Source organism: Kogia breviceps, chromosome 5 (assembly GCF_026419965.1).
Source record: "Kogia breviceps isolate mKogBre1 chromosome 5, mKogBre1 haplotype 1, whole genome shotgun sequence".
In the NCBI taxonomy this organism is placed as follows: Eukaryota; Metazoa; Chordata; class Mammalia; order Artiodactyla; family Physeteridae; genus Kogia; species Kogia breviceps.
The window spans coordinates 76,306,550-76,450,101 of NC_081314.1; the positions used below are offsets into that span (position 1 = coordinate 76,306,550).

The 143,552-nt window shown below is 45.6% G+C and overlaps 3 protein-coding genes and 1 long non-coding RNA gene across 8 annotated transcripts; 1 reads left to right on the forward strand and 3 right to left on the reverse strand.

Moving 5' to 3' along the window:
• Positions 1-6,105: 6,105 nt before the first annotated feature.
• On the reverse strand, positions 6,106-42,465 carry TMEM44 (transmembrane protein 44). Of its 5 annotated transcripts, none has more exons than XM_067034253.1 (11): positions 41,893-42,462; positions 38,955-39,081; positions 37,147-37,240; positions 35,879-36,045; positions 35,592-35,678; positions 30,783-30,953; positions 27,997-28,125; positions 26,060-26,164; positions 21,002-21,160; positions 11,523-11,555; positions 6,106-8,572 (listed from the first exon to the last, which is right to left on the reverse strand). In XM_067034253.1, the coding sequence occupies exons 1-11, from the start codon at positions 42,030-42,032 to the stop codon at positions 8,462-8,464; spliced, it is 1,323 nt and encodes a 440-aa protein (XP_066890354.1). In that variant the 5' UTR covers positions 42,033-42,462; the 3' UTR covers positions 6,106-8,461. The 5 variants fall into 5 exon arrangements, with proteins under 5 accessions (XP_066890354.1, XP_058919836.1, XP_066890355.1 ...); XM_059063853.2 differs by having other exon boundaries at positions 27,985-28,125; positions 41,893-42,460; XM_067034254.1 differs by lacking the exon at positions 11,523-11,555 and having other exon boundaries at positions 27,985-28,125; positions 41,893-42,458.
• Positions 42,466-54,088: 11,623 nt separating this feature from the next.
• Positions 54,089-82,239, reverse strand: LSG1 (large 60S subunit nuclear export GTPase 1). Its single transcript, XM_067034257.1, has 14 exons — positions 82,059-82,239; positions 80,280-80,406; positions 72,945-73,065; positions 72,679-72,765; positions 72,069-72,155; positions 66,854-66,914; positions 65,299-65,475; positions 61,392-61,790; positions 60,862-60,963; positions 60,572-60,715; positions 60,006-60,129; positions 57,589-57,668; positions 56,073-56,246; positions 54,089-54,574 (listed from the first exon to the last, which is right to left on the reverse strand). Exons 1-14 carry the CDS (start codon positions 82,155-82,157, stop codon positions 54,395-54,397), a joined length of 1,962 nt encoding a protein of 653 aa, XP_066890358.1. The 5' UTR covers positions 82,158-82,239; the 3' UTR covers positions 54,089-54,394.
• A 14,184-nt stretch (positions 82,240-96,423) lies between these two features.
• FAM43A (family with sequence similarity 43 member A) lies at positions 96,424-101,204 on the forward strand. Its single transcript, XM_059064316.2, has one exon. The coding sequence runs from the start codon at positions 97,430-97,432 to the stop codon at positions 98,717-98,719; it is 1,290 nt and encodes a 429-aa protein (XP_058920299.1). The 5' UTR covers positions 96,424-97,429; the 3' UTR covers positions 98,720-101,204.
• A 32,371-nt stretch (positions 101,205-133,575) lies between these two features.
• Positions 133,576-141,462, reverse strand: LOC136794325 (uncharacterized). Its single transcript, XR_010840932.1, has 3 exons — positions 141,113-141,462; positions 140,945-141,013; positions 133,576-134,232 (listed from the first exon to the last, which is right to left on the reverse strand). It is a non-coding gene; the product is annotated as an uncharacterized lncRNA (long non-coding RNA).
• Between the last annotated feature and the right edge of the window lie 2,090 nt (positions 141,463-143,552).

Consider the following 143,552-nt stretch of genomic DNA (forward strand, 5'->3'; position numbering starts at 1 on the left):
AAGGGGAAATCCACAGTAAAACAATCATAGTAGGGGACTTTAACACCCCACTTGCACCAATGGACAGATCATCCAAACAAAATAAACAAGGAAACACAAGCTTTACATGACACAATAGACCAGATAGATTTAATTGGTATTTATAGAACATTCAACCCCAAAGTGACAGAATACACTTTTTCTCAAGCACACACACAACATTCTCCAGGATAGGTAACATCATGGATCACACATCCAGCCTCAGAAAATTTAATAAAATTGAGATCGTATCAAGTATCTTTTCCAACCACAAAGCTATGAGACTAGGTATGAATTACAGGAAAAAAATCTGTAAAAAATACAAACACATGGAGGCTAAACAATACACTACTAAATAACCAAAAGGTCACTGAAGAAATCAAAGAGGAAATCAAAAACTACCTAGAAACAAATGACAATGAAAACACGGCAATCCAAAACCTATGGGATGCAGCAAAAGCAGTTCTAAGAGGGAAGTTTATAGCAATACTATCCTACCTCACGAAACAAGAAAAATCTCAAATAAACAACCTAACCTTACACCTAAAGCAATTAGAGAAAGAAGAACCAAAAACCCCAAGGTTAGCAGAAGGAAAAAAATCAGAAAGATCAGGTCAGAAATAAATGAAAAAGAAATGAAGGTAACAATAGCAAAGATCAATAAAACTAAAAGGTGGTTCTTTGGGAAGATTAAAAAAATGGATAAACCATTAGCCAGACTCATCAAGAAAAAAAGGAGAAGACTCAAACCAATAGAATTAGAAATGAAAAAGGAGAAGTAACAACTGACACTGTAGAAATACAAAGGATCATGAGAGATTACTACATGCAACTATATGCCAATAAAATGGACAACATGGAAGAAATGGACAAATTCTTAGAAAAGCACAACCTTCCGATACTGAATCAGGAAGAAATAGAAAATATAAACAGACCAATCACAGGCACTGAAATTGAAACTGTGATTAAAAATCTTCCAACAAACAAAAGTCCAGGACCAGATGGCTTCACAGGCAAATTCTATCAAACATTTAGAGAAGAACTAACATCTATCCTTCTCAAACTCTTCCAAAATATAGCAGAGGGAGGAACACTCCCAAACTCATTCTATGAGGCCACCATCACTCTGATACCAAAACCAGACAAAAGATATCACAAAGAAAGAAAACTGCAGGCCAATAACACTGATGAACATAGATGCAAAAATCCTCAACAAAATACCAGCAAACAGAATCCAACAGCACACTAAAAGGATCATACACCATGATCAAGTGGGGTTTATCCCAGGAATGCAAGGATTCTTCAATATATGCAAATCAATAAATGTGATAAACCATAATAACAAACTGAAGGATAAAAAATGTATGATCATCTCAATAGATGCACAAAAAGCTTTTGACAAAATTCAGCACCCATTTATGATAAAAACCCTCCAGAAAGTAGGCATAGAGGGAACTTACCTCAACACAATAAAGGCCATATATGACAAACCCACAGCCAACATCACTCTCAATGGTGAAAAACTGAAACCATTTCCTCTAAGATCAGGAACAAGACAAGGTTTTCCACTCTCACCACTATTATTCAACATAGTTTTGGAAGTTTTAGCCACAGCAATCAGAGAAGAAAAAGAAATAAAAGGAATCCAAATCAGAAAAGAAGTAAAACTGTTACTGTTTGCAAATGACATGATACTATACATAGAGAATCCTAAAGATGCTACCACAAAATTACCAGAGCTAATCAATGAATTTGGTAAAGTAGCAGGATATAAAATTAATGCACAGAAATCTCTTGTACTCCTATACACTAATGATGAAAAATCTGAAAGAGAAATTAAGGAAACACTCTCATTTACCATTGCAACAAAAAGAATAAAATACCTAGGAATAAACCTACCTAAGGAGACAAAAGACCTGTATGCAGAAAACGATAAGACACTGATGAAAGAAATTAAAGATGATACAAACAGATGGAGAGATATATCATGTTCTTGGATTGAAAGAATCAACATTGTGAAAATGACTATACTACCCAAAGCAATCTACAGATTCAATACAATCCCTACCAAACTACCAATGGCATTTTTCACAGAACTAGAACAAAAAATTTCACAATTTGTATGGAAACACAAAAGACCCTGAATAGCCAAATCAATCTTTTTGTGTGTGTGTGGTACGTGGGCCTCTCACTGTCGTGGCCTCTCCCATTGTGGAGCACAGGCTCCGACGGGCAGGCTCAGCAGCCGTGGCTTACAGGCCCAGCCGCTCCGCGGCATGTGGGATCTTCCTGGACCAGGGCACAAATCCGTGTCCCCTGCATCGGCAGGCGGGCTCTCAACCACTGTGCCACCAGGGAAGCCCCCAAAGCAATCTTGAGAAAGAAAAACCGAGCTGGGGGAATCAGGCTCCCTGACTTCAGACTATACTACAAAGCTACAGTAATCAAGACAGTATGGTACTGGCACAAAAACAGAAATATAGATCAATGGAACAGGATAGAGAGCCCAGAGATAAGCCCACGCACATATGGTCAACTTATCTGTGATAAAGGAGGCAAGAATACACCATGGAGAAAAGACAGCCTCTTCAATAAGTGGTGCTCGGAAAACTAGACAGCTACGTGTAGAAGAATGAAATTAAAACACTCCCTAACACCACACACAAAAATAAACTCAGAATGGATTAAAGACCTAAATATAAGGCCAGACACTATCAAACTGTTAGAGGAAAACATAGGCAGAACACTCTATGACATAAATCACAGCAAGATCCTTTTTGACCCACCTCCTAGAGAAATGGAAATAAAAACAAAAATAAACAAATGAGACCTAATGAAACTTAAAAGCTTTTGCACAGCAAAGGAAACCATAAAGAAGACGAAAAGACAACCCTCAGAATGGGAGAAAATATTTGCCAATAAGGCAACTGACAAAGGATTAATCTCTCAAATTTACAAGCAGCTCATGCAGGTCAATACCGGAAAAACAAATAACCCAATCCAAAAGTGGGCAGAAGACACAGACATTTCTCCACAGAAGATATACAGATTGCCAACAAACATATGAAAGGATGCTCAAAATCACTAATCATTAGAGAATTGCAAATCAAAACTACAGTGAGGTATCACCTCACACTGGTCAGAATGTCCATCCTCAAAAAATCTACAAACAATAAATGCTGAAGACGGTGTGGAGAAAAGGGAACCCTCTTGCCTGTTGGTGGGAATGTAAATTGATACAGCCACTATGGAGAACAGTATGGAGGTTCCTTAAAAAACTAAAAATAGAACTACCATACCACCCAGCAATCCCACTACAGGGCATATACACTGAGAAAACCATAATTCAAAAAAAGTCATGTACCACAATGTCCATTGCAGCCCTATTTACAATACCCAGGACATGGAAGCAACCTAAGTGTCCATCGACAGACGAATGGATAAAGAAGATGTGGCACATATATACAATGGAATATTACTCAGCCATAAAAAGAAACGAAATTGAGCTATTTGTAGTGAGGTGGGTGGACCTAGAGACTGTCACACAGAGTGTAGTAAGTCAGAAAGAGAAAAACAAATACCGTATGCTAACACATATATATGGAATCTAAAAAAAAAAAAAGGTTCTGATGAACTTAGGGGCAGGACAGGAATAAAATTTCAGACGTAGAGAATGGACTTGAGGACATGGGGATGCGGAAGGGTAAGCTAGGACGAAGTGAGAGAGTGGTATGGACATATATACACTATCAAATGTAAAATGTAGCTAGTGGGAAGCAGCCGCATAGCATAGGGAGATCAGCTTGGTGCTTTGTGACCACCTAGAGGGGTGGGAGGGAGACGCAAGAATGAGGAGATATGGGGATATAAGTATACGTATAGCTGCTTCATTTTGTTATACAGCAGAGAGTAACACACCACTGTAAAACAATTATATTCCAATAAAAATGTTTTTAAAAAAAGGTGGACGCGCGAGAAGCAGGACCTTTGGGGTTGGAGGAGCAGGGCACTGCTGTTTTCCTTCATAAGCCTTTTGTTACAATCTGGTTCTCCTTCTAAAAACTGTGTACCTGCACTATATTTCAAAAATCATTTTAAATGTATTTAAAAACAAATAGGATGTTTTCCAGTACACCATAAAGGATGCTGAATGCTGTCAATAATTTGGAAACCGTAATCTTGTTATCATCCCCTTACAAAACCAGCGGTGTGAAATGCATCCCAGGAGCCGCCCTCAGCAGCTCCCCGGAGGCGGAGGCGGAGAAACAGGACCCCGCGCAGGTCTGGGGCCCCGGAGGCGAGGAGGCGTGGGATGCACCCGACTCGGGTGAGGCGGCGGCTGCTTAGTGGGCACTCACTCGCGGGGCCGGGCATTTTTTCTCTTCACGGAAGTCCCAAGGCAGTGGTTTAAATGGGAAGCAGGCTGCCGGGGTTAGGCCGCTTCTCTGAGGGAGAAGTAGCCAGCAGGAGGTCGGGATTCACTTCTGACGGTGCCAACAGTGGCCTCCTTCGCTGTCTCAGCTCCACCCGCGCCAGGACGGTCGTGGAGGAGCCCAGTGGAGGGTGAAGAGGGGGTGAGCGCCCCTGACCTACGACAGGGACTAAGCCCTCTTGCAATCACAGCTGCAGGACCCCGAGGACCAGGAAGAGAAGAGCCTGGCCCTCTGCCGCCAATATCGACTGCCCGTGGAAATTTTCCAGTGGAATTGGGAGGGTATGCTGAGTTCTCTAGGCGACAGATTAACTGAGACACTGGAAGTTAACGCTGTGTTCAATGAAGTGTCCAGTCCAGAAGCAGCGGTACTGGATGCCTGGTACCTTGCTTGGCTTTCAGAGTCGGGTAAGGAAACAGCAAATCATATGTGCTCTAAGTCACTTGATTTAGCACTGTTCTCTGAACTCTAAGACTGTCTCTCTCATGTGATGATGACCTTTAGAATAATGTAAACTTCTTGAAGAGATGTTAGTCACCATTACACCAAATCTTGGGTGCATTCAAGATAGAGCCTCCTCTGTCAAAACATCGACTTGAATGTCAGGAAAAAAACAACGAAAAGTGGAAGAGAGTAGAGCAATGCCCTCATAGTTGGAAGCTGTGGAGGGGGATGATCAAGAAGGGATGGCAAAAGAAGTGGAGAGAATCTTGGAAATGTTGCAAAATTAGTCTTGAAACACTAAGACATTGCTCTTCTTTTTCTTAATGATTGATACAGAATTCTTTTTCTGTCACTGGAAAATATTCATATATCATATTTAAACATTTTCAGTACTGGAAGGAAACTGCAAAAATTTTAAACGTTAAATGCTGTGATCTCTTCTTGTTACAGCAAAGACTGGGTTCTTCATAAAAGGGGAATTTTACCTTAAATGGATAGTAAAATCCAAACAGAGAGAAGTGTATATTATATAATGAAACATATTTTTTAAATATATCTGAAATTTCTCTTGATATTGTCTTTTTGAGAGTTTATGAAGATGTCAGTCTTCTGTAGGAAAAAAATTCACTGGCATATTCATAAAAGATTTTTTTAAAAAAAGAAATCTGTCCTTTCATTTTACAGATGAGGAAACTGTGATCAGAAAGGGAAATGACTTAACAAGGATCACGTTGAATCAGACATAGGAACTGGAGCCCAGCCATGCTCCTTGGCCCAGTGCCTCTCCTTACTCTGGAGGAGCTCATACCCAATTGTAACAGATGTGAGTGTGGCATCAGATGATGGCTCATAAATCTCTTCATCATACTGAAGTACTGGGGGAGATAAGGGGATTGGTTCTTCACGATCTAAACAGGGTTTTAAGAAAATCTTAGGGATAGAGCTCTCCCTAAATCACACAGACTTCTTTCCTTGGGAGATTAAAATGGGTGAAATCCTTTTTTTTTTTTTGAGTAGCTTATGAAGGGGGTGGGTAATCACTTTAATCACTTATTGGAGTGTTGTCAAGGCAATTCAATCCTCTGAAGTCCCTTCCATCTGTGGGTCTGATTCTTTGGTAACCAACTGGCTTGCAGGTCATATGTGGCCAGGAATTATAGGGAGGAAGGAAACGAATCCCTCTTCAATGTGTACTTTGAGTCACGTAGTGTTATGCATTTCATATACGTTATTTAATCTTCACAACAAGCTTTCCAGATAGGTATTATTCTCAGTCTACCCCAGGAGTTCACAAAGGTTAGGTAACAAGCTCCAAGCCATGCAGGTAATAGGCAGCACGATTACAACTATTATACCATCTCTCATCTCCAGGTGAGTGGGCAGGAGAGGATGATTACACAGTTGGTTCCCCAGCTTCTCCCTAATGTAGGTAACCCCCTTGCACTGCTCAGTGGGTCTTCAGGGCAAGTAACTCCCGTTATTCTCCTGGTCTGACTAACAGCTAGAGATGAAGCTGCAGTGGAGGCCCAGGGTGGGAACACTCCTGCTAGGAGGAAGGCATTTGGGTTGGCATCTCTTCTCAAAGGCTCCAGAGTTCCAGAGCTTTGCATAACAGGCAGATTCTCATTGAACAATGAGGCCAAACTTTGCTGCCAAAATTGTCAGTTCAAAGGTTCACTCTGGAATTCCATTTTGAGACCAGCTTGGCCAACGATAACAACTGGTTTGTGAAGGAAGAGGCAGGGACGATGGGATCTAGAGAGATGGTTAACATCTGGAGTTCAAGTAGTTTGTGCTGCTCAAAGTCAGCCGGATCATTTGATATTCTTGAGTAAATGGCCATTTGCATTAGGATCCAACCAATTTCTGGTGCCCCAGGGACATAAGCCAACCTCCCGTTGGGCGCGGTGATGAGCTAAAGACAAACTCCAGGGATGTCATCCTATCCCCAGGCCTTCTGCCTTTCCAAAGATGAGCCCTCCTCCTGCCCTGCTGTTACTAATCAAATTAAACATGTTCCCCAAGTTGGTCCTGTATCCATGACTGTACATTTCTGCTTCTTGAAAAGTTGTGGCTGCAGGGCTGTAAAACTCACCAATCAGCTGTGGCCCACCCAAGGCATGTCAGTCAGCTTCCTACTCTGTATCTTGCAATAGCTACCAGTCAGCCACAGAATTAAGCACCAACTCCCAGGTTCCTTTCCAGCCTCTTCACCCACCCCCTATACCCATTCTGGCCACATCAGAGTCCTCTTTCCTTAGCTAGATTCCCCCCTTCCCTGCTTTCAATCCTCTGTGTGGTTTCATCTGTTGGAATGTTCTCCCAACCTCCCCTCTGTCCCCAGTTAAAAGTTTCATCTTCCCTCAAAGTACAGCTTCAGTGATTAAGATCACAAAGCAAAAGTGACTTTAGCAAACTCCATTAAAAGACATCCAGGGTCCAAAGCAGTTGGATAAATAGGGTGGCTTTAGGTTCACTTCTAGTTCAGATATCATGCAGGGGATTGGAATCTGTGCGGAGACCTGTGGAACAATCTGCTTCCCTGAGGCACCCCCTCTTTCAAGTGCTGGGACTTGCACTACCCCTCAGGAGCAACTGGGCAGCTGCAGCTGAGTCACACAGGCTGCCAGGGGCCAGCCAGGAGCAGAGCTGTGTTTCTTGGCATTTCTCCCAGGTCCCCTGGTGGCCAACTTCTGTGGCTGAGCTGGGATTCAGACGTAGCTCTGTGCTCCATGGTGAGATACTTCAGTTCATTCAATCAGGTTTTATTCATTGCAGCGTTCCTCCCACCTTAGCTCCAAAATAATCCTGAGAGGGGATTTTGGTGCCTGAATCGAGCCCCTCCCACCATACCTCTTACCCTTTGCATGCTTTCAGTTACCTTCTGAAGCAGACAGTTCCCTTCATCTGCAGATCCTAGCCCAGCACACACTGGGCCAGTCTGGAGCAAGTCCTGGTACCTAGAGTACTTTGCTTTGCTACCCTTGCAATACCAGTGACCTTGCAAACACTTGGTTGATCAAACAGTCCTCTCTCAACTTCCAGCAGAAAACTCAAGTGGGTGACTGGAGGGCAGGAGCCAGGTCCCATCAGAACCTGTGGTTGTGTCCGAAAGCCCCCAAACGCGGGCCCACCTCTCTCTAGGCTTAGACAGGTCTTACACAGTGGGGCTTTACTAAGATCCAAACATATTAGCTTTTTGTTAGATGAACTCGTTTGTAGCAGATATTCAGAGTAGGGTTGAATCCAAAGGGAAAGGGGAAAGAGAGGCCAAACTATTTTAGACTATATTTCAAAGCAAGATTGGTTTGTGAACTTTGAATTTTCAGAACAAACTCTGGGTGTGTCCAGGTCTGTCCACAGGGCCCAAGGTCTTAGCTCCATTCTGAGCCACGGTGCAGATCAGCCAAGCTCTGTGACAGCTCCTGGTTCCTCACTTTCACAGGCGGCCTTGCCAGAAGCTTAAATTCCTGCCATGGCTGTCTCTGCAGGTTGATCCCTGCTCAGTTCCTGACAAAACCTTGACCTTGGGCTATGAGCTACTACTGAGTTGGCTCCAGAAAGTGTTACTTATCAGAGGTCAAGTCCACTGGCTTCATAGACCACCTGTGCACCCGGGGTCTGAATATCTCCATGTTGTCTTTGTTCCCTCCAAGGTTTACGTCTTCAGGATCCCACTGTGGAGAAAAGACACAAGAGGTACCTTGGTGGAATAGGCCCTTCCCATCTCTTACAATTTCCCCAACAACAGCTCCAATCCTGGTTCTCATGGCCCAGGCACAGACAAGAACACACAGGTAAGGACAAGTTAACCAGGCCTGTGTTTCTAGAACCTAACAGGGCAAGTATAACTTTAAATCAAGGAATTAATGGACAGCCACCCTGAACAGACCAGCCCTACTTCCCCTCCTACTCTCTGTTCCCCCCTCTTCACCAAGTCCTTCTCTAGTAAGACTCAGTCATGTTCCCTTTATCCTGAGAATTCCCACCTCCCTGCCTAACTCATTCCTGGAAAAGACCAGGCAAACTCAACCCATTCTATATGGCCCAGGTAAGTTCCTCCTCTTCCAGGAAGCCTATCCTGACACCCATTGAGCCCTCCCCAGCTTCTCTATAATGCTTGTACCACTGGTTTGCAGCTGAGCATGGGCAGCCCTGCCCTGGGTGTCCACCTTGTCCTCTCAGGTAGATGACAGAGCTTCATAGGAGCAGGGCACTGGTCTGCCCTTGCCCCCCACGTGGTGTTTCCTCTAAACTTGAGGTCAGCAGATTTGTCAAAAACAAACATTTAAAACCTAATCCAGAGTGGTGGTCGCTGACAGTGAATATTTCATCACTCTGACTCAGACAAGTATGGGAAATTGACATGCACAGGGGTTAAAAAAAAAAAGGTTAAAAGAAAAAGAAAATAGGTGAGCACACAAGCACTGATGAAGGTGTTTGCAAAATCCTCCTATTGTTCTAAAACGACAGATAAAAGAGAGAGCTTGGGGCTTCCCTGGTGGCGCAGTGGTTGAGAATCCGCCTGCCGATGCAGGGGACACGGGTTCGTGCCCCGGTCTGGGAAGATCCCACATGCCGCGGAGCGGCTGGGCCCGTGAGCCATGGCCGCTGAGCCTGCGCGTCCGGAGCCTGTGCTTCGCAACGGGAGAGGCCACAACAGTGAGAGGCCCGCGTACCACAAAAAAAAAAAAAAAAAAAAAAAAAAAAAGAGAGAGAGCTTGCTTTCTCTTCTCTGGCTCTTGATTTCTCCATGTGTAAATTGGGAAGCTGAATCAGCAACTAGATAATACCATCTCTCATTTCTGAGTTTCTGTGACTGGTGATTCTGAGTCATAAGGTTGCATTTGACAGCAGCAAAAGACCCAGGAAACAACAAACAAAGGCCACATAGGATGTGTCAGCCCGGGCCAGACAATATTTGGGCAAGAAAATAGAGCCAGGCATGGACATGCACTCCAAGAAAAGTGTTCCACCAGCTACTCAAACCTGAGCAGAATCAAACAGTCCAGTCCTTAGAGGGTCAGGACAAGGTCCTCAAGTCTCACTGAGGCACTGAAAGATAATGCCCACACCCCACTAGTTATGAAACACAAATTATAGCTTTGCTTCCAACAGAAAGAGAGTCCTGTTCAATTACTGATTTACTGCTCATAACTGAACTGAGTTCTACTACTTGGTCATGAAAAACAGCATCATGTTAAAAAGACCACCTCATCCCCAGTAACCCTGCAGGCCAGGGACTGAGCTGATTTCGTTGGTGCAGCTCAGCCCCTTGTACGTGTCTGGGGCTGTGTCAGGCACATGTGTGCTAATTTCTCATCCACCTGTGGCTGTGGACTTGGGGGGACACCTGTAAGCAAATTCCTTCCAGACGTTATCAGAGATCCCAAGTAAAAGAGCTCCCCGGCCCCTCAGCCTCCGAGACCCAGCTGCCTAGTAGTGGAAGTGGGGGCCTGTTCCATTCTCTGAGAGTGGACAGTGTGCTTTTGGATGAATTCTGTTTTCAAGTGGAGACCCACATTCTAGGTCTCAGTTCTGGACCAGTCTCACCAGGAGGGCCCAGGTTGCTCATAAAAAGACAGAGGCTGGGGACCCACCCTAGACCCTATCTGTGGGCTGGGACCTAAGGCTTGGCATTTGAACAAGCTCCTAGGGTGGTTCTTAGCCACCCTGATGTGTCAGAACCACTGCTCCAGCTCCTAAAATGTCTTCTTAAGAGTTATCCTTGCTACTCCTGACCAGTTCCGCTACTGGCAAACAGCCCACCACTCTGGTCAGGTGCACTCTTTAAAGTGGGTTAAGCCTTCGAAAACAATTTAAGTCTCTTCCTTCTGAATTCCCAGAATAATCTGTTTTAAAATGTCATTTTAAGTAATAAAAACATCACTGGAATCCAGGCATTCAGAGAATTTGAGCAAAAGATAATCTCTTATCTGAAAAAAAAACCGTGGGAGGTGACAGGCACAGGTGGCTGTCATGAATCATGTGCTTTTTTTTTTTTTTTTGCGGTACGCGGGCCTCTCACTGTTGTGGCCTCTCCCGCTGCGGAGCACAGGCTCCGGACGCGCGGGCTCAGCGGCCATAGCTCACGGGCCTAGACGCTCCGCGGCATGTGGGATCTTCGCGGACCGGGGCACGAACCTGTGTCCCCTGCATCGTAAGGCGGACTCTCAACCACTGCGCCACCAGGGAAGCCCTCATGTGCTTATTTGTCATTTGGAGGCGAGGAGGGCATAGAGACAGCAGCCAGCTGCCCAAGTTCTCACAAAGACAACATAGGGGAATGTTGATCTCAACTCCTGCAGCCACTCCCGGCACCACTACCATTAGTGACCTGCTGGGCTTCCTCTTGTTCAAAAACTCTTGTCCCAAGCACGTTTCTTCTTTGGGTTATGTAACTTCTCTGAGCCCCTACTAGAAGGTTTGGACAAAGCAGAAAGAACTCTGAAATGAAGAGCCTGGAAAACACCCTCGACTTTCAGACTCTCCTCTCATTTTCAAACTCTTTTTTTTCCTAGAGGAATTTGGCACGGGCCCAGCCATCCAAGGGGGGCTCACAAAAACAGGAACTGAAATCAAGCCACAGGAAGTCCCTTGTGGAATAGAGAGCACGATTGTCCATACCTGCTCCGAGTTTAGGGCTTCCCAATACTTCTGCTGCAGAATAAAAAGAGAGATTTAAAAAAAGTGTTGACTAGATTTTGCCACCATCACAGAACAGAGATCAGCGCCAGCCCCTGTCTGCTCAGTGAGCCAGGAGGCAGGCCCTCCACTGGTCTGGAGGCAAGGGAACAACTGACTTCAGCAAGCAAAAAGGCAGCAGCTGCTAGTGGCTACAACTTAATTAAATGGTCAGTAGGATAATTGTGATAATTATGAAGGGCTACAGGTCCTTGAAAAAATTATCATCTATGCAGTTTTAAAAATTACTATTATTAGAAATTATTATTAGGCATAATCATAATAATAAAGATTCCATTTATTAACCACACGGCTGAGATGAGTCAACTCAAACCCATAAAACTAAGAAAGAGAGATGCAAATAAAATTCTCATCTTGAAACTATGGGGTATTTGCTACCAGCCAAGATTCATATTTAATCAGCCTTTACTGCACGGCTGGTTCCACCCCAAGCCTCAAGTATGTCTGGCTCAGGTCCTTGAAGGGTAGTGTCGCCGTCTGCTCTCATTCGTCCAGCACCTCCTGTAGTGCCCAGGACACGTGTGTGTGTGTGTGTGTGTGTGTGTGTGTGTATATGTGTATTCATAAGCTATAAATCTGCAAATATCTGTTATACTGATCTGTATATGTCTGTTACACTGAACTGCTGCCAATCTGCACAGTACACAGGATTTGGCTTTATTGTCACATTGAAACAAAGCCCCTACTGTTCAATTCTATTAAAATTTCCATTTTGAACAACTTCTGTTTGTTTGCTTTTGTTTGGTTTTTCTGAGCTCCTTGAGGGCTGCAGTTTGACTCAACTTTGAGTCTTCAGGACTGGCAGGGCTGGCGGAATGCACTCAGCAAGTCTGTTACGTGAATCTGTATGTGCGTGCGTGTGTGCAGCTGTGTACCTGTTAAGATTATAAAAACTTTATTGAACACCTCTATTTGTCTGCTGATAACTGTTCTAGCCCAGAGATGGGGCTCTGCTCTGGGGCCTGCACAAGTCCCATTCTGGGTCAGAGCTGGAGGTAGGGGTGGAGTCAGGCAGAGAGGTCTGACCCAGGCTGTGCTGACAGACAGAGCTGTGCCCCAAGCTCAGTGGAAGGGCAGCAGACTGGAGGTGGAGGGCAGAGGTCCCACCTTGAAACTGAGGAGGGCAGGGAAGGGGCACCAAAGCTGGGTCCTTGGTCGGTGCCCCCCACAAGAGTTCCCTGCCCCCTGCTGGGTAGGATGGGGTGGCTGCTGCAGGAGGGAGGGCAGGATATGGGGATGTGAGTGGCAGAAATGAAGCTTGACAGTTGTCTCCCCAGTTTCTTCCTCTTCCCTCCCTCTCCCACCCACCCCTTCCAGGTCACGTGCTACCATCCGGGTACCTATGAACTCCTTCCCCCGTTCCACAGGAGGACAGAATGCACCTAGAAAACCGGAGTCACCACTGACTTCAGCTGTACGATGCCTTTTTCTTTTGAACAACTTTTTAATTATAAGATTTTCAGTCATACACAAAAGCAAAAGAATAGTCTAATGAACACCCGTGGACATATCCTCTTTCATTTGCTCTAGCTCCCCCAATTTTTTATTTGCTGAAGTATTTTAAAGTAAATAATTTCATCTGTAAACACTTCAGTATGTATCTCATAGATAAGGACTTAAAAAATCCTAAGCACAATGCCATTAATACCTAACAAAACTGTGATAATTCCATAGCATTCATCTTTTAATGACATCCTGCTGGGGAGAACATAAACTAAAAAAAAGATTAAATGGAGAACACACAAAATTACTAAAAATGATGTTTCCACACACATTGCAAAAGATGGAAATGTTGATGACAACACCGGTGGAAAAATTTACATAACTTCTGCAAATGTAATAGAAATAAAAAAAGAGATGAAAGAAAATATGCTAAGAATAAGAACATTAATGGAAAAACTGGTGAAATCCAAATAAAGTCTGTACTTTAGTTAATAGTAATGTACTAATGTTAATTTCTCTGTGTTGAGAAATGCAGCATGGTGGTGCAAGATGTTAACGTTAGAGGGAATTGGGTGAAGGTATACAGGAACTCTCTGTCCTACCTTTGCAACTTTTCTGTAAATCTAAAATTATTCCAAAAGAAAAAGTGTATTTAAAGACAAGCAAACAAATAAAGCCGTTTAAGAGTCCTCCAACTGAATTTGCAAAGAAACCTTGAAACCTCCTTTCCAAAATCTTCAGCATCACAAGCAAAATCTAAAATTGCAGAAGAGTACCCTCTAGTGGAAGTAGTAGCCAGGATTTCTTTTTTAAGTTACTTTCTAAACCAAAGATAACGTGCCTAAGGAATACAATTAACCCAAATCTTTGTAACTGAGGTCTCTCTCCACCCCCGACAAAGAAGTAAAAATAAAGAAACATTTTTGTAGTCTTTTCCCTGTTTCAAGAGAAAAATTTGTTCATTTTTGCATAGAAATTTTTTCAAAACCCAAACTAAAGATTGCCCAGAATTCTATCCCTAAAAGAGGGCCTCTATGAACAGTTATTGAATAGCCCTCTGAAATACACACACACACACACACACACACACACACACACACACACACACCAAATTATGCAAATGGCTTTTCTCTCTTAAAATATAGTGAGCATTTCCACATATCCTTGAATTGTCTTTAGGACCACAATTCCATCATCTCCGTGAACCACAGCATGTAGGGTTTCAATTCACCTCATTTCTAAAAGCACACTTTTTCGTGCTTCTGAAACCAAGAAGCAACCTATAGGCCCTGTCCACAGGGCATGTGGTAAGTTCTCCTTTGTTCCTGAAGACTCTGAGGTGTGTCTCAGCCACTGAGGAAACAGGGTCACTTTCTAAGACTGGGAGTTGGATGGGCCCTCAGAGACCATTTGTTCAACTCCCTCCTCTTACATCTGGGGAGAAGTGACTTCCCTAAGATGGGCGAGGTGAAATGGTGTTGGACTCAGGACCCATTATAAAGGTTTTTTGTTTTTTCTGATCATAAAGTTTGAGATTGGCCAGATACACGCCAGCTACAGTTCCATGTTAGATTTCATCAAGTAGATTTCCTTTTTGATTTTCCTAGTACCTTACAGGCTTTTAAACCTTAACACAGTCCGCTTCAAAAATCTCATCCTTTCAATTTCTTTAGTAGTTAATAATTAAGCAGTTCTATAGCACTTACTCTGGGTCAAGCACGGTTTCACCTCCCATACTTTCTTTCCTCCTCTCTACCAGCCCAAACTCCCCACTCAGCTTTTCCTTCCTGGGCTGTCGTGAGGAAAATGGGATATGAGGAAAAATGGATCACAGGCCATGGAGTGCTGTATGCAAGGCCCATGGTGAACTGGATCAGTGAGAGAGAAGTTCTGACCCACACTGAGCTGGTTTCCCTTATAAAGATGACAGTTTCACTGCAGGGACATCCCAAGGTTGGGATGAAGGTGAAGCCGAGATGAAGCCCTATGTATTACAACAGTGGGCAGCAAGGGTTGGGAGTGAGCACCTCTGAGCTCCACTCACAAGGAGATGCAAATACTGTATTTAGGCCAAACTCCAAGACCACCAGTGGGAAAGGCCTTGGCAACCTTGGCTCCTGTTCCTGATTTTTTAAAAATGATTTTTTCCCATTAAAACAGGAGATATGATTGACATAGAACATTGTATGTTCCCGATTTTTTTGGAAGAAATTTTGCTATTCATATGCTGCTCAGAACTGAAGAAGTGGCCCAGGGAAGGGTGGGAAATGGCCATGATCAAGTTGGATTCAGGAGCAGGGCTGCTGCAGATAACACAGGATACGCCGTGAAATATGAATTTCAGATAACAAATAATGTTTTAGTATAGGTGTGTTTATCTGAAATTCAAATTCACTGGCCTCTTGTATTTTTTGCCTGTTAAATCTAGCAACCCTATTCAAGAACACAGGGAAGGCTTCCCAGAGGAAGCAGGATTTAGTCAGGGCCTTGAAGGGCAGGAGAAGACAGATGAGCAAAGGAACCCAGAGAAGGGAAAGCTGGCTGGATGTGCAGAGGAAAACCTTGAGAGTTAGCCCAGAACCAGACAATGAACTGTCCTAGAGATCGGGCTAAGGGGTCTGGACATAAACTGTAAGCAGTAAGGAGCCACAGAGGGCCTTAGAGCAGGAAGGCCATGGGACTGATTGAGTGTTGAGAAGATCTTGGGTAGGACAGCACTGAAAGGAGGAGGGATGGAGGCAGGAGCTCAGTTAGGAGCTCTTCCCTGGATTTCAGGCAGCGTGATGGGAAATCTTCCAGAGACTGCGGAGGCCAGAAGAGGTTTTATGAGTGGCACCCAGGCAGACACAGCGGCCCATTTTGCTGGTGGTTGACCCTGCTGTTTTCCTGATGGAAGCCTTTCCACTTCTAAGAATTGACTCAGGGTAATTAACCTCCACCTAACTCCCCCAGTACATTTTCTCACTTAAGGTCTCTTGCTAAATGGGACCTGAAAGATGGCCCAGTTCAAAGCTCAGCATCTGCGGGAACAGTGCTCTGTCAGAGCCTCGCCAGCTCCTTGAGCTCATTATCTCCACTTACCGAGCAAGTCCAGAGAAATGAACGGCATCGCCTGGTTCAAAGGCTCTCAGGGCCAGAGTAGGTGTCCGAGCCCACTTGCAGCCCATTGTCCACTGCACTGCATCTAGCACCATCGGCAGGCTTGCAGGGCCCCTGCAGCATTTGGTCCTCAGAATCACTCCGTAATGTAAGTAGGGCAGGTCTCCTGATTCCCATTTACAGAGGGAGAAACTAAAACCCAAGAAGTCCAGGGCAGAACCAAGGCCGCCTGGCAGGTCAGCAAGAGCCTGGACAAGCCAGTGTCCACCCGACCCCTAGTCAGTCCTCTCTCTCGGGCTCAGCCCCATTGCCCTGGGGGGCCCAGTACAGTCTTTCCTTACCCCTAGGGGAACTAGCTGACTGTCCACACATTTCCAGATGCACCATCTCTCACTGCTGCAGAGCACATAGGGGCACACAGATCTGTGCAGGGCAGATACCATGCCCTGAACTTAATTTCTGGTTTTGTGGACCTATTAGAAATTTCTGGCCTCTTTCTTCATACTTATATGTATTTACTTCTAAAATTTGCACATTTAGAGTCAGTGTGTGTGTGTGTGTGTGTGTGTGTGTGTGTGTGTGTGTGTGTATTCTTTTTACTAACTAATTAATTGTTATTTCCTTGAAGGAACGATTTGGCTTTAAGAATGACAAACATCCAAGGGACTCTGTCCTGGTCTGCTGGTGCTGGAAGCAGGGTCTGGAGAGGGAACAAGCAGTCCTGGTTGTCAAGAGCCTTAGGCACAGAATTAGCAGGACACAGGGGCCTGGGACGAGAGCCTCTTCAGACAGCAATCCGGTGTCTGGTGTTTGGCTCTGTACACACACACACACACACACACACACACACACACACACACACACACACACACACACACACACTGAGCCAGCTCCAGGTACAGTCATTCTCAATATGCAGACTTTCTTCTGTTGACAGAAACAGCCTCCTTGCAGAATTCCTACAAAGCTTCAATGGCATTGCTAGGAAGCACAGAAGGAAAAAAATGACTAAACACAAAGCTGGACTCAATCTTTTCTTGCATCCCAGAGGCTAGGAGGGAAAAAAAAAAACCTTTAAAAGGCACAGGAGCAGTCTCAACACTGAGGAAATGTCAACCCTGTGCTCATAAAACAAGTGCTGGCTGCCCGGGCAAGTGAGCAGGCCGCTCCGGAAAGCCCTGCTCCCGCTGGGCGCTGGGCCCTGGGCCCTCACCCACAGACCATGAGCCAGTGACCCTTCCTCCACACGTGTTCAGAACGCCCCCTGACGGCTATGCCAGGAGCCAGGCTGCCTGGTGTCGAGTGGCTGAGTGAGTGCGTGCACAATCTCCGTGGAGCGTGCCCTGTCTTGTGGAGACGTCCAGAAATCCGCACAGCCCACGCAAGTGGCCTGTCTACAGAGTCATGGGTCACATTCAGGCTCCATTGCCATTTGTCTGGTGCCCTGAGCAGCCCATCCGGTGGACTCTTGAGAAAAGGTGAAAATGACCCAGTTCTCCCTCCACGCAAGCTCCCATGCCTTATCTGTCTCTGCTTCACCTCTTTTCAGGGGTGCTCTGCATCACTGGAATTCCTTGTAAATCCCAATGTTTTATCCTGTCTATTAGACAGGACCCTGCCTGAGAACACAGGTAGCGCATAGGTGAGTGGAAAGAGTCCTGTGGAGAGAGTTTTCTCATCTGTAAAATGGGAATGATAGATAAGAAACTCGGCCCTGGGTAGTTCCTGCCGAGGCGGTGGGGTGTGGTGGGTAACAACAGGGTTTCAGAGCCAGACAGAGCTGGGTTCAAATCCCCAGATCTGCCGATTATAACGATGACAGTGATGATTGGTGATAATGTTTTCTTGGGCAGGTTACTTAAACTCACTGAATCCCAGGCTCCTCTTCTGGGAAACAAGAACATTTAAAGGTACTTGCCTCAGGGCTGTTAGGAGGACTATACCAAACAGTGCTTGTAAAGTACAGAACACACCACGCCTGCCTCATGACACACACGCAGTCACTGTGAGCAATGAATTTAAAAACGCGTAGTGAGCTCCGTGCTGTGGATACAGTGTATGTCGTGTTGAGGGACCTCTCTTCTCTCCACCTCCCCCAGCACAGCAGGAAGTAGGTCTTCAAACCTGTGGGTATGTGCCCCAAGGACATGGACACAAAAGCTCCCTCTGAGAGTTAAGTCACAAAGTCGTAAAGGACCACAGAGGTGACAAACACAACACCTTAGCGACAAAGAGTGCCTCCCAGGCCTCCAGAGTGGGAGCGCACAAGCGTTCACTTACGGACCCCGTGGGTCAAGCAGAAGCCCAGCTGGCTGGCAAAAGACACAGACGACTGTAGCCAGAGAGTACAGACAGATGCCCTGGGTGTCTCAGCCCAGTGTTAGGAAATATCTGAATTGTGCAATCCATCTTGGGAGTAAGAGGAGTCACAAACCAGAAGAGGTGATGACCTGGGGCCTGGCTTCAGTCCCTTGGGGGTGTGGTCTGGAGGAACAAGGTCATGATCAGACTGTGACCAATCTACCAAGTACCTCCCACCGCGTGTGGTGGGGCAGGCCAGCCCCCCTGCCCTCATGCATTTTTCTTTCAAATCCCTCCCCCCCCCAAGAACATGTTTGCTGAATTAGTGACCCAAACAGGTGGGTGAAATGCAGTGTCACACTCGTCGGCTAAAAGACACTCTCTTGCTCCCCTTCAGCCATCAAGGAGCCAGAACTTTTAAGGAATATTGCTCTGAAAAACTGGGGAGCCCACCCAATCCCACCACCCTCAGGCAGCTGATGGTTGACAGGCTTGTGGCTTAACTTTACTTTTCTCCTTTACATCTTCCAGAATTTCTACAATAAACATGTATTACTTTTAAGCAGAGAATATATAGATTACCAGAAGGCCGGGTGGGCCACAAGCCTGACAAGCTACACTGTCCCCTGCTCACATTTCCTCAGTGTCTGTTTTTAGTGAGATTCTAAGTAACTTCTGATAGGGACTCAGCGCTTTGTCACGTGTAGCGTATGGGCGTTTTGGGGAATGAAGTAGGAGGCTGTGCTGGGGGTTCTGGAGGGGGTGGGTGGGGTAGACGGGGGCACCTGGGCTTCTAAAAATATACCCTTTGTTTAACAAGGGCAAAAGCATTCATCTCCATTTGCCTCATGTATGAGCGCGACCCTGTGCCCTTGGAATTTAAAAGGAAAGAGCGAATAGAGGAGAGGGAGAAAAAGGACTGCAAAACACAGAAACGGCCCCAAACAGCCACAGAGACAAGTTTCTGAATTTTTCAAGGTCACTGTCCAATCCTTAGCTCAGTTGAGGGTTCCCACAGAGCGAGCTTGCTTCCCGCCCTCCCCAAGCCCCCTCCCCGCATCTCACCAACTCAACTGTCCCTTCCCCTCACTGAACACACTCTCCCTCTCTCCCCTTAGCCTTAGACTCTGCCCGGACTGCTGGCTCCGGGCTGCCAAGCCACGGTCCTTGCGTTGTCCAACACATTCTGAGACCAGATCCAAGAAATAAACAGCACCAAATGAAGGACTCGGGGATACACGGACCCCAAATGGTCCTTGGTCTGGAGCAGAATTTCTCCCTCAAAACCCACCTCTCAATGACCAGCTGTGTGTGTTCCAGGATCAAGAGATAAAGATGAGGGCAGTCCAGGCCCCTAGACCTAAAAGCCTGTGCACAGCCTGGCCAGGGAGACAGTTCCCTGCAGCCATCAGGCTACACGGCAAACAACAGCAGGGGTGGAAGAGAGGTGTATGCTCTGGACACCCAAGGGAAGGAGGCTTTAATCTCTGGTGTGTACGTGGAGGGGAGGGGAGTTCACACAGCAGGTGGCATCTGGGTAGCATTCTGACACACGGCAGTTGGGCCAGAGGAAATCCCAGGAAGGCCCAGAGCCCTGGGGATGAGGGAAGAGTCCACGGCCAAGGAGGACATGTAGGTGAGGGCAGGGGAGGGGCACGAGGCTGGGGCAGGTGTGCAAGGCCTGAACCCCACACTAAGGGATCTGGACTCTACCCCGCAGATCAGGGGCTCTAAGGCTTTCGGATTTCAGGGTCCACTACGAGTTGAACGAATCTGGGGGACTGACTCAGGACAGATGATTGATTACTTTGCCAAATAAGGCCATTAAGACCAACACCAAACCCTCAACACCAACTTAGCATTTCCTGTTATCGTCAATTCATAAAAGGGGCATTTAAATATCAAAAGAGTGGGAGACCCCAACAAACCCAGAATGAAGGGTGGCCCCTCCCCCTGCTGGTACCACCTGTCCACTCTGCTGTCCTTGTTCTCACTTGCCACAGACAAAGGGAAACTTCCTCCTGACCAGGGCTGGGAGCCACAGCTGTGGGGCTGAGAGTGACCGTAGACCTGAGAGATAGACCCATTTCCGGTACCCAAAATGTGATGTGTTTTGTTCAAAGATCCAAAACTTCAAAATGAGGCAAAGCTTATGAAAGTGCCAGGCACGATGCCCACTGAGAGCCCCTGTGTATGACCCTGACAGCACCACAGGGAGCAGCCTGGTGCTCCTTGGCGGGGAAGAAAGCCTTCCATGGTCAAATGGGTTTGGGAAACACAAAGACTCTTTAAAAAGTTTGTTAGTCAGCATTTATTTCTGTAAGACTTGAATGTGCCCTGTGATTCAGCGTGCAGTGTTTCCGTGACTCATTTGACTGTGGAAAGTCCTCCTCAGCGCGGACGGCGCGGGAAAGTTCTCGGGCAGATGCTTATTCACTAGTGAGCGGGCATGAGGCTGGCATGGGCTGAGGAGAACAGAGCAGTGCAGGCACCACAGAGGCACCGGCAAGCACGGGTGAAGGAGGACCCGTGCACCTGCCGGCGGACACAGCACCTACCTCGAGGTCAGAGTTGATGGAGGAGACCTGGGAGGAGCTACTGGAGGACACGCGTGCCCGGATGACCTGAACCGGAGGGTAGGAGGGGGGGTCCTGCAGGGACGTGGCTCCCGTGCTTGTCTGTCCATCTCCAGGCAGCCTGGTGGTACTGCAGCTCGCCTGCAAGGTGTGCGGGGAAGGGCAGGCAGGAGACTTGGTTGGCATCTTTGTTTTTTGCACTGTCAGAGCATCCACGTGCTTCAGCATTCAAAAGGCACGAAAGGACGCAGCCGCCTCCACCCTCCTCCTGCGGCCACCCAGCTCCTCCTCAGAGGGAGCCGGCCCTCCTTTGTGTGTCCTTCCCAATAGTCTGTGCACACACGAGCAAATGCATGTACATATTTCCCCCATTTCCACTAACGGTAGTACACTCTATACTCTCTTATGCATCTTGCTTTATTTCACTTAATAACATGCCTTAGAAATAGTTTTATAGCAGATTTTTTTTTTGGTAGCATTGTACAGATGTTCACAATCTATTTAAACCAACCCCCTGCTGATGGACGTTTAGGATATTCCCAGTCTCTTGCTTTTACAATCAATCCTGGCTGCAGTAAGTTATATTGTACATTAAAAATTTCAGGATATAAAGGATAAATTCTTAGAAGTGGAATTGCTGGATCAAAGGGTATGAGCACTTGTAATTTGGATAGCTCTGGCCAAAAGTGTGCTCCATAGAGGTTTAACCAACGCACCCGCCGGCAGCCTATGAGAGTTGGGAAGGGTTAAGGGAGGAAGAAACTTGTGAGATTACCTGTCTATCTGTCTGTCTGTCCATCTATCTCAGAAGAGAGCTTCCTCCCACAGGCCTCACAGGGGTTCCCCCAGAGATCCTCAAGGCTCTGGGCTGGGCTCTCAGAGCCGGGCAGCCATCCCACTGACACAGCACAGGGGGAATAACCTACCTTCTGGACCGTGTCTTCCACCAACTAACCATATGACCTCGGCAAGAAACTTATCCTGCTGAGTCTCAGTTTCCTAATCTATAGAAGGGGCTGGTAACCCCTGCCTTGCTTCCTTTGAACTGGTGTCACAGGCCTCAAGTTTACTAAACGTCCTGGACACATGAGAAGAACAGCTGCTTGTACTGGTCCCCAAATCATGCAGGGATCCAGCCCTGGATGGGTCAAGGGCACAGTTCCCTGTGAGAGTCGGCTGGAAGGGAGGAAAGTCCACAAAGGAGACAAAGACAGCTTTCTGGGTGGGAGAGGGGGGAGGCGGGGCAGCAGAGGCCTCCCAGGCCACAACAAAGGAAAGAATCTATAAATTCCTCAGGTCTGACCACACCTGAGTCAACAGATAAAATGGAGTTTTCAAATGCTGCAAGCTGTTGACTCCTAGGACCCCACGCCCTCGGCCTCCTAGGCTCAGCCTGACCCCAGCTGCATCTCCTGGAAAATCTCTCCTTGACCAGTGCTCAGGAGGGGACGTTGGCAAGAATGAGCGCCACTCTGGTTCTTTTGCCCACTTCCTGATGGTAGTTCAAACAGGACGTGTATCAAGGCACACGGCAACCGGGTACCAATATCACAACATGCCCATCGGGACATTCTCATGAAAAAAAGAAAATAATTTGCTAATGCAGCAGGCATGAAATGGTGGCATGAAATGGCAGCATAAAAAGCATGTCCTCTCTATAAAAGCTCAGGTGCCAGAGTCAGACAGGATTAGTCTGAAACCTATTTCTGTGATTTTCTAACTATGGTATCTTGGGCAAGTGAGTTAACCCTCCCTGTGCCTCATTTTAAAAGAATAATAAAATGATTAACTGTTAATAAATGACAATAGAAACAATAATAGTATCTACCTCAGGTTGTTATAAGAATCTGCGTTGCTAATAATTGTAAAAAGCATTTATTAAGCGCTTACTTGGTATCAGCCATCATGCCAAGTAAGAAGCAGCATAGCATTTTGGTCAAAGGCACAGACTTGGCAGAGACAGGTCTGAATCCTGGTTCTACCACCAACAAACCGTGTGACCTTGAGCAAGCTGCTTAACCTCTCTGGGCCCCATTTTCCTTCTCTGGAAAATGAGCATAATACCTCAAGGGTTGGCTGTTGGATTAAATGAGTTATTTATGTAAAGCTCTTAGACCAGTACTCCAAGCACCGTGACCAGTACGTACAATAAGCATCATGGAAGTGTTGGCTGTTATTATTTACTCAGAGCCTGGCAAGTAGTTAGCCCTCAGTAAACAGACCACCAGGCCAATGATGACCCTAGAGCCCAGTGAGGCGGCTTCTGCCCAGGCTAGAGGGCGGGGCTCCTGGCTCCCTGCTGGGAGCTGTTTTGGAGGCAACTCTCGCCCTCTGGTGGACACAGAAGGAAGAGGCCGAGTGGAAGTACTCGCTCAAAAATGTGCTGGCCGGCCTCAGTGGAGGAGAACGGAAGAGGAGCACAGTCTTCTCTCAAGGAGTCTGCTCTCCAGCGGGCATCCACTCAAGATTCAGGTACTGGAAGGGTTCAAGTGAGTGCAACTTCTTCTGCACTTATTTTTCACAAGTTCCACGATTTAAAAATTTCTAGTGCAAAGCTCTGGCCAGATGCTTCCAGGGCCAGGGCTCCCTGTGCTTTCCCCAGGGTTTCCCATCACCCACCCTCTGGACAGAAGAAGAGCTTAATGGCCGAAGTGGGCTCTTAATCATGAAAAAGTGCTCCAAACCTCCCAGAACTTCACTTATGTCACATATAGGTTATTTACACCCACTTTCCAACGAACAAAGAGTAAAACCTCTCTCTCAGGCCCAAAGTCTGAGCATCAGCACGTCCCAGGGGCAGCTCAGCGGGGCGGCTATCACTGCACTCTGCGTTCCAAACACACCTGTACGGAGAGCCTGTGACCTGACGCACCAGGGTTTTGGCAAACAAGACAAGGAGACAAAGTTTATATCCCAGCAGGAAACAGAGAACAAACAAAAGTAAAAGATCGCGATAAGCGCTTTGCAGAGCATTTCAAAGGGTAATAAAATAAACGGCAGAGGGGTGGAAGCAACTTTTGAATGAGTGGTGGGGGAAGGAGAAGGTGACATTTTTACTGAAATCGGAAAGACAAGAAAGAAGCATCCATGCAAAAAATCAGGAGGAAGAGCATGTAGGCAGAGGAACGGAGAGAAATTCTGTGCAGCCAGAGAGAAGTGAAGAGGGGAGAATAGGAGGCAGTGAGGGAGGGGGAAAGTGTGGGGCTGTGTCAGGAGATTAGATTTTATTCTGTGTGAAATGGGAAGCCAGAGGAGTGTTTTAAACCAAAGAGGAAGATGTCATTTACATTTGTAAGAGACCCTTCTGGTTACCGGTTGTAAATGGAGGGGGTGGGATAGCAGTGAGAGGAATAGCAAGTGACAAGAATAGCAGTGAGAGGAAAACCATTTAGGAGGCTCCTGGATCTACTTGTTTTTTTCTTTCTTTATTGAAGTATAGTTGATTTACAATATTGTGTTAGTTTCAGGTGTACAGCAAAGTGATTCATTTCTACATATTTATATGAATATACCTATATTCTTTTTTTCCAATTCTTTTCTATTACAGCTTATTACAAGATATTGAATATAGTTCCCTGTGCTATACAGTAAAACCCTGTCATTTACCTATTTTATATATGGTTGTGTGCATCTGTTAATCTCATACTTCCGATTTATCCCTCCCCCTACCCTTCCACTTTGGTAACCATAAGTTTGTCTTCTACGTCTGTGAGTCTGTTTCTGTTTTGTAAATAAGTTCATTTGTAATTTTGGGGGGCAATATTTTTTAGATTCCACATATAAGTGATATCATATGATATTTGTCTTTCTCTGTCTCACTCACTTCCCTCAGTATGATAATCTCTGGGTTGGACCTACTTTAAAAGAAGTATTTGCAAGACTCACAAATGGGTGACTCACAAATGGGTGACTCACAAATGGGCATGGGCGTATAGTGAGGGAAAGAGAGGAATCTGAGTTTGACCCACTGCACGGACAGTGATGTCGCTTACTGGCATGAGGAAGATGGGGAGAGGAGCCGGTCTGGACATGGAAATCCAGAATTCTGTGTTGGACACGGCACGTGTGAGATGCTACATGGTGACGATGAAGAGGGAGGATGAAGAGGTAGTGGGGCAGCCAAGACTGGAACTGAAAGAGAGGAAAAGAATGGAGACACAGGCCAGGGAAATCAGCCAGAGCTGGCAGGTAGGGCTATGGGACTGGAAGAGTGTACCCAGAGAAGGGAGCCCTCCTGAGGCGGAGCTGGGGTACTGCAACCTTGAAGTCTGCTCACCAGGAGGAGCCCGCAGAGGTGAGGGTGACGGAAAAACCAGGACAGGGAGGGGCCCAGAAATCAGAAGCAGCAGGCGGCCAAATGAGTTGAACCTCAAATGGACAGAAATGACTCCGGGATTTAGCAACTGGGAGGTCGCTGTAGCCTCGACAGGAACGACTTAGTGGGGTGTGGGACATGCAGTGGGCTTCTTGTCGCCTATTTCCCTCCAACCCGCTTCCTCCTGGAGCCCCGCCCACCCCGTGCAGAACCCTGGGAGTCATCTGGAGCACACGGTCCTCCTCACCACCACGTCCTCACTGCCACCACTGCTCTACCTGCTGACTCCGCTGCAGCTCTGCTTCTCCATCGGCTGCAGCCTTGGTTCAGGCCACACCATGTCTTTCCTGGACTTACACTGACCCCTTTGCTTCTAGTCTCCACTCCCTAGTCTGCCCCCCAACACTGCCTGAGTGACGGCTCTAAAATGAACGTCTGACCCTGAGTCTCTAGTCCTGAAGCCTCCTGGACTCCGATGATAGTCAGCTTCCGCAGTGTGAAGATCTCACCCTTACCTCGCCTCCACCCTTTCATCTCCGAGCTAGCTTCATCTGACTGCCACCGCTCGCCCCCCACCAAGGCCTCTGAGAGTTCCTTCCCTCTTTTTACAGGCTTTCCTACCTCATTCTGCCCCTCCTGCAGCTAAAGTGTCACTTCCTCCAGGAAGCCTTCCAGGACTACCTCCCACCCTTCTGGACACCCGGCTGTGGCCCACAGCCACTTACCTGCTGCACAGGCTCAATGGTCAGCTCCAGGTAGCGGCTGATGGCTGCCATCCTCTTGAGGGGCTTGCAGTACGGTAGCGTGGTGAGAGGCACCCAGTCCAAATTCTTTCAAGAGGGGATGAGGAGACAGAAAGGGGGATTCTTAAAGTCAGGAGACCTTTTCTAAAAACAGGATCTCAGTTTCTTCAAAAGAACCCCTACAGTATTTTTTTTCTGTTCTTTTATGGCACATCTCACTTTCTACTTCCTATAAGATGTATCTTATCTGTCTCTTTGAGGTCACAGTAGGTGGGTGGGTCCCAAACTTTGCTGCACTGTGGAATCACCTGGGCTTCTTAAAAAAACAAACAACTGAAGTTTAGCTCTCATCCCCCACCCCACCCCACACCAGACATTCTGATTTAATTGATATGGATGTGACTTGCAGAGTTTAAAAGCCCCCCAGATAATTCTAAAGTATGGCAAAGTTTGGGAATCACTGGAGTAGGTGCTAAATAAATGCTTTTGTAAAGCAGTGGTTCTTGAACTTTACTGTGTACCAGAAGCACCCAGAGGACTTACAAAAACACCCCTGAGTTTTGGATTTGGTAGAGGTGGGTGGAGCCCTAGAATTTGCATTTCTAACAAGCTTCCAGGCAGTGCTGGTCTAGGGACCACACTTTGAGAACCACTGATGGAAAGACTGCTGAAGAGATTACAAAGGCTCCACTTCCTCTCTTCAAAATACTAAACACACGGGGCTCTCTTTAAATACCTTAGCTCCCCATTGGGATATAATTTTGTAACAGTTTCTAGAATGGAATGAAAATAACTTCCCACTAGAGCCTTCTTGGGAACTTGGATCTTTGGTCTAAGCATCTGTATCTCCCCTTTTACCTTGGTCATACCCACACTATCTTCTACTTCATTAACTCAGTCAGATTACACTGTTAAACCTAGAAAATTCGGAGAAGGGGACCCGGTTCACTCACATGGAGCTTCATTTCTACTCTGAAAGAAATGAAGGTAGTGAGGAGCCCAGGTAGTAGGCGAGATTTTTTTTCCTCAAAAAATGATCTTAGGGCTTCCCTGGTGGCACAGTGGTTGAGAGTCCGCCTGCCGATGCAGGGGACGCGGGTTCGTGCTCCGGTCCGCGAGGATCCCACATGCCGCGGAGCGGCTGGGCCCATGAGCCATGGCCGCTGAGCCTGCGCGTCCGGAGCCTGTGCTCCGCAACGGGAGAGGCCACAACAGTGAGAGGCCCGCACCGCAAAAAAAAAAAAAAAAAAAAAGATCTTAGAAAAGGGGGAGCTGCTTTAAGTTCAACTCTTTACAAGCTCTCTTATTATGAGGCACTTTCTCAATTATTTGCAACCAAGGACTTTTGACAAAGAAAAATTGCCTCAGCATCGTTCTGCTTACTTAGAGGGGTCACCTGATTAAATCAGCAAAAGACAGAGACAGACACATTTACTGGTATGACATAATTGTAAAGGGTGGATGTTATTTGTAAACAGCACTTTTAAAAATCAGCTTTTTAGTAATACCAACTTAAAAAAAAAGCTGTGTTAGTGGTGGCGATGCTGTGGATGTCAGATGCATGCAAAAGTGGGAACTTAAGTTTTTATGAAATGAAGTCAAAAAGCACATTACTTCTAAACTAACGTATTAATTTATATAGTATGTGAACTTAAATATATATATGTAAATTACCAAATAGCATAATAGCAAACTTTAAAATATATATATTTTGTACTTGGGAAAACAGAGGATCCTATTTATTCAGGGCACTCAGCATTGCATGTAACAGTCGTTTTTTAAAGTGACCAACTGGCCAAGCTCATGGGGACCCCCAGGATTCCCATTCCCGGCCCTGGTGAGGCTCGCTGCCTCTGCTCATGCTGTGCACAAACACCGGGGGGCCCCGTCCAGCTGTGAGACCTTGCCTCGGTCCTTGCCTCCTGGTTTTCTTCCTCCTTCTCTGCACAGGTCAAAAGGGCTTGGGTGTCGGCATTCTCTCTGGCTTCAGAGGCAAACCCCAAGGCGTGCCTCATCTTGCTCTTCATCACCCAGGAAAGGAAAATGATCTGAGAAGTGAAGTTAAGGTCCACGGAGGCGGAGGACTTCAGCCACTGGTGATGCCTTCACCTCTGCACCCCGAGGGCTCCACCCTGGGCTGGTTCCTTACCTCCCGGGGATCATCCTGACGGGTCGGCCCCAGAATAGACACAGCTCATCTGAGGACAGAGCCAGGTCCGACACTCCCTAGTTCCTGTTCCCCTGAGGGCCCAGTACCCAGCCAGAAGCTGCCTCTAACAAGCACTTAGTAGATACTTGTTACACAAAAGGATTTTGAAAACCATTTTCCCTGGCTTACAGGGACAGTACACATAGTGGGTTGAATAGTGTCCTCCCAAAATTCATATCCACTTGGAACCTCAGAATGTGATCTTATTTGGAAACAGGGTCTTTGCTGATATAATTAGTTAAGATGAGGTGGTAGTGGATTAGAGTGGATAAGGTAAGTCCTGTGGCAGGAACCTCACAGGAAAAAGAGAAGTAATGCAGAGATACACAAAGGGAAAAAGGCCAGGTGAAGATGGAGGCAGCAATTAAAATTATGCTGCCAGCTCAATATCACAAAACAAACTACCCAATCCCGAAATGGACAGAAGCCCTAAATAGACATTTGTCCAAAGAAGATATACAGATGGACAACAAACACATGAAAGGATGCTCAACATCACCAATCATTAGAGAAATGCAAATCAAAACCACAGTGAGGTATCACCTTGCACCAGTCAGAATGGCCATCATCAAAAAATCTACAAACAATAAATGCTGAAGAGGGTGTGGAGAAAAGGGAACCTTCTTGCACTGTTGGTGGGAATGTAAATTGATACAGATACTATGGAGAACAGCATGGAGGGTCCTTAAAAAACTAAAACTAGAACTACCACACCATCCAGCAATCCCACTACTGGGCAAATACCCTGAGAAAATCATAATTCAAAAAGAGTCATGTACCACAATGTTCACTGCAGCTCTATTTACAATAGCCAGGACATGGAAGCAACCTAAATGTCTATCGACAGACGAATGGATAAAGAAGATGTGGCACATATATACAATGCAATATTACTCAGCCATAAAAAGAAACAAAATTGAGTTATTTTGTTGAGATGGATGGACCTAGAGACTGTCATACAGAGTGAAGTAAGTCAGAAACAGAAAAACAAATACCGTATGCTAACACATACATATGGAATCTAAAAAAAAAAAATTGTTCTGACGAACCTAGGGGCAGGATAGGAATAAAGATGCAGACGTAGAGAATGGACTTGAGGACACGGGGAGGGGGAAGGGTAAGCTGGGACGAAGTGAGAGAGTGGCATGGACATATATACACTACCAAATGTAAAACAGACAGCTAGTGGGAAGCAGCCACATAGCACAGGGAGATCAGCTCGGTGCTTTGTGACCACCTAGAGGGGTGGGATAGGGAGGGTGGGAGGGAGACCCAAGAGGGAGGGGATATAGGGATATATGTATATGTATAGCTGATTCACTTTGTTATAAGGCAGAAACTAACACACCATTTTAAAGCAATTATACTCTAATAAAGATGTTAAAAAATAAAAACCAAAATTATGCTGCCAGAAGCCAAGGAACCCCAGGAGCCACCAGAAGTTGTAAGAGTCAGGGAAAGATTCTCCCCTAGAACCTCTGGAGAGAGTATGGCTCCACCTGGATTTCGGACTTCTGGCTTCCAAAGCTGAGAGAATAAATTCCTGTGGTTTAAGCCATCACGTTTGTGGTTATGTGTTGCGGCAGCCCTCGCAGACTCAAATAGTATGTGAGAAAATCCATTTCTAAACTATTTATGCTAAATCCACAGGTTTTCCACCCCTCCCCCAACCCCACCCAGTATCTCCACTCACCACTGTCTGAGCTTAGTTTGCCCCTGAGGCCCTCACACCAAGGTCACTGGGGTGTCAGCACATCAGGCAACACCCCTTGAGGATCAGAAGGGGGCTCAGCGATCACTGACAGCTTTTCTCTCTGCTTCCTCACCCCAGGCTCCAGCACGAAGAGGACAGAAAGCAGATATCACCCGTGTAGGGCAGGTCAGCTAGCAAAGCCCTTCCCAGCCTGTGAGAAGATAAGGCAAAGGTGAGGAAAACAGGTTCCCAGAGGGCGGGGACCAATCCAGGTGGAGAGCAGCACCAAGACAGGAGCCTGGCTCTTCTGTAATCCCAAGGCCAGGAAGCTTCATACTCCCCTCTGCTGTTTCACAAAGCTCCAGTCAAGAGATATTTCTTCTTATTAAAAAAAAAAAAAAAAAAAAAAAAAAAAAAAAAAGGAGAAGGGACTTCCCTGGTGGCACAGTGGGTAAGACTCTGCACTCCCAATGCAGGGCGCCCACAGGTAAGACTCTGCACTCCCAATGCAGGGCGCCCAGGTTCGATCCCTTGTCAGGGAACTAGATCCCACACGCATGCTGCAACTAAGAAGCCAGCGAGCTGCAACTAAGGAGCCAGACTGCCGCAACTAAGACCCGGTACAACCAAATAAATGAATAAATAAATAAAATAAAGGACACAAAGCACAAAACTGCACATTGCAATTGTGTCTGCCTCCCCCAGAATTCAAACCACCACCCTGTACTGGGAATTCTTTCTAGCAAGAGGGTAGGAGGGCAGATGAGACACAGCAGCCAAGCCGCCAGGCCTGGGGTGGATACGGCGAGGTCCAGCGCTGCACGGCCGAGGGAGGTCAGGAACCAGGGTGTGGCCCGTAGCAGGTATTCAGGCCGCCGGTCATGGGCCACGATGGCTGAGGCGTAGAGGAGGCCAGCCAGGGCCGACAGGAGCCGGGTCCACAGGTAGATGGAGGGAAATGTCCTACCCCAGCACTGGGCAGAGAGAGAAGGGGGCTGGGCTGGGAGGAACACTGCCACCTCCCTCAGCTCCCTTAAATCTGATTCTAAGACCCAGGCCCCTGGTGATGGAAGAGGTTGGAGGGCAAGCCCTCTGCCCATGGCCAGTCCCCAGAGGTGCCACTTCTGTTGGGCTTCAAGCTGGTTCCAGGAATTCCCTGGCAGTCCAGTGGTTAGGGATCCTCGCTTCCACTGCAGAGGGCACGGGTTCGATCCTTGGTTAGCGAACTAAGATCCTGCAAGCTGCGCGGCGTGGCCAAAAAAAAGAAAGCTGTTTCCTTTGTCTGGTGAACTTCTATTCATCCCTCAGAACCTGGCTTAAACCCAACTCTGGGAAACCATCCCTTAACACCTCCACCCTAAGGGGAGCAAGTTATTCCCTCTTCAGGGTCACTCACACCTCTGATATATCCCTCTATTGGAGTGCCTTTCACCCTGATCATGACTTAGCTCCTTACACATCTGTCTGTCCAACAGACAGAGGGCTCCTGAGAGCAGGGCTGAGGTCCTCACCATCTCAGTGCTCTGGAACCCAGCAATGGGTAGGGGCTCGTGAATGTCAGTGGGGATAGCAGGATGGAGACTGAATTATGGAGAGCCAAGGGCCCACCCTTCTCATCTCAGGGCCACCAACTCTGAACCAGGCGGGACGGGAAAGTCAGGAAAATTAGAGATAACATTCTGGAAATTTTGAAGCCAAGGGAATACTTCTGGAGAATGAGCAAGGGAAATATTGTTTTTTGTTTAAAAAGGAAACATGCAATATTTATATGTAAGTATCCTTTACAGGTATAAAGTCACTTTATATACACAGTAAGTATATATACAAATATTATGTATTTCCAATTACATATAATTACATAGGTATTTGAACTAATACATAAATATAAATTATATTATATACATATATAACTTAGTTTGCTCATTAGATGACTGTACTTAGAGACATACAAGCCTTGGTTAAGGAACGGAAAAAATTCAAGAGAAAAAGCATGTTTTAGCCGATTTTCTCCATTTTAATTTTAACCCTCAAAAAGATTCCTGGGACTTCCCTGGTGGCGCAGTGGATAAGAATCTGCCTGCCAATGCAGGGGACACGGGTTTGAGCCCTAGTCTGGGAAGATCCCACATGCCACGGAGCAACTAAGCCTGTGCACCACAGCTACTGAGCCTGCACTCTAGAACCCACGAGCCACAACTACTGAAGCCCACACGCCTAGAGCCCGTGTTCTGCCACCACAATGAGAAGCCCGCGCACTGCAACGAAGAGTAGCCCCCGCTCACCGCAACTAGAGAAAGTCCGCACGCAGCAACGAAGACCCAACACAGCCAAAAATAAATAAATAAAATTAAATTTAAAAAAAAAAAAAAAGATTCCTGGGAATTCCCCGGCGGTCCAGTGGTTGGGTCTCCATGCTTTCACTGCCAAGGCCCTGGGTTCAATCCCTGGTTGGGGAACTAGGATCCCACAAACCGCACAGCACGGCCAAGGAAAGGGGAAGAAAAAAAAAAGATTCCTCAGGAGTGTTACATCTCCCTCTGCATCTCTTCCAGTTTTGTTCCCGGGCCTCCCTGTTTCTGGCCTGCCACCCTCTGAGCAGACGGCAGGCAGCTGGGCACGGTGGCCCCTGGCCCACTGGCCCCAGAAGCTGCGGGTGGACTGTCACCCATTCCCATCAGCCTGTCCCACCTCACACGACCCAGAAGCACGGCTTTGGGCTCCTCCAGCCCACCCAGCCCCATTTTACAGAGGACACTGATGGCCAGAGGGGCAGGTGACTTGCAGAGCCGGGCTAGGCCCTGAGCTGGATGGGGCCAAGCTGGGGGAGCTCTCTGCTCTCACTCCCGTGCCAACCCATGCCCAGCGCCCTCTGACTCAGAACTCAAGCTCTTCTCAGGGTCGGTACTGGGGTCTAGAGGGCTCCGCCTGTGGCGTTGAGCACACAGCTGTGCTTCAAGCATCACTGCTTGAAGCCTGGGACTGACTTGGTGACTCGAGATGTAGTATGAATTTCTCCAGCACACACAGGCCAGTCTAGCAGGTCAGGACAGATGGCTGGGAGGATGACCTGCCTGGTGGCTTCCAGGCAAATCCACGCTGGGGACTGGAAGCGGGCTGTGCCTCAGACACTCCTACAGCAGCAATGATTCCCGGTGTTGTCAGCACAGTGCTTTACTGATCAGTGCGTGTTTCACACCCTTTGTCCTGTTCAAGGACTTGCTCCTGGAAAAATGGGAACTTTTCCCACCAAAGTCACCCAGCCAGGCTGCTCCTCAGCACCCCCTCCAGGGGTAAATTAGAAGCAGCTTCTGGGCGATCCAGGGTCCAAGTCCAGGCTGGCTTGGCTTCCCATAGCACTGCAACCCTGCTGGATTTCTCCCTAATGAGGGAACCCTAGCTCTGGGTTATTCATGGGACCAGAGACACTCAGGGCTGGCAGCCCCTCCGAGATTGCCCAGCTCAGTCCCCTTGCAATCTCCCTCTATCTCCTTGCCAAGGGGCCATCAGGCTTGAATGCCTCTAGTGATGAGGAGCCCACCACCTCCTAAAGCAGGAATAACAATACCAATTGTTCTCAACATGCCAGGCACTGGGCAAAGTGTCTAACCCATGGAATTCTTCCTTTCACCGAATGGGAAGTGGCCCTCCCAGTAACCTCTTGGTTATTGATTCTGGTCTTGGTCCTGTTCTCCGAGACTGCAAAGAACAAGGCTGCTGTTTCTGCCCCAAGACAGCCCTCTGTTTCCTGTATCCATGAGCTTCCTTTTTTCTCGGCCAAATGCAGTGACTCATTAAGAAGTGTCTGCTGGAACCTACCCTGGGCAGACCCCAAGCACCTGGAACACAGTGAGAAATAAAACAGACAAGGGCACTGCTCTCACAGTGCTGATGCTCTGCTAGGGGACCGGGCAGCAACCTGGTAAATAACTAAAGGAGCTGATTCAGGCTGTGATAAATGCAATGAAGAAAATGAAGCAGAGGGAGGGACACAGAGGTGGGGCTGGCCTGGGGCTATTTTAGGTGGGATGGTGTTATGGGTTGAATTGTGTCCGCCCAAAAAGATGTTGGAGTCCCAACCACCAGAGGTAGTGAATGTGGCTTTATCTGGAAATAGGGTTTTTGCAGATGATCAAGGTAAGCTGAGGTTATTATGGTGGGCTGTAATCCAAGACTGTGTCCTTGTGAAAAGGGGAAAGTGAGACACAGAAATGTACGGAGGGAAGCCATGTGACCACACACACACACACACACACACACACACACACACACACAGGGAGAACTCCACACAAATCCTGGGGTTGTGCTGCCACCAGCCAAGGAACTACCAGAAGCTTAGAGAAAGGCCTGGAACGGATCTCTCTCTAAGGCCTTCAGAAAGAGCGTGGTCCTGCTAACACTTTGGTATCGGACCTCTGGCCTCCAGGACTTAAAGACAGTATGTTTCTGTTGTTCAGAGTCTGGGATACTTTGTTATGGCAGCAGCAGGAAACTAATACAGGTGGTCAGGGCACTGCAGCTGTTCCTTCAAAGGTCCGCATGTGACATGGCTTCCTAGCCCCGACCACACCCTGTGGCCCATCCCAGCGGTGGCTGAACTGAACACAGTGTTCTCCATGCTCCCCTCCCTTGCCCTGGAGACAGCATCTTTGCTGATGAGGCCCTGTGCCCCAGGAGGTTTCAGGCTGCAGCTCCCACGAGTGGTCAACTCAGCACCCGCCTCCTCAAATCCTGTTCTCCTGGGATTGCTATTAAACCACAGTGCTCTTGGGCAAGACTAAATGATGGGCCGTCACATTTCTGGTGTCAGGCCCCCGCCATTTTCACGCGTCCATAATATGTGGCTCTCCGGCAGGCGCTCTCCCGCCTCGGTGGCCTTTCCCGCACACTCTCCTCTGCCCTGAGGGCCTTCCCTTCACCCCTGCCTCTTCAGACCCCACCTGGCCTTCGCTGCCAACCTGGGGCTGTGCCAGCACCCAGTGCCTGGCAGTGTGAACAGTTTTCACCCTTGCTCATTTGAATAATGTAGGAGGAGTCTCTCTTTCTTCCAAAACCCCAAACATTTGATTCTTTCTTAGAGCATTCAAACATCCTGCTTTCCATTTCTGTGTCTTCCTTGGGGAGACTGTGAGCTCCCCAAGGGCAAGCAGGGCATCTCAAGGCACGTCTGTTCCCCCAAAGGACTGGCCATCACATGACTTCTCTCACCCCAGATGCCTGGAAAATATCTGCCAACAAGACACTCTCGAATACACAGACCCCAGGAGCTGCATGATCCTGTTCTCTAAAACCTCAGATCTTCTCATTCCTTAATGGGGTGCTTGTCCATCCAAACTCAGGGGCTCCTTCTGGAGAGCCTGATTTTCCTTTGCTACGAGAAATGGAGAGAACACAGTGCCCTCTCCCTGTGAGCCTCAGGACCCTCCGAGGCCTGGGGGCGGCTGTTCGTTGCCCACACACACGTGTATACATGCACACACACCCACGTACACACCCACAGGTGCACACGTGAACGGAGACACCACCTCTCCACCCCGGTGACCTGGAGCTGGGAGGATGCTCCCAGATGCCCTAAGACCTTCCAGGGTGACCCACAGTCCCAGCCCCAGACTCACGATTCTGGAGAGTGGGGGGATCCGGGAAGCCCAGGAGCCCAAGGCTGCGATGCCGCCCAGCAGGTAGCCAAGGATTTCAGTATTGTCCTGCGGGAACAGTGATACACTCAGCACCCTGAGGAGATGCCCATCCACCCCAAGCCCATCCTTTTCTGCTCTTAGGAGGTTCTTCCCAACAAGGCCTAACCCTGACGCCCACCCCCAGGGCATTTGTTGGAACTAGGAGGAGGGGAGGGGCCCGCATTCCCCCCACCCCGTCAGGTCCCCCTGAGCAGGCTCGGCCTCACCTGTACCAGGCTTCCCAGCAGCCTCCGCTGTGGCCCTAGGATGGGGCCTGAAGCCTTCGGGACAACGGCCCACAGAGCCCAGCCTGGGCCCAGGCTCAGCGGCAGGACCAGGGCAAATATGCTGGCCCTGAGCTGCCGCCTCCTCTTTCTCTCCCGGGAGCCCTGACCTGTAACAGACACCAAGATCCCACAGGGTTCCCGGGATCTGGAACTCGACAGACAGCTGCGTGGGAAGAACTGGTGTCGACCCCAGACCCGAGGCCAGGATGGGCTCCCCCACTGTTCCCCAGGCCAGCCCCTCACCCCCCTTCAAGGGCCTGTGGTTGGGTTTTCCCCCCTTCCCCTTATCCCCCTACACTCCCATGACTGGCATTCTTCCCCTTCCTCAGCCTCTCATAGTGTTTTATGTTTCAAGGCAGGGCAACGTGATCCTTTATCATATGCATCTGCGTGCACACAGAGTCGCCCGTCCTAGACTGGAGACCACTGAAGGCAGGCACCGTGCCGGACCAGTTCCATAATCTGCACGGAGCCCGGCACAGGGCGGAACCGGCACAAGCTTGGTGAATGTATTATAAGTGGGCACACTGGTGCCAAGGCACCAAAGCTGTGAGAAGGATCAGCATCGTCTTTGAAAGTCTCCTTGAAATAGAAGACAGATCCGCCTCTGAACAATTCCAAAAAGAACATTCCTCCTCTGGGCAGCCTCGAGCAGCCTCGAGCAGCTTCCATTACCCCTGATGCAAGCATTTCCTTTTGGGACAAGGGTGCGAGCACACTGCAGCCCGTTCTCAGGAACGTCCCAGTCCCACATACTTAAGGCTACTCATCCCATGTCAGTCACTTCCAGCCCCCGCTTGGCCTGAGGCAGCCCAGGTGCTTCACTTGGAGCCCCTGGACTTGCATACTGAGTATCACTGTCCATCCCCAAAGCCCTGCCCCCTCCCCTTCCTGACCTCTGCCCGTGCTGCTCTTTCACCTGGAATGCCCTTCCTTGCGGTCCCAGTTCTGACGTCACATCCTTCTCTGACACCTGCAGCCCCTCCCCTCCTCTGGTTGCCCATTGTGTGCCCACACCCCCTTAGCAGCAGCGCTAACTACCTTTTAGGCCCCTGACTCCCCCCGCCTCTGGGTGAAGCCAGGGAGCTCGCCGATTCGTCTGTGCCTGGCAGGGTCCAGGCTCGGGCGTGACAGGGAGAGGCACTCAGCACACTGATGGATGAAATGAGTGGATGGATGAAGACAGGAACAGATGGCAGCACACTTACCTGAATTGGACTTGACTTTGGAGCTGCAGACTGGGAAGAGAATGGACACAAAGTTCACCAGGTCAACAGCTGCTAGGTAGGCACCAGTGAAGACCTGGGAATAAAGGAAAGAGGGTCTTGGTGTTCAAACACCTTTCAGCAACTGTAGCACCTCTCATTCTGGCTCTCCTTTACCACGTGTGTTCCGCAGATGTAGGGCTTCCAGGGACACCTCCAACCCCAGGAAAGGTTGATTATCACCTCCATTTGACTAACGAGGAGATGGGGTGCTTAAGTAACCAATCCCATTATGCAGACACCCATCAGAGAGATGGGACAAGAACTCAGCCCACCCCACTTTCCACTGGACAGCATAGTCTCTGCTGTGCAACTTTGGCCCAGCCACTGAACTTCCCTAGGCCTCGGTTTCCTCATCTATAAAGCAGGGATAATAACAGTGCCTCCCTCATTGTTAAGTAGATTGTATGGGCCGATACATGGGAAGGTGCTTAGGCCAGCGACTGGAGGAAAGTAAAATGCACCCACCTGTACATGCACTAGCCACTGACAGTATAGTTGACACTTGAACAACTCAGGGGTTGGGGCACCGACTCCTCTGCAGTGGAAATTCCAAGTATAACTTTACAGTCAGCCCTCTGTATCTGAGGTTCTGCATCCATGGATTCAACCAACTATGGATCCTGTAGTGCCATAGTGTGTATGTATTGAAAAACATCCACATATAAGTGGACACACATAGTTCAAACCCATGTTGTTCAAGGGTCCACTGTACTTAGTGCTTAAGAGCATGCATTCTGAGGTTTGAATCCTGACTCTGTACTTACTAGAGGGTGACTTTAGCAAGGTTATTTAACCTCTCTATGCCTCAGTTTCCACATGTATAAAACAGGGACAATGAGAGCACCCACATCATAGGTTGATTTGAGGATTAAATGAGTTAATACATGAAAAGCCCTTAATGTCAAGTACATAGTTAAGTATTTAATAAATGTCAGCTATTATTATTGGACTTGAGCTAGACCTCATTATAGTCTATCAGCTAATGAGAATGGGCTCCCAGAATGAAAGGTGATTTGTTTCTGATAGAATGCTGCTCACAGCAGGGTCTAGAACTCTCCAAATCTGTGCCCAACTACTAGGCTCCCTTCCTTCACATCTACCTGAATGGCAAAAGGCCAGGACTAGCCCCCTGAAGTGGGACCCATAGGTCCTCCTTGGGATATGTGTTTTGGGATAAGTCCCTTCTACACAGATTTGTTTGAGGGTCTAGACTTTGGAAAAACTTGAAACTGCTTCTCACTTGCTCCAAAGCCCACATCACCACCTGGGAAAGGATTCAGACACCCCTGCCTGAGCTGCAGCTGGGCCCTGGGCTCTAAAAACAGTAACAGCAACAATCCCTTTTTATTGGATATCTACTATGCGTCAGCTGGTGTTTTAAGTGATGGGGATATGGTAGCGAATAAAAATTTTTGCCCTTATGGAGATGACATTCTAGTAGGGGTTAACATACAGTAAGCCATAAACATAATGAATAAGTAAAGTCGATGGTATATTAGGGAAAAATAGAGCAAGATGAGGCTGTCTGGAGCGCCTGTGGTAGAGGCAGGGCACACTTTTAAACAGGTGATCAGGGAGGCCTTATTGAGAAGGAGATATTTGAGCAAAGACTTAAAGGAGGTGAGCAGTGAGCCACGTGGGTATTGGAGGAGCAGGAAGACCAGCAGGGGCACAAGCCCTGAGATGAAACTGCCTCGCATGGGGAAGGAACAAGACAGAAACCACTGTCACCTGTGGGCCCAACACACCTGGATGGTGAGCTGTTTGGCCAGAATCGCCCCGATGGTGTCACACAGGCTGGTCAGGAGGCAGCAGGCAGCAAACAGTGCCGACTGGTCCCGTCTGGATTTCTTCCCACATCTCAGATACAGAAGCCTGCGGGGACAGACAAGCGTGTGGGCAGAACACAGAGATGTGAGTTTGGGTTCCCAAAGCAGGTGTCTGAAAAGGGCAATTGTGACTTTATGTCCTTCAGAATCACTTTCTTCCCGATATTCAGCAGGTGGTTTTGACCTTAGTTTACAGATGGGAAAAGAAAGGATGGAAAGCCTCTGAGCCTCTGACCAACAAGCCCATGGCAGGAGGCAGACCTCGTGAAAGGAGGAAAGAAATTCCTCCTACAAATCTGGCTGCCTCAAGTTCATGACCCACCACTAAGTGCTGACAAATGAGCTGTCAGCTTTTGCGTTTTTAAAGGAAACAGGAGGGTTATAAAAGTAACCCAATCATTGCAATTTAACTGCGAGCCGAGTTAATTGCCTGGATTAAAAAGGCAACTTGCTTCTTTGAAATTAAAATGAAATCCTTCTAATCCATCTGTGCAGTGAAATGGCCTGGCTCTGCCAGCTGCATCCAAATTGATTTCATTTTGGGTGCACGTTCTACACAGGGGAGACTCCTCTAAGTTGCGATGGCACTTTGGGCTGACCTCCCCCTAGGGGCCCCACTGCTGGCTTCTCTCCCTTACTGCCCGCTTTTCACCCCCAGGAACAAGCGCAGGAAGGCAGGACAGACTGGAAGGGGCCAGATGTCTCTCTGTCAGCATCACTGATCGGATCTTGAACATACTTTGTTCTAGATGTTTCCCTGCTCCATTTCTATGGAGAAACTGAGGCATGATTGCAGCTCTGGTTTCATTTCCTTTAACCACAGGGTGGTACTCACTCTATATCATTGGGACCATTTGGCTGGTTCTGAGCGTCAGCCCTTGGGACTAATGAATGAGGACAGAAGGCCACTGGGCTCCCAAACATTCCCTGACTGGCCAGCGGAAGCCCAAAGCTCACAGTGGGAACACCAGCTGTTAATTTGGGTCCTGAAACTGTTTCAAGGCCCAGGAGTGAAGACTCCTACATTAGAGACTCTCTGAGTTGGACCCAAATTAGAAATAATTCATTTAGGGCTTCCCTGGTGGCGCAGTGGTTAAGAATCCGCCTGCCAATGCAGGGGACATGGGTTCGAGCCCTGGTCTGGGAAGATCCCACATGCCGTGGAGCAACTAAGCCCATGCACCACAACTACTGAGCCAGCGCTCTAGAACCCATGAGCCACAACTACTGAGGCCTATGCGCCTGGAGCCTGTGGTCCACAACAAGAGAAGCCATCGCCATGAGAAGCCCGCGCACCACAATGAAGAGTAGCCCCGGCTCACCGCAACCAGAGAAAGCCCGCGCACAGCAACCAAGACCCAACACAGCCAAAAAAATAAAATAAATAAATAAATTTATTTTTAAAAAATAAATAATTCATTTCAACCCTCCCATTTGAGAAAAGAGAAAACTGAGGCCTATGGTGAAAGATGAGTTAATGGCAGGCCTTCTGCTTCACGTGTGGCGGCTCTGCGTGTGCCCTGCGGCTCTTCGGCCACTTCCCCAGCTCTCAGGAGTCAGGGATCCCGGTCCCCACACAGCTGAGGCAAGGCAAAAAGGCAGAGGCTGTGCTCTCAGCCTGGCCACTGGGCATTCTCGAGGGAGCTCCTTAACCTCTCCAAGCCTTAGTTCCTGGAGGGTAAGACGTCTAATAATACTGGCTTTAGAGGGTGGCGGTGAGGGACAAGTGAGATAATGCACATAAAGTGCCTTGTTAGTTCCCATCCTCTGATCTGGGTAGTTTACCTCACAAGCCTGCCCCTTTCTAGGAGGTTCTGGGATTTCGGTTCTCCCCATTTACTCAGGCAAGTTAGTTAACCTCTCAGCAGCTCAGGCTTCTCATCTAAGCAGGGTCAATGATAGTCCCTACCCCATGGCGCTGTGGCAGGGGTCAGTGAGTTAACGCAGCACTAGGCCCTCAGTAACTGTTCTAAGTGTCTTCTTATTCATATTCCAGGGACTGGGCAGTGGGGCTGCAGAATCTCTCCACCAGAGTCAAATGCCTGAGGGGAACGTGATTGCCTGTTGAAGGTGAGCCGGTGTCAGCCTCCCTCAGGGGTGGTCCTTCTCCCCTGCCAGGGAATACGTGGGTGGCACCATCCTCCAGAGCTTGGGACAGGGTGGCAGAAGATCTGGAGACCATCTTTAGCCAGACTTCACCCTTAGAACCCAGGTTATGGGGACCACTTGGCCAAAACACTCCAGGTGTCCAACAGACCAGGGCAAAGTCTGTGGCCAGAGTCGGATACTAGCCTCCCCTCTTCTCAGCTAAGCAGGCCAGTAAATTGAGGCCAGAAACATTGAGAGACTTGTCCAAGGCCCTTGGCCTCGCCAAGGGTTGGTGGCAGTGTTGGAGCAATAACAATGCTGTTTAATGAGCACTTAGTAAGAGCTTTACCAGCACTATTTGATCCTCCCAGCCGTCCTATGTGCTATCATCCCCATTTACGTGAGTAAAACGAGCCCCAGGGATCTTATAGCTCGCCCAGCTCACACGGCCAGTAAACAGGGAAAGGCTGACACTAGAACCCAGGACTGGTTGCTTCCAGTCCACGGCCCCGTCCACTGCACCACCCAGCCTCCTCCTGCTGGCTCCCAGCCCAGCCTCCTTGTGCGTGGAATCCGGAAAGAAGTATCTGATTTCAATCTACAGCAAAATGTTCCTCTCGATCCTGCAATTGTGCTGCCTCCTGCATCCTCCCTTTGTGCCCCCTTCCCTTAGGTTTCCAAGCGCGAGTTAGCAGGGGGCAGCGCCCCATTTCCCTCCGCGGCCGCCCCGGTCCCCGCCCCGGCGCCGCCCGGCCCCAGTCCCCATTACAGCGCGTGGACGGCGATCCAGCAGGAAAAGGCGCAGATCCACAGGCCGAAGGAGATGCAGACACGGTGGCGGGCGAAGCAGTGGTCCAGGTAGTCCCAGTCCCAGAGCGCGGGCGCGGGGCTGGGAGCCTCCTCCCCCATGGCTGTCTCGGCTCCGCCTGGCCCGGTGCCCGCGCCTCCGCCTGGCCGGGGACCCGCGCGCAGCCTCCCCGCGTTGCCCGCCGCCCCGGGCTCTGCCTCCCCGCGCGTCCCCTTCTCCGATTCTGTTCCTTCGCGGCGGCCCCAGGCGACGGCGCCGACCGCCGGCCGGAGATCGGCGCGCCCAGCTCCGCGATGCCGGGGGCGGGCGGCGGCGGTCAAGACTCGAGGGAAAAGTTTCCGGGAACGCGCGGCTCCCCACCCCTAGCGCTATTGTCGGGGGTCGGCGGGCGGGAGGCCGCCCCCCAGTGGCGGAAGCCGGGAGCAGCCTCTGCACAAAGGCTGCGCCCCCCGCCCCCCAGACAGCGGCAGCACGGCTCCCGCGGACCCCTTCGCTATCACGCACCCCCAAACCCGGCGGCCAGAGCGGAATACAGTGACCTGCCGGCGCACTGTGAGGCACCACGTCCGTTCATTAACCCACCATATTTCCTGAGTCAAACAATACATATTTGGCGCCTGGGGACCTTGCTTGGGCGCTGGGGATCCCGCGATGAGTGGGGCTTGGTCCAGATCGTTAAAATGGCACTATACAAAGGGTGCTGTGGGAGGCCAAGAAGGAGGAATCAAACGCGCCCCTCTGCATCCTCCCTCACTCTTTTCTGAGGCTGGAGCTGCACCCTGTGTCCCTGCTCCGTTGCCCAAGCGGGGCTCTGGAGGCGAAGTCCTCTTACCCCGCGACCCCCGCAGCCAGGGAGCCCCGTGATTTTTGCAATCTGTCCCCTCCCATCCAGCCACACTGCCATCAGTTCAAGTACACAGGGCTATTGCTCTTGAAAACAAACTATTATTATGATTTAAAATTTTCCTTGTTGATTTTAATAACTTTTCTTAAAGGACATGACTATATCATTTCTTTTTTTATTTTTTAAAATAGCTTTACTGAGATCCCATTCATATATCATAAAATTCACCCATTTAAAGTATACAATTCAGTGGTTTTTAATATATCCACAGAGTTGTGCAACCACCACCATTATCTAATTTTAGAACATTTTCATTACCTGCCAATAAACCTAGTACCTACGAGCAGTTACTCTCCACCCCTCTCAAGCAGTCCCAGCCCTAGGCAACCACACATCTACCTCTGTCTCTATGGAGCTGCCTATGCTGGACATTCCTTATAAATGGAATCATCCAATAGTGACCTTTTTGTGACTGACTTCTTTCACTTAGCATAATGTTTTTAAGTGTCATCATGTTGTAGCATGTATCTGTATGTTAGTTCTTTTTATGGCTGAAAAATAATCCATTGTATGGTTGTACCACATTTATTTATCTTTTCATCAGTTGATGGACATTTGGGTTGTTTCCACTTTTTGGCTGTTATGAATAATGCTGCTGTGAACGTTTGTCTACAAGCTTTTGTGTGGACATAGGTTTTCAGTCCTCTTGGTTACATACCTAGGAGTGGAATTGCTGGGTCCCATGGTAACTCTGTGTTTCAAGTTTCGAGGAACTATTGGACTGTCTTCCAAAGTGGCTACACTATTTTATTGGTTCATTCATTTTTAAAAGTTGATACCACACATGGGAGAAATAAAACACTATCTGTCAGGCATTGTGCTAGGAGCAGGGGACACATTGCTGAGAAAAACAGATGCTTTTCTACCTCAGGGGAATTTACAGTCCAGTAGAAAAGAGAGATATTAAACAGGCAATCGAGCAAATAAAGATAAAATTAAAATATGTTATTAAACAAAAGGGGCCAAAATTCAAATAGTAAAATGATTAAGATGAATTGATATAAAATTCATGCCAACTAAGACAAGATTAAAAGGTTAAATTAAAAGGAAAAATATATGTAACCCAAGTTTCTCATAGTGTATAAACAATAAATGCTCCTAGTCTGAAACCTCTGCCTTCTTCATCTTTTTTTTTTCTTCTTCATCTTTTTTTTTTCTTCTTTGTTTTTGCCTTCTGGTTCTTTTCGGGCTCTTCCGGTGTTTGTCCTCTATGCTTACAAATGGTCATCTCTGCCTTGCTCTCCTGTGGGTGCTGACTGGTGACTGCCTAGATCCTGGGTTCCTCTAGTGATGCTATCTACCTACTGCTCCCAAAGGCAGATCTATCCAAAGATAATCTATTCCACTAATTATCTCACTGAAGTGAGGACACAGCCCACAGTCTTGTGTCACTCTCTCACCAGGCCCTAAGGTTGCCTTATGCTCTCAGTTTTGTTTTGACTTGAAGATACCACTATTTAATTGATTCAATCTTTGTTACGGTTTCCTTCTCTCTCAGGCTCAGCATAGACCCTGGGGAGGTGGGTCTAATTTAAAAGTTGCAGGGACTTCCCTGGCTGTCCAGTGGTTAAGGCCCCGTGCTTCCAATGCTGGGGGCACGGGTTCGATCCCTGGTCGGGGAACTGAGATCCCACAAGCTGCATGGTGCGGCCAAAAAAATTAATAAAAAATAAAAGTTGCTTCAGGGAATTCCCTGGTGGTCCAGTGGTTAGAACTCAGTGTTTTCACTGCCATAACCCCGGTTAATCCCTGGTCGGGGAACTAAGGACTCTGCTTGGCCAATCCTCCTCACCCACCTTGGACCAGGTTTACACACTTTAACGTCTTCTTCTTAAATTAGTACTTAATTCTCCACCTTTTCTGAGACTCCTCTGCGAATCTGAAGAAAACCTCATCCCTGGAAAATATGAACTTGTGTGCACACCCACACACAGTTTCTCGTATAATCTTAAGGAATTTATGGAGTTCCTGAAATTCAACTATGGATTCCATAGCAGAATAGACCCAGACTAAAAACCCCTAGTTTAAGGGGTTTAAGTCCTACAGGTCCCCTGCCTGAGCAGTTGAAGTGGTGTGGCCCACAGATTGTCAGTATCAGAATCACTCAGGCTGCCTGTCAAAAAGCAGACCTACTAAATCCAACTCCCTGGGCAAGTGTCCTTGGAATCTACATGGATTAGTTTCCTGGAGTTGCTGAAACAAATCACCACAAATGCAGTGGTTTAAAGAAACAAAAATGTATTCCCTCAGTTCTGGAAGCCAAAAGTCTGAAATCAGTTTTCACCGGACCAAAATCAAGGTGTTGGCTGGGCTGCCTCTCCATGGCAGCTCTGGGGGAGAAGCTGTTTCTTGCGCTGCCTCTTCCAGCTTCTGGTGGCTGCCAGCGTTCCTTGCCTTATGGCTGCATCCCTCTCATCAGTCCCTGCCTCCTGCCTCCGTGGCTACATTGCCTTCTCCTCCTCTGTGTGTTAAATCTCCCTCGCCTTTCTCTTATAAAGACACTGTGATTGCATTTGTGGCCTACTTAGATAATCCACGATAATCTTCTCGTCTCAAGTTCTTTAACTTAATCACATCTGCAAAGATCCTTTTTCTACATGAGGTAACATTTACAGGTTCCAAGGATTAGGACTTGAAATCTTTGGGGCCATTATTTAGTCAGCTACACTGCTTTGCACAAGCTTCTTAGGAGATTCTTTTTTTTTTTTTTGTAATTTATTTTATTTATTTATTTACTTTTGGCTGCGTTGGGTCTTCATTGCTTCACGCGGGCTTTCTCTAGTTGTGCAAGTGGGGGCTAGTCTTCGTTGCAGAGTGCAGGCTTCTTATTGCGGTGGCTTCTCTTGTTGCGGAGCACAGGCTCTAGACACACAGGCTTCAGTAGTTGTGGCATGCGGGCTCAGGAGCTGTGGCTCGCAGGCTCTAGGGCACAGGTTCAGTAGATGTGGCGCGTGGGCTTAGTTGCTCCACGGCATGTGGGATCTTCCAGGACCAGGGGTCAAACCCATGTCCCCTGAATTGGTAGATGGATTCTTAACCACTGTGCCACCAGGGAAGTCCCTTCTTAGGAGATTCTTATGAGGCACACTGGGTTATGAGATGGCCCTCAGTGGGGCTGGAGAAGCTGTGGGGAGCTGTTCCCAGTCTCTGGATATCTTGGCTATCTCTGGATGCAGTGGGAAGATGTGGGCTTTGGAGAATCTTGACTGGAATTCTCACTCTGCGTCCTTGCAGGTGTGATTGGGGCGAAGCACTGATTCTTTTTGCACGGGAGTATTTTTACCTGTAAACTGAGAATAGGAGTACCTACCATAGAGTTACTGTGATTATTAGACATCCTGCAGATAAAGCATCTGGCACGTGTCAACAGTGGCGATTATTATTGTTATTGTCCTTCCTAGGAAGAACCTCAGATCCACTAAAAAAAAGAGGTATAAAGAAAATGTGGAAAGGAAGATCAACAATGGAGGGAGACACAGAGCTCAGCTCTTAGCTCTCTTCCCTTCCCCACCACGTGCCAGGAGCATCTGTCTTCTGTGCTTGTACCTCCCGAGTGAGTTACCTGCAGCTCAGAGCTCCCAAACTTTAGACTCACATATGCAACTGCCTATGCATGACATGTCTTGCATGTCTTAATTGAGCACGTCTAAAACCAAACTGGGTGATTTTCTTTCCCAAAGCTGCTCCACCGGTGGTCTTCCCTACAAAGGTGATTGGGCGTCCTAGTCCTGAGGGGGTAGGTGCCTGCTCTCCTCCTCTGTTAGGGTGCCTCTCAAGTGCGATGAGTGTTGTCTTTCTACCAAGCTGTGAGCACCTTGCAGCCGGGGTTGGTTAATTCCTACCTGTCTCCCCAGCTCAGTGCCTGGCACATAGTTAGAAAAATATTTACGGAATGAAAATATTGATTTTTAAACAGGCCAAAGAAATGTGAATATGTACTTAAAAATATATTGAAAATGCTTTGGGTAGTATAGTCATTTTCACAATGTTGATTTTTCCAATCCAAAATGGTTCTGAAGAACCTAGGGACAGGACAGGAATAAAGACTCAGATGTAGAGAATGGACTTGAGGACACGGGGAGAGGGAAGGGTAAGCTGGGATGAAGTAAGAGAGTGGCATGGACATATATACACTACCAAATGTAAACTGGATAGCTAGTGGGAAGCAGCCGCATAGCACGGGGAGATCAGCTCGGTGCTCTGTGACCACTTGGTGGGGGGATAGGGAGGATGGGAGGGAGACTCAAGAAGGAGGGGATATGGGGATGTAAGTATACGTATAGTGGATTCACTGTTATACAGCAGAAACTAACACACCATTGTAAAACAATTATACTCCAATAAAGATGTTAAAAAAAAAAAAAAAAGAAAGAAAATGCTTAGGTGATACCTAACACTGCATGTGTGGGTACATTGGGGAAGGCTTTCAAGAAACGCATGAGCTGGGCTTTGGAGAATGTTTGCTTTTGGTGGCAAGGCCATGGCACCAGTCATGCAAAGGTGCTCCTGGAGGTGGGAAGAGCTGGCCTCTGGGAACAAGAAACCGCAGAGGTTCTGCAGCTAGGGGAGAGATGGGTGAGAGGGGTAGATGGTCCGGTCCTGAAGGAGCCAGGACTTCATCTTGTAGGGAACACTTAGGATGATATATTCTAACCAACTCCCTCCCTGCCATTAGGACCCCTCCCAAATTCTTCCAGTAGGCTCTCCACCTGATCCGCCCTCAGGAAGTGTCTCAGTTCCTTTACTAGGCTCCTCCAAGGCCCAGAAGCGAATGTTGTTTTGGCCATGGTCCAGAGTGTGCCGGAAAGAAAAACTAACAAGAGGACCATAACACACGTCCTTCCTCACAGCTCGTAAACTTATCCTGTTGGTAGAGGCACTGCACCCATCGGCATTATACTGACAAAGGAAAGGGTGCAGTGGGCTGGGCATTTCTGAGGAATGGGCGGCCAATCAGGACGTAAATCCCAGCTGCTTGTGGTGGTGGGTGGGACAGGCTAGCAGCTCAAGTTTTTCTCTTCTGAGGACACATTTCCTCCTGCCAGTGTTCTTTAAAATGCATTATTGAGAGGAAGGGCTTGGGGCTACTCCTCAAACAACATTTTAAAAAAAGTTCTGCATCAGTTTGTTTTACCTGCTATAAATACAGAGAAGTTAATTCTAAGAGAATGCAATACTGACTCTTCCAAATCTTTTAAAAAAATTTTATTGAAATAGAGTTGATTTACAACATTGTGTTAATTTCTGCTATACAGCAAAGTGATTCAGTTATACATATATATTCTTTTTCATATTCTTTTCCATTGTGGTTTATCACAGGATATTGAATGTAGTTCCCTGTGCTAGACAGTAGGACCTTGTTGTTTATCCTGGCCTTTCCAAATCTTAATCAGTCCCGTTGTGGACAAGTTGGAGTGCTGTGATTGAAGCAGGTGGTAGGACTTTTGGGGTCCTGGGTTCTAATTAAAACACTGTCATCAACACACTGTAGGATCTTGTGAGGGTTTCTTTACCTTTTTCCCCTCAAGTTCCTCGTAACATCTGATTGCTGAAAGTCACTTCCTGCATGTCACTCAGAAGCTAGGCAAGGGCTAATGGAACGGACAGATGTTGAGATGTTACATCAAGGAAAGTCCTTTTTTAAAGGGGCTTTAAAGCAAGGCAACTCACCTTTTTAAAAAAAATTAATTAATTAATGTATTTATTTTTGGCTGCATTGGCTCTTCGTTGCTGCGAGGGCTTTCTCTAGTTGCAGCGAGCAGGGCCTACACTTTGTTGCGGTGCGCTGGCTTCTCACTGCAGTGGCTTCTCTTTTTGCGGAACATGGGCTCTAGGAGTGCGGGCTCAGTAGTTGTGGCGCACGGGCTTAGCTGCTCATCGGCATGTGGGATCTTCCTGGGCCAGGGCTCAAACCCGTGTCTCCTGCATTGGCAGGTGGCTTCTTAACCACTGTGCCACGAGGGAAGTCTGGCAACTCACCTCTTAAAGTGAATTCAGTACTTGAATATTTGCACTGAGATAATTATTTAAAAGAAATGTAAGTTCTCACTGCCGTTTGCAATTCAGAAAGCAACCAGCATCCTGCTAAGTTCCTACATGCCAGTATGGGAGCTGGATAACACCCCTGCCTAAAAGCCAGCAAAGGCAGAGTAAAGACAGAAGCTCTGCATGTTTCTGTTAATCGTGGTAACTGTTTGATTCTGTAGTTTTCTGGTACAATTTTTTCTGTGCTTCCGAATGGCTCCTGAGCCCTATGGTATTTAACTGTCAACTCTTACAACCTCTCACTCCCCGATTTTTTATTTTGAAAAATTTCAAAACTACAGAAAGGTGAAAGAATACCTACCTAGATTCACCAACTGTTAACATTTTGCCATGTTTGTTTTGTCTCTCTGTCTCCACTCGGAACCATTTGAAATTGCAGGTATCATGACATTTTACCCTTAATATGCCTCAGCATGTTTCTCCAAGGATAGTCTCCTCAGAACCACACTTCTATTGCACTGATACAATAATCTTATCTAATATGTAATCCGGGGATGGGGTGGGGGAGGGGAAGTGGATGAAGATGGTCGAAAAGTACCAACTTCCTGTTATAAGATACATAAGTACTAGGGGTGTGATGTACAACATGATGAATATAATGAACACTGCTGTATGTTATATATGAAAATTGTTAAGAGAGTAAATCATAAGAATTCTCATCACCAAGAAAACAATTTTTTCTATTTCTTAATTTTACACCTATATGAGGTGATGGATGTTCACTAAACTTACTGTGAGAACCACTTCATGATGCATGTAAATCAAATCATTATGCTGTACACCTTAAACTTATAGTGCTGTATGTCAATTATATCTCAATAAAACTAGAAGAAAAAAATGTAATCCGTATTAAAATTTGCTCAGTTGTTCCAGTAATGTCCAGTAATGTAGTTGATTTTTTTTTTTTTCAGTTTAGGATTCACTCATTTAGCTGTGTGTCTCTTTAGCCCAGGTCCCTTGTTTTATAGATTGTCCCAAATGTGGAATTCATCTAGTTGTTTCCTCGTGATTATATTGAGGTTAATGGCTTCTGCAAAAGCAGTACAAGGTGATGTCTTCTACTCCCTGATACACCGCATCGGGGGTGCAGAATGCCAGGCTGGCGCTCCACGGGTGATGCTGAGTTTGATCACTTGTTTAACGTAGTGGCTGCCAGGTTGCTCCATTGTAGAAAGCACTTTCCCTTTGAATTTAATAAGTAAGGGTGGGTGATACTTAGAGGGGTGTGACTATCCAGTTCCACAATGACCTTTCACTCAGTGCTTTCAGCATCTGTTGGTGATCTTGCCTGAATCCTTAATTTCGTTGATGGTTACAAAATGATGATCCTATCATTCCTTCTACATTTTCTCCCTGGGGTTCTTTTGTAAAAAAGTTTCCCTTCCTCTCCTTTTTTTGAATATTACTATAGATTCAAAAATCCTTTTTAAAAAAACTCAATGGTTTATAATCCAAAAGATTATAAGTGTTTTAATACTGTGTGTTGCCTACTTTAGAAGTAGACAAGATGTATAAATTATAAATGTGAAATTTACCCCTATTCTCCCCCAACTCTGCAAAAAATCTCATCATACTGACCTTTGATTGTTGGGTCAGGCAGGAGTTAACAGTCATTACCTTTAGCAGTTAACTTCTGAAGATCACTAGCCACATTTTAAGTGCTTAATAGTCACATATGGCTGTAGTTACGTACTGGACAGCACTGATCATAGAACATTTCCATAATAGCAGAAAGTTCTGTTGAACAGCACTGTATTACAACATCCATGGCAGCACTATTTTAAAAAACCAAAACCCATTGGATGATAAGGATGTGTTACTGTAGGTTCATCCATTGTAACAAACAAGCCACTGTGGTATGGGATGTTGACAGTAGGGGAGGCTCTGTGTGTGTGGGGACTGGGATAAATGGGAACTCTGTACTTTCTGCATAATTTTGCTGTGAGCCTAAAACTGGTCTAAATAATAAAATTTATTAATTGAAAAATTTTAAAAAACCCAAATCTGAGAAACCTCTACAAGTCCACCAATAATAAAAACAGATAAATTGTGATATATTCACACCATAGAATGCTATTTGGCAATGAGAATGAATGATTTATGATTACACATGAGAATATGGATGAATCTCACAAACTCTGATTAAAAAAGTGAGATACGTTAAGGGTACATACCGTTGATTGTTTCTGTATGATATAAAGCGAGGCGAAAAGGTTAGAATAGTGGTTAGGTGGGTACTGGTCATGCTCTGTGCCTGCATCAGGGTGCTGGCTGCATCAGTGTTGCTTGTGAAAATTCAGCTATCTGTACATTTATGATTGTGCACTTTCTGTATACATATTGCACTTCAATAAAACATTTAAAAATTTTATTGAGGGTCTACATTTCGCTAACATAATGCCTTTTGTTTTAAAATTGCTCAAAATGGTTGTTGTTTCCTCTTTATACTGGAGACTTTAGAAAAAAAAATTTATTTATTTGGCCGCATCGTTGCGGCGCATGGGCTCTAGAGCACGCAAGCTTAGCTGCGGCAGGCATGAGGGATCTTCGTTCCCCGAACAGGGATCGAATCTGCGTCCCCTGCATTGGAAGGTGGATTCTTAACCACTGGACTACCAGGGAAGTCCCTATACTGGCACCATTTTTCCTTTCTGTAGGGCCTCTCACCCTCACCTGGTATACAGTACATTGAACACAACAGACAACAAATGGTTGTTAAGGGTGGAAATTTAAAACGATTTTCCTCACTTCTCCACAAAGACCGAAGATGGGAAAAGGCTGGTAAAACAAGATGGCAGTAAGTAGATTTCTGGCTTGCTGCCAAATTTTTCCTGGTTCCCCACCAAGAAGACATACGCTGCTATTGGTTTCTTGAGAGAAACCACACTTCCTTCTTATTTCCTGAAAAGTAAACAGATGACAGATGTATAGAAGGTTCTACTTGAAAAGGGTGGCATAGTCCTTGTAATTAAATATTGGAAAAAAAATTTCGAAACAAAAAATTTGATAATGTGATAATGACAATGACTGCACTTCATAAATTTAAGTACTAACCTGTAAAACAAGGGTGAGAATACTTAAAAATAAAAATTGCGAGGATGTTTAATGAGACATATTCTGGGCAGAAGCAAAGGTGAAAATATAAATTCCCTTTTCGTGGTGTCCTAGTTTGGGTTCCTCAGACTGTAAACAAAGACTGAGGTTCAGTTAGTTTATTCGGGTGGCACTTCCATGAAGCAGAAATGAGGAAGAGGAGAAAGTGAGACCGGGAAGGGAGAAAAGGAAAGGTGAGTTAATGAGATAGTTTTAGCTGTGGGCAAGTGGGGATCAGTTCCACCGAAGAACATGTAGAATGTACACACTGGGTGAAAGGGAAGCTGGGGTGCTTACCAACTGGCCCCCACTCCTTACTGGTTGGGGGTTACCCCAGGGAGTGTTAAGCCCCCAGCCCTTCTAGACTGCCCTGTGTACAGGCTGAGCAAGCTCCTGGGGTGCAGGAAAAGTCCTCAGGTGGGGAAGCAGAAAACACAGGGCTTGTGGAAAGCTGTGAGGCTACACAGGAACCGTGTATTGGGATGCAGGCGAACCCCAATTAGGCTAAGGGATGTGGAGTGGGTGGGGCATCTGCACAGACATCATCTCTAACCAGCAGTACATGCTAGGAAATTGAGTCAGATACTCTTCACAATTGTTACACACCCATGAATGTTAAATATCAAAGGCAAACATCAAAAAATAAGCCCTCACATTTACGTTCGACTTTTGACAGGGGTATCAAAATAATTCAATGGGGAAAGGCTAGTCTTTTCAACAAATGGTGTTGGGACTACTGGATATCCACACGCAAAAGAATGAAGTTGGTTTGTCCCCTAACTCACACCATATACAAAAAATCAACTCTGGCCCAAAGACCTAAATTTAAGAGCTAAAACCCTAAAACTCTTGGGAAAAAACACAGGAGTAAATCTTAGTAAACTTTTATTTGCCAATACTTTCTTAATACCCAAAGCATAAGCAACCAAAGCAAAAAAAGATAAATTTGGACTTCATCAAAATTAAAATGTGGTCAATGAATACTTATTAATGAACAAAAATTTTTAATTTTCCACATATAACAATTTTCAAATATACCAAATACATTATGGTCAGTTAGAGGCAAGGCTTTTTAAAAAATTTTTTTAAATAAAAAAAAATTTTTTTACCACTTTGGTTTTTGGCCACACCTCATGGCTTGCGGGGTCTTAGTTCCCCCACCAGGGATAGAACCCAGGCCCTTGGCAGTGAAAGCAGAGTCCTAACCACTGGACTGCCAGGGAATTCCTAAGGCAAGTCTTCTTAACCGTGAATTCATGAACTTTGGGGACCTGTGAATGTTCTGATACATTTTGCAAAATTGTGTAGGTGGGAATGTGCATTTCTCTGGAGAAAGCATTTATAACTTCCATTAGATTTCCAAAAATATCTATGACACAGAATAAGATAAGGATCTGAATTAAGGGAATAATGATGCTCAGAGAAAAAGAGAGACAAAAGTAAAGAAGTGAGAGGCTGAAGTACCCATGGTGTATTATAAGGGTGATTGTAAAAGGTCAACTGCCCTTGTTGGTCAGCTACTCTTTTTTTTTTGCGGTATGCGGGCCTCTCACTGCTGTGGCCTCTCCTGTTGCGCAGCACAGGCTCCGGACGCGCAGGCCTAGCGGCCATGGCTCACGGGCTTGGTTGCTCCGCGGCATGTGGGATCTTCCCGGACCAGGGCACGAACCCGTGTCTCCTGCATCGGCAGGCGGATTCTCAACCACTGCGCCACCAGGGAAGCCCGTGGTCAGCTACTCTTGATGGTCCTAAGTAAGGACATCAAGGATCGCTACACCTAAAACAAGAACCAGCTACTTAGTTGCCACTTTCCTCACTTGCTGTGGGTTTGGCTATAGAAAAATCCACGCTCCCCTCTGGGGAAGAGACTCACGGTGACTTTCAACAGAGGACTATGCTCTTCAAGGGCTTTTAAAAATCACCTGTGCTACCCCTATTCCAAGATCTGATATGCCTTCTGCCATATTAGGGGTGTGTGTTGGGGTATGTATGTGAGATGGAGAATCACAAATCTCATAATGTACTCAAAAATCCATCTAAAATCCCAGCATGTTTTAGCAGATTAAAATTGTTTAAATAATGTGAAATGTCCAAATTGCAGTGTAGCTACATGAATAAGAAATCCATAAGTGGCAATTTAATTTTAATATCACTTCAAAAAATTCCCAGTTTACAAATTACTATGCATTTGTATATATGTTTACACAAATAAACATACATCATTCATTTCCTCATCTCAGATTCAGCCTCCTACAGGAACAGGTTTCTGGGGCTCCAAGACAACCCTGTTAACTGGAGTTGGTGCTCTGAGGAGCCCCTCGGTCTTGATATCAGCTGCTGGTCTTGATATCACAAGGGCAGGGTCCACCCTATAGCACCACAGATGCACAGTGCAGATGCTACTTCTGTTGCAGCCCAAGCTCACGTATCCAGGTGCTTATAGAGTCTACGACTTTTCTCTTTTTTATTTCTGTTGCCATGTTTTTTCCAGGGCTTCCCAGCCCCAGTCTCAGAGCTCACAGTAGCTGCCGTCACCAGGCCACTCCCAGGCTTGTAGCCCATCACAGCCTGGACTCCTTTGGTCAAAGCTCTCACATTTTCCTCGGAAATAAGAGAAAATATTACTGGCTATGTCAGCAGTCTTCTTTACAGGATATGCACAGGATTGCTCATGGAGAACTCCAAGAGAGTGGACTTCCATCTCTCACTGGTCCTCTTTCTCTCCCCACTCCTTAAATAAGTTTCTCAGTGTTTTGTCTTCACTTCATTCTCTTTGTCCTCAACTTTGTTTAGTCCATGGCTTCAAACAACATCTATAACTAGGCTCAATACCAGCTATTTTCTGGAAATCTCTATCTTGATATCAAACTTCAACCGGCCGCAACCCAAAGTTAGTTAGAAGCTGACTCTCCATTCTTTATTTTGGCGAGTGGTATAAGAAATATGCCCAGCCCTGAAGATGGCACACACTCTGTCTTCCTTATCTATTACATACAGCCAGGCATTAAGTTCTGTGGATTCCACTCTCAAGAACTTTGTACATCTTTCCCCCTCTTCTCCAACCCCACTGCTCTAAACCAGGTGTTCATCAGCTTTCACTTTCACTGCAAGACTCCTCAAATCCAGTGTGCACATTTCTATCAGAGTTCTCGATTCTGCATCTCTCTAGTCCTGTCCTCACAGATCTCTGATGGCCGCCTGTGGCCTGGGGAATCAAGTTCATATTCCCTCACATGGCACACAAGGCCACCTACAACATGGGCTCTTTACTGAAAAAATCCACACTCTCACATCTTTTTGCCTTTGTTCATGCTACTCCTTCTGCCTGGAAATCTGGCCCTCACCACTTCTTCCAACTGACACATTTTTATTTGTTCCTCAAAATCCAGCTTAAATATCACTTCCTTTCTGTACTTTAGCAAGGATGTGGAGAAATTAGAACCCTCATACATTGCTGATGGGGATGTGAAATGGTGCAGCCACTTTTGGAGAGTTTGGCAGTACCTCAGCTGTTAAACTTAAGAGTTCCCACATGACCCAGCAATCCCACTCCTAATGTATATACCCAAGAGAAATGAAATATATGTCCACACAAACACTTGCACATGAATGTTCATAGCAGCATTATTCATAATAGACAAAAAGTGGAAACAACCCAAATGTCCAACAACTGATAAATGGATAAACAAAATGTGGTCTATCCATTCAATGGAATATTATTTGGCAATAAACAGGAATATAGTACTGATATATGGGTGAACCTTGAAGCCATTAGGATAAAGAAGCCAGTCACAAAGGACCACAGAGCATATGATTCCATTTACATGAAACATCCAGAATAGACAAATCTTTATATACAGAAAGTAGATTAGTGGTTGGCAGGGGCTGGGGGCAGAGGGGAGTGGAGACTGAATGCTAATGGGTACAGGGTTTCTTTTTGGAGTGAGTGGTGATGGTTACATAACTCTGCAAATATCCTATAACCTACTGAACCGTACATTTTAAAAGCGTGAATTTTATGGTATGCGAATGTTATTTCAATAAAGCTGTTATACAAAATGTACTGGATCAGATGTTAAAGAAAAACTTTAAAACTTACCTGATGGAAAAAAATTTTGTCCACTACATTTTCAATCTGATTTGCTTTTTTATTTCTGCGCAGCTGCATTTTTATTTCCCCACCATTCTCTTTTTTCTCTAGGAATCGCTGGTGTTGATACTGAAAGGTCAGAGGATCTCTTCCAGGAGGAGGATGGCAGTACAGGAGTTTACCCTGTAAAGACAACATGCATGGTAACAGCACATCCTCAGGGCCATCTGTTTGAGAGTCCACAGAGGAGGCCTCTCCATGGTGCACACTCTGATGGAACTTTCAGCCTTTTGACAGCTGAGCTGAGTTTTGCTCACTGCAACTAGAGTCCCAAATTACACCCTGATGATGATCGTTAGTGTTCTAGAGGCCTACCTCTTCCCACAGCTCCCACACAAGAACAAAATCTTCCCTGTGCCCCCCTTTACCTTGTTTACCATACTCTTCAGTACATGTATATGATTATACTTAAGAGAATATTTTCCAAAACAAAAGCCAGGACGTAGTTGGACAGTGTGGCTGTACTAATGGGGACACTGGGCCTGTTGCTGTTGTCCACTGGGTGCCAAGTTTCCTCTTTCCACCATAAACACTCTAAAAACTGTGGTTGTTTTTAACTCATCTCCCCTACCCTCCATAGTTTCACAAATGGTAAATGAATAAATTCATCTATACAAATATTCTATTAACTGTTTTCCTCCTGAATTAAAAAAAAAAAGAGAATATGGCTGCCCTCTTCCACTTCTATGCTCCAAGCTCCGCTGATGGTGTACTGAGAAAAGGAGGGAATAAAGTGAAATCCTCACAACCAATTAAGCCCCTGGAATGCTTTTTTGTGGAAAGAAGGAGCTTAATAAATAAAAACTACTGGGGCTAATTAAGTGCCAGGCACTGAGCTTAGTGATGCGTGTGTGTGTGTGTGTGTGTGTGTGTGTGTGTGTACGTCTCCACACACATAGACTGTTCTCATTTATTTCCCATAATAATCTCATGAGATAGGTACTATTAATTCCTATTTTACTGAGGAAGAAAACCCAAAATTTAGCATGTCCTCACTTGTAACAGGAGAATAATACCTCACAGACTTACATATTTTTAATGAGATGACAAATGTAAAACATTTAGAACTATTCTTAGCAGGGCTAGCTTTGAATAAATGTTAGCTATGATTATTATTGTTACTGGACAAGTGTTGGAAGACAGGTATATGAACAGCTACACTACAAGGAATACTGTGATATAGCTGCGGTAGAAACACCCAAGGGCTAGAGGAGATGGAAAAACTGGAGACATAAATTTATCACCTTCACTGCAAATAGGTATTTAGAGACCTTCATCTCTTTCATATTATGTCAGTCACTTCTATGATTTATATGATGGATCAAGAATATAATTCCAGTTATGGCACAATATCAATGAGAAGATATCTCCTTTATAACCCAGCTGGTTGCCATTACCCTAAACATACGCTGTGGAGAAAGAAGACCTACTTATTCCAGAGGAATGAGAAGCAGGGTTCACTTACATTGACATAATCCTTCAGGATGTAGCGTGCAGATCGAGGTTGGTCTGGCTGTCCATGTGCTGTCATGAATCCTCGCATACCTGTGAGGAGAAATGAATTTTGCAAAACCTAAGTTAGAAAACATCACAACAAAGACAACTGAGGTGATGGAAATCTAGCCTTTCTGTTATTACACTGTGCATTCTCACTTAACCTTAAAAAAAAAACAAATCAATTAATAATGTAGAAAACATTTTGGTTAGCATTACAAAAACATCTGATAATCCAGGAGAACAGACTATATTGTTACATCTGATCTTCTGACAACCACCTAGCAACATGCTGTAACACATTCAATCTCTCTCTACTCTAGTCATTTCTTCTATCTCTCTGATTTTAATTATTGATTCAAGGAGGCTACTTGTACAATGCTATGTTGTCAATATTATTAGCAAAACTCAAAGCAACAGAGCAAGTTTTCTTATTTAATGATACGTCTACACCTTTTTCAGTTTCCCAAACATACAACGAAGATCCCTTTAATACTAACACAATTAGAAGGGAGTAGCAGAGCACAGCGGGTAAGAACACAAGCTTTGGCTGACAGATTCAAAACTCAGTTCCCTCCCATACTAGCTGTTATGTTGGCTCCTTCAGTTTAGAAGAAAGTATCAATAGTTAGAACCGTACACAAAAATACATTTAGGAAAAGGAAAAAAAAAATCTAAAGATTAAAAAAAAAAAAGGATTACAGTAGAATAGTTTTTCCCAAGTAAAACACCAAACCCAACAAAACTAAGAAGGAAAAACATTGTTGGCCTTCTCTGGTGGCGCAGTGGTTAAGAATCTGCTTGCCAATGCAGGGTACATGGGTTTGAGCCCTGGTCCCAGAAGATCCCACATGCCGTGGAGCAACTAAGCCCATGTGCCACAACTACTGAGCCTGCACTCTAGAGCCCACGAGCCACAACTACTGAGCCCGTGCGCTGCAACTACTGAAGACCGTGCACCTAGAGCCTGCGCTCCACAAGAGAAGCCACCACAACGAGAAGTCCATGCACCGCAAAGAAGAGTAGTCCCAGCTCGCCTCAATCAGAGAAAAGCCTGCGCGCAGCAGCAGAGACCCAATGCAGCCAAAAAAACTTCCCCCAAAAAACAAAAAAACCACATTGTTTATTAAAGTCGTTAACTTCTACAGGGCAAAAGAAATCATAAATAAACACTGGGAAAAACATTTGCAGCACAGGTAACAAAGAACTCCTACAAATCATTATGACAAAAACAAATGATGCATAGAAAAAAGTGATTCTCAGAAGACAAAATGGCTAACAAATATATGGACAGATGTTGAATTTCACTAATATTTTAAGAATGTTTAGTCATCTGTTTTTACAAACTGGTTTTGTCCTCACTCTCTTTGATTTCATCAGAGAGAATCAGATGAAAAATCTTGAAAGTCTCACATTTCTTTCAGTTTTATCTGGAAATCAAACCAGATGCAAAGTTCAGTGCAAAGTCTACCTTTCCCCATCTTTCAGGTTAGCACACTGGAGAGGTCTAGATTAGGAAATCTGGGTTCTCACTGAGGCTATGCCACTGACCAGACACCACCTTGGGCAAATCATTTCATGCTCTGATTTCAGATTACTTGTCTTAAGAAAAGGGGGATGAGAGGTGAGGGAATCTTTAAGGCCCTTCTTGTCCTATGATTTTGTGACTATAGCAGTCTTGCAACAAGTGCTTAGTATTCATCCTCTTTAAAGTCGCTCAACTAAAGTAAATTCAAGGTCTGATTTTAACCATATAAGTGTGGTTTATATCAAATCACCCTTCTCTGCCAGTAAATACTCAAATAACCTGAACTGCTTCCCGGCTGGGGGAAATTCCTTACAAGGCAAGCCACACATGCATGGAAATTTTTTTAACACCACTTTTTCTTTAGGTAGATACGCGTCTTTCCAGATTACCTTTAAAGCTTCTGTTTAAGGTAAATAAATCACAATGAATTGGAGAAATGACAAAGATAATTCCCATGCAGAAAAAGAAAAAGCCAACATAGCCTTAGATCAGAAGCCCTGTGTCTACACTTGGGTCCTAGGCCTCCCATAGGAAAGGGCCTGAGAGAGCCTGGGAAGATGTGTCTCCCAGGCACTTGATTTCTATGATGAATACCCGAGGAAGAGGCAAAGGATACAGAGCAGCTCCTTCTCTAACTCTAAGAAGCACTTAACACTGAAGTAAAATACCACTCAGGCAGTGGCCGGCTCTCCCTCCTTTACTGCTGCACCAAGTCAGCTACCTGGAGGCCACTTGGTGGGCAAGACCAACAGTATAACAAAAGTATCAATAAGGAAAAATTCTGAACTTGTACCCTTGCAGAGTATTTCTCTTAGTAGCTATACTATTATTTTTTGTTCATGTTTTAAATCACAACTCACATCCATAAGCCGTCAACAGTTCTTCTGACGTTGGAGGTCGCTGGGGATCTTCATCTTCTCTAGGCTTTATGATGTCAATGCCGTACGTAGCTTCTAAAACACGTCTTGGAATATTCTGGCAAATGTAAGATTGTCAAGGAATCCGTTTCTTTGAACTGACCCCCTCCTCCTCCCCATGGTGTCTTCTAAGAACATGGTATTTCAGCACCTCTGTGACAAAAAAACTTTTCACCTCTCCAGAGAATAAGTATGATTATTCGTTAATTTAAATGACTTTTCTCCCCTCTTTTAAACAAAACCTTATGCTCAATGATCACTTCCAAATGTATCCTTTAAAAATATTAAAATATTATCTCTGAAACAGACCTTAAAGATGACACACTTTTATGTAAATACACTATACATTTGTGAGATGACCCTAATTCAGACATAAAGCACCAAGTCTTTGTTTCTAATCCTTACAACTATGTAAGGAGTGATTATTTTTTCCTCCCCTATTACCCAGATTTTTCTTAAGCCCTAATATACACATAACAACCAAAATTTTGGCACAGCACAGAGGATATTAATGATATAGGTGGGAGGTGATCTCTCATCTGGTCAATCGGGAGGATTCCACTGCAAATCATCTCGGCTTTGGTAGAGACAAAGGATGGCATCACCAGGCCTGGGCAGTCACATAAGCATAGGCCAGGTTCCACATAAAGAGTCTGAAAGACAAGTAAGAGGTTTATGCTGGGCATACAGCACAGGAGGGGAAAGAAGAGCAGCGCACGAGTGGCAAAGAACTTTAGAAAACACCCAGAGGGAGGAACTGGCGGAGAAGGAAATACAGAGGCCGATGCTGTAGAAATACCTGAAAATGCTTGGTGTGACCGGGCGTGGCAGACACAGACACCTTCTTGTTGCCCATGATGGTGTTGATTGTCGAACTCTTACCAACGTTTGGGTAGCCCACCTAGAAGGGTGTCAGAAGCAATGTTTACAGTATAAGTTGCCAAGGATCACAGGATGCTGAAAGCCTACCCTATCTGAAAAGCCTACCTAAAGGTAAGAACATTGGACTGGAAGTCTGAAGACAACCCTGAAAGCTCTCATTCTAGTATCTCTTGTAAGTGACGGGACAGGTAGGGATGAACTGGGAGACTGTAGGAGATAATCAATATGAACAGTGGTGTAACCAATATAAGCCTTGAGAAAGTTCATTCTTTGAGTTGGGCTTTGCCTGTCACCCGGCCTGCTCCCAGGATGCCCGTGGGCAACAAGAGGGCATCAATGTTCCCTATGACGCCAGGGCCTGACCGATCTCTGGAGTTCCAGTGTAGCTACCAAAGGATGGGGAATACAGACCCTCACAGAACAATTTTATGACACATTTCATCTTACCAGTCCAACAGTAAGTTGTCCATTCTTCACCTTCTTTCCAGAGTGTAGCTGCTTAAAGATCTCCAGTAATTCCTGCTTGGATACCAGGTGGCTAAAATTGTGTATCTGCCTCTTCTGTGGGGTCATCCTTCCTTGCGCCTCAGAATCCGCAGTGCAGCTTCCCTTCCAATCCTGGCCACGGGCCTCCTCGTCAGGGCTGCCGCCCTCTTCTGAACACGTCTGCCAGTCCTCCTCCTCCTCCTCCCGACAGTCCTCATACTCGCTGTCGTCTTCATCACTCCTGGCAACTTCATTAAGTGAAAGATGTTCAGGCTCTCTGTGTAGAATTTCAGCTTCGTCACAACTGGAGTTTTCAAACTCAGCTGTGATGGCCTCTCCACTGTCTCCGTTTACTTCTTCCTGATGAAATAGCAGAAACCACAAAAGTTCAGAAGTGTGTAACAACTGCACTCTTCACTCTGGTGAACAACATTCAGAGTTGGTTATCTAAGATGAACAGAGGATAAGGAAAGTTATGAAGGAGAAAGAAAAAGGGGAATAGAGGGAGAAGATAGCATGAGGATATAACCACACAACAGTGGTGTCCTCTGGAGTGGTGGACCTTCACTTTACACAGTTTTGTATTATTTGAACTCTGTACAAATAACATGTATTACTTTTCTAATAGGTAACTCTTTTGCCTATTAAAAGAAAGCAAGGGTTTAGAAAAACCTGTATCAAGCTGAACTCCTTGGCAGTACATTTTTCTTTGCAATAGGCTGTAGAATAAAACAAAGCATTTCTCATAAACAATAAAACATTTAACATTCTCTTCTGTAAACAAATCAAGAAGGGTATAATTTGTAATCTGAGCTTCATTGTATATTTGCATTTTCAAAGACAGTGGTTTGCATAGTTAAGGAAACTGCTATTCTTTTATAACTGTCTTTAATAAATCATAGCACCATGGAGCATAGGTCCCTGTGTGTGAAGTATGAGAGCAATAAAACTCAACTCTGCGCAAGCACATTATTCACCAACCAACGATTTCCTTTGAAAAGAGAAAGGTAAAAATCATTTACGATTCATGGGTGTGTTAATCTTTCTGAATTCCTATGGATAACAAAGCAGAAATATGGCAATTTATAGTGTTACCAATCAGTATCAACAAGGGAGAATTGATTCAGATTTGGAAGTGATGGAAACCTATCATTTCCAAACAATCTAGCATTACAATGAGTAGCCACCACAGGAGAGGGCATGATGAACTCGGTTAAATTGGCATCCTACATTTTAGGAAAGAGATATTAAAAAAAAATGTCAGGGAAAAAAGGTATGATTTCATTGTCATTCCTGGCAACTCAAAAAGAAATATGGAATTGGAAGCAATTTCTATGATAAATGAGCAATAAATGTAAAGAAGTCACTGTGTGCTCTTCTGCAGAACACAAGAACGTAAACTGAACATGAATGTGTATTAGGAAAACTAAGGCTAGAAGCAGTTTTGGTTCAGGAAAAATGATAAAGACAACAAAAGGACTTTGCAGTAGTTACATCAAAAATAGAAAGAAAGAAGGGAAAAGTCAATGTTTTGGGGGAACACAGTGCAATTTAAGAGATGGCCAAGAGAAAACCAAAGTACTCAATTCAAAAAAAAGTCCTTGGGCTTCCCTGGTGGCGGAGTGGTTGAGAGTCCGCCTACCGATGCATAGGACACGGGTTTGTGCCCTGGTCCGGGAGGATCCCACATGCTGCAGAGCAGCTGGGCCCGTGAGCCATGGTCGCTGAGCCTGTGCGTCCGGAGCCTGTGCTCCGCAACGGGAGAGGCCACAACAGTGAGAGGTCCGCGTACCGGGAAAAAAAAAAAAAAAAAGTCCTAATTTTTTAAAATAAGAAAGGTTAAGCAACCATAGAGAAAGAACCAAACTTCAGATAGGTGAGAAAACAGTGAATATCTATTTTTAATAAGTTCATGTTTGATACTCAAATGACAGATGTGATTAGATATATCACAATGGTAGCTGGTTACCTGACTTGGAAAATCATGAAAGCAGATTTCAGAAGACCTGGGAGGAATAAATAGGGTTCAACTTTTAAAAAGGAAGAAAGAATATCTTCCATAAATCATGCACTGTTAATCCAGAGTCTGACAGGGAAGCAATTCCTCAAGTTAGGAAATTCCTCCAAACAATCCCTCCCCTGACAGCAATGGGAGGCAACAAGGGTTCCCTGAGAACAGAGGGTGCAAACATCCCACTTCCCTTTGCAACCTACTCCTTGGCTGATAGGTCAGGGAATACCACAGATGTAAAAGATGAAATGAAACACATAAAGTACTCAGAATAGTAGTGCCTGGCTAAGAATAAGTTTTCTATGGGTTAGTTTTTATTAACAGTAATAACAGAATAACTATTGTTATAGCCTTTCAAATACATCTGTATGCATCACACTAAAATGCTTGGTACTGAGCGCTCATTAAGTCCACAAGAGTTCACAGAGCTCTATCCTTGGCTCCGGTCTACCCAACAGTGTTATCAGTGACCAGAAAGAATATATAGAAGGGCCAATACAAACTCTGCAGATGATTCAAAGCTGGAAGAAGAGAAAAGCAAATGACACATGCAAAATGAATTCTACCTCGTTCCCAAATCACTAATATTTAAGAGGAACAGCATGATCCTAAGCTGAGCTAAAACCAAAATGAAAACCTTTTCCCACATGTAAAGATAGGATGAGATCTGCTTAGTAAGTCTTGTCTTTTAAATATTTGAGGGATGTGGTTGTTCACAGGTTCAACGAGCCAAGAGCATAAGCTTCTTTGAAAGGGGGTGAATTAACAAAAACTGAATTACTGGGAGTAGCCTGATCACAAGAAATAAGAGTACATGTCCTGGGCAAACCACACCTGAATACTGTACTCAACCAGCTGCCACCCATTTTAGGTGTCTGACACAGGCAGACAGGCGCTCAGGGTGAGGAGTGCTCTGGAGGTCATGTCTATAAGGAGCAGGAAAGCAGACAATGTATCTTCTGCAGAAGAGAGAACACAGGGAGAGAGGAAGAGGCCTCAGATCAAAGGTAGGGAAGCTGACTTAGCTTCACTGGACTAAAGAACTTTCTAACCTTAGAGATAAAAAGGAATGAGACACCTGGTGTCTGCCATTTAAAGCAGTCACAGAGACAGCATGTGACTGCCAGGGAGGTGGAGGGAAGAACTCCTTCACAGAGTTAGAGCTCACTAACTTGTGAGCTCACCAAGGGACGGTGTTGTGTTCATAGCACCCAGCTCAGCACACTAACCAGTCAGCAAACAGTTGATAAATCGAGGTGAGAGGAAAGGAGGTGGATAGGAAAAGATATAACTTTAAGTCTCTTCCAGCTCTAAGATTCTATTACTAATTTCTTTTCATAGTTGGTTACCATTAATTTTTACTAGAAAATAACTCCTAAACTGTTTCTGTAAAAGGTAGATTAAAAGATACAGAAAATAACATGGTATATCTTAATTTAGGACTACTTCATTTCTTTGTTTTCAAAACAAAGTCAAAAGAGAGTCTAATCGAGTCCAGAGAAGTTACTACATTCAGTTGTATCTGACTTTTTGTTCTGACTTCTCTTAAAAGCAATTACATACAAGGTCAGTATGAAACTTCCTATATAATTTTCTGCCTAAAATTTAAAAAAATTAAAAATTATAGCTACTATCAGTGTGCATCATAGACCCCTGGGATAGCAGACTATTTAAAAAACAGAGAAAGCAACCTGGTGGCTTACTTTTCTATAGATCACCTGACTATCACAGCACTTAGGGAAAAAAGAAACAAATAAAACCCCACACATCAACAATAAATAAATAAAACAGAGCACACCTAACAGAAGCCAAAATCCTCCTCCTTGAAACCCAGCCTGAAAAAGTCCCCCAGATTACCTCAGAGTCATCAATCGGTTGAATGGCTTCAGACAACGCCGACCAGAAAATGACCTTCACATTTTCCTTTTCGAAGAACTCGGCCCAGGAACTCCGCTGCTCGGCAGTCATCAAGTCAGCCTTATTTATCAGAATAACATTCTCCTTGTTGTCATCAATTGTTTTCACATAACATTCCTATGCAAGATAAAGATATTTAGATATTTCTCCAAAAGGGGGAAAATTAGGCAAATTATACTGAAGATCCCCAGCTACGACTGAAAGTTTTTACTGCCCCCAGTTTTAAATCATTCCTAATTTAAAGATTTTTAATCATGATACATTCTATGGATCCTTTCAGCAAGCTCTGAAAAGAAGTTACGTCATCTATATTTAGAAAAAATAGTCTTCACATAAGAAACTGGAAAGGGTAAAAAGAAATGCTTTCCTGCCCAGTTTAAGTATAACAGGTTCTTATTTTTTTTAATTATATAGTTCCTCTCTTTAATAATCTTGAATTATTTTTTTTTTAAGCAAAGTTAAAGAACTGTGTAACTAGATTTGTCGGCCAGCAGGGACTATCTTCAAGCCAAGTGATTATAGCTAATAATAATCTTACCAATTAATATAAAAAATATTTTTGAAGACTAAAAGGAAAACAAGACCCAGTGATTAAATTAATTCCCAAGCACAGCTCTCCATTAGGAAATAGACCAGAAGTATGAAAGCTGAATTAATAAGAGTTTCCCCATTAAGACTGTTATTCACCAGTGGATTTAAAAATAATCAGTACTGGGCTTCCCTGGTGGCGCAGTGGTTGAGAATCCGCCTGCCAATGCAGGGGACATGGGTTCGTGCCCCGGTCCGGGAAGATCCCACATGCCGCGGAGCGGCTGCTCCCGTGAGCCATGGCCACTGAGCCTGCGTGTACAGAGCCTGTGCTCTGCAACAGGAGAGGCCACAACAGTGAGAGGCCCGCGTACCGCCAAAAAAAAAAAAAAAAAAAAAAAAAAAAATCAGTACTATTCCTACTCTGGTCCTCAAACAAAAATAGACTACTTCATGTGTGTTCAGTGTCTTATTAATTGAAAGCTTGTATCACTTTATTTCTTGTGATCCTCACACCTTAATGATTACCCCCTGTGGTGTTTTACAAACTTAGTTCATTTGTAAAATACCACAGGAGGTAATAACTACAGTGTGAGAAAAGAAAGCTTAGGGGGATGGGTAAGTGAAGGACTAGGCATATGCTAAAGTAAGCAAAATGCTATTTCAACTAGAGTCTCTTAAAAAATGAGAAACACTGGCAAATGCCTATTAACAAAGTGGTTTCGAAACTAAAAGTAGAAAGTTCAAGTGTTTGTGCCTTCCTGCAGATGGAAACAACTGTTTGAAGAAAACATCTATCTAAACAGTCCCAAAATGCAAGCTCCTGACCTTGGGAGGAGCAGGAGGCCAGATTAAACAAAGCTAGAGGAGGGGGCAAAGGCCTGCCTAGGGTCACTGCTATCGGTGATGCTGTCCTCCCACTGCTGCCCAAGGACTTAAAGTGTGAATCATGTTACATTTTACTTACCAAATCCTCACACCTAAATAGGAGTGGATTTCGAGCATCTACTATCTGGACCACGATATCACTGAAAAACAAATGTGCGATACACCAATCACTGTGAAGTGAAAGGAAATAGTAGCAAACACTTTCCACATGTTAAGCACTGATATATTTAACTTTTTAAGGTACAATTATCCCCAGTTTATATACAAAGAGAATGAAGTTTAGAACAGCTAAGTGGCTTGTTCAAGGTCACCAGCTATTAACTGAGGGAGCTGGAATGAGAACGCAAGCACTCTGGACCAGAGCTTGTAGTCTGATGATGTTTCATTGTTAAAACTTTAACCTGTATCTTCTAGTAAACTCTCCTGGAGAGATCAAAGAGTATTCCAAAGACTTCAATCCAAGGTGAGGTCTACTGTATATGTAGTGCCTAGTTTACACTTGTGTTAAGTAAGGCCTCAAAAACTCCTAATATATCACCTGCTCACAGCTGCCACCATCAAAGCCTAAACCTAGGGCTGACATGTGTACATGTAGCAAATCATCACCCATCAGTTCCAAGAATGCGTTTAAATGGCAAAAATACAAAACAGCAAAATATCAACTTAAGTTGCCATAGTGAAGCAGGAATGATGAGTCCAACGCCTTCCGTCACATGTAAGATGATGTAGCAATATGAAAACTTTCTGCAGATGACAGCAAGCCCCTCGAATCCCTCACAAATGTAGTGGGGACGATAGCAGCTGAGCACTGTAAGAATAAATACTGCACTTCTCTGGCAGAATCCTCCTTCCCTTCAGACCCTGTGGCTAGGAAAGCTGCTTTAAGGGCCAGCTGTGACTGCCACTGGAAGGAAACAAGCTGTGGATGTGCTACCACCTTCCACCAGTCTCCCGCAAATCCGTATCTGGTCAGCTTTTCCTGAGGTAACTCCTATGCAACTGAAGGAAATGTATTAAATTAAGGTTACCATTTAGGGCAGAGCTTTTGACAAAGTGTATTTTCCTTCAGAATAGTTAAATTTCCAGAATGATCTTGTGAGTCAAAGAAACTCATAGACCTGCTAATTTATGACAAATTGCTTTTAAGTTCTCTAGGTAGGTGGGTCCTAGTATTTCCTTCTTTAAGGTAATATCTACCACTTTCCAACTGTGAGGATTTAACAGTAAATACAAAAATGACTGCAAAAAATGGACAAAGCCTAATGAACTAAAATTACAAGGTCCACACACATTATGTCTACCTACTAAACAGGTAGAAAGAATAACCAGCTTAGACACACCAGTAAGAAAAGAAGAAAAGTTTAAGGCAACTTGCTTCGTGTGCTGAATTAGGATGCCTAGAAAAGTGCCAGCTATGTACTGGGAAGGGGTGATGCAACATAACGGAAGCACCTTGTCTTACTGGAATACAGCGTTCTGCCCTCCGTGCCTCGGCAGTTTCCGCCATTTCAATGACATATTATACATCAATTCTTTTCTGATAACTACTCTTGAAATTAAAGAGGCAGATGGCGTAGCTAGCCTGTTACCAAACAGGAGACATCTGCTGTACAGAACATATCAATAAATATTTCCTATTAAAAGACACAGCAGTAGTCACTTTATTGATGTTTCTATGTGACTCAGATCCACTTCTGTGTGATATAAACTATATTCTCTGAGTCAGAAACATGTTCTCTCTTACAAAAACACAGAGAAATATCACAAAAAAGTAAAAGAGCAAGTAATGCTGTAATCCAATAGAAGCTAGAAGTTTCAATAGTACAGGCTCACTCTGGGGAAACAAATTGCTTATTTAGGGGCATGAAAAGCAAAGGAAGTGCCTTGCTGTTATTAAACCTGGAAGAACACATATGGCTACCTCTCTTCCCTCTCAAAGCCTGCAAAACATGAAAGCAAAGACTGGAACTCATCAGGACAAAGAGAAAGAAAGAACAGCAACTAAGAAATGTCAGCCCAATGAGAAGTGAGCCTGTTCATGCCCCAGAGCTCCGAGAAAGCTCAGGATTAGAAGCATCACGTCTAGCTTTCATGGCAAGAGTGAGGTATAGGACTGAAATCATTCTCAGCAGGGAGCAATTAGTTCCACGCCCCTGTTCCATTCAGCCAGGCAGCCACACGTCACCCCACAGCCCCTGTGGAGAAAATGAACCCTGGAGAAAATGAACCTGAGAGGCTCCTGAACTGGGACCTCAAGCACAGGAGAAGGTGGGAAAGAGGTGCTATACTGAAGAGAGGAGGATTAAACACAAGTCTACACCCCCAATGATGGAAATGCCCAGCTCCCTTGTATTACACCACCACCTTTAGCCCTGTCCCTGGCAGGAGATAGTCCTCCTCTTTAAGAAACTGACTGATCCTAGGGAAAACACCCACAGACACTGACATCTTGGCATATTCCAAAAAAAATAAAATTGATCCCTGCTCAGTTACTGTACAGTGAAGTTCACCAGTGGGCAAACTCCACCCAAACAGAAGTCCTGTCAATCAGCTTTGTAATGCTTTGTTCTTAAATATGAACAGACAACAAACATCATTTGACATTGGAGAAAGGCCTCTTACATAACAGTCAGAAACCAGAATAAGTAGGGAAAAAAAAAAGAATGCAGAGGGAAGACAGACAATAAAGGAAGTAGGAGAAAATCTAGAATTAAATAGTAAACTACAAGCATGCAAATGGGGGCATTCCCACAAGGGTGAGGTTTCAATATTTCACATTGTTACCATTTATCTTCGGAAATAAGAAAACAGACATTTTCAGCAGTACACATCCCCAATGCTAATGAGGCCCTGGAGGAGAGACGGGCTCACTCTGCTCCCTGGGAGAACCAGACTGGGTCTTCCCAAGCCCCATTCAAGCGTGCACGGAGCCCGCGATCAGGAGCAAGCTTCCCCCTTCTTCAGGCTTAGAGATTTGCCTTGCTGCTCTGACCTCCTCACATCCCAGGCCAACAGCCCTCTCTGCCCCTGAGGGAGCAAGATGCGGGACGGAGGTATATAAGTGACTTAAAAAAAAAGAGAGAGAGATATAATTCAGATACCATAAGATCCATCTTTTAAAAAGTGTACAGTTCAGTGGGTTTTAGTATATTCACAAAGTGGTGCAACCATCACCACTATCTAATTCCAGATCATTTTCATCACTCTAAAAAGAAATGTAAATAACTTCCACAAATTTAATCCAAGTCCTTTTTCTTAGTAACGGTGCTAAATGTGCTAATATTCTTTCCCGAGAATCCCAGTTAAAGCACCCTGTTCCTTAATGTTCTTATTGGGTATATTCTATGGACTAAACAAATAAACAAACAAACAAACCCACATCCTAAGGGCTCCTTGTTAAAAGCATCATTTCAAATATAAGGTTCATTTATGATCTCCAAAATTTACAAGCTGCTCATGCAGCTCCATATCAAAAAAACAAACAACCCAATCCAAAAATGGGCAGAAGACCTAAAAAGACATTTCTCCAAAGAGGATATACAGATTGCCAACAAACACATGAAAGAATGCTCAACATCATTAATCATTAGACAAATGCAAATCAAAACTACAATGAGATATCATCTCACACCGATCAGAATGGCGATCATCAAAACATCTACAAACAATAAATGCTGGAGAGGGTGTGGAGAAAAGGGAGCCCCTTGCCTGTTGGTGGGAATGTAAATTGATACAGCCACTATGGAGAACAGTATGGAGGTTCCTTAAAAAACTAAAAATAGAACTACCATACGACCCAGCAATCCCACTACTGGACATAAACCCTGAGAAAACCATAATTCAAAAAGAGTCATGTACCAAAATGGTCATTGCAGCTCTATTTACAATAGCCAGGACATGGAAGCCACCTAAGTGTCCATCAACAGACGAATGGATAAAGAAGATGTGGCACATATATACAATGGAATATTACTCAGCCATAAAAAGAAACGAAATTGAGTTATTTGTAGTGAGGTGGATGACTTAGAGTCTGTCATACAGAGTGAAGTAAGTTAGAAAGAGAAAAACAAATACTGTATGCTAACACATATACATGGAATCTTAAAAAAAAAAAAGGTCATGAAGAACCTAAGGGCAGTTCTTCTTAATCCAAGAACCTTGGATTAAATTTGTAGAAGTTATTTACATTTCTTTTTAGAGTGATGAAAATGATCTGGAATTAGATAGTGGTGATGGTTGCACCACTTTGTGAATACACTAAAAACCACTGAACTGTACACTTGAGGAATGGACTTGAGGACATGGGGAGGGGGAAGGGTAAGCTGGGACGAAGTGAGAGAGTGGCATGGACATACATACACTCCCAAATGTAAAACAAGACAGCTAGTGGGAAGCAGCCGCATAGCAAAGGGAGATCAGCTCCGTGCTTTGTGACCACCTAGGGGGTGGGGAGGGAGGGTGGGAGGGAGACGCAAGAGGGAGGAGATATGGGGATATATGTATATGTATAGCTGATTCACTTTGTTATAAGGCAGAAACTAACACACCATTGTAAAGCAATTATACACCAATAAAGATGTTAAAACAAAAAAAAATGTTCATTTATGGAATCCTTATAAATAATTCACACACTCTTTGACAAAAATAAAAACCTTTTAGCTATCAGGATATGGAAGAGACTTAAAAAATCTCCCAGTCTCAACTTATCAAAGGCATTCTCTTCTTTTCAAAGCCCAATTAAAACAAATCACTCCTTAATTTCCCCCAGTACTACTAACTGCTCTTTCCTCTGCTCTGACTCAGCCCACTACCCTCTCTCTAATACAATAGAAATCACACTCCAGTTTGTATTTTACTAATACCTTAGTGCAACGATTGCATTTCATCCATCTGTGTGCCCCTGGTGCTTGGCCCTTTGCTTGGCCTCCCCCATAACATATTTGCTCTTTGCAAGCAGACACCTACCCCTTTCCCAGCCATATTTTCCGTACTACTGGTAGGAACTCATATACATTTGCTGAAATAACTACAGGTGCTTCAGAACTCATCTTACAGAAAATAGTCACCACTCTTGCAAGTTTATCAATGTGTTTATCTAATAACAAAACCCCCTTATATTTAAAAAGAAATATAGCATCCTACTTTCAGGTTTTATAATAATTCTCAGTAGCCCTGTGCATAACCTGATCCTGTCCCCTCAGCCCCTCCCTGGGCTCACAAACATATATAACTTCCCAATCTAATACACCGCCACCACCACATACTCCTTACACAAAAAGAAAACGGTAACCTACCTTCTTTCAATCACCCTCCAGAGCTGACGCCAAAAATCCAAATTTCTTTCAAATGGAGTCAGTATCAGGTTTTGTTCCTCTTCCAACCTGATTTTAGAATGAGAAGTTTATACCTCTGCCAGATTATACTAGTAGGGTTCAAGTAGTATAAACACCCAAATTCACTGCATTAAAAAAATAAGTATACAAGTATTAACTGTCAAATGATTTTTATAAACTTTCTGCTGAGTCAATATGCAAATCAAATGCAAATTTTATACTTAAGCTTTTTAAGCCCTGAAAGTTTATTTAACACACAAAGTGACATTTCTCCCAGACATCTCTTCCTGGAAGAATGCTCCAGAGAGCAGTGATCAACTCCAGGGTGACTAATGGCTAGAGAAGGGTATGAAAAGGAGAAAAGGCCAGGAATGGAGCAATCAACTCACCATCTTTGTACAAGGATGCATGTGCACAAAGCAATGCGGTTTGCACACACACCAATTTGCACTTGTGAGATGAAATCTACCATTTCCCCTTAAAAGCCTTCAAAATGCAAATAACAATGCAAGCACATTAAAACGCCTAACTCAGAATTTCAAGGCAAATCTTCCTGTAGACTAACACTCACCGGACAAGTTGACGTCTCCATTCTAGAAAGTTATCTTTCTCTGCCTGTTTGAGTTCTTCTGCGCTAGTTTTTTGGTCCCACTTTGGTCTGCAACAATCATAAAGGAAAAAAAAATTCCACCTGAGTTACCAAAATAATATAGGAGATTGGGATTTAATAATAGCAGCTGAGAAAAGAAAGCAGAAAAACGTGAACACCAAATAAAAAATTTTATATTTAGTGGCCTTGTTATGCCTTTTAATGTCCTATATTTTTATTCAACTCACCTCCTTGGGATACACAAGAACTGTTTATTTTCTTCATGAAGTTTCTTAATTCTCTGGTTCTCCTCAAAAGACAGTAGTCCAGTTCTAGCCTCAGGAGGCACAAATTTAATATTAAGCTTCTCTGTTTGTAGGAAAAAAAAAGTACTGTTATTTAAGAGGATGTATAGAGAGTGAATGTTGGTCATTACTTAGAAAACTAAAATTATGAGCACCTAAAAGAGAATTTAAGCTTTCTTGATTTAGATAGATTCCCCTAGCCTTGAATTAATTATAATTTCTAAAGGAAGTTTTCTAGCCACCCCCCAAAAAAGAATACAAGAACAGATCTTTACTAAAACTTTCAAAACGTCAACCACTTTTTAAAGTACTGATTTTATAAAACTCCACATGCTAAATGCATCTCATGGAAACAGAAGCAATAAGAGTGGGAAGGGATTGTAAACATTCATCACAACCAATCTCATTTTACATGTGGAGAATAAATGTAAGCCAATGGGAGTGAGGGGGGAAGCAAAGATTCAGCAAGGAGACTCACTCCAGTTAGAACTGGTAAACTACTACACGGCTATAATTTATATGAAATATTTATGAACATCCACAATTAAGCTATATAAGAATTCAAAGGAATAAAAAAACGCCCAGTCTATGTATGAACCAGAGACCTCTGCTCTAGGGCTCTATCCCCCTCAAGTTGCTCCAGGCCCCTCTAATGTACCACACATGGCCACCTAGTCTCCCGGGCAGGTGACTCCACTGAGATAAGCACCTAAGAAGCCAGCTAAGCTTCTTACCAAAATGCCAAGGGGAGGTCCTATCCAAGGATAACAGGACATCTTCAGCAATGTTCCTCTTAACCTTTAAGCAAAGACTGCAATCTGCTACCCTCATTGGACCACCAATACTGCACAGTCCAGTCACCTAGAGCAGCAGTCCCCAGCCTTTCTGGCACCAGGGACCAGTTTCATGGAAGACAATTTTTCCATGGCCTGGCGGGGGGTGGGGGTGGGGTGGGATGCTTCAGGCGCTAATGCGAGCCATGGGGAGCGGCAGATGAAGCTTAGCTCGCTCGCCCACCTCGCCCACCGCTCACCTCCTGCTGTGCAGCCCGGTTCCTAACAGGCCGCAGACTGGTACCTAGGTTGGGGACTCCTGACCTAGAGTACAGCCAAATTCAGTCACCATTCTCATTCATGTCATCCTCAACCAACAGTCAGAATTCACGTCCCTTTAGCCACATACTGGATAATTTTTTCACATTAATTCCTCCTTCCAATGGTGATCTCCCACCCAGTGTTCCCACTTTGCTTGGGCCAACTTCTATAAACGTCTCCAGCCCCTTGATTCTTTCCTCTTCTCCCAGTGTACCACCCAGCTTGTAGCTTCACTTCTTTCCCTATTTGGCTAAAACCACATGGTCCATCCATTCTACCACTCTCCGACCAAACATCAAATTCCTTAGCCCACTGCACCGAGCCAACTATCGATTCTCGTTCTCATTTCAGTAACAATGCTGAGTTCTTCTGGAGGTAATCACACAATAATGCAGCCACCTGTCTCTGAACTGTTTTTACTACCAACACTTCTGACACCGAACGTGTGGGTTTTCCCAACACCAACAACCAGTTCTCCAACTCTCCAGACTCCAACTGGGTGTCCTACAATTCAATTCTATCCTGACACTAACTATCAAGTGACTTCCCCACTTCAAATGCCAAATCTCTGAATGTATTTTTATGGAGGCCCCATAGATTAAATCATTGGCCACTGGTGATTAACTCAATCTCCAGGACGTCTCTGCTCCCCAGTGGTTGAGGGAGGAGTTTCTGAAGGTCCCAACCCTCAAATCCCAGGGTTGGTTTCTGTGGCAATCAGCCCCCATAAAGAAGTTACCAAGGGGCCCACCGGCCACCTCATTAGCATAAACTCTAGTAAGGTTGCAAGGGGCTTATTATGAACAACAAAAGACACTCCTCTCACCCCTACCACTCAAGAAATTACAAGGGTTTTAGAACCTCTTGTATCAAGGAACCAGAGATGAAGACCAAATATAAATGTATTTCTTATTATATCACAATATCACATCTTCCTCTTACTTGCTGAACATAAAGTTAGTATGGACTGTGCCATCTTTTAAAGGTAAAGAGTTCCCAGTGAACACTTAGCATTTCTCATTGTTTTGTTCTCCTTTGCAAGGTCAGGGATCCATGTGAAAACCGGCTTAAAAACCATGGACCTAATCTGATTCAAAACACACTATGTACACACACACACACAATTTTGCCTGCAATCTGAGGGGTTCACATACAGCTGAAACTTGTAGCCTCCAGGTTAAATCCCTGTTGTCCCTGTGTGTCCAGGAGACTAGTGCTGTCTGAAGGCCATAGAGAGTCGAGACAAAATTCTATCACTTCTACATTATTAAGGAAAAGGGAAAAAGGCATGAAATTAATTTCAATAAGGAATTCTTACTGATTTTTGAAAGGCTTATGGAAATTTCATTATGTAGGTATGACTGCTCAAGTCATTGGTCATTAGTGATTAACTTAATCTCCAGCTCCTCTCCTCTCCCCAGTGGGGCTAAAAATTCCAACCTTCTAATTATCCTTACATTGCTCACAAGACCAACCCCCATCCTGAAGCTATTTAGGGGTCCTCATTAAAATGCAAAAAGACACTCCTCACTCTTCACTTACTCCACCCCCTCCATAAAGTCTGGTTTATTCTAGCCCACTAAAAATCTTGTTCCTATTCTGTTCTCCATTCTTCTACTACTACTATTTCAGTTTTGGCCTGATTCTCTTGCTGTACCAAAGCAATAGTTTCCTAACTACTCTTTCTTTCTCAAAATCCATCAGTGATCTTTCCAAAAATGTTTCCTACTTGCTTACATCCCTCTAAAGACTCCTTTAAAGCCCTTATTCTCTCCTGGTCCTGGCCCTGGCCCTCCTCCCTAGTGTTTGTGCATCACCTCCTGTCCCCATGTACTTTTTTTTTTTTTCCGCGCAGGCTCAGCAGCCATGGCTCTCAGGCCCAGCCGCTCTGCGGCATGTGGGATCTTCCCGGACCGGGGCACGAACCCGCGTCCCCTGCATCGGCAGGCGAACTCTCAACCACTGCGCCACCAGGGAAGCCCTGTCCCCATGTACTTTAAGCACCAACAGGGCGAAGCTCCTAACCGTTTTCTTTTTTTTTTTTTTTTGCACATTATTTTATTTTATTTGCACATTATTATTATTTTTTAACATCTTTATTGGAGTATAATTGCTTTACAATGGTGTATTAGTTTCTGCTTTACAACAAAGTGAATCAGTTATACATATACATATGTTCCCATATCTCTTCTCTCTTGCATCTCCCTCCCTCCCACCCTCCCTATCCCACCCCTCTAGGTGGTCACAAACCACCGAGCTTCTCTCCCTGTGTCATGTGGCTACTTCCCACTAGCTATCCACCCTACGTTTCGTAGTGTATATATGTCCATGCCACTCTCTCACTTCCTCACAGCTTACCCTTCCCCCTCCCCATATCCTCAAATCCATGCTCTAGTAGGTCTGTGTTTTATTCCCGTCCTACCCCTAGGCTCTTCATGACCTTTTTTTTTTCTTAGATTCCATATATATGTGTTAGCATACGGTATTTGTTTTTGTCCTTCTGACTTACTTCACTCTGTATGACAGACTCCAGGTCCATCCACCTCACTACAAATAACTCAATTTCATTTCTTTTTATGGCTGAGTAATGTTCCATTGTATATATGTTCCACAGCTTCTTTATCCATTCATCTGTTGATGGACACTTAGGTTGCTTCCATGTCCTGGCTATTGTAAATAGAGCTGCAATGAACATTTTTGTACATGACTTTTTGAATTATGGTTTTCTCAGGGTATATACCCAGTAGTGGGATTGCTGGGTCATATGGTAGTTCTATTTGTAGTTTTTTAAGGAACCTCCATACTGTTCTCCATAGTGGCTGTATCAATTTACATTCCTACCATCAGTGCAAGAGTGTTCCCTTTTCTCCACACCCTCTCCAGCATTTATTGTTTGTAGATGTTTTGATGATGGCCATTCTGACCGGTGTGAGATGGTATCTCATTGTAATTTTGATTTGCATTTCTCTAATGATTAATGATGTTGAGCATTCTTTCATGTGTTTGTTGGCAATCTGTATATCCTCTTTGGAGAAATGTCTATTTAGGTCTTCTGCCCATTTTTGGATTGGGTTTTTTGTTGTTGTTGTTATTGAGCTGCATGAGTTGCTTGTAAATTTTGGAGATTAATCCTTTGTCAGTTGCTTCATTTGCAACTATTTTCTCTCATTCTGAGGGTTGTCTTTTGGTCTTGTTTATGGTATCCTTTGTTGTGCAAAAGCTTTTAAGTTTCATTAGGTCCCATTTGTTTATTTTTGTTTTTATTTCCATTTCTCTAGGAGGTGGGTCAAAAATGATCTTGCTGTGATTGATGTCAGAGTGCTCTGCCTATGTTTTCCTCTAAAAGTTTGATAGTATCTGGCCTTACTTACATGTAGGTCTTTAACCCATTTTGAGTTTATTTTTGTGTATGGTGTTAGGGAGTGTTCTAATTTCATACTTTAACATGTACCTGTCCAGTTTTCCCAGCACCATTTATTGAAGAGGCTGTCTTTTCTCCATTGTATATTCTTGCCTCCTTTATCAAAGATAAGGTGACCATATGTGTGTGGGATTATCTCTGGGCTTTCCATCCTGTTCCATTGATCTATATTTCTGTGTTTGTGTCAGTACCATACTGTCTTGATTACTGTAGCTTTGTAGTACAGTCTGAAGTCTGGGAGCCTGATTCCTCCAGCTCCATTTATTGTTCTCAAGATTGCTTTGGCTACTTGGGGTCTTTTGTGTTTCCATACAAATTGTGAAATTTTTTGTTCTAGTTCTGTAAAAAAAAGCCACTGGTAATTTGATAGGGATTGCATTGAATCTGTAGATTGCTTTGGGTAGTAGAGTCATTTTCACAATGTTGATTCTTCCAATCCAAGAACATGGTGTATCTCTCCATCTATTTGTATCATCTTTAATTTCTTTCATCAGTGTCTTATAATTTTCTGCATACAGGTCTTTTGTCTCCTTAGGTAGGTTTATTCCTAGATATTTTATTCTTTTTGTTGCAATGGTAAATGGGAGTGTTTCCTTAATTTCACTCTCAGATTTTTCATCATTAGTGTATAAGAATGCCAGAGATTTCTGTGCATTAATTTTGTATCCTGCTACGTTACCAAATTCATTGATTAGCTCTAGTTTTCTGGTAGCATCTTTAGGATTCTCTATGTATAGTATCATGTCATCTGCAAACAGTGACAGCTTTACTTCTTCTTTTCCGATTTGGTTTCCTTTTATTTCTTTTTCTTCTCTGACTGCTGTGGCTAGAACTTCCAAAACTATGTTGAAAAAGAGTGGTGAGAGTGGGCAACCTTGTCTTGTCCCTGATCTTAGTGGAAATGGTTTCAGTTTTTCACCATTGAGGACAATGCTGGCTGTGGGTTTGTCATATATGGCCTTTATTATGTTGAGGAAAGTTCCCTCTATGCCTACTCTCTGCAGGGTTTTTATCATAAATGGGTGTTGAATTTTGTCAAAAGCTTTCTCTGCATCTATTGAGATGATCACATGGTTTTTCTCCTTCAGTTTGTTGATATGGTGTATCACATTGATCGATTTGTGTATATTGAAGAATCCTTGCATTCCTGGAATAAACCCCACTTGATCATGGTGTATGATCCTTTTAATGTGCTGTTGGATTCTGTTTGCTAGTATTTTGTTGAGGAGTTTTGCATCTATGCTCATCAGTGATATTGGCCTGTAGTTTTCTTTCTTTGTGACATCTTTGTCTGGTTTTGGTATCAGGGTGATGGTGGCCTCATAGAATGAGTTTGGGTGTGTTCCTCCTTCTGTTATATTTTGGAAGAGTTTGAGAAGGATAGGTGTTAGCTCTTCTCTAAATGTTTGATAGAATTCGCCTCTGAAGCCATCTGGTCCTGGGCTTTTGTTTGTTGGAAGATTTTTAATCACAGTTTCAATTTCAGTGCTTGTGATTGCACAGTATTATTTTTGTTTTGTTTTATTGTTTAAATTTTTTTGGGGGGGGATTCATTTTTAATTCAAACAGAAAGTCACAAAAATTATAATCATCCTCATCACTTTACTCACTCCATTTTCTGAACAAAGTAGACTGCTGCTCAGATCTTAGCTTGAAGTGCTCTGGCTGCCTGTTTTTAATGTTCTGTGTCATCTCACCTGTCCTGCTAACATCGACTCATCTTTTAAAACTCAGCCCCAGGGTAAAGCTTGCCCTGACTGGCCCTAGTTTTCCTTCAGATAGAAATGAACACCAACTACATCTTTTATGACCCTATTCTCTGCTACAGATTTCTTTTATAGCACCTTAGATAAAATTCTGCGGAAACAAAATCTGTCTTAGTCAACACCATACTTTTAGGAGCCAGTACAATACCTGAGAGTAGCTGGGGCTCAATAAAAGCATTTTCAACAAATGAATGAATTTGTTAAACAACATAATAACACTTATAATAAGAGAAGACCAATAGAAATGGTAATTTATAATGCTGTCTCTGTGCCAGGTAGTTTTCTAAGTGCTTAGAGAAAACAAAAACAAAAACAGGGAAAGCAGTGACTAAAACAAATTACATGCATGGAAAAATTCACTATTAATGTGTTAACAAGTGCTTTAAAATACAATTCAAATTGCCTAAGTTACAGCAGCAGGCCCAGGATTTTGCTTCTAACAATGGTATCAGAAAACATTTTCCAGGGCTTCCCTGGTGGCGCAGTGGTTGAGAATCCGCCTGCTGGTGCAGGAGACACGGGTTCGTGCCCTGGTCCAGGAAGATCCCACATGCCGCGGAGCGACTAAGCCCGTGAGCCATGGCCGCTAGGCCTGCGCGTCCGGAGCCTGTGCTCCGCAACGGGAGAGGCCACAACAGTGAGAGGCCCGCATACCGCAAAAAAAAAAAAAAGAAAACATTTTCTGGAAAATGCTGGTATTGTCCACTGTAATGCTGACTGGTTTCCTTCCTGATGACAGACTGAGGTTCTTGAATTTGATATGATGATGGATAACCTGAAGTGTTTTTTAGAGCTGAATTTGAAAACTGTGGCACATTCTGTACCTCCCCGTTGAGTTCATCTCAACCTTCCCACACTGCTTTTGGGATATCTGCCTTTGGATTAAAGACAGCTCCTTTATGAGTTTGGTAGGATTGGCAAAACACTCCCAAGCAGACTTATTTGTATGTAGTCAGCAAAGACACAAATGTGCTGTAGGCACTCAGCAACAACTTACCAGCTACAAACTCTGTTCCTGCAAGTTCCGCAGTGGCAAGGAAGTCATCCAGGGAGCTCTGTTCAGTCACGGACTGAAGATTAAGACGACCCCAATCATAGCCGTCATTGAGTTCACTTGTGTGCAACTATGAATAAGACACAAGGTGGTAATACAGCTTCTCTCTTCTGCTCTTAACATCCAAACTAACTCCCAAGTAACTATTCTATGGTCTTGAGAGTGGTATCAGCCCCTTTAGAGTCAATACTAATAACAGCTAACATTTAAATGAGCACTTTCTTACCTCATGATAGTTACTCTCCATTTACTTTCTCATTTTATTTTCAAAATCTTTTAAGATAAATTTTATTGTATCTCTATTTTACTGTTGAGGAAACAGGATTAAATTAGATAAAACAACTTGCCTATAGTGGCAAGCTAATATGTGGTAGAGGTAAGAACCTGAACCCAAATACCACATACTCTGGTCCTGGCAGCCACTGTTAGTCAAATTTTTTTGATGGAGACCCACAGTAAGAAATACATTTCACATAGTGACCCAAATGCTGTGAGAAACTTAGTGATACAACTGTGTACCATTCAGTATAGTAAAATAGAAACAAAGGAATCCTGAAACAAAGTTACTTTATTACATGCCACACAGACTGGTATTTTCTTGAATTCTATTCTGTAGGGTGAAAAACCTGGCTAGTTGAGAGTTACTGACTTCCAGACACAACCCATAGCTTGATAAGATAAATACCATCCTAAGCGCTACACTCTGTACAGGTGCAAGTAAACGAAAAAATGAAAGGTTAAAAGGCTAGGTGGTTTGCCCAAGGCCACAGAATCAGCAAAAATCAGCAAAAGGATTAGAATCCAGTTCTTTAGAATTCATAATCGAATCTTCCCACTACTTCCTAATGGGTACATTAACAACAGGTTGCTTCAAAATCAATTATAATTACTGGTAATCTAATGTCCAGAGTAACTCTGACCTAATGAATATTGATGAGCTCTGTATGCTGTTTACTCTGCAGATTACACAGATGGAAGTTAGATTGTGTGAAGTGCACATGGATAATTAGAGACACCTTTGACTTTGCACAGCTTCTTACAGAGAACTTCGTGAGTTCTCAAATACATGAGAAAATGAATGTCAAAATGACAAACACAAGTCAAACTACTTCATTCGCTTTTCAAGGATCCTAAAAATTATGATTGTTCCCAGGCCCAGGGAACTATTAGGCCCGCCAAACTTTGGAGATAAGTTGTTCAGTTTTGAGTGAAACCACTAGGGAATAAAAAGGGTGAAGCAGGAATCTGAGTTAATTTGAACTTCTGGTACCAACCAGCGGCTCTTGGAGGGTCAATTCTTTGAACAAATGAATACAAAAAGTAGTTTTTATGTCTTTCCTGTGCAGAAACTTCCAAAGGCTTCCATGGCTTACAGGGTAAAGACCAAACTTTTATCCTGGCATTCAAGATCTCACTGCAACCTCATCACCACATTAGCCTCCACCTCTGGGCCCTGTGCCTTGCTAGAAGGAGGGCCTGTTTATCTGCCTGGTAGGCTCTAAGGGACTTGAACATTTGAGCATCGTGGTATCCGCGAGGAGTTGGGGGGGGGGGTGTCCCAAACCGATCCCCGCGGTTAACGGGGGACGACTGTACTCATCTTTAGAAACCCAATTTTGGCATCACTTCCTCTGGAAAATTTCCCTGTGACCTCTGACCCCAAGCTTCGCAGCTTTCAGACTCTCATAACTAAACAGACTGGGAAACATGACAAGGTCTCACCCAGGAGTCGGTGTGACGATGGCTACGGCTCCGCTGAGCTTGCTGGCGGATAAGAGCCCGACCGAGGGTTCCAGCCTCCGGCGCTCTCCTCCGACCCATACCTGCCCAGTCCGCGCACGAATCTCCCTTGCAGTGCCCGCCGCTGTTTTTTGGATAGTTAGGAGCTAGATCTCCGGAAGTGACGTATGAGCTAGCCCAAGTAGTTAAGGCCCAAAGTTGAAGTGAAACACAATAACTGTTTCAATTCGCCAATTATATATCTCATATTTGCCACTATGATGGAAAATAAATGTAAAGTGGTCTGAGGACTTAATTTTCAATATCTTTCCTATGAATATCTCAAATTTTGATAAGTTGATTAAATTAAAAGAATGGTACCTTCCAAACTTGTGCGTCGGCCTTTAGCGTCCGGTGTAGAACTAGGAGACGTGGAAAACGTGGCCGATCATATTCGGGATACTAGCCCCGCCTCCCGGCTACGTTCGTCAGAAGGAGGCGGAGACCTGGGTGAAGGGTGTTCCTGCAGCGCTAGGTGGCGTTGCATCCCGGCGCTAGTTTTCGGCCACTGTTTTACGGTGTGGCCTCGCTGCTGTCACGCCGGGCAACTAAACAGCTTTTTGTATACTTGGTCTTCCGGAGCTGTGAATTGGTGAGAAGAGTCCCATCCTGATAGCAGTTCGGAATGGAAAGAGCTTGGCAAGGTTGCAAGGAAAGCCAAATGGATCTGACTTAAATGCTTTTTTCTTCAAATATTTTTTTTAAAAGCGTTTACAAGTTCCACCTAGAATTGTATTTAAATTTTGCAATTAATTAAAATAAAGTGAAAAACAGTGACCCCGCTCCACTCATTGCGGCCTGGATTTTGTTTTTCACTTTATCGTTAGAAAAGTCGGGTTCGAGTTGTGTGGGTGTTGGGCGTTTAAGCTCCATTCTCCTTAATCAGGAGAAACACCTCAATGTTGTGATGCTCCAGAGAGGAAGCAGCTTGCCCAAGTCAGAGATGAAATATATTCGGAGTCAGGCATCAAACCCAGGTCTCCTCACTATTTTATTCGTTCCTGGGGCAAGGGGAGAATGACGGTTGTTAGTGTGTATTTCAGAATCCAGTTCTCAATCTTTGATGTGCATATGAGCCCCCTGGGAATCTTGTTAACGTGCAGATTCTGATTGATAAGGTCTAGGTGGGGGCCGGCACTCTGTACTTCCAGGAGATGCTGATGATGCTGGTCTGAGCCACAGACCACTCTGAGTAGCAAGAGAAGTCCACTCCCTGCTAGTGAAGATACTGAAGTGGACTGGCTAAAAGTCAGTCAGTCACAGCAAGTTTGGGTCAGGAAGAGCTGGGACCCTGACCGTTGTGTGCTACACCTCACTGCTGACTCTTACTGAATTGGAGTGAACTTTGGGAAATACCCAAAGGGCTGCTGATAAGCCATGTTGTAGCTGGCAAGGCTTTGGGAAGGCAGTGCTCACAGATCAGTGAAGGAATACATTAGAACATGGTTTCTCCCATTTCTCAACTTAGAAACAGTGTATCTTTAAAAAACCTGAACATCATCTCCAGAAATAAGATATGGAGAAGACCCATGAAAGAGAATTAGCAGACAGTTTCTGGCATTCTCTTGGAGCTGAGTGGTTAAAGATAAAACTAACTCATACAGTAAGATTCAATGAACTTTATATTCTAGTGACAATAATAATAATATATGACATTTATACACTACCAAACGTAAAATAGATAGCTAGTGGGAAGCAACCTCATAGTGCAGGGAGATCAGCTCCGTGCTTTGTGACCACCTAGAGGGGTGGGATAGGGAGGGTGGGAGGGAGGGTGACGCAAGAGGGAAGAGATATGGGGACATATGTATAACTGATTCACTTTGTTATAAAGCAGAAACTTACACACCATTGTAAAGCAATTATACTCTAATAAAGATGTTAAAAATAATAATAGATGATATAAAGAAACCTGCCACCTCATTCCTAGAGCTCAGTCAGAAACTTGGGACTTCACCCTCATTTCCTCTTCCAGATTTTGTCACCTTCAGAGATTTAAGGGAAACAAACACTTTTGATTTCTATTGTCATTCCTCTAATGGGCTCCAAAAAATCTTGACCAAATAACGTGATAATTTAATCAACATGAGTGAGACGTCAAAAAGACACTGACATTATAAAATTAAAATAGCAGCAACTATTCCTGGCTGACAAATAAGTAAGTCATAAATAGTTCTATCCCCCCAAGATGCTCCTCAAATCTACCATTGAAAAAGAACTAACCGAGCCTCAGTTTCCTTATGTGGTTCATGGGGATAATAATAATTCCTGTCAGGCAGAGGTAGCAAATGAGATAATTCTGCAAGTTCATTGCCTGGTATTTTGTGGGGTACCCATTTTCACAACTGAACAATTTTTTCCCCAGAAGTGGACAATGCAGGTGAGACTCCAGATGTATAATTGGTCCATGTTGAGGGATTATGAGCCTAGTTCAGTGAGAAGGGCAAGGAGGAAGGGGACTTGAGGATGCTGACGAGACACGATCATGGGATCCAGATTCAGAGGAACCAAGTGAGATGAGGAGAGGGTGATGATGCTAGTTGTGAAGGGTGGGGAAGGTGTTGGCTGCTGCTCCCGAGTGAGGGGGTTGCAAAGATGAATCAGCCCGGTCCCTGCCCTCTAACTACAAAAGCCATTCCACCCACACACTTCAGGGAACAACACAACCCAGTCAAACTGCCCTCATCACTTTGTCACAACAGTGGAAATGTTTCTGTCTGGAAAACGGGTCAGATCCTCCTGAATACCCATATAGCTTAGACCTTCTGTTGAAGCCAAGACTTTCTGAATAGCTGACCCTTGGAGAAAGTTGCATTGATTTTGAGATTGGAAGCCTCATATCCAGTTTCCAAATAGCAATACGGAGTGTTCCTCATTCATGATGTTGCATACTACTTGATTTACTGTGATTCAACAAATGTAGTTCCAAGCTCCGCAAACCCACAACCAGGAACAAACCTTGGAGTAGCTTTCCGCTCTCCAACTCCACACTGTTCTGCCTCTGGGCTCCACCTCTCTCTGGTAATGGAGAGGGGTGAGCAGGTGCGTTTCTGTTTTGGTTTTCTTTTCACCCCTTGGCCAACAATGTGTCACTGGTAGAAAAATTGTTCTCGGCAAGCTTGCAACCCTGCCCCTCCCTCTCTCCCATTCTCTACACCAACTACTTCCACAAGGACATTAAATCAGTATGCATAAGGCTGAGAGTTGTGAAAATAGAAGTCTGGCAGTCTCTGCAGAGTCACTGAATCAGTAGGGAAACTCCCTTCGGTTATCTGCGATTCTCAATTTATCCCTGTTGAAAATGAGTGGATTCTTACACATAATCAAGTTTCAGTAGTTCAGCAACCCTTTGTGGTTATTATAAATGATTAATTTGAGTCACTTCAAACATCGATTTCCTGCTTGAGCAAGTCATTGTGTGTGCAACGAAACGTGTAAATGACCTCTTGTTTTGGTGTGTAGGCTACAAGATCCTACGTGTACTGTATTTGAACAGTGGATTTTTTTTTCCCAACTCTTGTAGTTATACGTGGAATTTCTGGGGTCTTTTATTCACAGATGACTTTGCCATTCTTTTTTCCCTCACAACAGTCAAGTGAGAAAGGGCACTGTTGTTTTTCTGAACTTTTAGTTGTAGAAATTGAGACCCAATAAAGTTCAGTGAAGTAATACAAAGTAAAGAAGGCTCCAAGTAGAATGAATAATCACCAACTCTAAAATCTGCAGATGGAAAGTGCCAGGTTTCTCTTGTTTGTTCATTCATTCATTCATTCATTCATCTCTAGGCTCTGGGGATTCAGCATTGGACAAACTCCTTGCCCCTATGAGCTTGTATTTTAGTGGTGATCAGCCTGAAAGAAGGACTCATCCAAGGTTAAATAGCCAAGTCGCTGGTGGAGCCACGAACTATACCACCAGGTAGACCCTAATCCACTGGGAAAGTCTTCTGACTACGGGAATTTTACTTTTTGTGTCTCACTGTGGGCCCTCCCCTGAGTCACTTTAATAGTTACATTGATAATGTTAGCAGGTACACTTGCATGGTGAGGGAATGAGGAAAAGGTGGAGGAAGTATGGCTAGTCTCAGGAGAAGGTATGATGGGCCATTTCTATTTATGTGAAGGACTAGCCTAGGACAGGAGAGAAGAGTGTTCTGAGTAGACATGAGGCAAGCAGAACTAGAACAAGTAGGGAGAAGCTACAGAGTTGCCACTGCCATCTGTTTCAACCTACTTACAATTGGAGTGGTTCAAAGATGGAATGGATAGCTTTGAAAGGGAGTAAGCTCTCTGCCACTGGAGGTGTTTAAGCAAAGGCTAAATAACCAGGCATCAGGATGTTCTCAGGTAGGTTCATACTTCAAAGTGGGTGTTGGAATACTTAATCACTAAGGTGCTTAACAGACTCCTTACCTCAATGGGTTCATTGAGTCACTCTGCTTCATGCTACCCTTTGTTTCACTCCAGTCTCTGAAATAACAGAGGCACAATGATGGTCTCAGTAAAGGTGCCCAGGTTGTCAATAGCAGGGCAGTTCCTTCACCATATAACCCAGGGAGAAGACAACATTGTGCCCTCTTTGTCATGTGACGGTTGAGGGCACCATGAACCAACCATCTAGCAAATGCGGTCATCATTAGTTACAGTACTGTTAGCACAAATGGAAAAGTGAAGATACAAGGTTTCCGTTTTAAAGGGAACCATGCAGTAATAGCAATTTCTCTGCCTTCTGCTTTTGGAGGGGACAAACTTGGCATTCCTTGCCTCTGGTGGCATTGATGAGAAAGGCTCACTTGCAAGGCTCATCGTTCTTCTCTTGACTGCCTTCTTATGCCTTTGCATAAATCAATTCTACTAGAATAAAATAAATTTTAAAATAAAAAGAGCATAGGCTTTGGAAATCTTCGGCAGGTTTATTTTCTTTCTTTTTTTAAATTGAAGTATAGTTGATTTACAATATCATATTAGTTTCAGGTGTACAGCCAAGTGATTCAGTGTTTTTGTAGATTATACTCCATTTTAGGTTATTACAAGATAATGGTTGTAATTCCCTGTGCTACACAGTATGTCCTGTTGCTTATCTATTTTTTATATAGTAGTTCGTATGTTAATCCCATACCCTAATTTGTCCCTTCCCCCCAACCCCAACCTTTCCCCTTTGGTGACCACTTGTTTGTCTTCTATGTCTGTGAGTCTGTTTCTGTTTTGCATATTCATTCAATTGTATTGTTTTAGATTCCACATATACATGATATCATACAGCTTTCTTAACTTGTCTTAGCCTTAGTCCTTTCCTTCTGTAAAATGAAGGGAATATCATGAACGTTACAACAGTCTTAAGAGGATGAAACATTCAGATGGATGTGAAGCATCAGTGCAGTGACTATGTGTAGTAGGTGCTCAGTACGCTTGAGTTTCCTGCTTTTGCCCTGTCATTTAGGGTTCAACACTAACGCCATCACACAAGCCCTTTCCTCCCTCTAGACTTCTCTCTCCCATCTCTGTCCACACCAACCTGCCCATCCTTCAGTGAAGCCTGTAACCCACCCCCTCCATGAAGAGGGCCCTGGTCTCTCACTGACTGACTAGAATTTCTTTTTCCCTTTGAGCCCTCAGAGCGCTTTAGCTCAGCCTCCACTATCTCAGACTAAACCTATTTGCGCCTATGTTTCATCCCCTACGACAGAGGTCCCCAAACTTTTTGGCACCAGGGACCGGTTTCGTGGAAGACAATTTTTCCACAGACGGCGGGGCTGGGTGGTTCAGTTGGTAATGTGAGCGATGGGCAGCGGTGGGGAGCGAGGGGGAGTGAGGGGGAGTGAGGGGGAGCGGTGGGGAGCGATGGGGAGTGAGGGGGAGCGGTGGGGAGCGATGGGGAGTGAGGGGGAACGGTGGGGAGCGATGGGGAGTGAGGGGGAGTGAGGGGGAGTGAGGGGGAGCGATGGGGAGCGAGGGGGAGCGAGGGGGAGTGAGGGGGAGCGGTGGGGAGCGGTGGGGAGTGAGGGGGAGCGAGGGGGAGTGAGGGGGAGTGGTGGGGAGCGATGGGGAGTGAGGGGGAGCGGTGGGGAGCGATGGGGAGCGAGGGGGAGCGGTGGGGAGCGGTGGGGAGTGAGGGGGAGCGAGGGGGAGCGAGGGGGAGCGGTGGGGAGTGAGGGGGAGCGGTGGGGAGCGATGGGGAGTGAGGGGGAGTGAGGGGGAGCGAGGGGGAGGGGTGGGGAGCGATGGGGAGTGAGGGGGAGCGGTGGGGAGCGGTGGGGAGCGAGGGGGAGCGATGGGGAGCGGTGGGGAGCGGTGGGGAGTGAGGGGGAGCGGTGGGGAGCGATGGGGAGTGAGGGGGAGCGGTGGGGAGCGATGGGGAGTGAGGGGGAGCGGTGGGGAGCGGTGGGGAGTGAGGGGGAGCGAGGGGGAGCGGTGGGGAGCGAGGGGGAGCGGTGGGGAGTGAGGGGGAGCGAGGGGGAGCGAGGGGGAGTGAGGGGGAGCGGTGGGGAGCGATGGGGAGTGAGGGGGAGCGGTGGGGAGCGATGGGGAGCGAGGGGGAGCGGTGGGGAGCGATGGGGAGTGAGGGGGAGCGGTGGGGAGTGAGGGGGAGCGAGGGGGAGCGAGGGGGAGTGAGGGGGAGCGGTGGGGAGCGATGGGGAGTGAGGGGGAGCGGTGGGGAGCGATGGGGAGCGAGGGGGAGCGGTGGGGAGCGGTGGGGAGTGAGGGGGAGCGAGGGGGAGTGAGGGGGAGCGAGGGGGAGCGAGGGGGAGTGAGGGGGAGCGGTGGGGAGCGATGGGGAGTGAGGGGGAGCGGTGGGGAGCGATGGGGAGCGAGGGGGAGCGGTGGGGAGCGGTGGGGAGTGAGGGGGAGCGAGGGGGAGTGAGGGGGAGCGAGGGGGAGGGGTGGGGAGCGATGGGGAGTGAGGGGGAGCGGTGGGGAGCGGTGGGGAGCGAGGGGGAGCGGTGGGGAGCGGTGGGGAGTGAGGGGGAGCGGTGGGGAGCGATGGGGAGTGAGGGGGAGCGGTGGGGAGCGGTGGGGAGTGAGGGGGAGCGAGGGGGAGCGGTGGGGAGCGGTGGGGAGTGAGGGGGAGCAAGGGGGAGTGAGGGGGAGCGGTGGGGAGCGATGGGGAGTGAGGGGGAGCGGTGGGGAGTGAGGGGGAGCGAGGGGGAGCGAGGGGGAGTGAGGGGGAGCGGTGGGGAGCAATGGGGAGTGAGGGGGAGCGGTGGGGAGCAATGGGGAGTGAGGGGGAGCGGTGGGGAGCGATGGGGAGTGATGGGGAGCGGTGGGGAGCGGTGGGGAGTGAGGGGGAGCGAGGGGGAGCGGTGGGGAGCGAGGGGGAGCGAGGGGAGCGAGGGGGAGCGAGGGGGAGCGAGGGGGAGCGATGGGGAGCGAGGGGGAGCGAGGGGAGCGAGGGGGAGCGAGGGGGAGTGATGAGGAGTGAGGGGGAGCGGTGGGGAGCGGTGGGGAGCGATGGGGAGCGAGGGGAGCGAGGGGAGTGGCAGAGGAAGCTTCACTCACTTGCCCACCGCTCACCTCCTGCTGTGCGGCCCAGTTCATAACAGGCCTCGGACCATTAGTGGTCCGTGGCCCGGGGTTTGGGGACCCCTGTCCTACCACATACCCAAAGTACCTCCTCAAGTCCTCTCTGAATCAATGAACACTGGATTATAGCCTCCTTAAGGGTGAGACCCTGTGCATCTCCCCAGCACCCAGTGTGGAGAGGCCAGTGCAGTAAATATTTGTGATTGAAGAGCTGTGACTTTGCCAGCTCATTTGTGTGGCCTAGTTAAAGATCTGTCAGGCTCACATGCCCAGAGAGAAGTTCAAAGCTGAGAGACAAACTAAAGCACAGATGGCATAATTTCCTCTCTACCCTCAGTTTGAAAATCTCCAAGTATTTACCACACTCATTTCATTTTACTGTACGTCTTTTACTATTTCCGGAGAAGTAAGAACTGCTACAACGCTCATTGTTTTGGAGGTGAAAACCCCAGCGAGGTTGAGGGTTAGCGGGCAGAGCAGAGGAGTCCGATGGGCCACCAGACTGTCGTGGACCTGGGTGAGATCGCGACCACTAGGGAGACCACAGTCCGACCATGTAGACCCCATGGCAGTCATGTTTGCGTTGAACCTCTTTGGTGGCATGAAGGCCAGTGACAGGGGGCCCAGTGAGTGGCAGCTCAATCGTGTCACAGGGAGATGTATGTTTGATAGATGAGGGCGGCTTCTGCCCAGTCCACCCATGAGTCCCCAAACATAGCCCTTCATAGAAGGGAGAGAGTGCAGAACATGTGGGCCACACATTTATGTGTTTAAAAGCCTCTGGCTTGGGCTTCCCTGGTGGCGCAGTGGTTGAGAGTCCACCTGCCGATGCAGGGGACGTGGGTTCGTGCCCCGGTCCGGGAAGATCCCACATGCCGCGGAGCGGCTGGGCCCGTGAGCCATGGCCGCTGAGCCTGCACGTCTGGGGCCTGTGCTCCGCAACAGGAGAGGCCACAACAGTGAGAGGCCCGCGTACCACAAAAAAAAAAAAAAAAAAAAAAAAAAGCCTCTGGCTTTATGTTTAGCTGAACAAATTGCCTGGATTGAGATTCAGGCCACATGCGTCCTAATCTTGGCCTGGTCAGAAACTAACTGTATGGCCAGTGCATGTACTCTCAGGACCTGATTCTTCTGTCTATAAAACCGAGGGGCAGACTAGATTATCTTGAGGGGCCCTTCCAGTCCTGCCAGTCTGTGCTTATGACAATTCGATTGCTATGAAAATAAGCACACGGTTGACGTCCAGTCCACAAATGCTTGTCGTATACTGACTTCGTGGCAGGCCTTGTGCTAGGAACTGGGGACAGAAAGATGAATTAAATACAGTCACTCCTGTTGAGGCGCTCACAGCCTAGTGAAGGAGGCAGAGAATTAAAGGCACTAGTACGACAAGCAGGTGATCACAGAGGTCGAGATACACACAAGGGGGTGTGGAGAAGGAGTTAGGGATCTCGGGACATTTTCCTGGAGAGGGTGGGACCCCAGTCTGGGTCAGCCAGGGAACATGGTAGGAGGAGGCCGTTCCAGTTAGAACCACATAAGCAATGGCAGGAAGACAAGAAACAGTCTCACGCGCCCTGGAGAAGCATAGGCTCTTCTCCATCACTGCAGCAGAAATTACGAGGCCAGGAGAGGTGACGAATGAGACTGCAGAGGTGGGCAGGTGCCAGACCCGAACATTCTCACGTGTTATACTGAGGAGCTGGGGCTATAACCTGTGGCTGGTGGGAAGCCACTGCAGGGTTATAATGAGAGAAAGTACAAGGTCAGATTGGTGGTTTGGTGATAGCATGAAGGGTGGATTTGAGGGGGGCAGGCAGAGAGATGGGAATGGGTATAGATGTTGGCACACAGTTAATGTTGCTCTAACAGCCTTAGTTTTTTAAAGGAAGCACCAGGTCGTCTGCTTGGCTCTGATGGGGATTGGGTGGCTTCTAGAAAGTGTGAGGATTCAGGGTACACAGTGAGGGGAGTGACAGAGGAATGGACAGCTAGATTGGAGGTGTACTGATGCTGTAATAAGTTACCACAAGCTTGGCTTAAATCAACGTAAATTTACAACGCTGCAGGTTAGAAGTCCAATACAGGTCTCACTGAGCTAAAGTCAAGGTGTCGGTAGGGCCTCTTTTCTGGAAACTCTAGGGGAGAATTCGTCCTTGCCTTTTCCAGCTTCTAGAGGCTGCCTGCATCCTTTGGCCTGTGGCCCTTTTCTCCATCTTCAAAACCAGCAAGGGAGAGTTGGGTCCTTCTCATATCACACTACACTGACCCTCTCTTCTGCCTCCTTCTTTATTTAAAAAAAAATGAGGTGAGATTCACATAACATAACATTAACCCCGTAAAAGGGAAGAATTAAGTGGTATTTAGCATATTCACAATGTTGTGCAACTACCACTTCCATCTAGTTCCAAAATATTTTCATCACCCCAAAAGGCAACCCTGTATCCATTAAACACTTGCTCCCCCTTCCTCAATCCCTCCAGCCCATGGCAACCACCAATCTGCATTCTGTCATTATGGATTCACCCATTCTGGATGGCTCATATAAATGGACTCATACAGTATGTGACCTTTTGTGTCTTCTTTCACTTTAGCATAATGTTTTTGAGGTCTCCACTTTCACCTTTAAGGACCCTGGTGATTACATTGAGCCCATCTGGATAATTCAGATTATTCTCCCTTTTTAAGGTCAGCTGGTTAACAACCTTAATTCTATCTATTGTAGACTCTTCCTTCCCCTTTGCCATGTACTGTAACATACTCACAAGTTCTGGAGATTAGGACATAGACATCTTTTGGGGGGGTCATTATTCTGCCTACCATAGGAGGGGTCAGAATGTGTTGAGGCACTGCCCGAACAGCTGAGGGATTCTACTCAGCATTATAGCTGCAGAAGCAGAGCATAGAGATTGTGGTAGTGGTCCAGCGATGGGGTGGATGCAGTGCACAGAAATTGTAGACCCGATGCTCATCCAGAAGGTCTTGGATGGGGAGGAAGGCAAGGATAAGAGGCTAGGAAGGAGTTGATAGTGGGAAAAATGAAGTGGGCTAGGGCGGGGCTCACTAAACTTTAGTAACTATTCTATTATGGAGGAGTTTAAGCATGTATCCTCCCAGCCCCTAACTTCAGAAATTCCCATTTAAGGGTGGGATCCAGGACTTGTCCCAGGGAATTCTGATGCAGCCAGTGGGTGAGACTACTTGTGAGGAAAGCTGATGTAGATCCTGGAGGTCTTGAGAAGGTTAAATAACTGATGTGATAGAGTAAGGAATGAAGAGGGCTGGAAGGGTAAGAGGCTGTGATCACACAGTGGGATTTTGAACCCAGAGAGTCCTTGAACCCACTGGAATCATTCCCACCTTGGGGACTTCATATTGGGTGTGCCCTTTGCCTAGCACAAAGCTGTCCATATGTATAGCTTTAAATGTTCTAGCAGCCACATTAAAGAAGTAAAAGGAAACAGGCAAAATTAATTTTAACAGTATATTCTATTAACTCAAAATAGCCAAAATATTATCATTCAATATATAATTACTATAAAATTATTGAGATATTTTACATCCTTCTTATCTTACTAAGTCTTTAAAATCCAGAGTGTATTTCATGTTTGCATCACATCTCAATTTGGACCAAGTACATGTCAAGTGCTCATTAGCCGCATGTGGCCAGTGACTACCACTTTGGCCAACACGGGTTAGAATGTTCTCCCTCCACATCTTTGCCTGGTTGGCTCCATCTCATCCAGGTCTCTGCCCAGAGATACCTTTCCTGGCTCTGCTGTCTAAACCAGCTACTTTCTACTCCTAACACTGTTTTCTTTTCCTCAGAGACTTATCACTAACGATATTTTATTAGTTATTTGTTTGCTGATTATCTGCCTCCCCATAGGATATAAATCCCCTGAGGGCAGAGACCCACCTGTCTGCTTTGGGGCAGTATCCCCAGCAACATCACGTCCACAGTATATCCACAAATCACATCCACAAATATTTGTTGAATGACTTTGAAGATCCCAGATACGTCATTTGTTGTCTCTGAAGCCCATGTTCATTCAGTGGGGTGTAGGCGGAGGGGGACCAAGAGGCAGGAGCGTTATGCAAGAAATAAGGTGGGAGAAAACCAGCCTGAAAGCTTCCTGCGCGCTAAAAGGCTGACTCTTACATGTTACGTTACAGGCTGGGTTTCTTTCCAGCTGTGACTTGGCTGTGTATTGATTCAACCACTGGCTTATCCAGTTCTATGAGAAACCATCTCAACAAGTGTTACTTCTGCCTGCCACCAGTAGATGGGGCAGTGCCATAAAAAAACAAGTGCAGTCTGTGGTCCCATGCAGTTTCTGAGCCGTTTCCAGCTGACTTTGCTGAGGTTTCTTCTGGAACTGCTCTGTGTCTCAAATCTGCACAGAGCGGGACTCACATGTCAGAGTGTTGACATTTGCCTAGAATTTCTCTGTCCCCCTCAGGTTGAAAACAGGCTTATGAAGAAGATAGCCCAGGAGCAGCTCTGTGGCTGTTCTGCATCTGGGTCTGACACTCTGGCTCCACTGGAAAGCCTGGCCCACCAGTGGAGTCCTCCCTGATGCTGTGGTCCACTGGTTTCCCTGCCACCGCATGAAGCCCAAAGAGGTGCCTCTCGCGGAGGCTGAGACCAGCCTTAGCTCTCACCGCTGGTCCCGCCTCTACCTGCTCAAACACTTCTGGTCCCTGGACCTCTGAGTAATTTGGAAATGTTAACTGCTTGAACATGATGCCTGCTTTTGTAGAGTCTAGATTTTGAGATTATGGACCAGCTAAAGGTCACTTAGCACAGGTTAATTTGGTGGGTTTTTTATCGTAATTTTTTGTTTGGAGCACATACCACCTACTTCATTGCCACTGCAAGATATTCCAGAAATGTGAGCAGAAGAGGAATTAACCTTGGTTTAAATGGCTTATTATAGTCCTAACCAGCTCATTCCAACACCGTACCTCCATTAACCCATCAGTGTAGCTGAGGAGTAAGGCATTAGAGCTTTGGTCTAATGACATTCTGGGACCAGCCAGCCATGAAAAGGCCATTCCTTCCCTCAGAGATTAGGAGGGCATGATCAAGAGACTTCCTTGTTTAATCAGGAAATTTTCTTATTTCATCGTCACAACTGTCAAATGCCATCCTCAGCTACACATGTGCACGCATTTTTATGTTCTACAATTTTGCTGTTCTCTATATCTGGAAAGCCCTTTAATTCTTCCCTCTGTGGCAAAATCCTGTCCATATTTCAAACTTCACCACCTCCATGGAACCTTTTCTGATTTTCCTAGTCACAAAGAACCTTTTCTTCCAGCTTCTCAGAGTACTTTGGGTCTTTCTCAGGGCATTTAGTTCACTCTGTCTTCTTGTTTACATGCATGTTTCATTCATTCATTCAACAATTCAGTAGTGTCAGGCACTGGGGGCAGATAGGGTGCTCTCACAGAACTTACATTCCAGAAGAAGCCCAGAGGTGGGTGAAGTTTACATCCTTCATTGGACTGGGAGCTTCTTGGAGACAGGAATTAGGTCTGCTCCCAGCTCAGGGCCTGGTACCAAAAGGTACTCAGGAAAGTTAGTTAAATTGAAACGCAGCACCAATGACTCTAGAAAATTGGGTTAGAGTTCAAAGAAAGGTTAAAAGTTAGTAAAGGTAGAGGGCCAGAGAATTTCCATGAAGAGTTACAGTTGTTCTGAAATCAGAACCTGGCATGGAAGCCAGAGACATCCAGATCCCCAGCAGACTGGGCCTGGGGAGTGGGAGGGTCTACTCTCCTCCTCGGGGACGAGCTTGGGAGTTCGATGCAGGGCCTTCTGGATATTTATCACACATTCCAGCTAGAAGTGGTTTTGCTTTGATTGAGCAGACCGTAGAGGCAAGCCGGTTGTTTTGAGGGCCCAGAAATGAGTTACTAGCCAAGGGTCAAGCCGGCCAGATGATTAAAGCGACATTATCCAGCTGGCACAAGAGAAAAGAATGATTAATGCTAATCATTCTCTGTGGAGGGTGGCCGGGCATTATTTGACACAAATAAAAAACGTCATTTGAATTTTTACTAGGAATTCTCATCCATAATGTGACAATGATGTAATAAAACGGAATGACTGGCCTGACAAATTATAAACTGAGTTCTAACCACACACAAGCATTACTTAGAAATTGAATATATCTCAGAAAACTGCTCTTCTCTGAGGCCTGACAGAAGAAGGGGGGCACTGCTGGGGGTTAGGAGCTGGAAGCACCTTATTTACCAAACACATACTATAGTGTTCACTCTAATCATCCTATTACTACTCATCTCTCTTTTCACTATCTGCTCTTTGCCTGTGGAGAAAGGGCTCCAAGAGAGTGAAAGATAAGTCTCAGCGTTTTCTTTGCCCCTCTTTATTTTCTTTAATAGAATAAAATTCTGAAAAAAAAATTAAACAGCACCCAGTCAATTTCAGAAAGCTATTACACACGGAAAGAATCAGCATTTCCCCAAACTTTTTGTATTTTATAGTGTAAATCCCACCTTCCACCACCTCCCCCAGAAGTTCCGATGGAGACACACATCAGTGAGTTGCAGTTCAGGTTGGGGGTGGAGTGTCAGAATTCAAGTTGCTTTTCTGGTGGGGTAACCAAAGGTCTTGGCGATTTTTGTAGATAAATTCTACAGAATTTCTGCTGGTAAACTTGGGATTTAATTGCCAGATTGGACCGTTCTCCCCTTTCCCTCAACCAAAGGCTGCAACCAGGTCCCTTTAAGAGACCAGGAACCAGCCGGGCTTCCAAGCCCGAAACAGATACTCTTCTCTGCTCCTCCCCTGTCCCCGCGCGGCGAATGGTTCGTGCCGGCCTATATTTACCCGAGATCTTCCTCCCAGACGGCAAGGATGTGAGGCTGGCGAGGCCGCTACCGCTCGCGACACCGGAGGGGGCGCGCTGCAAAGGCGGGCAGCCGAGCCAGGGGATCCCGGGAGCGCAGTCGGACACCCTCCGGAGGGAAGAAATGAGGTAGCGACCGTCCCCGGAGCCGACCATGCGCACGCCCCGCCCTCGGAGCCCGGCGCTGCCCTGGCGGAGCCAGTCCGGACAGTGAGCCGGCGAAGCCCGAGTCCCCGGCGTCCTGCGGGAGAGAAGATGCAGTGAGCCACGGCGGGACTGCTGCGCTGGGCCCGCGGCGGCCAGCCGGACCCACCATCTGAGCGCACTTGGGGCAAGCAGCTGATTCTGGGACCCGCTCAGCCGAGGGGCTCTCTGCCTCCAGCACCCCTTGGGGGTGGGGAGCAACGAACCCTGGGCACACTCGCGGTTGAGTTTCCTCGGTTTCTGGCCCTAGCCCTGGGGATTGTGTGTGTGAGTGTGAGAGGGGGCCCCTTTTCACCTTCGCCGAGGAGTTCCTGCGTATTCTCGCACCATCCCGGCTGCTTTTGCTGCACGCGCGCATCCCTTTTTTCTAAAGACATTTTCTGCTCCACTCTCGTGCTTTCTCTCATTTTTCTTGCCCAAGACTCTTTGCCCTGGTCCTGCCCAGGCTGGGGTAAATCTGTGTGCTCCTCCCTCCCCCCATCCCCCTCCTTGCAGCTAAATCCTCTTTAAAAAAATTCTACCCGCTACCTCTTTCGGCGGGGTTCTCGAACATCTCCCCCGCCCGCACTCGCTCCGACTGGGCCACTCCCAGCAGAGTTTTATTTTTCGGTCTTGCCCCGGCTGGGCCCGGCCGGGGCGGGTGGCTCAACCGGGCTCTCAATCGGCGCTCCGCCGCCGCCGCCGCCCAGCTGCGCTGGGGCGCCCTCCGGAGATGCTGCCGTGGAAGAAGCACAAGTTCGAGCTGCTGGCCGAGGCGCCGCCACGGCAGGCGTCCAAACCCAAGGGCTACGCGGTGAGCCTGCACTACTCGGCGCTCAGCTCTCTGGCACGGGCGTGCCCCGAAGGCGCGCTCAGCCGGGTGGGCAGCATGTTCCGCTCCAAGCGCAAGAAGCTGCACATCACCAGCGAGGACCCAACTTACACCGTGCTCTACCTGGGCAATGCCACCACCATCCAGGCGCGCGGCGACGGCTGCACCGACCTAGCGGTGGGCAAGATCTGGAGCAAGAGCGAGGCGGGCCGTCAGGGAACCAAGATGAAGCTGACTGTGAGTGCGCAGGGTATCCGCATGGTGCACGCCGAGGAGCGTGCGCTGCGCCGCCCGGGCCACCTCTACCTGCTGCACCGCGTTACCTACTGCGTGGCGGACGCGCGACTGCCCAAGGTCTTCGCCTGGGTGTACCGGCACGAGCTCAAGCACAAGGCGGTAATGCTGCGCTGCCACGCGGTGCTGGTGTCCAAGCCCGAGAAGGCGCAGGCCATGGCCCTGCTGCTCTACCAGACGTCAGCCAACGCTCTGGCGGAATTTAAACGGCTCAAGCGGCGGGACGACGCTCGTCACCAACAGCAGGAGCTGGTGGGCGCGCACACCATCCCGCTAGTGCCTCTGCGCAAGCTGCTCCTGCACGGACCCTGCTGCTACAAGCCGCCTGTGGAGCGCAGCCGCAGCGCGCCCAAGCTCGGCTCCATCACCGAGGATCTGCTTGGCGAACAGCAGGAGCAGGAGCTGCAGGAGGAAGAGAGAGGGGTGCACACGGAGGGCTGCCCGGAGGAGGAGGAGGAGGGGGATGAGCAGGAGGACCGAGCCGGGGAGGGAGACCCGGCAGAGCAAGAGGCCGAGGCGCAGCGGGCGCTGGTGGTGGCCATGCACTTCGAATGCGGGGACTTGCTGGACACGCTGGAGAGTGGCCGCGAAGAGGCGCTGGGGGGCGGCGGGGTCTCGTCGGGCCCTGAGGCCGGGTCGCCGTCTCTGCTGCTGGGCAGCACCTCCGACATGAAGGCCGAGCTGTCCCAGCTTATTAATGATCTGGGAGAGCTCAGCTTCGGCAACGACGTGCGCAGCCTGCAGGCTGACTTGCGGGTGACGCGCCTACTGTCGGGTGAGAGCACGGGTAGCGAGAGCTCCATCGAAGGAGGGGGCCCGGAAGCCACCACTACCACCGCCGGCGACCAGTCCGACCCCGCCGACTGCGCCAGCCCAGACAAGCCCCACTCAGGCTGAGCTCCCAGCAATGTCTTGTGCGCGCCCCTGTTGCCCCATCGTGACCCTCCCCCCCTCCCGTCTCTCCACCACTTCCTTACCTTCCCGACCCCCCCAAAAAGGGGAAAGGGGACACTTGAGGCCCAGACCCTCCCCCACCCCCATACGTTTGGCTCTGTTTGAAGCAGGGCTCAGATTGCACGTGGAGATATGGTGGAGGGAAACCCTACAAGGAAGGGGGGGAGAGAGGCAGCCCTCTGGGGTCTGGGGAGGGGAAGGGCAGCTGGTGTTAGCAAAGCCCCGCAGGCCAGTTTCCTGTTTGTGGGCAGCTGGGACCTGAGGAGGAGGGGTTAACTTCCTCCACCAGCCCCCAACTGGGAGCGGCCTGGCGCTGTCACTGACATGTCATTAAAAAAAAAAAAAAAAAAAAAAGGATTTGCTCTCACAATGTTTGAGGCTTTAGTGCCACCTCCTTGCCCCCAGTCTTTTTGGTGCGAGAGCTTGGGTTGTTTACCTCAGACTCAGACCCTTGAAATTCTGCCAAATTCCTCAAATAACTGGTGGGGAAGGGAGGGGGGGAGAAAGAAAGTTGCATTTTGTTTACAGTTAAAGACATCTAATATCTAAAAAAGGAGTTTTCCTTTAGAAACACACACACCTTGCTCCCGCTCAAAAGATCTCACTCCATGATACTGTGTAAAATATTTTTGCACTGTTGTGAAGTATTTTTGACATTTTTTTTTTGTACATAACTATGTTCTCAGAGTCCAATGTTTATATCTTTTGCTGTGCAAAAGGGACATGTAAAATGTTGTTCAGTTGTATATACAGAAATGTGTATAAAACATTTTGTTATTTTTAAAGAGTAGCACTGCTCTGGTTCTGTTTGCCGGCCAGTGGGGAGAGAATAAAGAGGAAAATTTAACAGAACAGGTGAGCGTCTAGACCTGCTTCAGAAAATGCTTGGCTGTGGGGCTGTGCGGCAGAGGGTGTGACCTAGCTGGGATGGAGTGGGAGGACAGTCTTTGTTCTTTGCGGGCTTGGAGGTAATTAGGGAAGGGGAACCCAGTTTATGCATAGCCTGGGGCCTTTCTGGTCCTCTGCAGCTCTGGGTGCTGCAGCTGGGACCATATTCTTCACTTATTATTAGTTGTGTGAGCGTAGGCTTCTTCTGGCTTCTTTGAGGCAATTCTTGGAGATGCCGGGTGAGTTCTGTTCCTCGTTGCCAGACCTGTGAGGTTATTTAGGGAGGGGTGACTTTCAAGGTCTTCTGAGGTTTTACCGCCTCCTTCTGTGGTTCACCTTTTCCTTTCCAGACAGCTCAAGGAGCTTTAGAGATGTGAATTAGAGAACTAAGGAAAGTCCCCATGATGCTCTCTGAGGAGTGGGAGCATCTCTGTTTTTCCTGGGAGGAAAGTCAAGGAGAGAGGAAAGTGGAAAGGTTCCAGTCATGGCTTGAATGAGTCATGGTGCACGTGCGGTGGGGTCGGGTCAGGGGCAGGTGGAAGAGCCTATTTCCTTTCCTTCTACAACCCAGCATGACCCAGTGGGAGAATGGTTTGGAGGTCAAGGCAGAGGACTGTTAGAGCTTGGTCTGTGTGTGTGTCTTAGCGTTTTCATGCTTTCCGGGTGTTTGTTTCTGTTGTAAACTCCAAACAGATGTCTCTAGTTTGGCTACGCCCGATCAGCTGGAAGCTGTAATAAGATTCTGCCAAAACTGTGCCTTTTGCAAACTATTTTTTCCCTTTGCCCCTATGGGCCTCTTTTCCTGTGTTGCAGAAATTGATCGCTTGCCTGGTCTTCCCTAGTGTAGTGTCCTGAGGCCCTTGGTTTTGTTTTCATCATAAATATGTTCTGAGCAGCTAGACCCAGTGATCCCAAGGAGTCTGGAATTCACTGGAGCCATAGAGGAAGCGGGGGTGGGGGTGGGGGGGGGTAGATTTTCATCCTAATTAACAGGAGTGGTTCAGGCATAAGATGATCTTTAGAAAAGCAAAGGGTGGGTGGGAAACTGAAAAATATTCAGAGTCACTTTCTGAGGGCATTAAAACAAGGCCTATCTTATATTTCTCTTCTATTATATTTTGGTTTGGTTGAGAGTCCCTAGCCCTTTTGTTGAATACCTCAGCTACACATTATTGGATGATGTTTTCAAACCCCCAGGTAGAGAGAGGGCAAGAAAGTCAGCTGTGGGTCATCGCTAGTTTGCATGGTTAGATTTCACATTTCAGTAATTTCATATTTCAAATTATTTCTATGCACTGCCAGTTCCTTTGCTGCTTGAAAGTGATGAGAACATTAACCACGGTGAAGATCATTTGATGAATACTTGGGGGTGGGGCAGGGTCTTCATGTCTTCCTTCTTAATCCAGTTGATGTGTCCAGTGAGAATGCCAAGGTGGCTTTCGTCTGTGACTGATGGGGGTATGGTGATTGGTCAGAAAGTTCAGACAAATGACATTTACACCAACACCATCAATAAATATAAGGCAACTGTCTCTTTAAAGTCTGATTTTTCCTGTTATCTGATTTATAAATAGGGAAGGGGTGTTTAGGCGGCGAGGAAGGAGAAAGAAGAAAATAAGCAGACTGCAAAAGAACCAGCTCTCTCTTTCCCTCCCACCACTGGCGCCCTCCCTTTCCCTCTTTCCCCCCCTCTACTTTTTGGCTTTTATCCCCACTGCACCCCAGGGCTCTGGCTGATGTAATTCTAGAAGAGATGCGAAGGTGATACATGATTCACCTCTTCTTACATCTCAGTCTTCCAGGGATGACATCACTAGCGTAAGGAGAGATGTTTTAAATGAAAAAACAAAACCAAACAAAACTGGAAAACCAATTTACTCTTGACACTCAGAGGGAAAAGAGTGGTGTGACAAAAGCACAGTGAAGTAGAGGAAATACACGTTCCAGAAAGCACCTGAAGTCTGGTTTATTCATCAAATTTAGCTTTTCCATCTCGCAAGGTGAGGCTCACGTTTCTCCTTTACTACCCGATGGTACTTTAAATGCAGTGAGACTCTTGCCACAGTCTTCCCCAGCCTAAGTAATCCTTGGTGTCCAACACTGCAGCCTTGACTGCACGAGACATGGAGTGACTTCTGGCTGAAAGAGAGATCATTGCAGGGGTGGCCGCATGCGTCCACGGAGGAGGTGTTTCTCCACCTCTCTCGGCACAAACATCCCCTGTTTGTACAATTTTTGTGTGTGTTGAGGCAGAAGGAGAGAGTAAAATAAACAATGGTATTACATAGCCTCTCAACTATTACAGTGTCAGACAACACCCACTCTATACACACGCATGCTCCCCCCTAAAGAAAACCTTCCCCCTCACTGCCCCTCAGTCAGCAGAAGAGTAGATTTTAAACAAATTAGAAAGGCTCTGTTATACTAAGAAAGCACAATGCCCTCCCAGGGACAGAGTTGCTTTTAAGGGTTCTGTTTGTGAAAGGAGAAGAAAATGGCTGGTACAATCCACCCCTGGCACCACACTGTAGATTAGAAAACCTCATGGGAGTCACCAAGAACCATGAGAAACGTTAACAATTCTATTAGAAGCTAGTTGCCCTCATTTCTAAAGGGTTTAGTAATGTAACAAGAAGAGCTCTTTCCTCTGTGTGGTATGCAACCATAGCCTTAGCATCTGCTGGTAAGTGATGCATGACAGAGCTAGCAATGTGCGTGGACTTTTTGTGCTAGGAGCCTTGCCTGACACGTGGGAAACTACTCAGGGCTCCAGGCAGGCAGGAGGCCCCTAGGGCCAGGGCGCTCTATACTCTTGGCACCTGGTTTTTCTGTACTTGGCCACATCTGTCTCTAGGTATTTTTTGATTTCCTCTTTGATTTCTTCAGTGATCCATTGGTTGTTTAGTAGCATATTGTTTAGCCTCCACATGTTTGTGTTTCTTTCCATTTTTTCCTTATAGTTGATTTCTAGCCTCATAGTGTTGTGGTTGCAAAAGATGCTTGTTATGATTTCAGTTTTCTGAAATTAACCGAGGCTTGCTTTGTGACCCAGCACGTGATCTACCCTGGAGAATGTTCCATGTGCTTGGCCCCATCTGGATCTGGCTTTATGGTTAGCTGGGGCCTTTCCTGCTCCTGCTGGCTCATCCATGTTCACAATGTGCCTGGGACCAACCCCACTTCCTGCCCTTCCCCCCCCAGCCAGCTCTGGAGTGATCCAATCTGAACAGCCTTGACTAACCATCATTTTCGTGGTTTGAATGGCTAGGTGGCCCTGCAGCTTGGCATTAATTCCTTTACCGCTCTAGGGATGCTCAGTGGTACCAGCAAAGGCCCTTGTTTCTAACCCCCAGGGAGAGCAGCCCTTCCGACCACCTCCTTTCCTGTTTGTCTTCTTCATCTATCTCCCACCCCACTTCCTCCTATAACACATCATTCCCCTTGGGCTTCTCCTATTACCCAGCTTCCCACCTGATCCTGGCTTCATTTTTCCTTCTTCCCACAAACTAGTTCAGACTTTAATCACATGGAAGAAAAGAAAGCTCAAACTTTAAAGGAAAAACAAACCAAGCACACAGTCATCCATCAGTACCAATCCTGCAACTCCAAGGCATGCTTTGGCCCTGCCCACCCCCCATTTAGAAATGAACAAATGAGGTACAGAGGGGTGATGTCCTGCCCAAAGTTATACAAGGAGACACCAAGACCCAGGGGTCCAAAATCCTAAACCCATGCTCTTTTCACATTCCTCCAGTTTTTATGGCTTATAACTAGATTTTTAGCTTTGGGATGGCAGAAACTGGCAGTTGAATAGTTCTTTGTTTCCCCCTTTCTTTCTTTCTTTCTTTTTTTTTTTTTTGGCGGTACGCGGGCCTCTCACTGTTGTGGCCTCTCCCATTGTGGACCCCACCCAGGCTCCGGACACACAGGCTCAGCTGCCATGGCTCACAGGCCCAGCTGCTCCACAGCATGTGGGATCTTCCCAGACTGGGGCACGAACCCGTGTCCCCTGCATTGGCAGGTGGACTCTCACCCACTGCGCCACCAGGGAAGCCCCCCCTTTCTTCTGTACCCCTACATTTTACACATGGTAGATGCTGGATGATAAACTTGTGTGCCATTCTTCAACATGCCACTCCCACCAACAAGTGCGCATGAGTGTCTACTAGCTGCACAATGCTGAAGGTAGAGGGGCCAGGTGTCTGTCTTCCTGGCAAGGATGCTGCTGGTGGGTGGGGTGGCCACCCCCAGAGGAACTTGGTCTCCTCTTGTTTCCACCCATGAGGTCTGGTCTGGCAAGGCCTTGCCCTAGAAGAGCAGGTGTAGTTTGAGGGTGGGGGAGCTCTTTCCCTTGCAGCATATTTATTAATCATCTCTATCCCTCCTGGTTGGCTGAATTCTCCCAGGACAGGCATGTGACTTTAGGCATCTCTGATTCACCATACTTAGCATAGAGCCCAACACCTAGTAGGTGCTCAGGAAATGCTAAGGAGGGAGTAAAGGGGGTGATTCCACTTCATGCTATGAGAATAGGGCTGATAAAGTTCAAGGTCATCACCCAGATGGAGGAGCCAAGGTTTTAAGGATATTATGTTTGGAAGGGAGGGACGACTGGGATTCAGTTGACTCCTCCACTCCACATCAGGTAGATTCAGTTCTCAAGATTTTCCTTGGAACTTCCCAGACCTTGTTAGGGAAGGGATGGTTCTGGTTTGGAGAAGGATGGTTTACTTAGAATTAGCTTTAATGGAATTGTAGTCACCAAAGTTATTGCCCATATCCCTCCCTGTAATTTGAGCCAAATGAAGGCTCGCAAAATGTTGTATGGCAGAAACCTGAAAGAAGAGCCTTGAATCCAGGCCTTGAAGTGATGTGGACTCTGTCTGCACTGACCCAGTCAAGTTACTTCCCCTCTCTAGCCTTGGGATCCTCATAGGTAAAATGGATGGGTTGCATTAGATAATAGCAAAACTAATGTTCTGAATTAAAGAAGGAGCAAAGGTTAAGGTCAAGTGTGTTTCTGCCTTCCTCCATCCCCTAGTGTGTGAGAATAGAAGAAACCTCTAACTGTGGGCTAGAAACTGTCTGGGGCTCTGGGGACATCTTTAGGACTCACTGTGGCCTGGACCCTCACCAGAGTCTAATTTGAAGGTGATGTTCTCTTGGCCAAGCCAGAGCAAGAGTGGCCTGCTAGAAATCCCTTTCACTACCTCAAAACTTGGAGGCCATGCTGTGTCCTAAAATGCAGACTGATACTGTATCTAAGGGCCAGGTTAGGAAACATAAAATAACTTGCCCTAAGATCACTCAGCAAGTTGGGACCAGAAGTTAGGTCTCCTAGCTCCAAGTCCTACCCTCTTTTTCTCTGTATTTTTTTGGTTGGGATAAGTTAGTTTGAAAGCAACCCACCCACTCTCCAAGGAAATTTGGCAGAGCCCAGGCATCTGATCAAAAGACCATAAGGGCACCTGGTAGCACGGCATTTTGTTTTCCTAACAAGGGAGACCAGGACCCACAGGCAACGAGTCTGGGAGTAAGAGGCAGTAGGCATATCCTGGGGCATCTCCCCACCCTCTTGCTCCTCCCTATTCCAGGACCCATCCCAATCCTGGATCCCTCTCCTAGGGGAATTTATTCTTTGCTGCCTGTCGGGGATTCTCCCTCCCCTCTGTTCCAGGATTAGCCCACAATGAATGGCTCAAGAGGTCAACAGCTCACTCCAAGATCATCTACTCTCCCTGAGAGCCTGAGAGCCAGACGAACCTCAGCGCACTTCCAGACCAGTCCCTTCCTTTTATAGATGAGGACACTGAGCTCAGAGAAGGGAAAGGACTCGTTCAGGTGTTGCAGGGAGCTTATAGTGGAGCCACGATTAGAACTCAGGCTTCTATTTTCTCCCCTCACTGCCTTGGTGACATGGGCCAAGTGTGTGTGTGAAGCACAGGGCCTGCCTCCCTCCCTTCCCTAAGTGGTAATGTTCGCACTTTTGCATCCTCAAGCTATTGTTCCTAAAGCCTACAGTGTGTCCCAAACTCTTACCTAAGTGGCCTTTTCAGGGAACTGACATTTTAATAGGGTATTCTTGGATATTAAAAGCCTTTGAGATATAAAACCCCATAATAAGAGAATTTCAGGCGCCGTGATGTAGGAGGCCAGAATAGGCAGGAAATAATGTTTTAGGGCAGGGAATACCTCTCCTAACGTTACAGATGTTCTAGCATCATAAGCCACGTTCCTAAAGGTCACACTCTTGCAGCTGAACTCATACACAGAGGAAGTGATGTTTCCAAGGTCTCATGAGTTCAAGGAGGGAGGGAGGCTGGGTAGGGCCACTGAGTCCTACTATCAGTTCTGTGTGCCAGATCAGGGCTTGCAAATGATTCCCAGGCACCATCTAAAGATCTACAAAACCATCAGCAGTTCCTTGTCCACAGCTGCTGTCTGTCCTCCACCAAGGCTTTCTCTGCAGATAAACCTGTCTTAGCCTTTGCAGGCTAACTCGTCCTCCATGTCCTCGATTCCCAGGGAAAATGCTCACACTACCTGATTTCCAGTAGAGGAGCTCATCTCTTTAAAGAGCATCATGAGATCAGGTGATTCTGTTTGTGCCCGCATCAAACCACACTCCTTACCCGAAGGAGATGTGGAGCCACACCAAGGTGTGTGGGACCCTTCCTCTCATATCTGTAGCAGTTGTTGCTGATGAAGAAAGCTCACAGAGCCCATGGCTGGTCACCCTTTTGGAGGTGTTCGTGTTGATGAAGTCCAAAGAGGTTTTAGTTATGTAATATGTCTGCCACTTCATGTCTTTGACCCAGGTCTTAGCAAATGTCCAATATTAACTGACAAATGAAATAACTGGGGGGCTAGGGTGGGGTGGGGGGCAGTATTCTTGTGGATGAGACTGTGGGTAGAGCCAAAAGGGAATTGGACTTGAGACCTGGTTCTAGCCTTGGTTTTCCCGTATATCAGCTCTTTGACCTTGGGCAAGTTTCTTTTTGTGAAATGGAGGTAGTAATAGCTAACCAAATGATCTCTCAAAATCTAAATGTTGGATAAGTCAGTGCTCTAGGTAAAGAGCAGTCCAGGAAAGGAGTGGTGGCTGCTGGAATATTCAGATTGAAATAACACAGACGGGATGAGTGATCCTCAGTGGGGCTCCTCCACAGAGGGAATGTATAGCTGGGCAGGGACATTTTCCATGAAACGTATTCCAGGGACCCAAGGAGGGAAAACAGGCAAACACAAGGAAGTAATCTATTAAGAATAGGAAACAGTAGGTGGGCATTCAAATGGCATGCTTTATGTGGAAAGATTATGGCCCAATTTTCCGTCTGAAGCTCTAGATAGCCACCTGAACTATGTGGCTCCACCTCCAGCCCAATCTCTTCCATCGGCTGTGGCGGGAGAGCGTGGCAACTGCCTGTGTTCTCTGGCTAGATTTTTATTTGTTCTCTGTAACACACACACACACACACACACACACACACACACACACGCAGTACTTCCCGAAACTTTCCACAAATATTCACAATCATGATTTCATTTACTTCTCAAATGGATGTCCCTGAAATGGACACGGTTCTCTTAGAGTGATTCTTTATACTATTTTCTAGAAATGTGGAAGTTCTGAGGTGTTCCTTGGAGACATGCTATGTAGATAGAGTACACACAGGAATAATGAGGATCCTCTTGTTCTGATGGAATTGGTGTGTGTGTGTGTGTGTGTGTGTGTGTGTGTGTGTGCGCACGCGCACGCATGTGCAAGTTCCTGTGGGTATGCCTGGGACTGTGCTCTAGGACGCAGCTGAGCTGTACTGTAAACTCAAGATGTTGTGCTTGGCATTAGTGTGAAAAGATCAGTGAAAACTCACAGCGCAATGTGAGAGCTATGCTGACCCTCCCAGATTTCGGCCAAGAAAAACTTCAAATCACGTCACCCTTTCCTTTCCATTGTACTATGAGTCTTCTTTTTGGCTTGTTTTTAATCTTAAAGGATCCTTAAACTAAGAAATCACCAGTTTCCTTGAGGAATGCTCTATATTGTGGGAGACCACAATCCACAGGGGCCTCTGCTAGGATGACCACAGATTCTGGTTTGCTCAGGACAGTCCCCATTTATGCCTGATGTCCGTACATAATTATAGTAGAACCACATTTCACTCTCAAAAGTGTCCTAGTCTGGATGATAAATTATATGTTTCCCTACCTATTACCTAGATAATTTTGACCTTAACCTGTGCATGTCTTTATCCATGCATTCCAGTTCTCTCCTTCACTGGAGAAACATTTATAATGCACCTACTGTGTGCCAAGCACTGTGCTGGCTGTGCGGTGAGGTGGATGAGTCTGAGGTGGGGGATGGGGTGCACCTAGGGAAACAAGAAGGTATCCCTGCTATAATGGAGCTTGTAATCCAGTGGAAGAGACCAAAACATGTAATACCTGTACAACCTAAAAAGAAGTATGGGCAGTCAGTGTGTAAAGTATTGAGGGAACTCAGGACAAGCAGCCAACCCACCACTACCCAGCCAAGTGAGGGAGAGATGGTCATAGAGGGCTTCACAAAAGAGATAGTTATCCTTTTCAACCATCAAGATGGTCTTCTCAAAGACTCTGACTGAGTTAAAACTTTGCCTCATCTGGGTTCTGGAGGAAGTATAATCCTCCAAAACTATTTCTTTTTTTAAATAAAAGGGTGAGATTGGAGGATGCTTTTGAGAATTTTCTACTTGCATCCTCTCTCCAGCCCTGTACTTCCGAAGGCCATTTTAGAAGAATATTTGGGTTTTCTTCCTCATTGGTCCATTTCTTGATCCACGAACTTGGCAACCAGAAGGAATAGAATATGTTGGGTATAATTAAACAGGGTAAAGAATGTTAACTGCTTTAACAAGTCCCATAATCTTACTGGCTTAACATAAGGAGAGCTTATTTCTCACCTATGCAATATTCAGTGTGAATACTTGTGGTTGTCAAGCAGTCATTTAGGGACCCAGGTTCCTTCTACATTGTGGCTCTACCATCTTCTAGAGCAGGAGACATGGCCCAAGTTGGACTTGCTGGCTGTTTTTGTATATGAAGTTTAACTGGAACACAGTCATGCTCATCCATTCACACATTGTCTATGACTGCTTTGCACTATGGCAGCAGACTGGAGTAGTTGCAACAGTCTGTATAGCCCACAAGCCTAAAATATTTGCCATCTGGTCCTTTACAGAAAAAATTTGCTGACCTCTATCCTAGTACCTCAAAATTCTCTCTGGGTCACCTGTTTCCGGCTAGAGAAAGTCTTCCAGTGGACAGAGAAAAAGTGTGCATGATCATTTGGAGGTTTTAATGGGCAGGCCTAGAAGTGACACACACAACTTCTCACCATGTTCCATTGGCCAGAATTCAGTTCGTGGTTACATGTAACTGCAAGGCCAGCTGGGAAGTGTAGTCCAGCAGTATGCTCATAAGGAAAGGGAAATGGACTTGAGGAAGAGATACACAGTCTCTGCAACAGAGACTCTTCATCTTATGACCACAGGCCCAGGTTTAGATGAGCTGAGACTTTAGGAGGATCAGAGGAAAACTGTTATTTATAAAAGTTTGTGAAGACAGTCATCATTCAGTCTGCACTTGGTCCTAAGGGCTGCTTTGAAGAGCTCAGGACCCAGAGTTCAAGTAACTTTTCAGAAACAGTTGTTGCAAACATTAGCCCAACACTAGAAGGATTTTTGAGGGAAACTGTCCCCTCCCTGGGGGCTCTGTGAATTCCTACAGCCTTTGGGAGCAGAGCTCTCTTTCTCCTGAGACAACCCAGCCCCTGGATGACAGCTCTGATTCTTGAAAAGTTCTTCTAAGATTTGTCACACTGCCCTGTGAAGCTGCAGAGAACAAGTCAGCGAATTCTTCCTTGGTCAGACCCAACCGCCTTCAGGGAGATGCCTGGGTTCTTCCCTCCTACAAAGGCCTCAGCTCCTCCCACCAGGGACCCAGACACCTGGGGAGAGGATGGCTCTGCTTTTCCAGTGAGAGGGAGACCTGGATAGATGTTTGAGTGGTCACTGCAAGTTCTGGGAAGGTCCTAAGTGAATTGCACTGTCCCCCAGAGGTCTGAGAGAGGTCCCACTGTCCCATGTCAGAAATGCCTCTACTGGGCTTCCCTGGTGACGCAGTGGTTAACAATCTGCCTGCCAATGCAGCGGACACAGGCTCAAATGCTGGTCCAGGAAGATCCCACATGCCATGGAGTAACTAAGCCCATGAGCCACAACTACTGAGCCCTCGTGCCACAACTACCAAAGCCTGCGTGCCTAGAGCCCGTGCTCTGCAACAAGAGAAGCCACCTCAATGAGAAGCCAGCGCACCACAACGAAGAGTAGCCCCTGCTCGCTGCAACCAGAGAAAGCCTGTGCGTGCGCAGCAGCGAAGACCCAATGCAGCCAAATATAAATAAATAAATAAATTTGTGTATATATATATATATATATATATATATATATATATATATAAAAGAAATGCTTCTACTAAACAGCTCAATATGCATAGTGACCCGGAGGAGGGCAGGAGAGGGGGACTTTATACTTTATATTATACTAGACTGGCTGAATTTTTTTTTTATTAGCATGCTACATTTATAATAAACTAATCTAATTTTTAAAAAGCATTGTATAGTGCATTTTAGAAATATTTTAATTCAAAATAGTATTTTTGAAAAGGCTTAGGGTACCTAACAGGATTAACTGGGAAATTTACTGGTGTGGGTGTTAATAGAATATGGCATTACTTTATTCATTATTATTCTTTGATAAGTTTAGAGATAAACTAGCAAATAGTTTAAATAAATGCATCATTATCGAGAAAAAAAAGAAGAAAGGAAGGAAGAGAGGGAAAAAAAAGAAAACAAAGGCAACAAGCTGTGTCTCTTCCAGAGGTAACCACCACATGGGGAGAAGCACAGGATTCCAACTCAGAGACCTGGGTTCGCAGGGCATTCTACAAGGCTCCCTGTGTGACGTTGCACAAAGAGGTGCATTTCTCCTAGGTCTGATAAATTTGTAAACAGGGTAATTATGCTTCCTTATGGCATTGTGCAATTCAAAGGAAATCACATATATAAACCACCTCTTATGGAAAAGCATGACACAAATGTGAGGAATTTTCCTTGCTGACAGTTGGGTCTCAGGCGGATCGGGAAGCATGCCCCGGAGGGATTCTGGCCATGTGGTGGCCAAGCCTGCTCTATCCTTCTCTAGTTGCTTCCTGGGAGTTCCACTTCCCCCAAAACTTCTTGAGGATGGAGACCTATTTCCTAGAGACCTGAATTACTAAAGGCTAGACCTTAGATTGGGGTCTGTCCAAGGGACTCTCGCCCCTGGGAGACTCTTCTGGTCAGTGATCCCTCCGACACTCCAAACTTCCCTCCTTCTGAGGAGACCACCCTTCTGTGTAGCATACCTTACAAAGGATCCTCTTAGCCATTTTCTCTTCTGATGCTCATAACCACTCAAGGGAGGCAGGCTGAGCAACATAAATAACTCAATTTTCAGGTGAGAGACCTAGGGGTTGAAGAATGGAATGGAGTAGAAAGGAAGGCCACCACAAGTGTTTAGCACCTACTGTATGCAAGGCAAAGTGCTGGGCACTTCCAGTGCATGCATCTCATGGTGGTGGAGTAAGTAACGGGCAGGTCTGGGACTGTGGTCCAGGCCTTCAGATTCCAAGTGCTCTACAAGCACAGAATGGCACGAGGCAGGGAGATTATGAGCAAGGGATACTGGGAGATGGCTGGGTAGACAGGCAGGAGAGTAATAGGGAGAGGGGCAGGTCGGGGTGCGGAGGGGAGGTTGGCAGCTGCTGGCAAGTACGAGGCTATGGATGGGGTCTGGGCCATAGTTCCCATTATGTGTCTGTCATCAAAGTGCCCAAATAAATAAAGGTTTGCAATTACAGGGAGACATGGGTTTGGGACTCTCCCAGCAGCAGAGCCCAGATGTTAATTAAGCCTAAGATAGGTTATTATCTCTCTCCATTGGATTGAACAGAGGGAAATTGACGCAGATGGCAGGTTGGGGACTTGCCCATGTGTGTTATGTGTTCTTATTTCTGGTTTTTAAGGGGCACCTAACCTGGGGCTCTGGGGTACAGCCAAAGGGAAGGAGGCCACATTTAAGTGCTAGTCACTGAGGACATTTCCCACTCCTCCCTCACAGTTAAGGAAGGGCCTGCCTAGGCACTCAGCGTTTGCCCTGTGGCTTTCTTTTTTTTTTTTTTTTGTATTGTGGTACACGGGCCTCTCACTGTTGTGGCCTCTCCCTTTGCGGAGCGCAGGCTCTGGACGCACAGGCTCAGTGGCCATGGCTCACGGGCCCAGCCGCTCCGCAGCATGTGGGATCTTCCCAGACCGGGGCACGAACCCGTGTCTCCTGCATCGGCAGGCGGATTCTCAACCACTGCGCCACCAGGGAAGCCCTGCCCTGTGGCTTTCTGAAGCCACCTGACTTGTGTTCCCACAATGGGGCTGCCACAGAGCCAGAGAGCAGAGTGTGGGGTGCAGAGTACAGGAACCCTGCAGGCTGTTCCATCCTAAAGTCCTCAGTGCAGCTAGGCAGGGAGGTATTAAAATAGGCAACAACCAGTGCAGCATGTTCACCTACCCATCTGAATGGACACTGGCTGTAGCACTGGCCTAGTGCGGGTCTTAGGGACCTCTGTCTGGCCAGGTGCTAACTCTTTGATTACTGAATCTTGGACAAGTGTGTGTGTGTGTGTGTGTGTGTGTGTGTGTGTGTGTGTGTGTGTGTGTGTGTTGGGGGGGTAGGGGGTCCAGAGGAAGGGCCAGGTGGTCAGGGCGACCCAAGAAGCACTACTGCAGGGAGGCTTGGGTCAGTGGCTATTTACCAATAGATATGGAAATATTTCAATGTTTTACCAATCAATATGACTGTACTAGCAGAATATCAATCATGAGAAAAGTACTTTTTTATCTGTAATTTATGAGTATCAAATATTTTATTATAATAATAATATTTTATTAATAATAAAATGATGACATGTAGTCCCTTCATAACAGCACTATTGGACTTTGCTTTCATGCCTATTTTCTAATGGGCTGCCTTTCAGATACCAAGAAGTTGTTTCTTTTCTTTTCTTTTTTTTTTAATAAAGAACAATAATTATGTTTGAATTTCACTTTCTTTTCTTTTTTTAAATTAACTGATTTATTTATTTATGGCTGTGTTGGGTCTTTGTTGCTGCGTGCAGGCTTCCTCTAGTTGCGATAAGCGAGGTCTACTTTTCGTTGTGGTGCACGCATTTCTCATTGCGGTGGCTTCACTTGTGGCGGAGCACAGGCTCTAGGCACGGAGGCTTCAGTAGTTGTGGCATGTGGACTCAGTAGTTGTCGCTCACGGGCTCTAGAGCGCAGGCTCAGTAGTTGTGGCGCATGGGCTTAGTTGCTCTGCGGCACATGGGATCTTCCCAGACCAGGGCTTGAACCCGTGTCCCTTGCATTGGCAGGCGGATTCTTATCCACTGCACCACCAGGGAAGTCCCAAGAGGATGTTTCTGATTGGCTGGTCAGTGGACTGGGAGCCTTGCTTAACTCTTGCTTTTGGGGTCGTGGGGAGAGTAAGTTTTTCTTTCTTCCTCAGTGTCTTCCATCAGTAAGATACATTTACATTGTTGCAAGATAGATGGTCACCTGTGCGTAAGCCACCTGTGTCTGTCCACCTTTGTAGATCAGGTAACTGTATATTGATGAAAAAGTGGGTTGCTTAGGGGTCAACCTTTTATTCTAAGCATCATTTGGAACCACTGAACAGAAACTACACTCCTAATATCATGTGTGTGGTGCGGGGTACAGAGGGAGGGCCTGGGGGGCCAGGGTGGCCAGGGTGACACAAGCAGGAGGACCGCAGGGAGGCCTGGGTCAATGGCTATTCACTCACAGGTGTTTACCAACAAGTACTTCTCTGCTAATCTACCGAGCAAAAGAAGAGTGCCATTCTTTGGTTGGGGACTTGGAAGAGTGGTCAGCCATCATTTTCAAGCAAAAGCTGTGGAGTGACATGGACTCCTCTTGTCCCTGGCCTCAATCACCCTTGGAGTTGCAATTCTCAGGGACACTCTAAAGATTTCCTAATTAGACTTTTACTGTGCTTGGAGACATGAGTATGTAGGCTGCTGAGCAGAGTGTGCCCATGATCTTGAAGATCAAAGTAAGACATGGCTTACTTCTGAATCTTGACCTTGGTTTTGAAGGGCTGAATAATAATAATGATAATAAAAAAGATGGAATGAAGACATTTTGAAACACTACAGTGACCTAGCTACACTCCACCTGGGAAAGGCGAACAGGCATGAGTTACTTTAATTCTCTTCAGCTCATCTGTTAAAAGGCTGACTGAACATTCAGGACAAGCCTTAGAATAAACCGGCATGCACAGACTGTAATGGCCAGTCCTTTGTGTAGATCCTGTGGAATAAAAAAAGCCATAATGAAAACATCTGATACAGGCCTGGCCTGTAACTGTCCATAGTTCACCTAGGAGATGTCTGACCTATGAGTTTGCCCAATTATGTGAAGAGTCCCCATTTTGGAAGTCTTGCCTTTAATGTACTTTCGCTTTTCTCCTAAATTCACAGTCACCATGAGGACTACCATCATATTAAAATCTATTTAAATCACCCAGGAATGTTTATAGAAGACTTTTAGTGCCCTCATTAAATTTCACAAATAATAATAACTCATATAGTTATAGCATACTAGAGTATTTTTATGTCCATTATGTCTTTTGATCTTCACTAGCCCTCTGAGATGGGTAGATATTATGACCATTTTATAGATGAGGAGATTAAGGCACGGCGAGTAGGAACTGGCTTAGAATTGTAGCACCAGAGATATTAGTGATCAGCTGGTCAATGACTTTCTTTTTCAGATGGAAAAACCAGCTGGAGGGAAGAGACTTGCCGAGTCTCTTAGTAATTGGAGCAGAGATAACTTGCCAAGGGTGTTTTCTCACAATTATTTTAAGGAAAGTACCTGAAATCCAAGACATTGTCCATTTGATCTGGGACTTAAATTTTTTTTTTTTTTTTTTTTTTTTTTTTTTTTTTTTTTTTGCGGTATGTGGGCCTCTCACTGTGTGGCCTCTCCCGTTGCGGAGCACAGGCTCCGGACGCGCAGGCCTAGCGGCCATGGCTCACGGGCCCAGTCGCTCCGCAGCATGTGGGATCTTCCCGGACCCGGGCACGAACCCGTGTCTCCTGCATCGGCAGGCGGATTCTCAACCACTGCGCCACCAGGGAAGCCCTGGGACTTAAATTTGAATGTGTTTGGGGAAAGGGGGGTGGCTGCCCTCCAGCCTTGGGATCAGAGCCTGGACCAGAGCCTTTAACATGTGGCCCAGTGGTTGTTTTGAGCCCGTAATTACCAATTTAAAGCAACGTAACAGACACAGAACTTAAGAGACGGGTTTTAACTATGCAGAGTGGGGCATTCAGTCCCAGAAGAAGGAAAGAGATGGGGGAGGAATCCTGGCAGCCTCAGCCATCATAGAGCATTCTGGAAGGGCTCCTGGTCCTCACTCCCCTCCCTCACACTCCCCCACCTCCCTCAGCAACCTGTACCCCTGTCTGCCAGGAGCTCCGAGGCTTTGGGGTGGGGGAGGTGCTTGGCTGGGCACATTCCCACTGCCTCACCCCATTGACCTCGTAGCACCACCCTCCCTCTTCAGAGCCAGACAGGCTCCCTCATCACGCAGGACACGGTGCCGGGCACTGAAGAGTAGGAGACTCACTCTAGGCTCCTGCCCTCAAGGACCTTGTGGCTTTGGTGGGGGGAGAGAAAGGCAGAGGCACACAGAAGCAGCCACGGTTCCCCGTAGCAAGTTCCCCCACTGAGTTCTCCATAAAACGCGTGGGAATGTGGGACAAGTGGGGCTGGAGGAAGCGGACAATGTTGATAAGCCCAGAGGGAGGAGTGGGACTGTGACCGGAGACAGGGCATTTTAGGCTGTAGGAACGTCAAGGGGGGACAGGAAGGGTATCATGGTTCATCAGAGAAATGCCTTGGGGTTCAGTGTGTGTGTGCACACGTGTGTGTGAAGATGGATTGGTGGATAGGGGTCAGATCATAAGGAGCCTGCACACACCTGACAATTCTGACCTTTCCATTGAAAACCGTGGGTTTGAAGGATCTGAAGGACGGGCAGCATGGTGCTGTGAGACGACCAGTGTAGGAGCGCTCACTCCTGATGGTGGGGAGGAGTGGGGGGAGTGGGGAGGGAGGGCCTGCAGGCAGGGAGAACAGGGAAGGGCTCTAGCAATAGTCCAGGCAGGAGATGGTAAAGACCTGGGTTGAGGGAGAGATGCTGGGTGTGAGGAAGGGGGACAGGTCCCAGGGACATTTCAAAATCATCAGGAGGACAAGAATAAGGGAGAGTGAGGTGTCCAAAATGCAGTGGTGTGCTGGAGCCGGCTGGCACTGGCTCGGGAGACGGACTGTGTACATCTTTTCCTAACTCTGCACTCAGGAACATCATGTTGGCAGCTTTAAAGCAGCCGTGGGAGTAGCATTAACACCACAGAAATTAAAAATAGTCTACAAATCAGGACCTTTTCTCCTCAGAGAGCCGGTTGTTAAACATTTACCAACACACCTTTGCTGAGCTTCTCCTGCTGTGGGTGGTGCAGAGGAAGGCATCAGAGGCAGTGGCCTCCGGAGATTTCAGAGGCATTTGAGATGAGCCTTGGGCAAGCGATAAGTTTGTGGTTGGTAGGGGGTAAGGGAAGACATTTTTAGTGAACGCTCAGTGTGAGCAAAGGCCTACCTTCCTCTGGGGTATCTCAGCACAGAGAATGGAACTTAAGAGACGCTTGGTGACCGTTTGTTGGCTACTGCTAGCAGAATCTTCAAGTAGATCTTTATGAATTGATAGATCAGATGCACCAATGAAATGTTCTTTAAATACTTACAGGTATGTGATGCACGTTTACCATGAACTAGTCTATTTGTGCCAGGAGTTCATCTTTACACAGAGCATTCCCTGAATCCAGCTATAGTGGTTAATGACTCAGAAATTTTCCTAGGTTATTTTTAGCAGGGGAGCGCCAGAGAGTGCTCCAAAGACTTTCTCAGGATCACAGCTAGTTAGTGACCTTCCCCAGGATCAACACTTTGGAGGTGGAAGTTGTAATAGTTACCTATAACTGCAAAGCACAGTTCCTCCCAACTTTTAAAAAACAGTTAAAAAACTGGCTTAAGGGCTTCCCTGGTGGCGCAGTGGTTGAGAATCCGCCTGCCGATGCAGGGGACACGGGTTCGTGCCCGGGTTCCCACATGCTGCGGAGCCACTGGGCCCGTGAGCCATGGCTGCTGGGCCTGCGCGTCCAGAGCCTGTGCTCCGCAACGGGAGAGGCCACAACAGTGAGAGGCCCGCGTACCACAAAAAAAAAAAAAAAAAAAAACTGGCTTAAAACAACAATAAACATTTACCATCTCAGAGTTTCTGTGAGTCAGGAATTCAAGAGTGACTTAGTTGGGTGGATTTGGCTTGAGGTCTGTGTTATCCAGGGTTTTCCAGAGAAAGAGAACCAATAGTTTTACATATATATATATATATATATATATATATATATATATATATATATATATATAATGTCTAAACTATTGTATATTATATAAAGTTTATATGTTATATATAAACTATGTAACTATAACTATATATAACCTATATATATTATGTATATATAATTTATTATGAGAAATTGGCTCACACAATGTGGATGTTACGAAGCCCCATTATCTGTTGTCTACAACTTGATGCCCAGGAAAACTGGTGTTGTAATTCAGTCTGAGTCTGAGGGCCTGAGAATCGGGGGAGCCAATGGTGTAAATCCAAGTCTGAGGGCAGGAGAATATGAGATGAGATGTCCCAGCTGAAACAGTGAAGCAGGAAGAAGAGGGATGAATTCCTCCTTCCTCCACCATTTGTCCTATTCAGGCCCTTCAGACTGTATGATGCCCATCCACACTGGGGAGGGCCATCAACTTTACTGTTTCTCATGCAGAAACACCCACACAGACACACCCAGAAATCATGTTTAATCTGGACACCCCATGGCCAGTCAAATTGACACAGGAAATTAACCATCATGGGGGTCTCTCGTGAAATTGCAGTAGAGACGTCGGCTGGGGCCGCCATCATCTGACGGGTTAGAGGATCAGCTTTCACGGGGGCTCGCTCACGTGTCTGGCATATTCGTGCTGGTGTGGGCAGGAGGCTGCAGGTCCTCACCGGGGGCCTCTGTAGGGCTGCTGGCATCCTCACAGCAGGGCAGCTGTTTCCTCCTGAGTGGGTAATCCATAGAGATCAAGGCAGAAGCTTCAAAGTCTTTTATGACTTAGCTTCAGAAGTCATCATCATCATTTCCACAATATCCTAGTGGTCACACGAGTGAGTTTTACTCAGTGTGGGAGGGGATAATACAAGAGTCAGGGATCACTGGGGACCAGCTTGGATGTTGATTACCACAGAACCCAATACAGAAAGTGAGTTAAAACCGGGAGACTCTTGAAGTCAGAGGACATGGTCTGCCATTTGGTAGGTAGGGATCCCGTTAAAGACTCAACTTCCTTTACCTCTAAAGTGGGACAATTGGTTCTGCCTGGTTTGCCATAATGAGTTGTGATGAGGACCAAACTGCAAAGAACAGTACAGATGTTAGTTCCAGTGATTATTTCTAAGCCACTTTCGTTGAGAAAAAAATGCAAGAGGGAGAATACTACATCCTTGCTTATTGATGGCTATTCAGCAAAGCAAAGGGATTCAGGCCTCCAGGGGAGGCAGCTGCAGTGAGGTGGATACAAGGATGGGCTCTAGAGTGAGGCTTCCTGGGCTCACAACTCAGCTCCGCCATTCACCAATGGTGTGACCCGGGGCCAGACACTCAATTTCTTTGTGCCACGGTCTCCGCACCTATTTCCGTGGAAATGATGACAGTACCTGCTTCACAGGGATATGGTGAAAATTAAATTAGCTAATTCAGGTGAAACATTAAGAACCTTGCCTCCTGACATTTAGTGACTGCTTGATATAAATCCTAGCTTTGGCTCCAGAGTGGCCACAAAGTCTGGAAACATAGATATTATTTTATCACGTGTTATAATGTGCTATCCATAAACCATTTATTATATATTGGCCTGTGCTGCCAGGCTTGGTGGCCAACCTCTATTATGCCCTGTGATCCTGATTGTCCAGGTAGTTTACTCTGTCCTTTAGTTGTGCCTGTAATCCAGTTGGCTGATCTGGTATAAGATCCTAATCTCTCATTAAGGAGGAAGGCCCTCATTATACTTATTAATGTTGACCCCACCTCCAAGCTTCCCCAGATGTGAGTGCTGCTAACACTGCTCTCCAGGGCGTTGCTCATCCCAATGGGCCTCTTTATTACATGAGCACACACAGGGCAGAGAAGATGCCCCGTGCTATTAAGTTGGTTTTGCAAACCTCAGTGGCCAACTACATAATGACATAAAGATACACCTCACCTCTAAGGGGGCAGGTTACCAGACATCACATGAAAAGGGTTCTGAACAACCTGTAAAATTGCCCTAGGAAAGGTATGTTCCAAAGCAGGAAGGTTTGGAGTTGCAGAGATGTATCTCATGTTAATAATATTAAATATACAAAACTCTGAGCCTAGAAACTGGTAGTTTTGATGGTGTTATAACTTATGTTATAAAACGACTCTTTGCAAATCATTTACCAGTTTCTGTAAATACCCAGCTCTCTGGTTTGTTTAAACATTTTTTATTTTCTTTTTTAAAGGATTTGAGGCACATCTTTCAGGAGAACATCTATCAGCTAGGTTTTCCCAAAACGTGTTCTTGGTACACTAATCCCATGGGGTGTTACTGGATGTTACATTTAAAAAGTTTCAGTGATCAAATGAGGTCAGGAAACACTGGATTAAACATAGTTAAACAAGCTTCCTTTTTACAGGACTTCTCAGAGCCTTTAATATACTAATATTCCTTATGAATCTCTATGAGGGTTATACAATCTAAAGTTTTTCCCACATTTATTTGATCATAAACCATTTTGGGAGGGGGGATATATTTCAGAAAAAGTATTCAGCAGAAAATAGATATAGGAAAACATAGACCTAATAATTGCAAACCTACCGGTTCATCTGTGTGCCACATCCACATTCGATTATTTCTGGTAACACCATATACCCCTCTCTTGAGAACTGCTCCCAGCTGCATTCATGTGGTCCCCAAGGGAGCTGGCATTTTCTTGACCACAAGCAACGCACCTCCTAGCCATAGGAGTGAGCACCAGACCTGGCTGGGCCACTCAGTCCCTTTTCTGAAATCTTTGGATTTGGGACCAATGATTCTTTCCCTGGTGACTGATCCTGTAAGACATAAAATGTGAAGAACTGTTAGTTGTTATGTTTTCTCGTATCCAGAGAAAGCTGTTCTGTGACGGTGATTAATAGTACTAACAGGCAGAGGGAAAAACATGGGAGACGGAGAGACCAGTTGTATTTGACTCCTTGGTTCTGGCTCTGGACTTCTCATTCCATTCCCACTTTTGTGCAGTTTGGATAATCTATGTCAGTACTACTCAAGTGTACTCAGGTATGTTTGTGGACCAGTGCTGTTTCCCAAACTGTGCATTAATTGTCTGTAGTGAGGTAAATTCAGAAAGTGAGTGTTTAGTAAATTAAGAGGCATTTTATTTTTCGAGTAATTCATATTGATGTAATTTACCAAAGTATTGATCTACAGTGGATAATAATAATAGTAAAACCTGGGCCTTGGGGCTTCCCTGGTAGCGCAGTGGTTAGGAACCTGCCTGCCAAGGCAGGGGATGCAGGTTCGAGCCCTGGTCCGGGAAGATTCCACATGCTGCGGAGCAAATAAGCCCGTGCACCACAGCTACTTAGCCCGCCTGCCACAACTACTGAAACCCGTGAGCCTAGAGACTGTGCTCCGCAACGAGAGAAGCCACCACAGTGAGAAGCCCGCGCACAGCAATGAAGAGAAGCCCCCACTTGCCACAACAAGAGAAAGCCCGCATGTAACAATGAAGACCCAATGCAGCAAAAAATAAATAAAGAAAATAAAGAAAAATACCCCTGGGCCTTCAGCACAGATAGTTTGAGAAACACTGGCCTATGAGATATTCTAGCAGGGCTGCTATATACGGTTGTGTAGGTAGTGCACTGCACAACTCTAGGAAGTGCAGATCATATAGGTGGCAACGTGAATGATTCCACCCTGCCTGAGTTGTACAGTGTACAACTGGCCCAACAGTTGACACAGTCCTTTAATCCCAGTATCGTTCCAACAAATTCCTTTTTGTTTTGCTTAAATTAGCCAGAGTCTTTTTGCTGTTGTTACTTTCAACCTAAGGAAATTTAAATAATACATCTCCTACTGTCCCAGTGGCCTGTTTCAATTGTCTGCTATATATAAGAGACCTGGTTCTGGAGTCTGACTTTCCCACAGTATGATTCATCCATTTTGCTGTCTTGTTAGTTCTCATGGAGGGAAAGCAGGTTAGTACATACTGCTTGGGAGGACACCAAACATTCTACTCCACCAAACCAGACAGTCTGTGGCTGGGCATGACGGCATTTAAAGGTTCCCTTTCCTTTCACATCTGAGCCCCAGTGTAACAAGCTCTCACAATTAGCTTCAGTGAAGGTAGGTCCGCTGGGCATTCTGAACACTTTGTTTGTGGGCTCATAATATGGGTGTCTTTCTAGAACAGTTTTATAATATCTAAAGCTTTAAAAATGCTCTTTCCCCTTCTGAGAATTATACTTCTAAGATCCTCTCTTAAGGATCCGAAAGATCATCAAAGATTTATCCCCAAAGATGGCCACTACGTTTTAATTGTAAAAATAGAAATTAGGAATAACCTAAATATCCAATATACAGTTGACCCTTGAACAACACAGGTTTGAACACATGGTCCAAACCTGTGGATTGGATTTTTCTTTCAATAAATATACAGTTGGATTTCCTTATTCGTGGGCTTTGCATCTGCAGATATGGAGGCCAGCTGTATTCATTGTGCTCCACCATTTTATAAGGTGGACTTTTATAAGGGACTCGAGCATCCCAGGATTTTGGTATATGAAGGGGCTCCTGAAACCAATCCCTCATGTTTACTGAGGGGGATTAAGTAGATAACTGAGTATCCAATTAAGTAGATAATAGAAAATGAGTAAAAGAATAATCTGAATCCATTAAAATTATGTTTACAGGGTTTCTAACAATATGGAAAATTATATAATGTTAGGTTAAAAATCAGAATACAATAGAATATATATGTAAGGGGAAAATGCTAAGAAAAAAGACTGAAGATATTTAGGCTAAAATGCTAATAGTGACTGTTTCTGAGGAGTGATATTTTATTTTATTTTTTTTTAAAATTTTATTTATATATTTATTTTTGGCTGCGTTGCGTCTCCATTGCTGCGCGCAGGCTTTCTCTAGTTGTGGCGAGCGGGGGCTACTCTTTGTTGTGGTGTGCGAGCTTCTCATTGTGGTGGCTTTTCTTGTTGCGGATCATGGCCTCTAGGCGCGTGGGCTTCAGTAGTTGTGGCTCGCAGGCTCTAGAGCGCAGACTCAGTAGATGTGGCGCACGGGCTTAGTTGCTCCGTGGCACGTGGGATATTCTTGGACCAGGGCTCAAACCCCTGTCCGCTGCATTGGCAGGCGGATTTCTAACCACTACGCCACCAGGGAAGTCCCAGGAGTGATATTTTAAATGATTCACATAAAACATATTTGTCTAAAATTTCTAAAATTTACGTTAAGACTACATATTACAGATTGTAAATCAACTATACTTCAATAAAATTGAAAAAAGAGTACATATTACTTTGATAGGGGAAATAAAGTTAATTTTTTTTTTATTCAAACAGAAAGTCACAAAAATTATAATCATCCTCAACAGTTCACTCAGTCCCATGTAATTAATTTTTTTTTCATCTTGATCTTTTGTTAGCACTTTTATGAGTTCATCAGTTTTCCATCAGAGTTCTGAAAATGCTTATTCATTCAGTTCAGCAGGATAGTCAGTTACCAGAAACCTGTACTTGTCAGAGTCTTTTCCACGAATTCCTTGAAGATGAAACCCTTTTATAGGAACATATTTGCAAAAGCATCAGAGTACACCCAGAACTGTCTGTAAATGACAAAAGACTTAAAAATGACCACGGTTAAAGATTTTATGAAAGTTCATAATAATGCAATTGACAAGGAAATTTAGTTATTTCTGAGATATACAATTTAAAGTAATAACTAGAATTATGACTTATAACATTATACCAGAACATATAAGATTTTTAGAAATTTCATGTAATGTCTGAAACATTTATATTAACATATTTCCATACAAATAACCCAAAGAAAATTTAGTATTAGTTGTTTTGTTTGTTTGTTTGTTTATACTGCAGGTTCTTATTAGTCATCAAGTTAAATATTTAAAAAGAAAAAATAAAGACAGGGCAGCTGTGTGTTTGAGGTTGGGCACCAAAACATAGCTGGTGAGGTCACTGCAGGCTTCAGGTCTCAGTCGAGCAGGTTGATTTTCTCAGCTCCTGGAGAATATCTGGACCAGAGGCCCTGATTCACTGACAAGCACACTCAGCTCAGCTCAGAGTGGGCACTCATGCATGTACTGAGAGCATATGTCCAGCGGTTTCTGTTTCCATGGTTAACATTTCCTGATCTTACCCTTGGTGCCAGGAGTGCCTCTGAAATACCCATGATAGCAAGGTATGGGCAAAGAGGCTTAAAAGAGACTGAGGCATAGATGAAGGATATGCATTCCCCCAGCCCAGCAGCTCCACTCCTGGATACACAGCCTGGACAAACCCATGCATATTCACGAAAACTCATTGTGCCATTGTTTGCAACAGTAAAAAATTGGAACACTGGTAAAAAAGTGGACACATTGCCTTCCATTAAAAGGAGAATGAATATATAAATCATAAATTTTCATACAATGAGATACTACTCAGCATCAAATTAAATTAATTAGCATTAACATAGATGAATCCCTGATCAAGAATATCAGCAAAAAACAGAGCAAGTAGCAGTTTGATTCCATCTATACTAATATCATATTTATTTGTTTATTATCATATTTCATATATTATTTATTATGTTATATAAAATATAATTTATTAATACTATATTAATTTATATTGTTTACATTTGTGATTCCATTAAGATTAAGTTAAAATATGTGAAAACAACATTATTTATGGATGTCCACTCGTAGCAAAAGTAAAGTCATGTGTGGGAATAGTAAACATAAATTCCAGAGAGTGGTTTCCCCTGGGAATAGAAAAAGAAAAAGAAATCAGCCTATGGAGGCTTCAAACGTATCTGTGAAGTTTTGTCTTTAAAAATATATATCTGAAACAAATATGGAGAAGGATGTTAGGATTTGACAAAGCCTGGTGATGTGCACAAATTATATCATTTTCTATACTCTTTCCTTTTGTAAGTATTTCATAATTAAAAAATATATAGTAACAAAAATAAAGTAGGGCACCAACCAGGATGTTCTGAGCATGAGACAGGTGGAGATGACCAGGGGAGAGATGGGCTGGCGTGCACTCGGGATGCAAGTCTGGATGTGGCAACACCAGGCCTGAGGGCCCTGGATGCTGCCCTGCATGGTGCAGTCTCGGCTCTGCTCACCAACACGTGCGGTGCCTCTTTCCCCTTCCTGTTTTCATGTCCAGTCTGGTGGCTCCTCTCTGATCTGCTGTCTGCTGGGAATCACACTTCTCAGTACCAAGGTAAGCCCCCTGACTACTGTTGCACTGGTGAACTGCCTGCCCGCGTGCGCCTCCTTGGGTGGCTCCAACTTTTGGATGCCTGGGGCTGTGTAAGAAGAGCACAAGTTCACACCCACCTCCTGCCAAAGGACAGGGGAATCTTGGAGGCTTGGAGATCCTGATTGTTTTATCTCCCTCAGGCTTTCCCAGGTGCTCACATAGTGCATGGGTCTCCGATGTCCTGGTTTCAGGCACTTATTAATCTGTCTACCTCATCCTCTTTATTCTTCATAAAAATGGGTTGAGTCCAGGTCAGTGCCAACATTCCAAGAAAATCCAGTCTGGGCCTCTTTATCTGGTCTTAGAATCTGGAGATCTATCTGCTCTGGAATTCCAGCTCAGCCAGCAAACCGTGTCTCCTCTCTGGACCTCCCTTTCTTCCCCTGGTAAGTGGGTCATGGACCTCACCAGGTTGGCATGATGTCATGATTGCATAATGTCTCACTTGTCAAGGCTCCAAGCACAGTGCCTGCACAAGACACAACACATTAATTTAACTTTTCCTAGGGACAAATTTAGCAATTAATGTTGACAGGCCTTTCAGGTTCTGATCGTTTCTTTCTTCCCACCAAGCTACTTCCCCCTCTTCCTTCCTCTGCCCCTCTCTTCTCCCAACTCCCTTTCCCTAGGTTACCTCTGAGTGCTCAGGCTCCTACAGAACAGCCTGAAACCCAGCCTCCCGTTCTGAATAGGACTTTCCAACAGTGATTCTCAACCTTGCAGAACCTTAGGATCCCCTAAGGAGCTACAAAAGCACCAAATGCCAAAACAGCACAACAACAACAGTCTCCCATCCAACCCCCAGCCCCACCCCCTGGAGAATATGATTCACTTGGTCTGAAGCGGGGGTAGGGGGCAGGCATTGTATTTTCTCCCCACCCCTACTGGGGCAGGTGATCCTCATGTCTATTTGAAGACTCTTATCCCTGAAAGCACTACAACTTCCTCTTGGGCCCCTTCCCTCCTTGGCATGCTCCCCTATTATCATAACAATGGGGAAACCCACCATACCTTCGTTTTCCCATTTCCCAAACTCTTTTTCGAGAAACATTTAATAATTTACAGGTTCTTCCTGAAGTTTTCCCTTAACTTTGACCTTGGATAACTTGTATGGTAGACAGAACAGAAATAACCCCCAAGCTGCCCTGAAGGGTGAATTGGGTTTTCCTTCCAGAGCCGATATGTACTTCTGTTTGGCTTGCCCTGGGACCCAGCTACCAGTCTGCAATTAGGGCTCACTTTTCCTTTGCCACAGATCTGGAATAAACAGCCAACATGGAACCCAGCTAAATCAAGCCCACTGTGAAGACTCTGTATTCAGGTAATGTTTCCTGCTTATTTTTGGCTCATCTACTCCCGAGACACAGATGTTCCACCATGGCTGACACCTCTGAGCAGCCCTGGTGTTCTTGGCCCTTGCAGGCATTGTGGGCTTGAGGATCCTTCTGAAATCTTCTACATTAGCCCATGTCCTTCTGTCTATGGCTCCTCCTAGCGATTAGACTTCCCAGATGTGTATGACACAGCAAGACTGGGAGGTTCTGGTTCTCTCTGAGGCTGCTTCTCCAACTCCAAGCACAGACCCCAGGCTAATGGAGGATCTGAAGCCTGGAGAGAAGTGGCTTATCCACAGCAATTAAAAATGATGTGGTTGGTGGGCCAGTGCTTGGAATTCTTGGCTTTGCTTCCTTCATGTCCAGAGCCTAGGGTTGGGATGTTTCATCTGGAGCCTCATACTTAGATCAGCAGCATTTAGCTTTGAATGAGAAGCATGGCTAAAGTCTATCTTCTGGCTAAATGAGGTGGTGACCCCCTGGGAGGTTCTACAGGCCTTGGCTTAAAACTTGCTGTGAAAGGTGAGGGGGAAGCTCACTTATACTTTAACAGTCATATCAGGATGCAGTTAGACCAAGAGAGACAGGAGTACCAAGGAAGGTTGGCTGAAATTTTGGGAAAACACCAACAGGTTGAATATACCTGACTATATATTTTTTGATATTTGGTTAGGCTCTTGATGGGTAGGTGGAATTTCATACTTTACTCCCCTACTCCTGTAAAACAACTTGCATGCTTATGCCATTTGATGGCTTATGCCATTTCAGCCTCACAACACCACTGGTTGAGATTATCATTGTTTTACAGATAAGGGAGCTGAGGACCAGAGAGGTGTGGGCTGGGTTGTCAGAGGAGCTGGGAAGGGCCATGGCTCCTTCCTCTACAGCATTCTTCCTCCAGTTTTTCAGCATTAGCCCATCAGTTTTCCAGGTTTCTACTTCACCGTTGCACACCAGCCCAGTCCATTTCAAAGCAAGGATTTACCTGCTGGTAAGACTCTATGTAGCCCAGGTGATCATCTGACTCACAAAAGGGAGACATCAAAAGCTATGTTGGGGAGAGAGGTTTTTTCTCATGTTCTGAACCCACTTTAGTTCCCATGCCCTCCCCTCCTGCCTTATACCACTATGGCAAGAAGCACTAGCCAATTAATTATTTCTCTGCATATTTGCTGAGTACCTTTCATGTGGATGGTCCTGGAAAGGGCTTATGGAAAGACAGAGATGAATTTGATATGTCCCTACAGGAATGGCAGATGTGTGGCTCCAGTAGACCCACTCACCTTTCTATATCCCGGGTAGACATCACAAATCTATCAGCCATTCCTTCCCATTAAGCCTGAACATGACCTCTCAAGATTCTGATCTAGGCAACCATGAACATTCAGTGGAATTTGTACTCAAGTTAATAAGAGCTAGAATTTGATAAGTACTTACTATGTGCTGGGCACCATGCTTCATTCACTATCACATTACTTCCGAGTAACTCCAGGAAGCAGGCGTTGTCATTATCGTCTTTTTACAGATGAGCAAACGGTCTTAGAGAAGTTACGTATCTTACCCCCACCCCTACAATGATTCTAAGATTTGAACCCAGCCAGTCCAACTCCAGAGCTTGCATCCTTGTTCATTTACTCTTTACTGCTATCTAGTTTCCAACCCTGAGCTGCTGTCGTGTCTGTCTTTCTGAGCACAGAGCTGGTACAACTTGCAGGTGAGAACAAGTTAACATCTCCTGGCTGCTCTGCCAGCTCCCCTGATGTTTCACAGCCAATGATCATGAGCCTCATTTCACAGAAGGAAGCACGTATGGGCTGTGACATCTCCAAGGTGACAGCTCAAATGACAGGAAGAAATGGGAGAGGGAATAGTGAATTCCCAAACCCAGACCTCTACGTCAGCCCAGGAACCTTGGGGACTTTGGAGGTTTTCTAAATTCCTCTTCTCATTACTCAAAGGCCTAACACAGTTTAATTTTGCAAACACACCTGGGGTGTGGGGCTAAAGAGCAATATAAGCAATAGATCTGGCTAAAACCTGCCTCAGGTTTTGTAAAAGAAAGTTGCTGATGAAGTAGAAACAACTGGTGTTAAATGATTATCTCATGGGAATTCCTACAAAGTCTCACTGTCAGCCTGGGCTCCCCTTTGAGCTTCCTGGGGCCATCTAAATGAATAGTTACAACATTAAATTTGAACAATAAAAGGAGTTCGCAGTTCAGTTCCTTTGTGTGCGTGTTTGTTATATAGTCTGTCAAGCTTCATTAGGAAAAAAAATGAATTCATTACACTTTAAATATTACATATTTCCTATTTCTGAACATGTATGGAACCAGCAAAATGGCTAAAAATGTGGAATAAAATCTAAAAAAACAAAAGCATAATATCTGCCTTTTTCATCCCTCTGTATTGATAACACTTAAAAGGCCAACCTAATTAGCCAAATTGTTTTCCTTTAACTATGGGCAGATGGCTTTCTTTCTAAAACTCTAGAGGAAGATTAAGTATCTAACTAGACTTATAGGTAGACTGTGATAAATGTTTCTACCACCTGCATCTTAAGAATGAAGAACAAGAATACCCACAAGTAGTATATGAGCTGTTCTGGGTTCTGTAGTGTCCCCCCCAATTTGTGTCCTCCTGGAACCTGTGAATGTGATCTTATTTGGAAATAGGGTCTTTGCAGATGTAATCAAGTTAAGTTGAGGTCATACTGGATGAAGGAGGGCTATACATTCAATGACTGGTGTCCTTAGAAGGAGAGAGACACACAGAGACACAGGGGGAAGGCCATGTGATAGCAGAGGCAGAGACTGGGGGGGGGGTGTGCAGATGTAAGCTAAGGAATGCCAAGGATTGCCAGCAACCATAAGCTAGGAAGAGGCAAGGAAGGTTTCTTCCCTAGAGCCTTCAGGGAAAGCATGTTCCTGCTGATCCCTTGATTTTGGACTTCTAACCTCCACAACTGTGAGAGAATAAATTTCTGTTGGTTTAAGCTACCTAGTTTATGGTACTTTGTTACAGCAGCCCTTTAAAAGTAATAATAATGGAATTTGAGATGGAATTTGGTGTGATATTCATTCCAAACTTTCTTTCTCAGAGACCCTTAGATTGAGGCCTTGATGTGGGTTAAGTGTTCTCCAGACGAACTCTCTCCCATTTCATCAAGTGGTGAGAAAAAGGAACCCAAACGGTGTATGACGGTTTCTGGAAGTCAAGAATAGGCAACATTTATGAAGGCTTTTCTCTAGCTACCTGATTACCATATCAACTGATAACTGGAGACCAGAATCCACTTTTATTTTAGAGAAACAAATGTTCTTCCCAGAGAACTGAGCTGACTAAATCCAATAGCACTGATAGTCCTGCTTCAGGCATGGGCACGTATTTATTGAGTGGCAATGAGGGATACCTGCCTACTTCTATTTAGGGAAGAAAGTCTGTTTGACTGGGCACATTGGAAGAGCCCAGAAACTTTAAAAAATACTGATGACTGGGTCTCATCCCAGAGATTCTGATTTAACTAGTCTGGGGTGCCACTGGGCATCAACATTTCTAAAAGTTCCCCTGGGTGATTCTGCAGTGCAGTTAGGGTTGAGAAGTAGTGGCATAAGTACCTGTAGATTCCAGCCATTGGGTGACATTTTCCAATGGTTACAGTAAATTAAGAAAAAATAGTAAAAACATTAAAATATATATGGAAGAGAGAGAATAAGATAAACAAAAAGTCAACATCCAGGATGCAATCAAACTCTATAGTAAGGTCCTCAAATATTTAAACAATGCAACAGCTATTTTGAAAAGAATGGTCCCTCCCACAAGTGCAGCTCTGAGGTCAATGAAATTAGTTTGAATCATTTTGTTTATTGGCGCCTTCAGCACAATACCTAGCACAGAGCAGGCTTCAAGAAACATTGGCCAATGTCGTCTCTTTAAGAAAAATAGAAAACCATGGTTCAGATTTCCCTTGGAAGCTTCTCTTCTCCAAAGAAATCTAGATCATCCAAATTACCCCTCAAAGGCTTCTTAATTATTAAGAAGGCAAACCCAATTCTTTCAGTTAAAAAGTTAATTACCATTTACTGAAGTTCCTATATTCATTTTAGATGGGTTAAACTGATGACTCAGGAGAGTTGGGTGTTCTTACATGGCATTTGAGCACTTTATAAACACTGACTAATCGACATACATACTTAGGCACATTTTAAGGGACTTTAAAAGTTTCACACTTGAATTACTCATAGGAGGCTGTTGTTTGATAATTTCTATGACATTGCTGATCATCTTTGTGATTTATTTGCTGCCAAGTTCTTAATTAGAAATACAACCTCCATTTATTCTATTGTTATAAGAAAACATAATCCACTTATAATATGATTTTCAGGAGTATACCTTGGTAAAAGGTGGGAATTGTCCATCCTCACATGAACTAGTAGGTGCTATGTGAACATTTAAGGGAGGGATGATTGTGGGGTGGAAATACCCAACTCCCTGGAGGTGGAGGGGTTTGAATGTAGCTTTCATGGCACAGCACCACTGCTGTCATCTCTTTTTGGTTTTGAGCATGTATATGTGACTATACAAACACTTAGCAAGGACCAGACAAGAGAGGCCAATTAGGCTTAAACTTGTTTGCCAAAAGTGATAGATCCATTGGTAGTGACTGCTTGGGCTACTGGGTTAAAAATTGTTCTGAAGCCAAATCCATGTTCAGAGGGAAAGAGTACCAAGACTGATTAGCAATGTCTTAGAGCATGCAAGAGGAGGGAAAGGAAGCACGAATGCCAAGCATTTGCTATGACCATCTTAGACCCTTTTTTAGAAAGACAAGAGCCAATAGGCCTTACACCAGTCACAGGAAGTCCTCCTTATTTTCTAAGCAACTATATGCCCATGTTGGAAATTCAGTGTGTGGTGTAAAGCTGGGTGAACTTTGGCTAAGAGTCCCAGTTGAGAAGTTCCCTAATAAGCTGAAGCATTTAGTTTGAGACCAACTAAGGTCTGCACAGTGCTTTCCATTTAAGGTGGAACAACTGCTCTCTACTACAGATTATTCTAGTTTTATTCATTCATAAAGAAGAACTTTGCTGTTTGTGAGGTGTTTAAAAATATAGTGCAAGAGGCCACACTCTGCTTCAAAGAACAATGGTCAATGTCCAACCTTGATGTTCAGGCTTGTACTCAGCAGTCCTTTAAAAAGCTGCACGTGACATTACTACCCCAACTCCTCTTATTTCCCACCATTCAGCACCATGATGCTCACAGTTTGATTTCACTGTATGAGAGAAGAGTCAAGATGACCATTTTGACCTGAGGAACTGGAGTTGCCATTCTGGAGATGAGGATGATTGTGGGAGGAGCAGGTTTTAGGGACAGATCATGAGATCAGTTCTGGATATGTGAAATTTGGGATGCTAATTAAATATCCAAGTGGGCAGTTGGACAGATGTGTCTGAAAATCCAGAGGGGGAAATATGGGCCACAGATATTTATCTGGGAGTCATCAGCTTATCGATGGAATTTAAAAACATGGAGCTGAATGAGATCAGTTAGTGAAGTTCAGATAGTTCAGAACCTAATAAGTTCAGAAAGACTGAGCTTTGGGGTAACTTCAAGATAAAGAGGTCCAGAGGTGAGGAAACTGGAAAGACTGAGAAAGAGCAGGGTGTAAAGTAGGACGAAAGCCAGCAGAGTGCCCTGGTAGCCAAGTAAAGAAGGTTTCAAGGAGGAAGAGTCATCATTAACTAGGTCACATGCTGCTGATGAGCCAAGTAAGGTAAAGACTGGAGAACTGACCCTTGGGTATAGCAGTGTGGAGGTCATTGTTTTGATGGAGTTCTGGAAGGATAGAAAGTGGCAGCTGCAAGCATTAACAAAGTTTTTAGGAGTTTTGCCAAAAAGAGAAAGAAGTGAAGTGATAGCTGGAGCGGGAAATGAAGGTCAAGAGCATCTTTTTTTTTTTTAGGATGGTAAAACTGATTGCACCTCTGTGTGCTAGTGTCAAAGGCCTAATAGAGAGAACAGGTTGGTGATGCATGGGAGAGAGAGGGCATTGCTGGAGCCATGTTCTTGAGTGGACGTGAAGGGAAGGGGTTGCGTGTAGGTGTGGAGGAGCTGATCTTTGCCAGGAGAGGACAGTTCACCCACACGACCAGAAGATAAAAGGTTGATGTGATGGGAGGTACTTTTGCAGGGTCTCAGCTGCTTAAAGACCCTCCAGTGGCTCCTGATTGTGCTTGACACCATAGAGTCCATTAAGCTCAGCCTGAGGTACAGGTTGTATCTCCCTCTTCAACTCTTGACCCTTCTTAATCCCCCTGTCCAGTCTGTACTTACACATGTGATTGTCTCTGCCTGGAATTCTCTTCAAGATCCATTTCAAATGTCACCTATACTGTCTCTCTAGGATCCCATATTTATCAGCTCAAATCTGCATCATAGCCTTTTATCATGTTGTAATTTTTTGTTTACCCATCTGTCTTCCCTCAAAGCTGTGATCTCCTTGATGGTAGATGCTTTGTCTTCTTATTTGTCTCTGTATGCAGTCACCTCTATCCACCCCTCCCCCAGGACAGTGTCTGGCACAGAGGAGGAAATGAAAATCAGAGATCCTGGAAGCTGAAAAGTGTTCTATGCATATTTTTTTTTTTTTTTTTTTTTTTTTTTTTTTTTTTTTTTTTTTTTTTTTGCGGTATGCGGGCCTCTCACTGTTGTGGCCTCTCCCATCGCGGAGCACAGGCTCCGGACGCGCAGGCCCAGCGGCCATGGCTCACGGGCTTAGTCGCTCCGCGGCATGTGGGATCCTCCCGGACCAGGGCACGAACCCGTGTTTCCTGCATTGGCAGGCGGATTCTCAACCGCTGCGCCACCAGGGAAGCCCTATGCATATTTTTAATGTAAACTTTTACTTGAACTATTATATATGTGTGTGTATATACACACACACGTGCGCACACACACACACACACAAATGTGTTCTCAAAGCAGACATACCTTCATCAATAAACAGAGCCTTACCAGCTCTCCAGAAACTTCCCTCATACCTTCTCATTACTCAAAGGTAACCACTGTCTTGACTTGTAACATCATGGATTCGTTTTGTCTGTTTTTGAACTTCATATAAATGGAATCAAACAGTATGTACTCTTCTATGTCAGACTTCTTTTACTCAACAGTTTATTTCTGTGACCCATCCACTGTGTGTGTGTAGCAGTCATTGTTCATTCGCATGGCTGTATAGTATTCCATTGTTTGAATATACCGCAATTATTGATCCATTCTACTGTCACTGGACATTTGGACCGTTTCCAACTTTTACAAGTATAGGCCTGCAATGAATGTGCTTGCACACATTATTGAACACATGTACACTTTTCTGCTGGATATTTACCTGAGAGTGGGATGGCTGAGTCATATATCCAAGTGCTATATATGCTTTAGGTCATATTCTCGTTACTCAGCAAGTCCAGGAGCAGAGTTCTAGACTCTGGAACCACACAGTCTGAGTCTCTGCAGTCTATGGCCCCTGAGATGGTTTGTCCAGCCCCTTCTTTTTCATATGAGAAGCCTGAGACTCAGGCTGTGTGACTTGCCCCAGGTCTCCTCATTTCTGGACCAGTATGAATTAAGACTTGTGTTAGTCAAATACCTCTTAGTATTCACATGGGGGAACTCTCCTCTCTGACCCAGGAATGATCACACACCATTGCAATTTGTCTAACAAAAACTCTTGTTTATTAAGTATCTGTAAAGTGCTGGGCACATGGTGTCATATGTTTACTGTGTGTCATATGTTTAAATTATACATTATCTCTAGTCGTTACAACAACCCTTCAAGATGGGTAGTATCAACTCTGCTTTTCAGATGGGCAAATGCACTCAGAGGGGATGAATAACTCACTCAGGTTTCCACAGGACATGGCAGAGGTGGGATTGGAGCTCTGTTTGTAATTCCTTGGGAGACAGAGGAGTGAACACCTTCTTATGAAGCTATTGCTGCTTGGGTGCAGGGAAACATTTTCTTTCCCTCAGGCCCTAGGGCTCCTCCCAAGTATAGATAGTCCAGTTTTCTATCACGGACCATGTGACTAAAAGAAGGCAACTCAACAGGCATGTGCTTAATGTAGCTCCAGCTTTCCCTGTAAGGGACTGCTGATAGTCATTGTGAGGATAAACATCTCTCTTCGAAAGCTACACAGGGGGTGAACTCTTGCTCCCTTAGCTCTCCCCAGAAGCATGTAGGACAGTGAAGCTTGATGTTCAGAAACTAATTGAACCCATTTCAAAGGAGCTAGAACGTGGTCTTCATTATTGCAAGAATCTTTATAGATATCCACTTCCTGTTCCTGTCCCACATTCTGTATGATATCTAAAGATAAAAAGATAAATGATAATCATCAACATGTATTAGATACTTACACTGTGCCATGTACTGACTGATTACTCTTCTATGAATGATTGCATTTAGTCCTCCCAGTGACATTTTGAGGTAAGAACTGTTATTATCCCCATTTTACAGATAAGGAGACAGATGTTTGGAAAGATGAAGTAACTTACCTAAGGGCAACCATTAAATGAATGAGCTGGGGCTTCATTGTGGGCCTGTACAGCAGCGGTGCTCTGTTCTTGTTGGTTGAGTTGACGCACAGATGCACAAAAGAAATGCAATGCTTGTTTCCCGATTGATACCTCCCTTTGATTAAGGTTTTTGTTGTTGTTTTCTTATTGTTTTGAATCATTCATCTGGGAATGTTCATAGTCTTATCACAACCACCACAAGTTAACAAAGTGAATCCTGTATTTGTGAGGACAAGTCTCCCCTATCCTCCACCTTGGAAAGAGAGAGGCTTTTGTTTTTGCTTACTGAAATCAGCTTAAATAATCAACTGAGTTAAGAAAGAGATGGGTGGGGGAGGGAGAGTGGTTCAGGGAGAATGTGGGTGTTGAGGGGATTGGAGATGGCAGCGTGGATAGTACCATGTAGCCGTGGGGTTTGGTTTAGCCTCTGACTGGCCCTCTGTATCTTCTTTGACTGACCCTACTTCAGCTTCTTCTCTGTTGATAAGATTTCCAGGTAGCTGGTGGGCGGGGTAAATGTATCTGTGGACTATTACTTTTAGGATTTTTGAAAGAATTTGTGCTGTTTTGAAATTCACTGATGCTTTTAGGGCATAGCTCTTAATTTTTTGTTTTGTTATTATTTTATAAAGAGAACAAATTTTATGAAAAGAATATTTCAGGTTTTAAGTGTTCATCTCCTCTGTTTTACAGATGGAAACTCAGTGTATTACCAAGTGATCCATCTCTGTGGGAATACAGATTTCCTGCTCATTCTAGCCTCTCTGCAATTGGCATTAACTAAAGAGCTGCGGCTAGATCCGCAGAATCAGCAGGTGACTCTCTGGGCCACATGCCGAGGAAGACAGCTGTTTTACTTAAGTTCACTGAAAGGGGAATGTAAAAGGCACCTAAAAGTCTGCTGGCTTATGTCTCTTCTCCTTCTCTCTTCTCCCAAAGTCCCTCCACTGACTGAATGATCTTGTGTATGGGTGTAGGGGGAGAGAGAGAAAGAGAAAGAGAAAGAGCAGGAGGAGGAGGAGGAAGAGGAGGAGGAGGAGGAGGAAGAAGAGGAGGAGGAGGAGGAAGAGGAGGAAGAGGAGGAGGAGGAGGAAGAGGAGGAGGAGGAGGAAGAGGAGGAGGAGAGGAGGAGGAGGAGGAAGAGGAGGAGGAGGAGGAGGAGGAGAACAGGGGCGGGAGAGACTGAGACAGTACTGGGGCTTTCTGTCCCGAGGCTGGCTATAACACACAGCCAAAAACTTCCAGTCTTTTAAGACTCCCTCCCATTCTTGCCAATACCTGAAAAGGTAGAGGTAAGGAAAAAAAAAAAATCCTTTGGGAGGAAAAATGCTGACTAAACCATTTTCCAAAGCCACGTTCCAAGAGAGAACCCTGGGAACAAACACTTGAGCTTCTTTCTTTCTTTAAAAAAAAATTGCTTTGTGCTTCTTTTCCCTCTAAAACTCTCATTTTACCACTGGGGACACGGATATCAATCAAGTTGGTAATGGAGTAATCTCAGATGGCAGCTAAGAGCCAACACACAAATTAACTGCATGACCAGCATAAGTGACTTCACCTGTGTGTATCTGAGGGTCCACACATGGCAAAGCTATTGTACACTGTCAGGAATGATTCAGACTTGAGAGATGAAATTTGTCAGTGTTTGGTGTGTGTCGGGAGGAGGCCAGGTGTGGCAATATCATAGATTTATTGCCATACCCACAGTGGTCCTATAGACATTTTGCAACAGAGATTTCCAACCTGTTTGGACAAGAAACTATTCTCAGTTTTCCCTAGTGTGCAGTGGAGATGTTAAGAATTTCAGTTACTCCTCTGATTAAAATCTAAATGGCTATCACTTTCAAGATAATATGGAGAACACCACCACTTTGGGCCTCTTTGTGTTCAGGCTTTCTATACAAGTTACCTGGAACAAAATTAATTAAGGTAGAAGAGCTTTTATGAGCCTAATAAGATGGGACTCAACTTAAAATGCCTGGGGATTATTATCTAGATAGGACGTTGATCCTTTGAAATACAGATTATTACGTGGCAGGTGCTGTGTTCAGTTCGTGCCCTTAACGATGCTCAGAACCTAGGACCAGGTCAGGGGGCTACGAGCTTACTCTCTCAATCTTATTTGATGAGCACTAATGCAAAGCAGGTGCCCTTGAAGTGACAGGGGGTGACTTCACTAGAAGAGCTGTCATCCACATGGACCTTGCTTTGCACTTCAATGGCTTCTCATGTAATGCTCACAGCAAAGAGAACTTTCAAGAAGGGACACAGCTGCGAACTTCAGGTCCTCAGATTCTGAGTCACTAAAGAGGTCCTTGACCCAGAGTGTCAGCTGCGGAGGCTGGGGTCCCTTGCAGCCTGCCAGGCTTCTTGGACGGTAGATTTGACAAGAGCAAGTGCCCATGCAATGAGTTTCCAACAAAGAGCCTGTTCCACTGGCATGTGAAAAGTGTTGTATGGGAAAGTGCAAATTTCAAAAGCCTCTGAATTGTTGAGAGAAAATGTCTTGTTCAGGGAGCGACCAGAATCGGGTTCTTATCTGATCCTCTTGAATTACTCTATTTTTTCTCTGCTGCATTTAAATGATGTTGGGGAATAAAGTGTGCAAATATGAGACACAGGCTGCTACTGTGGAAACAAAGTGGGAATGATTATTACTTTGTGTTCCAAGCAAAAGAAGGTTAGGTATTCTAACTCTAGAGATCTAAGAATGGAAGTTAGAAGGAATGAAAATTAAATAGAGAAGAAATATATCCTAGGGCAGAAAGGGAATCCCCAAAACTAATGTGCCCAAGAGGTCCTTATTTATTCTTTAATAGAACATGAACAGTTGTAAATGATTTATTTTAAAGACTTGCCTGTGTAAAGTTTTTAACCTATAGACTACACATCATGCCTTTGGGACATGCTGTGGTGCTTCATGCCCACTTTCTGGCTGTCTGGAGAGGAAATGTAAAGTTTAAGTCACTCATTTAAGTAACTGAACCAATAATTAAACTGCAGATGACAAAGAATTCCCTTGGCTCTGGTTGTGAAGGCCACTTTCAAGCACAAATATTCTGACAATAGAGGGAGCAGGAGAATTTGTTTCTTTAGGGAGATTTATTCACACCTCCACTTCTGCCATGTCACTGCTAGTTCCAAAGTCTGTTTGGGCCGGAGGAGTCTGAAATCAGTACCCTCAGCAACAGAAAACCATAGACCGAGTGGGGAGGACCCTGGGAAACCAAGTAGCCCGAACTCCTCAGTATCATTTTAAGGATTCCCAGTCCCAAGGTGGGAAGGGATTTGCCTACGGTCATAGGATTGATTGGAAGGGAGAGGGGCTAAAATGCCATCATATTTGCATTTTAAAAAGATCTCTCTGGATATATACCCAGGAGTGGAACTGCTGAATCATATGGTAGTTCTATTTTTAGTTTTTTTAGGAAACTTATACTGCTTTCCATAGTGGCTGCACCATATATCCAAAGAAAACAAAAACACTAATTTGAAAAGATACATGCACCCCAATGTTCAGAGCAGCATTATTTACAGTAGTCAAGATATGGAAGCAATTTAAGCATTTATCAACAGATGAATGGATAAAGAAGATGTGATGCACACATACACAGTGGAACACTACTCAGCCAAAAAAAGAATGAAATTCTGCCATTTGAAACAGCATGGACGGACCTGGCGGGTATTAAGCTTGGTGAAGTTAGACAGAGAAAGATAAACACTGTATGTTATCACTTATATGTGGAATCTAAAAAATACAACAAACGACCATATATAACAAAACAGAACCAGACTCACAGAGGTAGAGATCAAGCTAGTAGTTACCAGTAGGGAGAGGGAAGGGGGCGGGGCAATGCAGGGGTCAAGGATTAAGAAAAACTACCATGTATAGAAAAATAAGCTACAAGGATATATTGTACAGCAAGGGGCTATAGCCAATATTTTACGATAACTTTATTATTATTATTTTATATATTTATTTAGTTTTTTTGTGGTATGCGGGCCTCTCACTGTTGTGGCCTCTCCCGTTGTGGGGCACAGGCTCCGCACGATAGGCTCAGCGGCCATGGCTCACGGGCCCAGCCGCTCCGCGGCATGTGGGATCCTCCCGGACCAGGGCACGAACCCGTGTCCCCTGCATCGGCAGGCGGACCCTCAAACACTGCGCCACCAGAGAAGCCCCTACGATAACTTTAAATGGAGTATAATCTATAAAAATATTGAATCATTATGTTGTACACCTGAAACTAATATAATAAATTAACTGTACTCAAATAAAAAAATTTTAAAAATTTTTTCAAGATCTTGCTGGCAGCTGCAGATCTGAGACAATCAAGGTCATTGGGCTCTAGAAGAGCCATAAGAGTAGCTTTGGCCAGAGTGGTAGGGGTGGACATGGAGAAGAATAGACAGGTTTGAGAGGAGATGTCCCCTTTGCTGACCATCAAGGCCAATTGATGTTTCAACATACAAAGAAAACATTGGATTGGAAACCTGGCCTGGGAAGGTGAGTTCAGAGATCTCGTGAATCATGGCTGCATAAGGCACAGAAGGCGGGCCTCCTTCATTTCTCACTCAGAGAAGCCCCAGAGCCTTGGTCCTCCTACACCATAACAATTTATTTTATCTGTAGCTCTCAAAGCATTTTGCAAAGATGCTCCAGCATGGGAGGGGTGAGATGGACAGCTAGGCCTGCCATTAAGTGACTTGAAAAGTCACCAATTTTACTTTACTGTAATTGCAAACCTGGAGGCAACCCAGGTGGATAAAAGGTTATTGGTGGTGTTAGTTTCACCCAAAGTTAATAGGACTCAAAGACAACACTGGTTTGAGAAAATGGTCCTAATCCCTCTTATTGCCCTCATGTTGAAGGACACTAGCCTCCTCAGTCCTGAAATACTTTCAACTTTGACCTGCTCAGAACAAGAATTTTTGCTGTCCATTCTGGTATTAAGATAATTTTTCTAATCAATTAATAGGCATTTTTAATATGCTTCCTTTAATAATATAATAACTAAGAGTTATTGAGCATTTACTGTCTGCCAGGTACTGCTCTAAGCCATTTACATATAGTAACTATGCGGGGAGAGAGGGAGCATCTTACAAATGCTGTGAGAGGCAAACTGGTTTCTAAGCCAAGCACCACAGCACCAGCACTTTGTTGGATGCTGTGAAGAGAAATGCATCACTGGGCATTTTTCAATTAATATTCACCAGACCTAGGAAGCTTCCTTATATTGACAAGGCTGAAGAATTTCCTTTCTGTCCTCTCCTTATCCCCTCTGATTTTCCCGTTTTACCCCAACTCTTGCTATCACTTGGAATTTCCCCTTGTGACAGATCCCATCACTGCCTGGAACTCCCCAGTTTTCCCCATCTCAACTCTCTCTCTCTCTCTCTCTCTCTCTCTCTCTCTCTCTCTCTCTCTCACACACACACACACACACACACACACACACACACACACACACACACACACACACACAAGAGAGACACTTCCTCTCTCTCAGCCTCGTGGTGGGGTTGTGGTGGCCTGACGGGAGGAGAGAAGGGTCTGTACCATCCACACAGATGCTGCCTCACCAGGTGATGGCCCCATCATGTTGGCTTCATTGTCACACTGCCATGGGTTTTCAGGAAGGGACATCTTCATAGACTCTGGCTGGAGCAGGACTCAAGAAATGAGGGCTGGGATCCTTGAGGTGAATGAGGGAGGCCTGAAGGGGCCCCACCCTCTGCTGGACCTTCACAGAGCCTGAGATTCTCTGCTCAGGGCCTGACTCTCACTTACTCTGGGTCACTCCTTGCTCAAAGGCTGGGGCAGCTATGGAGAATCTGGCTCCTGAGAGGAATCCGGGAAGGGTCTGCTCTGGGGACAGGCTGGATGTCCTCACCAGATTTGGAGGCAACACTGAAGCCTGCAGTCTTCCTGGAAGGAGGAACCCTGCAGAGGACGGGGGACCCTGGAGGGTTACTGACAATCCCTGCTCTCTCTCCCCTCGAGCTCATCCTCCGGGGTCTGGAGGCGTCTGCTCTTCAGCACCACGGTTCCTCTGGTCCCCTCCCAGGCACTTCTCGTCAGTGAGGTGGGACAAGTCCAATGGCCGTCTCTCCCCCAGCGGGAAGACTGTCCCATGACAGGCCTGATCTCCGTATCACAGGCCTCTTGACTGGGAGAGGAATTGTTTCCCGGGCAGCGGCTTTGCTGTGCTCAGCCCTGGGTGCGAAAGGCCGGTATCTGAGCCAGGCCGCCAGCCTGGCTGAACATTAGAGCCTTGGCTGCACCCCTTTCCTGGGAGAGGAGCCCTTCTTCCCCACGTCAATTCCATGTATTAAATTCCATCTCCACTTGTTGACTCAGAACTCAAATCCCACCTCTTTCTAAAGCCTCTCTGACGTTTCCTCATTTCCCAAATTCTTCACCTGAAAGATCTCTACCCCTCCTCTGACCACTAGTACTGCCCTGCCCCGGCCTCTGAGCTCCTGGGAAGCAGGTACTGTACCTCCTTTGTCTCGTCTTGGCTCTCAGAAGGCGCTTGATCAAAGTTCACTCCTTCATTCTCGTTTTTCGTCTAGGGAACAAAAACGAGAATGAAGGAATTCTGCTCGGTCCCTGGCCTTGTCTTGAGGGCCCAAAGAAATAGAATTGCAAGAGCCTCTCCCTGGTTTACCTGCCTCTGTGTCTGTAGAAGGAAACTGGCCTTCGAGGAGGAGCAGCCGGTGCCCAGCCAGCGCCGCGCGCTCTCACCCTCGGCCCCGGGCCCGCTGCCGCCGCGGCCGCTTTCTCCGCTCTGGTTCCCGCCCCCGCTGCCCCGGCTTCAGTTTCTGCCTTCGGTGCTCTGACGCCTGCCGTTCCGGCTTCTGCTTCTTCCGCTGCTGCTGTTCCTTCCTCGAGGACTCCTTCTACTGCTTCTCTCCCCGCCCCCTCTCCCTCTCCGCTCCCTACTCCTTTGTTTTCTTCCTCTTCCTCTGTTGCTTTCACTTCCGCTTCTGCTCTTTTCTGCTTGGGCTGCTCCTGCCTCTATGCTTGCCTCCCACTACTGCTTTTCCTTCTTTCTCCTCCGCCAGCTTTCTCTGCGGCTTTGGCTTCAGCTTCTACTTTCGTGGCTTCGGCTTTATCCACTTCTCCTCCTCCTTCTTCTCTGGCAACTGCCACGCCGCTTCCTTCCCCCTTCTCTCCTCCTCCTCCTTCCTCGTCTTCTGTCTCTTCTTCTGCTTCTTTCACTTCTGCTTCTGCTTCCTCAGCATCTCCTCTGTTTCTTCTCCTTCTGCGTTGTCAGCTGCTGCTGCTTTTTTTCCCCCGCTATTGCTGCTGCTTCTTGTTCTACTTCTCCTCCTCTTCCTCTTCCTCCTCCTCCTCCTCCTCTTCCTCTTCTGCTGCTTCTGCTTTTTCTGCTCTTCCTCCTCCTCCTCCTGTTCCTCCTCTTTCTCCATCTCCTCCTATTTCTCCTCCTCCTTGATCTCCCTTCCTTCCTCCATCTCCTCCTCCTTCTCTTCCTCCTGTTCAGTTTTTTTTTTTTTTAACATCTTTACTGGAGTATAATTGCTTTACAATGGTGTGTTAGTTTCTGCTTTATAACAAAGTGAATCAGCTGTACGTGTACATATATCCCCATATCCCCTCCCTCTTGCGTCTCCCTCCCACCCTCCCTATCCCACCCCTCTAGGTGGTCACAAAGCACCGAGCTGATCTCCCTGTGCTATGTGGCTGCTTCCCACTAGCTATCCACCCTATGTTTGGTAGTGTATATGTGTCCATGCCAGTCTCTCACTTCGTCCCAGCTTACCCTTCCCCCTCCCCGTGTCCTCAAGTCCATTCTCTATGTCATCATCTTTATTCCTGTCCTGCCCCTAGGTTCTTCAGAACCTTTTTTTTCTTTTAGATTCCATACATATGTGTTAGCATACGGTATTTGTTTTTCTCTTTCTGACTTACTTCACTCTGTATGACAGACTCTAGGTCCATCCATCTCACTACAAATAACTCAGTTTCGTTTCTTTTTATGGCTGAGTAATATTCCATTGTATATATGTGCCACAGCTTCTTTATCCATTCATCTGTCGATGGACACTTAGGTTGCTTCCATGTCCTGGCTATTGTAAACAGTGCTGCAATGAACATTGTGGTACATGACTCTTTTTGAATTATGGTTTTCTCAGGGTATATGCCCAGTAGTGGGATTGCTGGATCATATGGTAGTTCTTTTTTTAGTTTCTTAATGAACCTCCATACTGTTCTCCATAGTGGCTGTATCAGTTTACATTCCCACCAACAGTGCAAGAGGGTTCCCTTTTCTCCACACCCTCTCCAGCATTTCTTGTTTGTAATCTGTTCAGTTGTGAATGTGCTGTTTGTGGTGCCCATCTTTTCTTTAGATTTTCCTAGTGCTCTCTAAGAGCTACAAAATTTCTGCCACCTTGGGACTGGCTGGTCAACCTTCAGTACAGTCTCTTTAGTAAGTGACAGATATTAACAAGAAGCTCTCACAGAGGGACAGTGCTCTATAATTAACTCAATATTAAAAAACCCATTAGTTTATTTGATTCTTATAGTAGCCCCAATGGGTAGAACAGGGGAACCAAGGCTCAGAAAGTTTCCATACTTCCCCAAGCCACACAGAAAGGTGCAGCGCTTTTGTAAGAGTTTAGGGCTTCATTCTCTGTCCAGGGTTCATTGTAGGGCCTAACATTTTTGTTTGCTTGTTTGTTTTTAATAGACTTTTACTTTTAGATAAGTTTTACATTTATAGCAAAATTGAGTGGGAAGTACAGAGTGTTCCCACAGGACCTTACATTTTCACAAAACTTAAAAATTTCCTTTGCATCTGCGACTTCACTTATTCAAGAAACACTTAGATAGGATATCAGTCCAGAGAGGGGAGAGATTCGGCTGTGGCCACTCAGCCAGTTAGTGACATCTGATTGGGGTGAGACCCCCAGCATCTTGTCCAAGGGCTCAGAAGGGGCTGGTGCCATTCAGGAAAACAGGGGACAGTCAGTGGTAGGGGTGGGCACTGGGCCAGTTTTTCCTCAGTATGTCACCAGCCTCTCTCACTCAGGTCCTGGCACTGGAGAGACATCCAGATCTTGTTCTCTGAGCTCTTCCATACT

What these genes read in the sequence shown, in the direction of transcription:
- LSG1 (XM_067034257.1), bottom strand. Translation starts at nt 82,157, where the DNA reads ATGGGTCGGAGGAGAGCGCCGGAGGCTGGAACCCTCGGTCGGGCTCTT. An exon ending in AGGAACAGAGTTTGTAGCTG is followed by an intron (nt 73,066 to 80,279) that starts GTAAGTTGTTGC and finishes TCCTACAAACAG; the next exon opens with AGAAGCTTAATATTAAATTT. An exon ending in ACCTCCCACCTATATCATTA is followed by an intron (nt 60,130 to 60,571) that starts ATATCCTCTGTG and finishes TGACAATCTTAC; the next exon opens with ATTTGCCAGAATATTCCAAG.
- FAM43A (XM_059064316.2), top strand. Translation starts at nt 97,430, where the DNA reads ATGCTGCCGTGGAAGAAGCACAAGTTCGAGCTGCTGGCCGAGGCGCCG.
- TMEM44 (XM_059063853.2), bottom strand. Translation starts at nt 42,032, where the DNA reads ATGGGGGAGGAGGCTCCCAGCCCCGCGCCCGCGCTCTGGGACTGGGAC. An exon ending in TCCCCCCACTCTCCAGAATC is followed by an intron (nt 30,954 to 35,591) that starts GTGAGTCTGGGG and finishes CTCTCTGCCCAG; the next exon opens with TGCTGGGGTAGGACATTTCC. An exon ending in ACCAGGAGGCAAGGACCGAG is followed by an intron (nt 26,165 to 27,984) that starts GCAAGGTCTCAC and finishes CCCTCTTGAAAG; the next exon opens with AATTTGGACTGGGTGCCTCT.